Genomic DNA, 144,179 nt, shown 5'->3' with positions numbered 1-144,179 from the left:
GACAATGGCCGTTTTAACATTTCTGCGCTGCTCGTGTTTAGTTGTAATTTTCTTCTTTCCCGTTTACTGAACCCACACACATTAGATATTGGTTTTTTCAGGACAAGAAGGACTTTCTTTAGATTACATTGTTTTGATTGTATCATATTATTTACTATTTAAAAAAGTATAAAATATGGTGAAAAATTTAAAAAAAAATGACTTTTAGTTGAAAAATCTTTTACTCATCTATAAAAGGTAATGAAAAAACCTGCTAAATAGATTCTACTATTTGTCCTGAGTTTAGAAATACCCAATGTTTTTATGTTTTTTTGCTTTTTTCTACACATTATGGGGCAAAAAGTACAGGTAGCGTTTTGCTATTTCAAAGCCTTTTTTTCCAAATCTGGTAATTCTTCCCCCCATGTGCCATTTCGGGTATCTTTGAAGCCGGCCAATGCAATTTAACCCATCAAGTCATATATATTCCAAGCACTAATTCTACCATCAGCCTTTGTCAAACTTTATGGTAGTCATTTTTTTTTGCATTTGTTTTTTCACACACATTTTACTTTAGGTATGAATAAACAGGTTCTGGTATATGTCACTATCATAAAACACCCCAATATGTGTTTAGCAACATCTCCTGAGCGCGGTGATACCCCACATGAATGATATTGCCTGGCTGTTTGGGGGCAAAAGGGCCATATTTGGGGCATGCGCATTTTCAATGTTGAACTTTGGCATTTGGGGATCCACTGCCCATGCCCTATTTGGTACATCTTTGAGCCGGGCCATTTCAGTATGCCCAATAAAGCCATATATTTTTGAAAACTAGACACCCCAGGGTATTTCAAATGCTAGTATTTTAACTCTTTCCATGCACCATATCTACCACCAGTTTTTGTCAAACTTTGTGGTAGTCATTTTTTTGCATTTGTTTTGTCACACACATTTTACTTCAGGTATGAATTAAAAAGTTCTCGTATATGTCACTATCACAAAACACCCCAATATGTGTTCAGCAACATCTCCTGAGCGCAGTGATACCTCACATGAATGATTTTGCCTGGCTGTTTGGGGGCAAAAGGGCCACATTTGGAGCATGCACATTTTTCAATGTTGAACTTTGGCATTTGGGGATCCACTGCCCATGCCCTATTTGGTACATCTTTGAGCCGAGCCATTTCAGTGTGCCAACAAAACCATATATTTTTGAAAACTAGACACCACAGGGTATTTTAAATGCTGGTATTTTAACTCTTTGCATGCACACATTTTACCACCAGCATTTTTTCAAAGTTTGCAGTAGTATTTTTGTGTGTGTATTTTTCCCACAAACACCTACTTTATGTATGAATTTACAGCTCCTGGTATATGCCGCTGTCACACGACACCCCAATATGTGTTCAGCAACATCTCCTGAGTACAGTGATACCCCACATGCATGGGTTTGTCATTTTTGGGGGGAACTAAAAGGCCACATTTGGTACGTGTGCATTTTTCTAATTGGAAATTAGATGTGTGGCCATCCTTCCCCCCGTGTTAATTGGGACATTGTTGAATCCGGCCAATTCAATTTACCCCATCAAATCATAAATTTTTTAAAAGTAGACACCCCATGGGCATTTAATATGCCAGTATTTTAACTCTTTTTCAATGCGAGAATTGTTTTAAGCTAATGTGCTAATTTTAGGACTTGCTCACAAAAATATATTTTTTATATATATATTTTAATTTTTTTTTGCCTTTATTAAAACATTTTTAAGATTTTTTTTCAACTTGAAGGTTCCCCCGATAGTGACATCAGAGGGAAATTATTTTTACATTTACTATTTTTTTTCTAATTATTATTAATTTTATTTTTAATTTATTTTTTTCTAATCACACTGATTAGAAAGCTGGGCTCCATTGACTTGCATGGTTGAATGCAGTACCTGTATTCAACCTGCAAGTGGAGCCAGAGTTCTCTAGAGGGTCAGGAGACCGTCTAGCGAACTTTTTCGTCTTTATTTTTTTTTTTCCCAGGCGCCGCCATCTTGCTGATGGCGAAGATCACCGGCAGCTGCGGCTGTGACCGCTCTCCGGAGCGGTCACAGTCCATCAAGAGGTAAGTGTTTGGTGTCGCTGGATGCCTCCTGATCGAGGCATTCCAGCGACACCATTTAAGTTTAGGAGGTGATCGTTGTATGGCGGATGTTGACGCCCCGGGGAGGGGCCAGACATGGCCCCTGATTCCGATCATGGCGCCGTTTGGGTAAAAAAAAAAAAAAAAATCGATCACGGATCGATTTTTTTTTACCCGTTTTAACAAATGACGGTCCTGGCACGTCATTTGTCGTTAACGACATGTTTTTCCGTGACGTGCCCGGACCGGCAATTGTCATCAAGGGGTTAAGTTCTTTGAGTGCCAGGAGTCTCCTTCCTACATAAGGTCAGTTTTTTTTCTTTTGAAAATAAAAATATTAATTTATACATATAAAATTGTGTGAGGGTGTGTGTTTCTGCTTATCTATATATGTGTGTAATACATATATATATATATTTATCTATATATGTGTGTAATATATATATGTGTAATATATATATATATATCTATGTAATATAATATATATATATGTGTAATATATATATATCTATATATGTGTGTAATATATATTACACACATATCTATATATGTGTGTAATATATATATGTATACACACATATATATGCTTTGACAGGTGGGTGTGGGGGGGGTATTAGAACGCATGATCCCAGCATGAAAGCACCAGAGAAAGCAAAGCAAATGTGGTGAGGGCTCAATTTCACTTTCTTAGCCCCTCTCTTCTATATGAAATTATAGTCCTTGCCTAAAGACGAAATGCCTTTTTGCTCAGTAGGCGACTGACATTTGTTAAGGTCCTGGAGGGGGACTAATATATATTTTACAAAAAAAACTCATACAAAAACGAAATAAAATTTTTGCAGTTCTACAATCTTCTCCAATATACTATTTGGGTGAAGTGTCATTTTTAACATAAATAATATTCTCTAATGAGTCATGGACTTCTGCGAATGCCTACACACCATGTGGCTCATTTGTCTATTTATGGCAGTCATTGTGGGGAGCGAAATAGTAAACTGGGGAGTTGATGCAAATATTGTCAATAGGATTTTGGAATGAAAACTGAATCAAGTTCTGCCACAGGTGCCAGCTTCCCTCATGTGAACTAGTTAATTTATTTTAAACCGAGTATGTGCATTGAAAATCAAAAAGCACAAGCCAATATTCATTTTTATTGCTAAAATGGGAAGGTGACAATTACCTTTTTTAATTACATTTTATGGACAGCTGCTACTGTAACAGATGAAAGGTCAAAATATTTTTAGCAAATGATTACATGACTTATACAGCATATGAACAAAAGTATGTGGAAATCCCTCCTAATTTTTGAGTTCTCGTGTTTCAGCCACAGCAATTGCCAACAGGTTTATAAAATCAAGCCACAAAGAGGTAGACTACCAACACTCACAGAGTTGGGTCACTGAGTGCTGAAGTGCATACAAATCGCCTGTCCTCTGTAGCATCACTCAGTACAGGAGTTCCAAACTACATCTGGAAGCAACATCAGCACAAGCACTGTGCATCAAGAGTTTCAAGAATTGGGTTTCCATTGCCAAGCAGCTGCATGCAAGCTGAAGATCACTATCTGCAAGTCTGATGGACGAATATGGGTTTGGTGAATGCCAGGAGAATGCTACCTACTGTAAAGTTTGGTGGGCGCGGGATAATGGTCTGGGGCTATTTCTCAAGGCTTGAGCTTGTCCCCTTTGTTCCAGGGAAGGATTAATGGTAATGCTACAGTGTACAAAGACATTTTAGACAGTTGTATGCTTCCAGCTTTGTAGCACCAGTTTGGGGAAAGCCTTTTCCTGTTCCAGCATGACTGTGCCCCATTGGCACAAAGCAAAATCCATAAAGACTTGGTTTGATGAGTTTGGTGTGAGGGGGGGGGGGGGACTTGAGTAGCCTGCACAGAGCCCTGAACTTAACCTCACTGAACACCTTCTGGGTGAATTGGAATGCCAATTGTGAGCCAGGACTTTTCGTCCCACATCAGCGCCTCACAAATGTTCTTTTGACTGAATGGGCCCAAACTCCCACAGACACACTCCAAGATCTTGTGGAAAAAGTGAAGGCTGCTATAGCTGCAAAGGGAGGGGGCAACTCCATATTAACACCCATGGTTTTCGAATGGGTTGGCCAACAAGCTCGTATACAGTAGCATGAAAAAGTAAGTGAACCCTTTGGAATTACCAGCATTTATGTATAAATTGGTCTTAAAATATATGATCTTCATCTAACTTACAATAATGAACAAACAATCTGTTTTAACAACACAAATTATTGTATTGTCTTGGTCCATATTGAATACATCATTCAAACATTCACAGTGGGGTTTCGAAAAAGTACGCAAACCTCTAGGCTAATCATTTTAACAAGGTAATCGGGAGTCAGGAGCCCAATCAATGAACTGGATAGGAGGTATGTGTTTGAGCTACTTTGACATAAAAAAACCCCAAACATTTTGAATTTGCTATTCTCAAGAAGCATCTGCTGATCTGAAGCATGCCTCACAAAAATAATTTTCATAAAACCTACAATCAAGAATTGTGGATTTACATAAAACTGATTCATAAAAATGATTACAAAGTAATGTTCAAGAGTTTACATATTCATCAGTCCACAGTTAGACAAAATGTCTATAAATGGAGACAATTTACTACTGTGGCTACTCACTAGAAGCTGTCCCCAGCCAAGATGACTCCAAGGGCACATTGCAGAATGCTGAATGAGGTAAAAAAAACAATCCTAGTGTAACAGCTAAAGGCTTGAAGAAATCATTGGAACTGGTTGTTCACGAGACTACCATACGCAAAACATTAAACAGGCATGAAGGAAGCTGTTGCTCTCCAGATAACATTGTTGCGTGTCTGACATTTGCCAAACAGCACCTTGACACTCCACAACGCTACTGGGAAAATATTTTGTGGACTGTTGAGACTAAGGTTGAATTTTTCGGGAACACTCAGCACTATGTATGGTGTATAAAGGGCACCACATACCCACATGAAAACATCATGCCAATGGTGAACTACAGTGGAGGGAGCATCACGCTTTGCTGTCTCGGGCCAGGACAGCTTTCCCTCAAGCGAACAATGAATTCCCACGTTTATCAAGGTATCATGCAAGATAATGTCAGGATGGCTGCACGCCAGCTGAAGCCCAGCAGAGGTTGGTTGGTGTAGCAGAACAATGACCCTAAACGTCTACTACAGAATGGTTTCAAAATCAGAAAATCTGCCTTTTAGAGCGGACCAGTCATATATTAAATATTCTAATTGTTTCTGACTTATGGGAAGTGATGACTCATTCGTCTTAATGGAATGTACAATGTCCTTTCCTCCCAGAACATATTCTTTATATATATTTCTGAGTAAAATAAATCAAGTCTAAATTTTTTTTATCGTTTACCCCGTTTTCCTCATATAAGCCAAACATATCAAAATCTACCCCCACCCCATTAGTACATGTATTATCTGTTGATACATATAAGTAGACTGCACAGCAAACCCTTGTAATACACAACATCACTAGAAGATGAGATTCAACGCCATAATTATGCTAAAGAAAATATCATCATTCTTGCTTAGAGTCTTACCAGCCTGTATTTTTTGTTTGTTTTTAAGAAACTAAAATAGATATTTCCTCCTCCATGCAGACAAGCTGAACTCAATATGTATCAGCTGCCAAGATGTATTTTCGGTAATCGCTGTAGGCAATTCTATCTAGAATTCCACTACATATGAGATCTGTAGTTTGTATTCTATGTATCAGATATGTAGCTGGCACTGTGAGGGTTAATAGGTTCCTTTTCTTTTTGAATGCAACACCCAAATAGATAGTAGTCAAATAGATGCTACTTGGTTTAGATGCACATCCCTTGACTTGTGCTAACATTTTATTAAAAGTGCTGTCCTACCTACTGCTGCATACAATGCCATTCTTAGTGCCCGCAGAACGCCCAAGCCCTTCCCAGAAATAATTCTTCAATTATGTAATATTTTACGTTATCCATCATTTTTCCCCAGGAACTGAAAAGGCTCCTTAAACACTTTTTTAAATCATTAAAACTTCAAAGAACAAATGTTATGATGTGTTACCATGCTAGGTAATACAATTAACGTTTTGTCTAGGTGGAACAGTACCTTGGCTACACACCACAACATCTGACGTTATGCCTGTATCAACATGGATGAACATTCATAAATCATAAAAAAACATGGTTTTTGAATAAATAAATTGATTCTTATCACTTTTACCATCCAAATAACTTTCAAATACGTGGTGTCACCCTTCCAAGTGCTTCAAGGGGTTCTGCAGACCCCCAACCAAAGCATGTGTCCCTTTGACTGTCCACTCAGCTAATTTCAATATAGGAGATCTTCTGACATAAGATATATTTACCACCAATCAGCGTAAAGAATCGTCAAACCACAGAGGAGGCAGGGGGCTGCAGCTTCAACTAAAAAAGATATTTTATTTTTTTTTAATTATGCATATTGAAAACTTACAAGGTACCGTATTTGCTTGAATATAAGACAAGGTTTTTTTTTGTTTTCTTTTTTAGAGCAAACAGTCTGAAAAATACCCCTCGTCTTATATTCAAGGTCGTTTTATAATCTGACCTCAAACAGAAGTATGACTATAAGACTAAGATCCAGATCACCCACAGCGCTGCAGCTGACCTGGATCCTCCTGTCTGGAAGCCTGTGAACGACTGTGTGATGCGCGCAGACAACCTCCACTTCTGCCCAGTGCAGGCGTGACATGACCTTCTGGTGCTCAGTTATAGAAGCCCCGGCGGAAGTGCCGGGTGGTAGCAGAGGTTGTCTACACACATCGCAGACATTCATCGGCTGCCCTCACTAGACACCAGGGAGTCCGCAGCACAGGTGACAAGTCTGGGCATGCATTGGTAAGTCGGGGGGGGGCAGAGTTGCATATAGGAGGTATAAGGTATATCAAGGAGGCAAAGTGGCATATAAGGGGGTAAAAGGCATATCTTGGGGGGGGGGGGAGTGGCAACCCAGGGGCAGATTGGCAAATAAAAGGAAATTTGTTAAAAAAAAAAAAACAAGAAATGCATTTTTCTCAATCATGGTTTTTAGTAAATCTAAAAAGATACTTTATATGTGAATATTTACAATTAACCTGTTTTCTTATAGGGTAGTCTTATATTCAGGCTTTTTTTCTAAATTAATATTAAAATTTGGGAGGGGTCGTCTTATAATCAAATACGGTAATTGACGTATTGCTTTCTGATTTCTCCACTGCTTGATAAATATTATTGAAATGGCCGCAATATTGTTATTAATTAGGTTGAGTACATGCAACATGCAAATAACAAGCCTGATAAAGTCAATAAAAGTGAATCTTAAGATTCTGACTACACATAAAGACCATGGGATCCATCTAAAAAGCTTCAGAACCTTCACCCGAAAGCTTGGATTTCAAGATGTACAAGATGCACTATAATACAATCTCCCGTTTCTCAGAAAAGCATTAAGCAGAATGACCTATACCCTATAAGTCTTGTAGGCAGTTATCCCATATTCACATGGAAACAGAATATCATGCGCGGTACTTTTTTTCTTTTTTGTAATTTAAGTAATTCATTCCCGCATAACGCTGCAAATGATGTCGCTAGAGTTGGACTTTGCTGGCAACAGAAGAGATAGGTATAAAAAAAAAAAAAAGGTTTGGGTTACGAATACATAAATAAATGTGATTACATCTGTTAATGTGCTACAGATATTTTTATTTGGTCACACTTCTAGTTTCAGTTTACGTCATTCCTACTACATATACAAAACTTGCCAGAACTACAAGAGAACATCCAGTAGGCTACCAGATTATCTAGATAACATTTGGGTCTGATTATTGATCATCTTTAGAAAGTCAATATAGTTAAATTCACTGTTGCACCAAGCAATCTTCATGTTAAACTACAAAAAAATTAGTGTGTAGGTCTTGTCCCCACCTGCCTGAAATCTGAGAAGTGGTCCAATGAGAAATGTAGCTTGTAAGCTTAAAACCTTGCAGACAGGTGTAAGGTCATATGTTCGGAAAGAACAAGCTCAGTCAGCGAAGTTTGATGTGCTTGTATTTCTTAGGTTTGGTTTGCTTTGCTTCATGAGTATCACAGCCTACGCAAATATTCCTGTAAAATTGCATGTACCGTACAGCTGTGTAATCCATTCTAACAAAGCTGGTTGTAGACCACCTTTTCAATAGAAAGAATACTACCAAAATGTTATGTAAGAAAATATGGGTCTATCTACAGTCAGGAGTAGAAAAATACAGAAAGCTGTATGGAAACATGTTTATTTGTATGGCAATTTATACAAGCTGGGGCAGTTACACATAATATACTACATTTCTCCATGTGGTACAGCTATAACAAGCTCTTACTAGACTTGTGCATCCAGATTCGTAGGAACTTCAATTTTAATAAAGTATATTTAGGCAATGCGTACAAAACGTGGAGAGAGCCCCGTGCAAAGCAAACGTAAATTAAGCAAAGAGCTTCAAGATTTTAGTTCACGTTTCATTGGTTCTTTACGCTCACCTACTCTCTCATTCACGCTCTCGCACATTCTCATTCACTCTCTCTCTCTCTCATGTTTTTGTCTGTCCATGCCACACAGCTCTGCTTCTGATCTTGCATCTTCTGTCTTCGTCCGCTGCTCAGAAAAGTCTTCGTTCAGGTCTCCATGGACAACAGGACACGACCAGAATTTGAAAACAAATGGACCCAAAACTAAACAAAAAAAAATGTATCCAAATCGTTGTTGGTCCATCTGCACAAGTCTAGTTTTTACCTCCTTAGCATAGCATATATTTAATTGATTATGGAACGCAGGCACATAATTTAAAATAGCTATTTTTTTCTACTTCAATATGCATTAAGCCTTTAACAATAAGTATGTTAAAAGAATGTATTTTGCATATTTTTGATGATTTGTTTTTGAAAGCAATTGATATTCAATGATGAATAAAACATATTTTTATACAATCGTCCATAAATTTGAATGTAGCACGTAAGAGTTTGCGGGTTCGTCATCATTCAGTGAGTTGAGATGAAAGTCATTAACTTCACAAAGCATTATGGAAGGTTAATCCAAGCAAGAAGGGCTAAACTGACCCTTTGTATTGTTAGTTAACTCAGCGGGATGACACAGACTTAATCTACATTTTCCTATGTAACACGCAGGGCCATGTAAGGGCCTTTTTCACAAAAGCAATTTGACCTTCAAAATACATGATTAATTTGTTGAGCTGGTGAAGTATTTCGATTCACCTGCAGCCTAAAGGAGTAACATGCATATGTGGTGCTTTTTGGCTGGAAGAAGCAAAGTCTCCCCCCCCTAAATCCTTTAATTTTTTTTTTAGTTAGAACACACATTCAGCAACATCAAGAGATGAAAGCAGGATACCATGCGCATCGTGGGTTCTAGAAAAACATCCCAGAACATCAGCAAGTAGATCTGCATGACATGATCAGTGAAGCAATGATCCTACAACTGGCAAACCATACTATTTCATTACATATTGGAATCATAACAATATTCAATTCAGAGATAAAACAAAATGAGAGGTAAAACTACATTTCGATATGTCGGTATGGCTTGTCATTTGTTTCCATACACAGAGAATCTGGGGGTGGCAACAACTGTATGAGGGCTACCACAAAGCAAGCTGCACTAATGGGGAATAACCAGAACCAATGTCAACAAGATACACTGAAGAAGACCCCAAAGAGCAGTTAAGTACATGCACTGGAAGCTCAATACGGAACCATTAAGCCAAGGGAGTTAGGATATTCCTCTAGGATTCATGACGATTTTGGGAATTGCAGATTTCGGCTAACTGGTGGCAATGGCTCTCTATGCCTAGCACAAACTTAAAGGATACTTTGTTTTCACAGGTTAATAAATCAAAGAATTACCTGGATAAGGTATATCCGATATCATTTTACCTATCACCTCCCTACAAAGGGCTTTGATTTGGTCATTCAAAGGCTGCACAATTGGACAAATGTGTAGGTACATAAATCAGTGTGTATTACAAATGCATATGAGTTGAGGTAGTGTGGCATACCACTTAAAGAGACACTCCAGCCATCATATGCACTCTAATCCATAAAATAGCTGAACGGCCCCTTTAAATTCTACTACCGACGGCTATTTTTCTTGAAGGAGATGTGCTTGGCCAAACACATTTCCCTGCCTGATACACTTACTGCCACATTTAGAGCCCCATCCAAACAAAGGAGAGCTTTCCTGCCACTGATTGGCTGCTAAAAAAATTGTCGGACCATGGAGGAGGAAGGTAGCTGCAGCACCAAGTCTGCAGCTTCTACTTCAGGTAAGTGTTTTCGGATTTTCATTTTTAAAGTGCTTCTTTAGTAGGGCTGTTTTTGAAGAATTGGTTTTGTGAGTCACACAAATGGAGATCTTGAAATGTTCTGAGAAACACCACCCTCGGGATCCTTCTCCTATTTTAATATGGGAGATTGCTAGATCAGAAATGCAAAACTTTGCGATATAAACCTTCTATAAAACTGAACCAGTCATTCAAACTTATAACAAATAATAAATTAAAAAAAAAGAGTGATCTTTGGGCATGAGGTATGACCGAGGGGAATCGGGCATAACTCTGCAGCAGCAGAGACAATGAGGACTATGGGAAGGGCCATAGATTGCCGTTAGGAAACATACGCAGATAAAAATAACATACTTGCAATGCTGCTGCATTCGATTACAAAGTAAAACAAAACAATTTAAAAAGGGACAGTTTAATGTCTCTGACAATGAAAGAAGGCAGCACATCAGCAAGCAGAAATATGCTGGAGCTTACTGAAGGTAGGTATACATCGAAGAAGGAGATTTGGTCTGCAGAAAACACATCTCTTGCACACAAAATAGCTGCTGGGTGGGGAAGGGACAATGCATTTGGAAAAACTAAACCAAGGAAATAGACCATGCAGCTATCATATGCATTTAAGTGCCCCTTTATTGACAACATAAAATGTATAAAAATCAACTTGTGCATTGCTACCGTACACAATAATAATGGTGGCTAAGGTTAGAAACTCCAACATCATGTTGTTTATCTTAAAATGTACTGTTTCCTCCCTTTTTCAACCTACAAATTAAAAAATAGCAAAGCAGATTTTCTTACGCTTTATTTCTAATTTGTTTTCTCATACAGAATATTCATTAGCTTTCATTTTTTGCACAAAAATAATAAAACGTGTGATTACAAAAAACGTGCCTGTGTTTATTTTTATATTTTTATGATTTATTATTCCCAAGAGAAGATTACAAAGCTCAAACCTATATTAAATGAATGTGGTAAACTCGTTAAAACATAGAGCTGATTAACAAACAAGCATTTTTCATTTTTTCTGGAAAATATCTTGCTTTTTTTTCCTGTAATTCTGAAACACCGAATAACTGATGTAATAATCTACAAAAAACATTATTCCAAATTTACAATCCATACTAACAAATCAGGACACCTCACCCAATCTGTTAGTTCATACAGACTGTTGTGTTGCATTCTACTTGTTGTGCCCTGTCTACCCATTGTACATGGTGCTATATAAAATAATAAAAAAATAATACAACCACAGAAACAAAGATGTAAAGAGACTTGTAACAAATATACATACACACACATGGACTGTGAAAACGTATTAAGAGGTTGCAGAAAGTCAACCAGATTAACTGTCTGATGTCTGAATTCTGTAACATATCATGTTCAAATCCATTTAGACATCCTGATGGAAGCCATACAAATACAGAGACAAAACACCCAATGCTGTTTTAGCATCAAGCATGTTAAAGGTACCTGCCCAGTACTATATCTTCTGATAAGGTGGCACTCATACCTACTACCAACATTACAACGACGGACCTTGTAGCAATTTATTAAACATAAAAAGGCACCAACATGGTTTATGGTTTCATCAGCAGCCAATGTGAGGCTATAGCTTCATTGATAGTGTTACCCCTGGAAAAGTGGGGCCATTCTATTGCAGGGATAGTCAACTGGAAATCTCCTGACTTCCCACTAGATGCCTGGTCCTACAGAAATCAAAGGGCTCACGGAGGACCGTGAAGGAAGAGCTCAGAAGTCAACCGTTGGCCTCTCTCATCATTGTGATAAAGAAAAGGATAATGTGACTTTACCGTGACTGACTTTTTTTGGTCACAAAGTACCCAAGTATTTAAGCGTCCTATATGGGTTGTCGCACATTACACGAAGCATTTCGAGGTTAATGACTGCTTGTCATTTTGTGGCCAGCTTGGAGCTTAAGCAACACAGCCATGTGAGCACCCAACCCTGAAACGGCTGTTTTTGTGAGTTATCTTTTCATTCTCTGAACCTTTCAGGTTAGCACAAAAAAACAAAGCACATAAGAACGCTACAAACCTTGTGGGGATTGTGTATGTATACATAGGGATCCTCCTTTTATTCATAGTAATCCTTTACACAATAGTAACAATACAAATAGATCAACCCAAATAAGGCAAGAAAAACATGTCACAAAGGAGAAAAAAACAATTAAAAATATGCGCATCACAAGCAGAAGAAAATTTATAGCCGTAATAAGCCGTTATATTCTTGTTTCAGACAAAGTCCTGCCAACGGTGTCATTGTTAGGTAAGTAAATTTGTCACTCTACGCTCCCATTATTACACACACATTGCGAGCAGAAACGAAGAAGAATAAAGACTGAATAAGGATCCACAGAAAACCTAAACATGCCTGATTTCCACCCTTTGTTAGCATTTTTTTTGTCACCTTGGCTATAATCATTGAAGGAAAGTCCCGACATTTAACAAAAACTGCGAGGTCAAAGCCACATTTTGCCAAATAGCGATGTTAAGTAGCCGTTCCTTTAGCCATGAATTAATGTACACGAAAGTCAGGTTAACTCATCATCGCCACGGAACTTGTAGGTAGTAGTGACTTCACTAGCAACACAATAAAGCAACTGACGACAAAAAAATGTGATATCCTGGTTTTTCCAGCGATACAGAAAACATTGCCAATCTTTGCCATCATTCCCCTGATGGTGGGCTACACACACACACACACACACATTTCTGCATGTCCAAGTGTGACATTATTACATCATCAGTTTGCCAGTGACCTGCTGGACTAGGGCACTGAAGGTAAGAGCAGTCTTTATACAGATAGCAATGCAGATTATGTTCCCAGCAGCCTTACATGGGCTCCCTCCATTAGACTATATGCAGATACTATGTTGCCTTTACGTTTAAGCACACATTGACATGTTAATGTATACAATAAAATATATATATATATATATATATACACACACAAATATTTTTTTTAATGATGTATGACCGTGTTGCAGGGATCCCCCCAAGCTGCACAATTCTCCTTTTGAGCATTACTCATGGAGCCATGGTTTGCATTATAATTGACGTACAGTGAAGGGGATAGGGAAGCAGCCTTCACAAATGCATCAATCCACGCACACAATTGCACGGCTAGACGCTGCTGCTGCTCCTGCCACATTACCACAGCAGATACCAATGAGAGAATGAACCGATCCCTTGTCGCTGGCTTCCATCTCTCAAGCACGACAATAAAGCGACCACCGGCATGGCCAATGGTGCACACGTCCACCCATACATGTTTTGCACCTTACCTCTGCAGAAGATCTCCTCAGCCTGTCTTGTGCCTTCTATGCAGGGCCTATCTCTCCTCCTAGTCTCCCTCCCTCCATCCCACTGGGCACGTGATCCGTGTCACATGACTCCTCTTCCCAAGCCTTCCTCCTGCTCCCGGCTGTCTGTCACTTCCCTCCACCCGCCTTCTCTGCCAGCCCTCGTTATGTGAATGTAAAAGGAGACATGACGGAAGGGGCTGCTGTCTCCCGGCAGACGGGCTGTGCTCCTGCCATTGCATACGGCCAAAGCCCCACCTCAGGGCACTGGAAGCCTTGCAATCGCTGGCGGGTTGCAAATATTGGTATTTTACTCTCCACTAATAAATAGTACATCTCCCATGGCACAAATCAAAGCTTATGTGTGAAACCTAGGCTGTGCCATTCTTACATTTCACACAAGGTCACAGTAGGTAAAAACTCTCTCCTGTGAAATAAATAAATATATATATGTATATAGTTGACAGTTCATATACCATGTGAATAATGCAATGCCTTAGTTACACCCCTGGGCTTTTTGTTCAAATTTGTTTAGCTGTAATAATAATATTATAATATTACATATAATATATTAATAAGGGAATACATATAAGACTTTGTTTGCTTTCCAAGCATACTAAGACTAAGGAAACAAGAGTTATTCTTTAACAAAAGTGACCTGTCACTTGCCATACAGCTCTATTGTAATAAACGATAAACAGGGTAATTCCAGTTATGAAGATGCATCCAATACAGCACCACCTACATTCATAAAATGTTGGGGTAGGGCATAGATGAGCGACCTGACCATTGGCCTGCCTGGGAGGAGTGGGTCTGCACTTCACCAAAATATCACCAAAAGCTTCTTGGCATAACTGTGAACTGTTCAGGTTACACCTGGAGTCTCCGAGTCGCTTTCCTCCTTTTCCGGACAGAGAAGTGGAGTTTGGCCGCTTTTCACTGCCCACTTCCCCTCCTACTCTTCGGCCACCTAAGACTGTGGATTTCACCAGGTATGGTCATTGTTTTTTATAGGGCACAAAATGGAGGGTGTCTATCCCTCCAACTAAACTTCCTGTTCTCTAAATGATTGTTCATTTCCAATAAGTGAACTCTTAAATTTATTAGATAATGCTGGTTGTGTCAGATTTTACCATGATTTAGCTTTGCTGTGGTAAAAGAAATCTCCAAAACTGCCTAATTTAGTGTAGGTCTCCCATTTGCTACCAAAACAGCCTTCATCCATCAAGGCATGGACTCCACTAGATCACTGAAGGTGTGCTGGGGTATCTGACACCAAGACATCAGCAGCAGACTCTTTAAATCCTGTAAGTTGAGAGGTGTAGTCTGCATGGATGCATCCTGGTGCCATGTGTTCTTCAGGTAAGTGACGCACACACACCCAGCCATTCACGTGACTTAAAAGAAAACGTGATTCATCAGACGAGGCCACCTTCCTTCCAATGGACTGTGTGTTCTGACACCTTTCTATCAGAACCAGCATTAACTTTTTCAGCAATTTAAGCTACAGTAGCACTTCAACCCCCCCCCCCCCCCACTTGCATCAATGAGCCTAGGCTGCCCATGACCCTGTTGCCGGTTCACCGCTTTTCCTTCCTGTGACCAGTTTTGAAAGATACTGACCACTGCAGAACAGGAACACCCCACAAGAGCTGCAGTTTTCGAGATGCTCAGACCCAGTCGTCTAGCAATCACAATTTGGCCCTTGTCAAAGTTACTCAGATCCTTACGCTTGCCCATTTTTTCTGCTTCTAACGCATCAACTTTGAGGTTGAAATGTTCACTTGCTGCCTAGTATATCTTGCCCACAGACAGGTGCCATGATGACAAGATTAATATTCATTTCACCTGTCAGTGGTCATCATGTTATGGCTGATCGGTGTATATAAATCTAAGCAACACACTGTTTCTAGAAATTCATTTATTTATTAAAAAAGTTTCCAGTTACATTTCTTCTTCAATATATTTATTTTACAAGGTATAGGATCTTTATATTACAACACAGACTTGTATCTAGCTAATTTTGGAGGTCTCATTAAGCAGCCACTAACACAGCAGAATAAATTGGTGAAAAAATGAATTAATCAGCTAAGGAAGGTTAAAAAGCAATAGCAGAGTAGAAACTCATGGGACATGTCAGGTTAGTTATACCATTTCCTTATTGTCTCTTGTGCTTTTTTTCTGTGCTATATGTATACTAGCATGTCTCCCTAGACAGTGTTTTTTTCTATAGCTAATGGTACAGAGTAGCCATGGCAAGTCTTAAAGATCAGGGATATTAAATGTCACCCAGGGTATGAATATTTGGCCAGAAGTGTTTCATAGAGAAATGCCAAAGATATGAGCTTTGCACTCAAATGGCTAGGGTTGGCAGCAGGGAATTGTAAGTTTCAAGGAAGGTTAAACATTAAGAAGATGTTGTTTAGAAACAAACAAATGGAGTAATAGCGACAAGCCCCAGTTCTATCAATATTTTTTCCTATTTGACAGTAAAAAAAAACAAGTTGCCACTTATCATGAACAACACTGGCATCGAGGATGATCATGGAGATAAAATATTATACACTAGACTAATAATTTTAAAGCATAAAGGTTCCCCGGGTACATTGTGTTAATGTTCAACAATGAATCACATGGAAAAGTGCAGTCGATACAAGGTGTTTTATAGTTCATAATCAGAATCAAGTTCTCTGCATGTTAGCTGAAAATAAAACTATATGACGGTATATGCTGTAAATAAATACTTGATATGTGTTTTTCCATTGAGATGTGACGTTAGATGTAGCTAGTAATAGCTATGAATGGGGGCTATGAAACCTTTGCAGTTCCCAGAACATCTACGGTATATATTATTTTAATGCTGCTCTTAAAAGCCATTGCATTATGTGTCATATGATAAAAGCGTATACACAAATCTCAATCACAGTTCTGAGAGCTCTGGAGATTCTGATGATAAGACACAATGATTTCCACATGATTATCTAAATACACATCACTACCCCATTTTTGTTAATTAATATGGAGTCCTATCACCAGTGTTCCCTCTAAGCTGTGCGCTTGTGCGCGCGCACATAGCTTTAAGAGGGAGCGCACACGAACAAAAATTGTGCGCACAACCAGTAGCGTACCGAACGGGGGGGGGGGGGGGGGTCCGCTACTGGTTGTGTGCACGGCACCCAGGGGCGTAACTAGACGCCTCAGGGCCCGGGTGCGAGAATCTGTTAAGGGCCCCCCCACCCCCTCACCCCCCCCCACCCCCTCACCCCCCCCAAAAAAACATGATTTTTACCCAACAATTTTTTTTCAACTAATTCAACAAATTCAATTTACATATTGAATCATAATCAAAGAAAAAGGGGCGCATGTACAAAGGGCATAATCCAGGGGTGTCCACGTTTTTTCTGCAGTGGGCCACTTCATCAGAATTGTATACGCGCGCGGGCCGCACTCATTTTTCACTGTGACAAAAAATATGGCCTTTAATAAAATATGCAGATTAAAATAAAGTAAAATGACACAAAACCTTTACTCTTCCTCTCACTGATTTCTGGGCCTTGAAAGTTTTGCGACTACAAATTCAGGATTCCCTAGATTTATTCTAGGGATGAACTAAAATGAAAATTCTGGACCAAAACATTCAGGGTTCACTTAGCCAAAACCGAAAATGACCCCCACCTTTAAAAATAATAAAAACTCACATGTTTAATAAAAGTAGGTAACACGCAATTGGACAAAATTAGCAATATGACTTGGCATGATAGGAGTGTGATTGCTGTTAGCCTAGGCAACCAGTAAATGCTGGTACCTAGGCATGATGGGACTGTGCTCGCTGTGATTGCTGTTAGCAATCACACTCCTATCATGCCAAGTCAGCCAGTACATGCTGGTACAGGGTGGCTGTAAGTGATGTGCAGACCCCATACTGCTGGCAGCATCACTACACAAGGGGGGCAGCTAGCTAGGTTTCAGCATGTACTGGCTGACTTGGCATGATAGGAGTGTGATTGCTAACAGTAGTCACAGTCCCATCATGCCTAGGTTCCAGCACTTACACATCCATCCAGTAAATGCTGGAACCTAGGCATGATGGGACTCTGATTGCTGTTAGCAATCACACTCCTATCATGCCAAGTCAGCCAATACACGCTGGTACAGGATGGCTGTAAGTGATGTGCAGACCCCATACTGCTGGCAGCATCAATACACAAGGGGGGCAGCTAGCCAGGTTTCAGCATGTACTGGCTGACTTGGCATGATAGGAGTGTGATTGCTAACAGCAATCACAGTCCCATCATGCCTAGGTTCCAGCACTTACACATCCATCCAGTAAATGCTGGAACCTAGGCATTATGGGACTGTGATTGCTGTTAGCAATCACACTCCTATCATGCCAAGTCAGCCAGTACATGCTGGTACAGGGTGGCTGTAAGTGCAGACCCCATACTGCTGGCATTATCACTACACAAGGGGGGCAGCTGGCCAGGTTTCAGCATGTACTGGCTGACTTGGCATGATAGGAGTGTGATTGCTAACAGCAATCACAGTCCCATCATGCCTAGGTTCCAGCACTTACACATCCATGCTAACACACACACACACACTCATTTATTCATATAATCATTAATTCACAGATTAATTCCCTCAATCACACACACTCATTCAAACACCCTCCCCACCCCCTTACCTGTACTGCAGCTCCCTCGATGCTGCTCACAGACTTCAGCAGGGGGCGCAGCCTCCCTCTGCCTTCTCTGCTAAAGCACAGAGGAAGTAGGAAGTCACGTGAACTCCGCTTCCTCTGTGCTGTCCAGAAGACCCTCCCACAAGTAAGTAGCAGGGCTTGAGGTGCGGCTCGTGTAAGATCGGTTGCCCTGGCTGCCGATCTTACGTGGGCCGCACCTCGAGGTCTCGCGGGCCGCATTTGGCCCGCGGGCCGCATGTTGGACGCCCCTGCCTTATTTAAAAAAAAAAAAAAAACGTAAAAAAGATTTCGGGCGGCCCCTTGGCTTGGGCCCCCCTGCCGCCGGGGCCCGGTCGCAGTCGCGACCCCTGCGACCCCGGTAGATCCGCCACTGACGGCACCCCTCCAGAGGTGCAGGCTCGGTTAGAGGGAGATCAAGGATCTCCCTCTAACCATCTTTAAAAAAATCAAGGGAGCGGGAGGTCTGTTAATGCAGACCTCCGATCCTGCTCCCTTGCGATGCACGCGGCAACTGATGTTGTGCGCCGGGATTTGATGTCATATCCCGGCGCACAGCACTGAAGCCACACCCACCGCCTCCACTGCACTGGAAGGAGAGGACACAGAAGAGGAAGAACGAAGAGGAGGAAAAGTGACAATGACAGAGAAAAGGTAGGAAAACATTCTGTGAGAGTGAATTAGTAAGTGTGTGAGAGTGATGGGTGTTATGGTGTAGTTTAAACTGAATGTTTGTGAATGAGTGTGTGTGTGTGATAGCATGGATGTGTAAGTGTGTGGGGGGGGATAGCATGGCATAGGGAGGCTGTAATCATATTCTTATCATGCTCAGGTTCCAGCATGTACTGGCTGCCTGAGCATGATAGGAGTGAGATTGCTGTTAGCAATTATATTTTTTGTTCAATTTTGGTGTGTTAACCACACCTTTATTAAAAGTAAGTAACACACCAAAATTGGACAGAAAAATTTGATAACAATATTAATATATATATATGATTGCTAACAGCAATCCCACTCCTATCATGCCCAAGCAACCAGTACATGCTAGAACTTGGACATGATAGGAGTGTGATTGCTGTTTATATATATATATATATATTGTTGTTGATTTTTTTGTCTAATTTTGGTGTGTTACTTTTAATAAAAGTGTTTTGGTTTTTTTTTGTTTTTAAAGGTGTGTGTGGGGGGTAATTTTCGGTTTCAGTCAAGTGAATGCTAAATTTTCAGGTCCAGAATTTTCATTTCGGTGCATATATATATATATATATAAATATATATATATATATATAGATAGATAGATAGATACTAGGCCAGACACTAAAGTGGTAGGCCTACACCACATCAATGGCTTAGTATATATTGATTGGGGTTATGCTGCATTATTGTCAATGTCTGGCTCAATGTATAGTGATAGGTGTTGTGTTGTACCACGGTCAATGTGTGCCTCTGTATATAGTGATAGGTGTTATGCTGTACCACCGTCAGTGCGTGCCTCAGTATATAGTGATAGATGTTCCGCTGTACCACTGACAGTGTTTGCCTCAGTATATAATGATAGCAGTTATGCTGTACCACCCTCAATGTTTTCCTCAGTATATAGTGATAGCAGTTATGGTGTACCACTGTCAATGTTTGCCTCACTATATATTGTTAGCAGTTATGCTGTACCACCATCAATGTTTGTCTTAGTATATAATGATAGCAGTTATGCTGTACCACCGTCAATGTTTGCCTTAGTATAAAATTATAGCAGTTATGCTGTACCACCGTCAATGTTTGCCTCAGTATATAATGATAGCAGTTATGCTGTAACACGGTCAATGTCTGCTTTAGTATATAGTGATAGGTGTTATGTTGTACCACCGTCAATGTCTGCCTTAGTAAATAATGATAACAGTTATGCTGTACCCCTGTCAATGTTTGCCTAACGATAGAAGATATGCTGTTTTAAAGTGTGTGTGTGGGGGGGGTCCCACGTACAGGATCCGCCCTAGGTGCCAAATACTCTAGGTACGCCCCTGCGCACAACAGTTTTTCCCAATTTTCACCCCCACACACACTCACACACAACTTTAACAGTTTCCCACAAGATTTTAGAGTGTACTTGTGGGAATCTGTGCACATTTGGCCAAAAAGAGCATTTATGAGGTCAGCCGAGAAGGACGAGAAGGCCTTGCTTGCAATTGGCGTTAAAAGTCATGACAAAGGTGTTCAATGGCACCAGTTTGGGGTGATCCAGAGGGAGCGACGTCAATCTTGTGGTACCAATGGAGAGCACAGGGTCCGGAGATGTTATGGTCCAAAAAGCGACGTGATCCGTCGGAAACTTCCCCGGGAATACTTGGTAGCCGGGCCAGTGTTCCATAGCCGCGGCTGGGTAAAACCTTGTCCTAAAGATTGGTAATAAAACCAGGGTTCCCAAACAAGCTCCCTCTCCATAACCACCATTGAGTGTTGTCCACCACAAACTTAATGTTACCTCTAAAGAGCGACGTGGTGGAACAAAGGGCATCCGTAGCGACGCAGTTCCAATTGTTGTCAGGCATCACTGCCGCTGTACAGTTCCAGTTTGAAGCAAGGTCTCGGTCAGGCACGTTTCTTGGCTTGTAGAGCCCCCACAACCAGCTAGTTCATGGGAGTCTGGTTAGGGCAGACCAGACAGGAATCCACCAGTGCCCCCCTCCCAAACTGAAGCATACCCCTATGTGTCCTCAGCCTCAGGGGGTAACCGTGACAGTGGTATTCTATGACAGTCCCACATTTATTGTCACCAAGCTCTTTAGTATGACTTCAGATATAATTTGCTGGATTCATATATTTTGCATGTTTAATAAAACAGAATCACTCGCAACCTTTTTTTAAAAAAAAAACCTGATATGTTACATTCAGAAGTGATAGTTGACAACAATATTTTGAGTTATACCTTGATTTCTCTCTGTGTTATTTTAAGGAGTATGTTTGAAAACTATACAGAACAGAATATACCTGTCACATTCTACCCAGGCTGTGGAGCTGCATATCTCAATCTTGCTATAGTTTCTCTGTTTTGCTGCAATTGCCCCCCTAGGTTAATCCTTGCCCCCCCCTGTTGCCCCCCTGCCAAATTTGGAATAAAGTCGCAATGCGACTTTAAATCCTGTCTTTTTTATTTATTTATTTTTAATGCGGAGGAGAGAGAGGTTGCAGCCCACGTAAGATCGGCAGCCAGGGCAACCGCCAGCCAGGCCGCACCTCAAGCCCTGCTACTTACCTGTGTCTTCTGTACTGCATAGAGGAAGCGGAACCTAGCAGAGTTCACGTGACATCATATGACTCTGCTCCAGTCCTGCTCCCTCTGTGCAGTACCAGAGAACGCAGAGGGAGGCCGCGCCCTCTGCTGAAGTCTGTGAGCGGCATCGAGGAGCTGCAGTGCAGGTAAGGGGGTGGGGAGGGTGTTTGAATGAGTATGCGTGATTGAGGGAATTAATCTGTGAATGAATGAGTATATGAATGAATGGGTGTGTGTGATAGCATGGCTGTGTAAGTGCTGGAACCTAGGCATGATGGGACTGTGATTGCTGTTAGCAATCACACTCCTATCATGCCAAGTCAGCCAGTACATGCTGAAACCTGGCTAGCTGCCCCCCTTGTGTATTGAGGCTGCCAGCAGTATGGGGTCTGCACATCACTTACAGCCACCCTGTGCCAGCATGTACTGGCTGACTTGGCATGATAGGAGTGTGATTGCTAACAGCAATAACAGCAAGCACACTCCCATCATGCCTAGGTACCAGCATTTACTGGTTGCCTGGGTATGATAGGAGTGTGATTGCTGTGTGGGCAGTGTGGACGCCAGGGCTGGCTTTGGGGTGTGCAACCTGTGATCTATGCCTGTAATTTAGAGGGTTTTAAATATACCTTTTAATGACGTGTTTGTATGTGAATTCCAATTGATCTATACCTGCAAAGCTGGGTTTTTGCGTTATTCTGTAGATCCATATCTATATATTTCCATACATTATTTATGTATACCTGCAAATACAGTGTTTGTATGTCTTATTCAGTTGATTAATACCTGCAATGCTGTTTCCATGTATTGATTTGATCTATACCTGCAATGCTACGTTTCATATACTATTGTATACCTGCAAATACAGGATTTGTATGTCTGATTCTGTTTATTTGATATATACCTTCAGTGCTGAGATCACAAGTGAATTTCAGTTGATCTATACATGCAAAGCTTGGTTTGTGTGTGTTGATCTATACCTGCTATCGGCAGCTGGGGCTAATAATAATATATATGGGCAGCTAGAGGCATCAATACACAAGGGGCGAAAACACTAAGGGGGGTATAAATGACAATGCAGCGTGAAAAATCCATCCTGATGTAGACGTCTGTGACGTAGATTGTGTCCTGCTGTTTGTGTGTTTTTGGTTATCAGTGTAGCAGAGCCTGTCCTCGGGTGTGTGTGTATAGGTGTTGGTGTGGCAGAGCCTGTCCTGGGGTGTGTGTTCAGTTGTCAGTGTGGCAGAGCCTGTCCTAGGGTGTGTGTTTGGGTGTCAGTGTGTCAGAGCCTGTCCTGGTGTGTGTGTGTGTTTGGATGTGGGTGTGACAGAGCCTGTCCTGATGTGTGGGTGTCTGTGTGGCAGAGCCTGTCCTGGTGTGTGTGTGTTTGGTTGTTGGTGTGGCAGAGCCTGTCCTGGTGTGTGTGTCTGGGTGTTGGTGTGACAGAGCCTGTGTTGGTGTGTGTGTTTGGTCATCTGTTTCCTGGCACTTAACTTACAGTAGGAATTATTTAATTTATATTTATCCAGAGATAAAATGCCCTACTGAAGTTGTAGTGACTTCAGGGGACAAAACGTTTAAGGCCCTGAAATCATTTAGTGGAAAAGTTATTTATTGTGTTATAATATTTATTTCAAGGATTAGTCACACTCAATTGTGGCTTCAGGCTTCCCATGTTGAATGATCAAGTATTGTTTTAGCCCAATAACAAAAGTATAATTCCATAGCACATTACTTTTGGAAATTATGAATGCCCCCCCCCCAGTTTGACTGTGGTATCTTGGGTGCCCCCCCTATATATTGTTTCTAGAGTCGCCACTGTTTATAAGGTGTGCCCCACCCATTATGTTTGTCTCAGTCTGCAGTCTAAAGGTATGTCTTATTGCTATGTGTTTGGATTTCATGTTTGGTTTGTTTCGTACCTCTGCAAGTAGACTTTAGCGTTAGGACCCACCGTCATTGGAGTACTTTGGCATAGTGGTGGGCTAAGCATACTATGGCCATAAGATGTGACGGAATCACCAATAGTTATATAGTCCTAGGCAGTAGCTTACCTAGCGGGGGGCGGGCGGGGGGCGGTCCGCACCGGGTGCCGCTCATCAGGGGGGGTGCCAACTTGCCGGCACCCGGCACCCCTCCAGAGACGGACAGTAATGTCCGCCGCTGGAGGAGCAGGCTCGCAAGGTAGCGGTATCGGAGGTCTTTAACAGACCTACGGCTCCCTTGAGTGATTTTAAGCCAGGTTCAAGGGTTGAACCCGGCTTAAAATCACTCAAGGGAGCCGGAGGTCTGTTAAAGACCTCCGATATCGCTCCCTTGCGATCTGCGCGGCAACAGCTGCTGTGCGCCGGGATTTGTTGTCAGATCCCGGCGCACAACACTGAAGCAGCACCCACTGAACCGGAAGAAGACAGAAGAACTGTAGAAGAGGAGGAAAAGAAGCTGGAAGGAGAAAAGAGGAAAGGTACGAAAGCATTCAGTGAGTGAGAGTGGATTGGTATGTGTGGATTAGTATATGTGTGGATTAGTATATGTGTGGATTGGTATGTGTGTAGATTGGTATGTGTGTGGATTGGTATGTGTGTGGATTGGTATATGTGTGGATTGGTGTATGTGTGGATTGGTATGTGTGGATTGGTATGTGTGTGGATTGGTATGGTGGATTGGTATATATGTGGATTGGTATGTGTGGATTAGTATATGTGTGGATTGGTATGTGTGGATTAGTATATGTGTGGATTGGTATGTGTGTGGATTGGTATGTGTGGATTGGTATATGTGTGTACTGGTGTATGTGTGGATTGGTATGTGTGGATTGGTATATATGTGGATTGGTATGTGTGGATTGGTATGTGTGGATTAGTATATGTGTGGATTGGTATATGTCTGGATTGGTATATGTCTGGATTGGTGTGTGTGTGGATTGGTATGTGTGTGGATTGGTATGTGTGTGGATTAGTATGTGTGGATTGGTACAAATGTGGATTGGTGTATGTGTGGATTGGTGTGTGTGTGGATTGGTGTGTGTGTGGATTGGTATGTGTGCGGATTGGTAAATGTGTGAGAGTGATGGGTGTTATGCTGTACCATTTCCAATGTATTTTTCATTATATAATTATGCTCTAGTACATCATAACTCCCATCACTCTATACTGTTCTATACAGTGGCAGAGCTGGGAGACAGAGGCCTTGCACCCCCACAATTAATATTGTTATTTAATTGTTTTGTCCTATTTTGGTGTGTTACTTTAAATAAAAGTGTTAGATTTTTTTTTATGGTGTGGGGGGGGTCATATTCGGTTTCGGCCAGGTAAATGCTGCATTTTCGGTTTCATTCCAGAATTTGTTTCGGTGCATCCCTACTACTAATGAAGTGGTAGGCCTACACCACATCAATGTTTGGCTTAGTATATAGTGATAGGAGTTATGCTGCACTATTGTCAATGTCTGGCTCAATGTATAGTGATAGGGATTACGCTGTACCACCATCAATGTGTGCCTCAGTATATAGTGATAGGCGTTATGTTGTACCACCATCATTGTCTGCCTCAGTATATAGTGGTAGGTGTTATGCTGTACAACCATCAATGTCTGCCTCAGTATATAGTGAAAGGTGTTATGCTGTACCACCGTCAATGTCTGCCTCAGTATATAATGATAACAGTAAGTGTTATGCTGTACCACCTTCAGTGTCTGCGCCGGTATATAATGGTAGAAGCTATGCAGTTTTAAAGTGTGTGTGTGTGTGTGTGGGGGTGCCACATACAGGATCCGCCCCAGGTGCCAAATACTCTAGGTACGCCCCTGGTCCTAGGCTAGTTCCTGTATGTATGTGTGTCAGTCTGTGATGTAACTTGGGGGGTGTCCTCATCCGTCCTGTCCTGTCGTGTATGCCCGGTACAGGGGTGTCCTGTCCTGTTCATGTATGATCTTGAGTATTCCTTGTCTTGTTCCATGTAGTGCCCTGTATCATATATATCTTGTCTGTTATGTTTCTTGCCTGGTCTCCCTATCCCATGCTCGCTATGTTACAGCTATTACTCTGCTTAGCTACCACACTCCCAGCCTGCAGCATCCCGCACATGAGTCTAGTGCTATGTCTCATGCCTGTTCCAGGGTGCCTGCAGGATTTATCTTCGTTCTGGACTACATCTGCTGCTATATCAGGGCGCTGGTATGTGGCTGCTCAACACCCAGGTGAGTGCAGTTGCCCTGCACCAGGCCCTGTCCTGTGACTCCGCTACTGCATACCGAACTCCTGAACTCGATCTTTGGGCGTGCTGGGTCATTACAGTAGTCTGTATGGAGCCAGTTCCTGACAATACTTCTGGATAGCCAGCATGAATAATGGTGAATCAGGAATAGTGCTGGATAAAAGTCTGTACTTTTACTTTACTGTTAGTTTTACTTTTATTCATAAAACCTTCTATGGGTACTCGGGAATAGGATACCAAAACAAACATAAAAAAGACAGAGCTCTTTCTAACTCATTGTGGTTTATGGGCTAGCTGGTCCCAAAAAATAAAACATACCCTATTGTTACAGTTGAACCCAAGGACACATTGCTTTAAAAACACGTGGGGCGGTTTAAAATTCAATTGATGGACTGTATACTTGACTTTATTTGAGAGACTCAACTAGATCCAAGATACAAAATAAAATTTTAGCCCTGTCTGTGCGCAAAATTTTAAGGTGAAATCAGCAGCATAAACTTCAAACTTTGCATTAGTTTCTGATTGTTCCTGTTTGTATCATTTTTAATTCAATAACTTATTGAAGCACTTGATTTTAATTTACATAAATTAAGCTTTGCCCCATCTCTGCCAATCTTCTACCTGTTTCACAGGCTGTAGGCCACATAGGTTACCTACTTGGTAATCATGAATACATAATCTGAAATATTGGATGCTTACATTTTTCTTAAACGCTAAATATTTTTGAAATTGAAATTGATATTCTTGTGGCGGGCATCATAAGAGTGGCTGCTGGCCAGAGCATATAGACTGTCACCTACTAGACACGATAATATGTTTCTGCAAGAGTTTTCATAATTACAAACATTATTATAAACTTGAAAATAAATCATTACTTGAAATAATAAATGCTTTATTGTCAACGTGTCACATGTGCATCACACCACTTTGTGGGTTTTTTTAGTTTTTTTGCTTGGCTATATTCTTCTATTCACATTTTAACCTTTAGATGACCAGCTACCTATGCGAGACATGGTTAGAAAAAAGGGTTATAGTTCCAAGCATGCAGCAATCATTGACATTTCTTTTCTGCTGTGTAGTACAATTTTACTTGCTCCCAGTGGATGTCTTTAATAGTACGGTCAAGACCTCCATTAAAAAGGAAAATAAACATTTAACACGTTAACAGTAAATGTGAGGCTTCCTCTGAGAGAGAGGACAACTATGCTTATCAGTCATAGATCAATCGGCAGCCTATCTAACTATAAAAAAAAATGCAATATTATGTTACTAATTTGTTTGCTTGCTACCAAGGTAACAAATGCTGGCAGGAAAAAAATGACTTGCCAGCATGCTATACAAAAATGTGACATCATGGGTGCCCCATCATCCATACATTTATATTCCAAATACAAAAAAGGACTGATGACTTTTCATTGTCCAGAGGTGCACAAATGTTGTGAGTATCTCTGTTTTCTTCCTATATTTCTTTTTTTTTGGCATGATTATGGACCTTCTATAATGTGTATTTAACTGTATCATATTGTTTACTGTCACCTGTTACATGGTCTGCCTCTGCAATCTACACCCCAGGGAGCTTCCCAGAGTGTCTTTGTGAAGGTGTGGGTTAGCCACACACAGAGGTGGGGCAAGACTAGCCCCAGAAGTGTGTGAAAAGTAACCATGGCCAAACATCACTCCTAGAGAAAGAAGCGCTCACAGGAAAGCAGGGCTTTGCTCTAGGACTCTGGGTCAAACCCAGAGAGTTCCCAGATATAGTGATCTACATGTAGATACAACCATGTGTATTGGATTAATTTACTAATGGGGTACAAGCCTTTAAGAAAATTCTTTTGGGGATATAATAGAGGGAAAAGACATTTTTGGAGGTGGTTGTAGTTTTACTTCTAGATCTTGTTATATAATGCATGTGTATGTGTATATATATATAGCTGTGCTGATTGAAATAAACTAGTGTTTAATGCACTTTACTACAAATACCTGTGAGTGCCCATTTTTCTTTGGTTACATATAGATATATATATATATATATATATATCTACATGAAAGTACACCCTCTTTGAATTCTATGGTTTTATATATCAGGACATAATAATAATCATCTGGTCCTTAGGAGGTCTAAAAATTAGTTAAATACAACCTCAGATGAACAACATCACATGACATGTCATGTTGGAGGGGGGATGATTTGGGCTTGTTTTGCAGCCACAGGACCTTGCAGTCATTGAGTTGACGATGAACTCCTCTGTACAGCAAAGTATAGATTCCACACCTAAAACCTGGCCGAAATTGGGTCATGCAACAGGATAATGATCCCAAGCACAAAAACAAATCTACAACAGAATGGCTGAAAAAGAAAAGAATCAAGGTGTTGAAATGGCCCAGTCAAAGTCCAGACCTCAACCTGAATGAAATGCTGTGGTGGGACCTTAAGAAAACTGCGCGTTAACAAATGCTCACAAACCTTAAATGAACTGAAGTAATGATGTAAAGAGAGGGGCCAAAATTCCTCCACAAAGATGTTAACGACCAATGTCGTCCTCTCTCCGGTTCTCCTTTTGGTCTCTTTTTTCGTCCTGTCTCTTCTACGTTCCTTTCGTCTCTTCTACGTTTCTCCAGTATATAAACCGCGATCATCCCCTCGAGGCTGATTTTCTTTTGAATGACTCACCTTCTCTCTTTGACCATCGAGTGACGCATCCTGAAGATTCTCACGTATACAGGCGGGACAGCCTTCGTTTTTTTTCGTCTACAAACTTTATCAACAAACGAGAGAACAATTAGAAAAAACAGACGATACGCGATGACATCAAGGGAAAAGGTCAACACGCGACGACACACACGGAAACGGCTATAAAAGAACAGACAGAGGGAACGGAACTACTCACGGATTGCCGATTATTGCTGATATTTGCCGATAGCTTAACCAATTGATCTCCTGAAGAAGCCCAAGGGGCGAAACGCGTTGAAAGACTCAATTGGACTTCACTACATCCCACATTTTGGTGGACTTTTATACCAAACGCCTGCATATGCACTTTTGTGCATGAAAAATTGTGAGTGCATTCTTATTGGTATACCTGTATTTTACCTTGAGATACTGCACTATTTTAAGTTTGTTTTTTAGATTTTCATATGAAGAACATTAAAGCTTTTACATAGTCCATACTGATGGGTTGGAATCACCTCCTTTATTTGTGAGTGCAACATACCACTTGATCACCATATTGGACATACCATCTACACTATATTGTGTTGTTTCTTTTTTCCCTTTATATGCACCTGCGCCCCATACAATTTTGGTTCGCTTAGCGACCAATATACAGAAGAAGATTACTTCAAGTTATGGCTGCTAAAGGTGGTTCTACAAGCTATTGAATCATAAGGTGTATTTGGCTTGTCCATCTTGGGCCTATTTTTGTTGACTAAATGATGACACAGTGTAATATGTCATGTGGGATTTGGGTTAAGATCAATTCCTTTGTTAGTGTAATGCAATACTAATTACATTTTCAGCCAGATTCTGGAAATGTACGTATCATCTGTGACATTTAATAACCTTGATAATATAAAAAACTTCACACCCACCCACAAAAAAGGAAGAAAAAAATACAATGGCAGCCGCTGGGTTGGGGATCTAAGCCAGCTGCCCAGCCTTTCTGGGGATCGTAGGTGGCGACCACAGTCTCATCCACCTGTATGGGATACATGAGACTAGCAGCACTCTGCCTTGATGCCAGCACTTCTGCTGGGGAGTGGTTATCGGGCCAGGTGTGGAGACCTTGTGGGTTAACATCCTTAGATCAAAGTTCAATTAAATGCCCACACTCTGTAACCTCCGATTTGCCACAGAGGGAAGTGGGCAGAGACCAGCAGTACTCTGCCTTGATGCCAGCGCTTCTGCTGGTGCCATAATATCCTCCGGCTCTGGGACAGTCCGCCAAACGCAGCTATCGGTATGCCCTAACCAGCTGCCCCTCTTCCATGACCAGATAATCCAAATCAGGTCTCAGCTCTGGGACTTCTCAAAGACCAAGCATAGCATCTCTATTCTCCAATGTCTTCCAGAGTCCCCTTCACTGCCAATTTCAAAGAAATCAGCGAGGCTCTCCCACAACAATCCAGGGCCATCACAATCATAAATGCCAACGGTGTCACTGAAATTCAGGGACACCGAACTCCCACCCGGGGCTGTGCTGTGACCGCTCCAGAAATCGGTTACAACCACCACTGAGAGTGATTTTGCCACTCGCAGGATGGCGGCGGCGTTTAAAAAAACAAAACAAGTTGAAAAGAGTTCTCGGGAGTGTCTTTCCAGACCCTCCTGAGACTCTGGCTCCACTTGCAGGTTGAATACAGGTACTGCATTCGACCATGCAAGTCAATGGAGCCCAGCTTTCTAATCACAGTGTGATTAGAAAAATAAAGAAAAAATAATAAGAAAAAAAGAAATAGTTTAAAAAAAAAAAGAGTAAAATGTAAAAATTATTTCCCACTGATGTCACCATCATGGGAACCTTCAAGTTCCAAAAACATGTAAATTAAAATATATATATATATATATATAAAAATATTTTTATGAGCAAGTCCTAAAATTAGCGATTTACCTTAAAACAATTCTCGCATGGAAAGAGTTAAAATGAGGTGTCTACTAAAATGTATAAATGAGGTGTCTAAAAAATGTATAATTTGACAGGGTAAATTGAATTGGTCAGGTTAAAAAATGTCCCAATTAACACTGGGGGAAGAATGACAACAAGTCTAATTTTAAAAATTTAAAAAATGCACCCCAAATGTGGCCTTTTAGCTCCCCAAAAACCGCAGTGGGGTATGACTGTACTCAGGAGATGTTGCTGAACACATATTGGGGTGTTGTGTGACAGTGACATATACCAAGAGCTGTAAATTCATACCTGAAGTACATGTGTGGGGGGGAAAATACAAAAAAATACTACTGCAAACGTTGCTGGTGGTAAAAGGTGTGCATGCAAAGAGTTAAAATACCAGCATTTGAAACACCCTGGGGTGTCTAGTTTTCAAAAATATATGGTTTTATAGGGCACGCTGAAATGGACAGGCTCAAAGATGTACCAAATAGGGTAAATAATATGATACAATCAAAACAATGTCATCTAAAGAAAGCCTTTCTTGTCCTGAAAAAAAAAATAACTTGTGTGGGTTCAGTAAACGGTTGAGAATAGAATTAGAGCTAAACACGAGCAGTGCAGAAATGTAAAAACAGCCATTGTCATGAAGGGGTTAAGGAAAGATGAGTGTCATTGACAACAGGATTTTTACATACCAATATCCAGGTGTGTTTTCACATCCATTTAAGTTTGTCTTTGATGTTTTTAGGAATACCGTGTATTTATACAATTATATGGATGCACTGTGGGATGTATGCTTATTAATGCCGTGACATTCTAGTAGAAACTCCACAGGAGTCATTTAGTTGATTCATCATGAACATAACAGAAACTGATCAAGGAACATTTGTCGGGATAAATGTGTAGGATTAAAAGGGCTGTGATCATTTACAATTTTTTGTGAAACTTTTTAAACCTGCTTTGATAATTACTATGTGAGACTTGCTTAGTGTTTAAAGGAATAGTCTAGTCTAATTTGTTTTTAAATGCATACTGTAAACATTCCAAGTATCCCTGTTTGGGAGCCATGTCCTTCTTTTTCTAGTCCCATAAAAAGTATTTGTTAAGACCTGACATCCTACATAAAATTTTTTTAAAAAAGTCCATCTTTGGCCATTTCAAATGTTTGGAGGTGTGATAACTGGAGTCAGAAAATGAAACTTCTGTTATGTAGTCCTCTTGAATACATCTACTGAAAAAGAAAAGGAAGTTTCTTCATGCACATGCTCTGTAGCTAAGCTCCCATTGAAATCAATAGGGTCAGTTGCATTCACTCGCACATCTCCTAGTTGACCATCAATGTGTAGCTGGGATGCATGCAATAGAATACACTGGCTGATGTTACTCCCATTAATTTAAATAGCTCAGCTCCCATTGGCCCTGCTGAGAGTATTTTTGAGCATCTGTTTTTATTGTTAGTATTTATCACTTTAATTGGTGAATTGAATAGGAAAGGACAAATGTAAGATCCAGTAATTAATCCAGTAAGGTGCAGGGCACCACCTTTGACGATAGCTAATGTGATTTAACCCCTTAGTATTAAGAGTATATCGTCCCATAAAACTTGGAGCTTTTTTCACATTTTACCATATTCTTGTTCAACCATGATTCCCCTTTTTAATTTTTGTACTCAAACCATTTATGTTGGGCTTACTTTTTATATATATAGTCCCACAAACTGGGAATATTTCACATAATATAAAGAAAAGATATATTTACAAAATATTTTTCTCCATTACTTTGATATAGTAAGTGTTCCATATGTATGTAGTTGTAAATGAAGGTAGACTGCATATGCTGAAGGCAAATATTAACTAGGAGTAGCCTGGGATCATTGAGAAGACAGCTTGTTACTCCTTCACCCTCTGCCATGTCTCAGATGTTATAAGACTTATCCCTTGGGCCTGAAGGTTTTCAGATGCTGCTTCTGCCGAATTAGCTTTTCTCCAGTAATACTTTACAGTAAGGACGCTAGTCCTTGAACAAAGTGATTCTTGCCTGCAAATGGCAAAGCACATAGTTATTTAGACACATTTGTTGCACGTCAAGATGTAGTTATAGGGCTCATCCAACAGTAAATGAAAAGGCAGCTGCTGAAGCTGTAATGCTGAGATACTCAATAGTACTGTCACACAAAAAATTACCGCTGTGGATATAGCTGAAATAGTCTTTAGGACATCAGACCATCCAGAAAGTAAGTCCTTTTCTACCTGCTGAAGCCAATATTTGACAAAACGTGTCACGGAAGCAGAGGTGGTGCAAGCTTAAAGCTAGGCGTAAATGCCCCAAAGGATCTGTGCAGGGCTCCCTTTGCCTTACCACTGCAACATTAACCTTAGATAAAGCCCACAATTTCATGCATTCTCCATAAAGGAAAATTAAGTCTAAATGTATTTTCCCCTTCACTTTTTGTCATGAACAAGAACATTTTTAACATTCCTGGAATGCCAGTGAAAGGATCCTCACTTACTTTTGGGCTTTGATTCCACTTATGCACATAATGTAGAATTGAGCTTGCCAACTTCCACAATAAGCAGAAAAAGATTCTTCCATGATTTCACCTTGCGATGAGTTTCATAGTACAATGCTTTAAGGATCAAGGTGGACGAGGGTTCCTCTTTAAAAAGTATTTGTGTCCTATAGACAGCAAGGGTGCTGAGTAGATGGCTAGGAAGCGGCTGTCAGAGACTAAATGAGGGAGTGAGCTTGGATTGTAGCTCTAACTTCATCCCTTGCATTAAATCAGACATAGAAGAATGACAGATGGAAGAAAACTCATGCATGCACGCATATTGCTTGGCCATGCTACACGAAGCCTTAGAGCAACCCTGTGCTTGTACAGAATGAACAACTGCCTGAACCAGTGGATACATGGTCACAAAACAAGGACTCTAAGAACCCAGGAACATGCTAGCCCTCCTAGATATCAGAGGAATTGTCCTACTTTGCTGCCCAGGACAGATACAATTTTGCAACCATGGACCAGAAGATTTCCCCCTCATACACAGAACCAATGCAGAGGGTAAGCCATGTCCTACTGGGTATACATGGATACCGTTCCCACCAGGGAGCATAATTAAAAAAAGGAAAGAGAGAAGACCATTTCTACCTGGTAGGACAGGAAAGACACATGGGGTAGAGTGGACAGGCTTTCATACATTTCCTTTTTCCTGTCCTAACTTTCTCTGAGGAGAAGTATACTCTTACCATCAGTTAATAGCAAAATATGCATTTCTCCAGAGATTGCAGTGGTTTGTGCTTAGTTTTAAGGATTTATAGTATATTTTTGTTAAATGTCAGTTACTATGAAGAGTTTACCAAGAAGTTTGCCATTCTACCCCTGCTATTTTATTAAAAAGTAACTAGAAGCAATAAGATATCGTTTTACCTTTGTGAACTTGCAAGTTCTGTTTTTTTAAATGATTAGAGCAACTGATACATATATAAATATTAAACATGTTCATTCTCGAACCTTTTTTATATTACACACATCTGAATAATGTCACATTTACACTGATCAGCCATAACATTATGAACACCTGCCTAATATTGTGTAGGTCCCCCTTTTGCTGCCAGAACAGCCTTGACCTGTTGTGGCATGGACTACACTAGACCTTTGAAGGTGTGATGTGGTATCTGACACCAAGACGTTAGCAGCAGATCCTTTAAGTCCTGTAAGTTGCGGAGGTGGGACCTCCATGGATGCATCCTGCTGCCATGTGTTCTCCAGGTAAGCGATGCACACGCACCCAGCCATCCACGTGATTCACATGAAAATGTGATTCATCAGACCAGGCCACCTTCTTCAATTGCTCCATAGTCCAGTTGTTATGCTTACATGCATAAGAGCTTTCAGCAGTGGACAGGGAACATCATGGGCACCCTGACTGCCTGTGGCTACGCAGCCCTATATTCAACTAACTTCGATGCACTGTGTGTTCTGACACCATTCTATCAGAACCAGCATTAACTTTTTCAGCAATTTGTAGCTTGTCTGTTGGATTTTAATAACATGAGCCAGACTTTGCCCCCAACATGCTTCAATGAGCCTTGCAGACCGGGAACACCCTATAAGAGCTAGAGTTTTGGAGATGCTCTGACCCAGCTGTCTAGCCATCACAATTTGGCCCTTGTCAAAGTCGCTTATGCTAGCCCATTTTTCCTGCTTCAAACACATCAACTTTGAGGACGAAATGTTCACTTGCTGCCTAATATAACAAACTGACACGTGCCATGATAACAAGATTATCAGTGGTCATAATGTTATGGCTGTTTGGTGTATGTCACAAGTATAACCAATTGGTTCCTCCAGCATAATAGCGGAGAAAGTGACACATTATCTGAAAATAAAAGTGCTTTTAGTTGAGTGAAAGGTTAAAATATATACTTGTCAGTGCTGTGAACTGTAATATCGAAGCCCACATTCCATTACAAAGTAATATTCTCACCATTATGCCCATGTCCCACCTATGCCTAATCCAGCCTCAGCCACAAAACCTATTTAATTTCATGTAAATGAGGCACTTGTGCTTGTACTTTGATAACAGCCCTTTGGCAGGGGTACTGAAATAAGTCATGGCCTTCTTATGGCTCCAATGACCCGATAATGTGGTGACATGCAAAAATCATTTTGTAGCAGTGGGCTATGGATGTCAATGCCAACAAAAGGAATGTTAAGTTTCTATAAATGGAATGATATGATAAAGGTATTTAACAATGTAAAACATTTTTATACATTACATTTCACTGTGAACATTTATATATGTATATGCTCTGGTTAAAATCCATATTAAACTACCACAGGTTTGTAAATTTTTCCACTAAGGGACCCTGGAAAAGTAAGACTGTGTTTTAAATGTATTACCATTATAGGGTGCTTTACAGTATAACACAATCACTAATAAAATCAGTAGAGAAATAGCCATTATGACATCACCGGCTTATTACCATTACTTAACACTAAACAAGGAGAAGAGGTATAATAATGCAGTGTGCAGTACATGCTAATGTATCCACCTAACTAGTTCTATGATGTCATTAGGGGCTGAAATAAAGTAATATTATTGGTGAAATAAAGAGCTGATTTGAATCACATGATACCTTGGCATGTTAAAATAAACATAATACATGTGCATGGTTGACATGACATATTATAGATTAATGTGTTGACGTGACATATTAACAAAGTGTTAAATAATATATTTAGTTTAATGATTTGGATAAATAAAACCAAACAATTGTGGGGAATTTAATCCTAAAGTTTGACTGATCATTGTTTCTCAAAGTTTGTCTTCAAGGAATCACTGATAAACTGTAAAGTACGCTGGTAGATATAAGAGTCTCTGCTCTTTGGCTTGCAAATGTTGAGATGGTTTACTTCCACAGGAATAAGGTCACCGATGCCCAAATCTAAAAAAAAGGAAATAGAATATTTCAAATTCATCTTCTGATATTTTATTTATTTACGTTCCAAACTTAGACACAAGTGGTAGCAATGTACCAATGTTAACCAATTCAAAAGCAATCAGTACCGTTTGGCATATTTTACACAGGAAAATAACATATTCAATAATTTATGTTGTGAAAATATTTTAGTATAGTATTTAAAAGTTTTGAAGTAACAAAATAATTAATCTTGGCATAAACTTATACAACAAAATAACATATCAAGTCATATATATACATATAACAAAAAATTGCATTTCTGCAATGGCAAACAAGTTCAACATGCATTTATTATAGTTCTTACAGTATAATAAAGTGGTGAAAGCATTTTATCATAGATAAAACAGGTCACTATATGACCAAAAGTATGTGGACACCTTTCCATCACACCTACAGTATATGAGCTTGTTGGACATCCCATTCCAAAAGCAGGGGCATCGATATGGAGGTGCCCCTCATTTGCAACTATAACAGCCTTCACTCTTCTTGGAAGGTTTTCTACAAGATTCTGGAGTATGTCTGTGAGAATTTGTGTCCATTCAGCCAAATTAGTGTTTGTGAGGTCAGGCACTGATGTTGGTCAAGAAGGCCTGGCTCGCAATTGGTCTTCCAGTTTATCCCAAAGTGTTCAGTGGGGTTAAGACCAAGGCCTTTGTAAGGGCCACTCCAGTCCCTCCACACCAAACTCGTTAAACCATATCTTTATGGATCTTGCTTTGTACACAGTCTTGTACATGTCTGTTTATGCTATGGCATTAACATTATTATTTTTTTTTATGGTTATTATTAACTTTTTACTGATGGGCCTAGTCCAAACCCTGAAAATCAGCCCCAGACCGTTATCCCTCCCCCACCAAACTTTACAGTTGGCACTATGCATTCCGGTAGCGTTCTCCTTCCAGATAGTGAAGCGTGATTCATCACTACATAGAATATTTTTCCACTGCTCCAGAGTGAAATGGCAGTGTGCATTACACTATGCCATCTGACGCTTGGTATTGTGGATAGTGATCTTCGGCTTGAGTGCAGCTGCTCAGCCATGGAAACTCATTCCACAAAGCTCCCGATGCACAGTGTTTGTGTGGCTGTTGCTTCCAGATGCAGTTTGGAACTCTGCAGTGAGTCATGCTACAAATTTTAGGCACCACAACCCCACATGTCTATGTGCTTAATTTTTTTAGCGCATAGATGGGTGTGGCTGAAACACATTCAATAATTGGGAGGGGTGTCAACATACTTTTAGTCACATAGTGTGTCTGCAACCTACACACTGGCTGTCCCTGTTACATACTATATGAGTGAATTTTACCACATCTACAAGATGTGAGCATAATGTTTTCAGTTATAAATAACCTTTTGCAATTGCTTTAACTGTTCTTACTCATCCCATACAAAGAGAATACAGATAGAAATGTCATGTTAGAGGCAACCCAATACTGAAAACACAAAAGTATAACTTTAAAAAAAAACCAAACAATTGGCTGTGTTGAAAAAGAATGAGAGCCGCTCAATAGACATTATCTCCAACCGGCATATGCTTATTCTACAATCCTTTATTTCCAGCTGTGGCAAACATTAACACTTTAGAGCTGAATCACATTCACACTCTTTGAAATAGATGGGCTATAGTTTTTGAGTGTTTGTGAGCTGTGTATGCCTCGTACTGTGCCATGACTGCACCTAACACTTCTGTTGTAAGTGCACCTTCAACAGGACTCTTGGATTTATAACTCAGGGCCGTAAGAAGGGTGAGGCGAGAGAGGCACTTGCCGCCCGGATCAGCAGCTGCAGCCTCCAGGACTGGTTGGGGAAGATGATGGATCTCTCTAACCAGCTCAACAGGGCCCCATGGTGAATCACATTGCTGCCAGCACAAAGCTCCTAAAGAACAGTAACGTATCTATAGGGGAGGAGTCGAGCAGAAAGGCCACCTCCCCATGGCCGGTCTTCTGGGAACTGCCGAGACAACTGCATGATTGTGCGCTCCGAAACCAGCCCTGCTCATCGGGCGACCCCGGGGGCAGTGCGCACCCAGGCACCATCAGCGCTGGTCTGGGGAGGAGGTGTCCGATGAGCAGGGCTGGTTGGGGAGATCACAATCCCCCTCTAACTGGCCCAACATTAGGGAGCGTGAGGTCTGTCAATTCAGACCACGGCTTCCGCGCTCCCTAATCACTACGAGCCGGCAAATGATGCAGAACGCTGGGATATGACCTCACCCTGGCGCTCTGCATCAATAGCCAGTGCATAGTAATGTAAAGCCGAGGCCTGGAGTGACAGACCTCGCGCTCCCACCACAGGATGGAAGATAGAAGATCATGGATGATGGAAGATGATGGAAAAGTAAGAGATGGGGAGAAAGGGGTGTAAGGTCTGTGTATATGTATGTGTGCTTGTAAGCTGGTGTGTGTGGGCAGTGTGTATGTGTGTGTGGGGCAGTGTGTGTGTGTGGGCAGTGTGTGTTTATGGGCAGTGTGTGTAAGAGCAGTGTAGGTATTTGTGTGTTTGTAAGCTGGTGTGTGTGTATGGGCAGTGTGTGTGTAAGAGCAGTGTAGGTATTTGTATGTTTGTAAGCTGGTGTGTGTATATTTGTGTAAAGGCAGGGTTGTGTAAGGGCAGTGTATGTGTGTATGTGTGTTTTTATGTGCAATCGTGTGTAAGGGCAGTGTATGTCAGAACCCGACCCGCAGCCACTCACCTGAGAACCCACAGGTCGGTTCTCTCCCGCATCCACGCTGATCCGGCTGGCGCGCGTTTAGCCCTGCCCCCTTTTTTCTCCGTCGCTGTGAGGCTGTCAGCTGTGCGCGCTCCCGATGATGTCATCAGCCCGGGAACATTTAAACTCCATCTTCGCCACTGCTCGTTGCTTGATATATTTTCTCTGCAGTTCCAGTTTTGTGAGTTCCTATTTCCTGATTATTACTTCGGCTTGTTTAAACAAACTTTGTTACTTTTCTGGAGACCCTGACCTCGGCTTGTTTCCTTGATTTCGAGCACGATTTCCTAAACGGTGCTCTCTTGAGGCACGATCACGTAAACAGTGCTCTCTGGATTTTTTGCTGCATCTCCATATTCTAGGTCAGTCTACCTTTTCCTGCATACCGGACTTCTCTTATATTCTCCCTCACATTACATCAAGCCAACTAAGGAGCCCGCAGGATTATATGATGCCATATCTGCCCCCACTCAGAAGGTTGCAGTGCTATCACAGTCCGTTCAAAATTTACAGGTCAAGATCAGCTGCGCCAACAGATGCAACAACTCCAGTAGGGTCCTACATCTTCGAGAGATCCACTGCTTTACATAACCCCGCCTGCTCTATTGTCTCTGGAAGGGGCCATAGCATCTGAACCGCAAATTATTCTCCCAGATAAATTCTCAGGTGACAGAAAGAAAAAATGGCGCAGAATAACCCTGGGAGCCCCGGGAATGGATGGACGTCAGAGTCCCTACGATTGTGCAGGTAAGTCTTAACACCAGGTTAAGAAAGAACACAAGGGGAATGAATAAATTAGTGAGTAAATGTATAAGTGTGTGCAAGTATGGATTTGAATGTGTAAGTGGCAAAGGTAGGGTGCAGAAATGGCACAGACAGGCTGTTTGGGACACCAATGGCACAGGCAGGCTTTTTGGGGGGGCAGAAATGGCACAGGCAGACTGTGTGGGGGAAATGGCACATGCAGTCTGTTTCTTGGAAATGTCACAGGTAGGCTGGGGGCAGAAACGGCACAGGCATGCTGTTTGGGGGCAGAAGTAGCACAGGTAGGCTGTTTAGTTCCCTTTGGTTTTAATAATAAGGTGGTATTCTGTTATCATTAAGCAACAATTTAATAAAATTTTAAAAATAATTATTTATAGCTATTTGGAAGAAAGTATGACACAGATAGGTATGGGCACAAGAGCTCGACCATGCTATAAGATATATGGGGCTGGTGTCCAAATATTTTCAGGGCTGCTTTTCATTCCCAGTCCGGCCCTGTATGTCATCAAACATTTGAGGGCTACAAGTTGCATTACACGTTTCATCATTCTGACTGAGGGTCATGGGATTTGTAGCTTTTCATTAGCATGGATTAGCAATTTTTTCATGCATGCTAGTCAGCTTACAATACTTAAGCTGCCAACATGCAGTCTATTTCAATGCTGTAGGAAGCCTCTGTATGTTACTGCAAATGTGAGGCTTTTCCTTTTATATATTATAAATTAATGAATTCAATTACTTACCAGCTGATTCTAATGGTACAACATGCAGTTTCATCATACTGCTCACTCGTGTTGGCAATGTCTCCACAAAACTTATGATTTTAAGGTCTTTGTTTTTAGCAAACTGCAGGAACTCATCATTTAGTTCTTTTAGCGCCGGAGAATCTAAAAAGTTAAATAAATACGTAAAAAAGATGTATATGATATTATGTATTAAGTTTAGCAGAACTTGTCAAAATCAGTTCTAACAAAATTACATAAAAATATCTCACAATTCTTTCATTGCAACTCTGGGAAATTAAGCTAAAATATCTGAAATAGGGCTAACAATCACAGTGAGCAGAGCACATTTTGTGAGAATGTTGGCATCAAGGTGTATTACTTGCGCACACTTTAAAGCTACCTTTGCTGAGTTCCTTGACTTCTATAGATGGAAAGAGAAGTAGCCTGGCATTGACAGTGTACTCTGCGAGACGGGATCCACTGTGGGGTACACTAAAAAATGCGATTGCTTTTGTGTTCTTTACAAAATCAAGCATATCTTCGTTCTTTGATGCATTTAGCAACATTTTCTTCACCAACAAACCTGAAATTGAAGATCAATACTTTTGATATTTTAATTAGATACATGGCAGCCTGTATTTTCACTCCTGTCCTGACTGATCGTGGCAGACTTTTTAAGTAAATTATGGGAATTTCTTTCTACAGACACAAGAAAAAAAACTTTACTATAAAATAACTTTGTTAAATATATTATTAATCCTGTTTTATTATATTAAAAAATGTATAGTATAAATGGCTACTGGCCTTTATTAGGGGCCTTGGAATTAATATTACCAAGGACTACTCAGGCTTGTACAAAGCAAATTACTCCCTTTTCTCATTAAATAATTCCACCAGGAAATGGGATGACCCGATTTATATACAATAATAGGAAACCGAGATTCAGTCAGAAAACATGGTTTCCACTACCCCCAGGAGTCAACACTTAGCCCCTTTTTCTTGTGGGAAAATAGGATAGCTGATGTGGTGGTGTTTTCCCTCCGATTTTTCTATGGATGCTGGGGCAGTGAAGCAGTGGTCGGTGCATGAAAGGAGATCAACAGCAGAGGAATTTGGGAAGCCATAAGGTGGAGCTTCATGTTTGTGCACAAGTACGACATGGGGAGTCCGATGACGTGGATTGTTTGGGCAGTTTATATTTATCTAGGGTTCATAACAAGTGAGGATGGGCACTATTTCTGTATAGTAATTTTCAGATGATGAAGATTCTACTCAGGATTGAGAAATGTCTTATTGTAAATTGTTGCTTGGCTTTTTTTTTTTCTACCTCCTCCTTTGTATACTTTTTTCTTTATGTGGAACCAATAAAATAAAACACTATAGAATTTTGCACTTGTACTCTTTGAAAACTTCATTAGAGTTGAATTGTTTCATGCTATATTTGAAGAATTGTATTATTTAACTTTCTAAATAAACAATGTATTTGTACAGTGTAAGCCCACTATGCTTAATATCTTCCAATACCCTTTGCAATGCTATGAAATTATTATAATTTTTTAATTTAGATTTTTAATTTAGATTACGACAAACCCACCTCGTACAGCCTTGTAAGACAATAAGTATAATAAACGTCTTCCAGGTTCAGGTACTGGTCAGTGTAGGTAATCTCTTGTCTGAAGGAAATGCCACTTACTTCAGATATCTACCTTAATATGTGGCTGACATTTGAAATGTTGGAGGCACTGGAAATGTTTCTACCTGGTACCAACTACCTAAACTGTCATATATGAGATGCTGAAGTCTTTCTGATGTGTTCCTGTCATATTGATGGGTTCCACGCAAAAATGTACTAACATGAAAAAACTAAGAATGCCATAGTACAAAGAAGGACAAAGGAGGTATCAAATCTAACCTATATTTAGCTGCCCCTAACCTTCTAAGTACTAATACTGTTAAATGTTGGGGGTTTTTTTGTGTAAGTTATAATGAGATTTTTTCCCCTGGTGCGCCTATGTGCTTGCATTGATGAATATACAGAGAACTAATTTGTTAACCCATATTTTGAATGATTTTTCAGCACAAACATACTTACCCCCCATGCTATGTGAAACCCATATAATTGGCCGTTTACCAACTCCAGCAGCCTTTAGCTTGTTAAGAAGCTCATTGCTCCGATAAGCCATAGTTTTCCTGTAACAAAGAATGCCGGTGACACATTGATTTGGAACATGTTTTCCACTTCCAACACTTTTACGGTAGAGAATCAATTTTGTAACACAACTCTTCTACATAATAGTTAGAAATTGAAAATGTGCCCTATTGCCAACAAGCTTGTTCTGATACATGACCATAAAACTATATATTAACGTTTTCACTTAGCAGTTCATTAAGATTATCTGGGGCGCACTGATTGTATGTTAATATCATATGTTATTATTGCTTTTCCAATGTGACTGACTGTACCCAGTTCCAGCAGCTGGCATTCTGGACTAGGATTATGTACAGTTGTACAATTTTCTAGTTTCATGCAACCTTTTTGGATTTTAGTAAATGGACAATATAGAATGTAATTGGATTTTAGTAAATGTACAATATAGAATATAATTGGATTCTAGTAAATGGACAATATAGAATTTAATTAGATTTTAGTAAATGGACAATACAGAAAAATTGAAAATTATGCATTTGGGAAAAAATTAAAAAGTATGCTAATTAAAAACTGTGTATTTCGGAACCCCTCTGAAGAAAATGATCCAAGATTACTTGTTAATAAAAATACTTTCTCAGGCAGTTATGTAGTTAATATCCTGTATTCAAAGGGGAATGTGTGTATGAAAATGTAATGTTTTAATGGTAAAACTACATTTTAAGTATTAGACTTTTGCATTTGGACTCACACTCTCACACGCTCACTCTCTCACAAGCTGAGCGAACGAGAAAGAATGACAAATGAATTTCGCTTCCGAATGGGAAAAGCACTCTGAATTTTGTCCGAACCAAAAGGGCAGGAAACTAAATTTGTTGTCCGAAAACAAACGGACCAAAAACATAACAAACGTGTCCAAAATATTTTTGGTCCATGTGCACAAATTTATTGAATATGCAGTACAATTTCGGGCAGCAGGTCAAAAAAAGACATTTTGGAGCAGGAAAGGTTATTTTTGTCTGCTATGTTGAAAAAGACGCCTTTTTGTTCAAGGACAATACAAAGACCAAACACCTGTAAATACATAGAACTTTACAGACAATACAGGCCATCATCAACAAATAATGTTTTATTATTATTATAATTTAGACATTTGGGGAACTACACAGTTTGGTCGCTATTCAAATTAAACCCAAATAATTATAAAGCTCGCAACCCTTTCAAATACTTTAGCTTTAGTTTTAGGGGTTGTGGTTAGAGGCATTGTCAGCGTTTAAGGGTTTTTCTGAAACTGAACAAGGTATTTAGAGGAAGAAGAATGTATTATAATGACACTATTTGATTTTTATAGACACACTTTATATTGGCCTTTATGGCTATAAAACCCCGTGACACACTAGTTTTCACCAAATATTCTGAGCTCCTAGAAAAGAGGGACAAGAGGGGGAAAAAGTCAGATATGGGTGCTTAAGAGAGCTACCTGTGACTGTCTGCAGGACATTTGGCTCTCCATTCACTAAGCTGAGTATCATATTCCACAGAAATAATTCTTACACCAGGACAGTCTGCTGCTAGCCAGGCCTGCAAACATAAAACATTCAATTTGAGATCAAAATAAGGAGAAATGTAAAATAAAAGTGAAGAGATCGTAAAAATCATTTTGAAATGTAAATGTAATGAAAAATATCACATAACCGCCTACAAGAGGTACCTCCAAATCTGAGTTTAAACAACTCTCATTGGAACGATGTAAAACAAACACAATTCTCTTCAGTGAACTGTATAAAAAAAACTATATGAAATTCAAAAGATTTTTTTCCATGAGATTTCCCATTTAAGCAGACTACTGTGTCTGCTTCAGCATGAGATCTAAGCAGCTTTCTAGTACAGGAGCCATCTGCGTCAATAAAACTGCTGATGGATCCTTGTGTAACAGCGACAATACTATTGAGCAGTACACACTGCAAAGAATACCGGGAGAAAGCTGATTTATTAAGGGTTACAAAATGTTCCATGACAGTTTAAAATTGGGTAATGTAATAAATGGAAAGGGTCATGCCTACCTTTGGCCAGCAGTCTGTATAATCATCATCCTGAGCAGCACTTTCACCTAGTGGTTCATCCCTGTCCTGCTGACGCCACGTTTTGAAGGCAGCCCCAAGTAGACCGTGGACAAATAAGATATCAGCCACAATAGGCTGGCTGAAAAGGATTATTTTAAATTTATGACTTTAAAAAATAAAAATTGTATTATTTTGTTGACCTTGCAGAAGTAATATGTGTCCCGCTTTGACAACTTATGACTATTTTTTCTGTATGTTTAGAAAATTTTTAGTCAAATCTGAAATAATATAAATAAAAATGCTACAAAAAGAACAATACAGATATGCCTTATTTTTTCAATAACATTATGTATCTTGAATTACCAGTTTCACTGTATGTCATTATTTTACTTTGTTTTACAGACTTAAAACTTTTTAAGAGTGAACAATTACAGGATTCTATACAGGCAGCCTTCTGTGCAACTACAAAATAAGGATAAGTTGATTGTCAGCCTTTTTAGACAAATGTTAGCATAAAAACTATGGGTCTGTTAGTTCTTAAGTTAGTGTTAGTTCCTACACACTCCATGGTCTCGATTCGATTACCCATCTAAACCATGATTGGTGTTAGCGATGGTGAAAAAATGCACGGTTAGGTATTCAGCGCCTTGACTAATCCCTAACTAGCGATCGTTGATTCTAAACTACTACATTGAATACAATAAAAAAATATCTACTAAGTCATTGAATGGTGTGCACAGATTTTAGCGCACCTAAAATGGATACATGTAACCCACACAGGTGCAAAGAGATTGAAACAATGTCATAGTAAATTATTATTATTATTTATTGTTTTATATAGCGCCATCAAATTCCGTAGCGCTGTACAATGGGTAGACAGGACACTGAAGGACACTAGACATATATTTAAGCACACTAAATTTCTGCCATGCTTTTGTCAATTCTGGATACATGGTAGAGGTCTGTTACTTTTTTGATCCCTTACTTCTTCCATAGTCCCTTTAAGTCAATTTTTTAATGATACCACATATCTCAAATGTATTTGCAGAAACTTTCAGTTTATCACAGACCAGAAGGAAACTGGACTGATTTGAACTCTCGGGGTAATTGTGTAGCTTATTCTAATGTTAGGGTTGGTAATTCACACAGTACAGGTACTCACGGTTACCTTCAAACACCGTTTGCTTCCACAATGAGCTGTATGCATTGTTAACACTGATCATTGTAATATGGTGGTATCAGGATAGGCATTAAATGCAAAAATAAGTTTAATACAATGCTAGAGACTCATTGTTTGCATGGTTGTTACACACGGAGTGCTCCTGCTGGAAGATCCCTGGTTCTCACCTAATACGGCATTGAGGATGCAGTAAATATACTCCATCTGGGTATTTTTCATGTACACTATCCCTGTCCAGGTTGGCCAAAGCTCGGGCCGCATGTGATGACTGAATGACATAAGGAGACTTCATGGCTTCTGCCAGTATGGAGATCCAGCCTGGAGGGGTAAAGAAATATATAATTTTAATGCATTGTCATTTGACTTGTACTTATTACCGTGAGGTGATTAATTATTTGCAAAACAGGGGAAAGCTGAACGACTGAAATATGATGGGAATATTAAAAAGCTTTTTAGGCTTTATTAGCATAACAATAAAAATGTACACCTTGCTGGCAGCTCCTTGTAACTATGATGTTGGTGCCCCTTATTACCTGAGTCCACAATGTCTTGGTGAAGTTGCTCATTCAAGGCCAGGTTTCCAATTATACGAACTATACTCCTCTGAATTTTCTGTGAATCGTTACGAAGCAGGTATATCCGCTGAAGGAGCTGCAGGCCTCTGTTTGATGCAATTTTGTCAGTGTGGCTAGAGATCTACAACAGATGGAAAAGAGCAATAAAGGGCAGCAGACAACCATTAGCATGGAACAAGCATTACATGCCATATAATGTTTCAGGAGGGCAAAAACAGGATTCACAATTAGGTGGTCTGCTACTGATGCTAATTCTCTGGCTATTTCAGTAAAATTTTGAGACGCCCCACTCATTCTCTTTCCCTTATATAGATTATAAAATTAGGCTACAAATAACTGATGCAGCATGAATGAACTGATGCTGAAGCTGATGAATTAGGGCTTAGTGCTTCCAACCCATAGATCATTAGACCTAGATGTTCTCACACCAGAGCTTTGTGAATGGTCTATAAGAGTTTGTCTTTACAGTTGCTGTTGGCCGTGGATGAGGTTCTGAGGCAAAACGCGTACCATAGAATGCGTCAATAAAGCCTGTAAACTGAAAATCTCCAGTTTCTCTGAAGGAACCACGCTTAGACTCTCAGCATACGGTAATCCATTTCCTCCAAAGCACCATAATCCTTTCTGAAACAAAGTTATTTTTATTTCAACATTGGATACATTGGATTCCACAAGTTATTCCTTACGCAATAGAATACATTTGTACAAAACAAGAACGTGAACACTAATACAGCTTTTTTCAATAAACTGTTTAGCCATTGCCATTGTAAAAATCAATCATTTAGTGTCACAGGGTAACAGCCAGAAACGCCATAAAAAAGCAAAAACAAAAGAAAAATAAAGGGATGATAGAATTTGTGTGACTGACAAACGTAATTATTTTGTTCTGGAAGGTGTATGTAATAGGCATTTATAATTGCGAATGGTTGAACCACAGACAACAACAATTCCTGTAGTTAAAGGACAAAGAGTAAGAAGTAAAAGAGCTACAGTGTCATTGGGAGATTATTGTATTTTACCCTTTGTGCTGCAAATGAGTGACTGCTCTCTCTAAGTGCCAAAGATGTAAGGTATTTGGCACACCGATCAAGCTCAGCTTGAGGCAGAGAAGAAATCAGTCGTCTGAGTGCATCTTCAATGGAATAATTCTGTAAACATAAGAATGACCAATTAATCTACCATTTCTCTCATAGGGCTTGACACACTTTCTACAAGCTGAACAACTTGATGAGATAGAGAACAAATAGCACTCCAGCGCCTGAGGACTTTCTCTTTTTGCATGTTAGGAGATGAAGTTCAACAGCTGGAGAGCAGCCAAAAATTTGTTAAAGGGATCAATGATATCAAAGTGTTTCAGCCTATTCATAAATTCTTTCTAAAATACACTAACCATGGAACTTTTTTTTACTTACATCATTTACTTTTGGCAATGTTGGGGGTGGAAGGAAAAAACGGAGATCTATATCTTTACATCGTGCCAAGCCAATAGCTGTCCTGTTGTCACATGCTTGAGCCACTGTCCTATATTGGTAATCTGTAAAAACGATTACAATGCCACCTAACCATTAAACCCTCTACAGTCAATATGAAGAGTGGAACAGAAGAATAGCCCTCCTCTCATAACAAGTTAACCCTCATGAGCTAAAATGGTTTAATGAGATGCCTATTGCATGAAAATATCTCTGTCATTCAGAAACTACTTTTGTCATGACATGTTACAGTAAAGATTTCTCTTAGTTAAGTACAGAGTCCTTTATTCATGTTAGGAAGCTATTTAATCAAACTTATCAGGTATAGCAATACATGTCTCAGTCAAAAAACACAAAGACATGCATAATACCATGCCAGTGACGAATCTCTGCCAATTGCCGGACAGCATCCAAGCGGACCATTCTATCCAATGACTGTGTGTTCTTCAAAAGACGCCACAGGGGCAACTCATGATCTTCTACATTAGGATTCCTGTATTGCTCTACGCAGGAAAGAAAACAGAAAACAAAGGGTTAACTTTGTTTTCTTCACATTATTGGTTTCCACACTTTCAATTTCAAAATGAGTAATAAATCATTTACAGTTTTATTATAATACAAAAAATGCACAGAAAAGTAATTTTGTACTAATAATGACACTTTTTCTTGTATTTCAATAACATAAGTGATTTATTTAAATTGATTGTTTATGAAATCAACCTTGTGGTCATGGATATAATTTTGGATTTGTGAAACACCATATGGAGCTTCTGCATTGAATACCAATGCATTCAAAGACTCAAACTGATGATCTTTTTCGTTCCTAAACCGGCAGTTCCCAACCTAGTCCTGAAGGCACACAAATTACCTCCATCTTGTGTTTTTCTAAAAAGATTAGCTGATGCTTCCAAAGCTTTTCTTGCTGCTCTATGAAGCTCTTTTCGCACCTTATTAGTAATACCTAGAAAAAAAACAGAAAAAAAACAGGGATGAAAACACATATTGTATTTTTGACAAGACTGGAGGGCACAGGTAGTACTAGCATAGTCAACCAGAGAAAAGACAGGGTTTCCATGACAATCAAAAATGTTACTAGAGATGTGCAGATATTCTAATTTACAGTGTCTGTGTCAGTACCATTACATAATTTTAGGTTCCAGTACTCAAATACACATCTGCTATAGTGCTACTTCGTATTATTCACTAAAAAAACTCTTTATAGAAGACACTAGAGGTCGGTGGGCGGCCTCTCTGACGTCGGTGGGCGGTCCCACTGATGTTAATGGGAGTTCTCGCTGACACTCCCATTTAAAGGAAAAATGGGCGGGGAGCAGGGCGTGTTAAGACCCGGAGGAGCGACGCTCACATTTTGGTGTAGGCTACCTGTAGCTCTTTTGAGGAAGTAGCTTTGCAAGGCACGGGGCTACCCATGCATGGAGCAGGACTAGCACCATACAGCCGTAAATAAGCTAGGATCAGGATGGGTAGTGAGCAGGGAGCGGGTATGGCCAAGCGCTGCTCCCCTGCCCATAGGTGGTAATCACTCGGGTGTAACGTTTATTGGAACACAATGAGATACTACGTTCTTTGCATGTCTGTAGACGTGTAGATTACATATATGGTAAAGCAATTTATATTTGTGGCATTATTATGTAGACAGTCGACATTAATGTCATGATTGATTTATATATTTGGGTATGGAAAGGAGTATTCTAGGAAATATATTTAATAAACGTTTGTATCCCACATGCGCAATGCTTTAAATAGTTAACCTGGATGTATTTCTACCAGCTGCCTTTAAATGACAGACAAAAGAAAAAGAGAAGAAAAATAAATGCAATTTAAGACAGTCTGGAAAATAATAAGGCACAGAGATACAACAGTGTCAGGAGGTTAAGTTCTAACCCATCTAAACACCGAGTACAATGACAAGTGTGTGCTGTGCCTTCTCTTACCTTGCAAGTTGTTCCGCTCAACTGATCCAGTGTGTACGTAAATGTATGATTTTAGCTTCTCCCTTTGCACTGCTTGAGTGTCAAGGGTTATGGACTTCCTCAGAGACAGGATTTCATAAGTAACAAACACACATCCTCTGGAGTTAACATAAAATAAGATACATTTTTAAGTATGCAGTTATAGAAATAAACTTTATAACAAATGATGAAAAGGTAATTGCATACATACACGTCATTTGCCTAAATAAACAAATAATACAATAAAGAAGTACACCAAATATACTATATAATATACATACATTTAAGCAATGTTAATGAAAATGCAAAATGGTATCCCTAAAATGACAAAAAATCAGAATACATAGAAAAAAAACAATGAACATTATAAATTACAAAAACATCCATGGGAGCTGGCTAGGAACCTGTTCCATTTTCTCAGAGAGAAGAGCTGACTTGGCCAGTTATGGGTTAATAAATTTGCGTCTCACACTTTACAGTTTAAAGAAGATGTGGCAGCAGATGGATTGGCCTACTGGTGGTAGAAATAAAATATTAATAAACGGTACATACTTCTGGCCTGGTGAGAATTAGGGGCAGTTGCTAACAATGTTCACTTAATAAAGTACCCCTCTCCCGCTGCACAAAAAATCCAGATTAAATAATATTACATTATAGTATACCGTATATGTAATGAATAGCATACTAAATACATAATCACATCAACCGATGGCAATAGGAATGAGCAATATCTTACTCAAACCTTCAAAGTCCCACATCCTCAAGAGCACCTTGGCAGAAAGCTATAATGATTATTATAGCATTATTAAATTGACTTATGAAATGGATCTTACCCTAGAAAGAGTGAACCTGTAATCTTTGCAATTTTTCCTAAAGACAGAAGAAAACATATAACAAGGTTATAAATGACCAAAACAGATGGTTATTAATTCTGCATTTTGGCAACAGCCGTGAAGACAAAGACTATATTAACATTGAGAAATGCAATATTCACTGACTGCTCCACAGGAACTGTTTAGTGACTGTGTCTTGCCCCTGCGTACGTGTGAAAAACGGTATTCACTTACGTGCAGTTATATCATGGAGTAAACAAACACAAAATACCGATTTGTACAACATGAAGCCACTTATATGATAATGACCAACTTGCGCATGCTATGTCTAATGATTACAAAAGCCATTGGTGGCAAGTTATTACTCCCAGTTTCAAATGACCCACTTGTCACCCCTTTTGGCTAAGCTCAAGTAAGTAACTGTGAGAGGAAAAGCTTGGTCCTCTGGCCTAGTATTGGGGGCACCACAGAATTTACCATATCTATGTGTTTATGTGGGGGCACTGTTTGTTTTTTTGTTTTTTTTTCGAGCCTCCCTCTTTTTTTTTGTTATTTCTTCACTAAAATATGCCCTCGCTTATGGCTAGCGATGTGTAGAGAGAAATATTTTTATAACGCCAGCTATGGGGTGGGGCCAGAAATGGCACTTGAACACATTTCACTTTTTTTTGTGCACGTGCCCGAAGATTTGGCTTTTTGGTGTGTGTGAGGGGGGTTTAAGCCATCCCCCTTGAAGACTTCAGTGGGAAGATCAAACTCCTTAAGATCTGAGGACCACTGTACTGCAGGATCTGTAGGGCCTATTTACACAGAGCTGCCAACATCCCTGACAACTGGGTTCATGTCCTTGCTGTCAGCAGCCCTGGCCAGGGCCTTGAATAGGCCAGGACTGTTGGCTGGTCTTCATATGCACACTCCCTGGGTTTCCTGGTAAAGGGACACCCATACATTGGTAAGAAAGTAAATTTACCGTGGGATGTTCCACAAGCATTTCAACTTAAAATAAAATTAAATGTCCAAGTGAATGTGGATGACAAAACCAGATCAACCTACCCCCTTAAAAGTCTGAAAAATGATTACATTTGCAATGTGTTTCAAGAATGGCATTGCCCCTGTCTACGTGCAAATCAAAATCAATTTCAAGTGGCAGTAACCTTTGTTTTCGCACTTAAGAAAATGATTGAGCATGTGACACATGCAAAGTAAGCTTTGCACAACTGTGTCTGCTTTTCTCACCATTTTGCAGCAATTACTCTGCCACCACTCTCCTCAGGACTCAGGTCAGGAGTATCCATAATGCAGAGTCACTGTTGGAAGTAAGGACCCAACAGTACATATGGACCCTGCAGCACCTGTATTGTCAGTGGTATGGTAAACTACACAGATGTTTTACTGAAACGCTTTTGTGTAATCATTTTTGAAGTGTGAAAAATAATGTTTACGTTCACTTTCTAGAATTGTTATAACAGCACTACTTCACCTTTTAAACATGTAAACCAATATCCAGTGTGCAGTTAGGTACACTGTATCTGCTATAGCACTTACTGATATCCTTCCAGTTTCGCTCCCTTCTAGAGCCGTTGCCAGATGTACCAATCTTTCGACAGAAGAGACAACTGGCTACAGCTGACATGCTGAGTCTGCGGTGAAAGGAAAGCAAACTACAGTAAGATGCTACATATCTAGTATACAGGTACATGCATCTGAAAGGTGAATACATGAACTATGTTTGTTACACATTTTATATATATATATATATATATATATATATATATATATATATATATATATATATATATATATGATATTCTAAGATGTATTAAGACACTTGATTTTTTATTTTAGACATGCCATTTTTATATGTAAAAATAAATATATATATATACAGTTTTGTGAAAAAGAAAGTACACCCTTTTGAATAATACGGTTTTACATATCAGGACATAACATTCATCTGTTCCTTAGCAGGTCTAATTAGGTAAATACAACCTAAGATGAACAATTCATGACATATTAAATTGTGTCATAATTTATTCAACAAAAATAAAGCCAAAATGGAGACGCCATGTGTGAAAAATTAAGTATACCCTTTCTGCTTTCTGTCATTAATATTCCTAAAATTCCATAGGAATTAAGATGCTAAGTAGCAGACAATCCGATGCTAATCAAATGCCCTTGATTAATTGATCATAAGCAAATGTGACCACCTCTATAAAGGCTGAAGTTTTAGTATAAATACATAGTTTTATTTTATGTGTAAATACATAGACATTAATATGTAGTTGGTCCCCCCTTTTCTATTCCAGCATGACCCATGCCACAGCGCACAAAGCAAGGTGTATAAAGACATGGTTGGAGTAGTTTGGTGTGGAAGAACTTGACTGGCCTGCACAGAGCCCTGACCTCAACCCCATTCAACACCTTTGGGATGAACTGGAACGGAGATTGCAAGCCAAGCCTTCCCACCCAACATCAGTGCCTGACCTCACAAATGATCTACTGGATGAATGAATAAAATTCTCACATAAACACAAAATCTCGTGGAAGGCATTCCCAGAAGATTGGAAGCAGTTATAATGTCTATGTATTTAAATGTAATGTCATAAAAGTCCCTGCTCTTGGTGTCCCAATACTTTTGTCCATATCGTATATGTGTGTGTATCAGTTTATTTGGGTACACTTTGCTAGTACCTGGTTGGACCCCCCTGTTGCCTTCAGAACTGCCTTCATTTTATGTGGCATACTTTCTACAAGGTGCTGGAGACATTCCTCAGAGATTTTGGTCCATATGGACATGATGGAATCACACAGCTGCTGCAGATTTGTCCGCTGCACATCCATGATGCAAATCTCCCATTCCACCACATCCCAAAGGTGCTTTATTGGATTGACATCTGGTGACTGTGGAGGCCATTGGAGTACAGTGAACGCATTGTCATGTTCAAGAAACCAGTTTGAGATGATGTGAGCTTTGTTACATGGTACATCATCCTGCTGGAAGTAGCCATCAAGAGATGGGTACACTGTGTCATAAAGGGATAGACATGGTCAACAACAATACACCGGTAGGCTGTTGTGTTTAAACAATGCTCAATTTGGACTAAGGGGCCCAAAGTGTGCCAAGAAAATGCCCCCCAAACACTGCACCATTACACCATTTTGGGTCATATCCAGACCCTTTGTCAAGATAATCATTTTATTTCACAACCGGTTTATATAATACACCCATCTAGCCAAATAACTACACCTGTTGAATCACCACAACCCGTGACATCCAGGCTCCCCAAATTCAATTTATATTAAGTTCCATATTCCATTTCAGCTTCTACCACTACAGTTCTACACATTCCACCAATCCCACAGCATTTGTAACATAATAGCAAAACAATAATTTTTTCAAATCTGTTGTAATAAAGAGGGTTTTTTTTTTTTAAATACCTGAGAGTGCACTCATTCTTATGGATTTCCATTTATTCAGCGGTAGTAGCACCTGGGCAGTTTCTAAATGTGTTTGGCGTATGAGTGGCATACATACGGACTCTCACACAACAGTACAGTACATATATATATATATACACACACACATACATACACATACTTCTGCCTCTCTACTCAGTGGCGTAATAAAATGTATGTCTACAAGACATACGGTTGGGATCCCCCAAGCTCCCTCTACACACAAACATATGGGACTACAGTTCTGGTCATCACCACTGATGGCGACCCTGGACCTGGGAAGAGATTTTCCAGATTTCTTAGATCTATGGGTCTCCACAGATTTTTTTTTATTTTTTTTTAAATGAAAACTTGGGGGACCTTTTTCCCACAGCAGACTTTCTTTTTGGAATAAAAAATAACTTAGAGACCTCACATTAGAAGGAAACAACACTCTTTCCAGGGTAATGTGTGGAGATGTATGGAAGCCCTTGAGCTTCACCTGCTCTGACCTTTTAAACCAATTTTCTTAATTAGATGTAGGTATGGTTCATTAACACTGCCTGACCTGATTTGACTGCCAGCGACCCTGAGCGAATAATACTACATAAATTGTTCAGAGTTGAGTCTGAGAGGGATAGATTGGAAAGAGGTCGAGTAATCACCTGTACAAGTAATCTCATGATACAATGAAAATGAAATTATAACATATTTGAAAAGCTGTCCAAAGAAGTTGAATTAGGTGTTATTATGTGAATTCTAATTCTGTAATATAATTTATTTGTGTAATTCTACCTACAAATCTAAATGACATTTTTATTAACACACACACAAACACACGCAAACTCCATGGAGGTAATGGACAAGACAGAGAATACTTTAGATTTTCTAAACCAATAAAAAAAAGTTTTATCGTGGCAGGTATTTGAAGAGCACTTTGATCTTAGAGTGAAAGAATGAACCTGCACGTGTAATTTCTAACAGGTTAGCTTAATAACCCGAGCAGCAGGGTTTAAAAGCCTTCCTCCTAAGATGATCAGTAGAAAGGTAAGGGGTCTGAGGCGGCTGTCAGTGTGATTAATGGCTCTTTGCAAGAGAACTACTGTAATCACAAAAAACTAAAGGTCTCTGAACTGCATGTTTTCAATCATCTCTTTTAAGAAAGGAAGCTATTTTACTGACTGTATCAGGGCACTTGGTTTAGTGATGAACAGGAGCTTTGATGGGTATTTTTGCTCTATGCTGCTGGTCTAAAAGGACAATGTTACTTTTATTTTTTAAATTGGAAGCCTCTTCCGTCAATATCTGGTAAAAGTTAATTATATCAATACCTAGACACATGAATCTTAATGGCAACAATATTTCCAAATGCCCAAATTAGTTTTAAACAGAATTTTGTTATGAACGACCAGATCCACATTACAATTGCATGATATGCAGGTGAATATCTGCAATGGAAAGCATAATGTATACATCATATTGTTAATCAAAATAGAAAAAGAAGAAATCTGTGAAAAAACCTCTCATGCCCACCAGGGTAAAAACCGAAGGGCTGTCAGTAGGACAGCAGGATATGCTATTTACCTAAGCATTCCATCTAATATGACTAGTTACGTTTACTTTATACACCTTATTGTAATAGCTCTCTGTTGGCTTCCCTGGAACCGAGAGGCCAGTGCTTGGGACCTTGGCTGAAGGAAGATAGCATCAGCATAGGCAACTACGGCAAGCACATTTTTGAAATGTCAGGGGTTCCATCCTTCATGTTTTGGCCAGCCTGGTAGCCAGACAAATCGTCTGTAGCAGGTGTTTTATTGTCTGTGGAAAGTCACTTAACTGGCTTATTTAATAATGCAACCCAGAGTTGCTGGCCCTTAAGATGCCACAGTCGCTTTTTTCCCCTCTTTTCAGCCTTGGTCCAGGAGACCCCTCCCTCATTCTATCCACAATCTCGTATAGTACCCTTTCCCCCCATTTCTTCTTGGGTAATGAAGGATCCAGGGCAGCATTTTGTTTTTGGGTTAACGTATTGCATTAGACTATAAAGTAAGAAATGATAGTTTAAATTTGAATACTGTAATATCAAAAAGTACTATTTTAGCGCATTGTTTATACTTGTAATTATACTAACCACAAAAAAGTATTTAAACTGGCCTCGGTAGCTTGTGGTAGAAGTTGCACCTTTATGTACTAAGCTGAACATTGTTCCAAACATTTTCTTTGTGGCACACTGGAAATGAGATCCAATTTTTTACAATTTTCATACTTCAAGATTGCAGAACAGGTCTAAAGAAGTGTATCAGCGTAATATATATATATAATATAATTTGCTCTTTTAACAATAATATTTAGCTTAAGTAAAACTGTGGAACTGGCCAACAGTAATTTGTTTCCATGCTTCTGTAAATTGACCTTAAAAATACTCCTATTGTGAGCCCTTATTAAAGGACATCACTTTAATTTCATGCAAATTTTCACTTTTTTTTCAGCACATTTTGGTAAGTATTTCAAATGGAATTTCCAAAGACCAAAAGCGATAAACCGCCCTTAAATAGTTTCACATTGCATGAAAACAGCAAATCACTGCATTAGAAAATGGTCAACTATATAATACTATTCTGGAGAAATTACTTTGCATTACAAAAAAAATAACAATCTATGCTTGCAAGTTTAATGTTCCCACTAAATTCTTTATTAGATACTTCTGCCAGGCTTTCATTCACAGGCCACATAATAGTCTTGTACCTAATTCATTTAAGATTAAATTGTTTTTGATCAGGACACAATTTTCTCCAGGGTGATTTATTATCCTAGGAGTTCTGCACATTATTCTTTTGCAATGCGGAATAAAAACAAATTACCGTAGAAAGTGGCAGAGCTGATTAAAATGATTGTGAAAAAGGATTACTGCAGGAAGAGCGTTTACCTGATGTTTTTCCAGGTTTAGTAAACAAAGAATTTGTTTATAGAATTTCAGCTTTAGACTGCTGCAGACCGTAAACACCCCACAAGAGCTGCAGTTTCTTAAAAGTCGTATAGCCATCACAATTTGGCTCTTGTCAAAGTTGATTAGATCCCTACACTTGCCCATTTTTCTTGCTTCTAACACATCAACTTTGAGGACAAAATTTTCACTTGTCGCCTGTTATATCCCACCAGCTCACAGGTGCCATGATAACACAATTATTAGTGTTGTTCATTTCACGTCATTTATTAGGTAGACCTTGCTAGTACCTGGTTGGACCCCCTTTTGCCTTCAGAACTGCTTTCATTCTTCGTGGCATACTTTCTACCAGGTGCTGGAAACATTCCTCAGAGATTTTTGTTTAGAAGTCTGGCAGGAGAAGACATTGCATGGATTGCTGTACGGACATGAGATGCCTTATAATTTGTCGTTGGGGATTGGGCAATGCTAAATAAGAAGTGGGTATCCCTAGGACACAAAGCTATATTCAATTCAATTTAAAAAACTTAATTTGTCCTCTTCAACTTCTATATGGTTTCAAATAGTATAGTTCAATGTTCTACCACAATTCTACTCCATTAAGTCTACTCCGTAATAATATGCTCAATGTGGACTAGAGCCCTGCGCGGGACTGTTTTCTTAATCCCGCCAGCTCCCTCTGAATTTCTGACCATTACCGCCCACAAAGTGTGTGTGTTCCATTCCCTCCTGCAACATATGTGTCCAATCCCGCCCGCTCCTGCAAACATCATTCACAAACATTCATTCCCTCATTCATATACTCATTCATAGATACAAATCACTCACAGATACTCATTCATTCCCTCAATCACACATACAAGCTCCCCCACCCCCTTACCTGAACTGTAGATTTCCCGCGCAATCCTGCGCAGCTGCCTTCGCGTTGCTTGCACACAGCGTCTCTTCTCTTGACTCTGCTCCATTCTGGCGGGACATGTGATGTGACGTAAATTCACGTGACTCCACTGGGTTCCTGGGCAGAACAAGAGAAGAGACGCTGTGTATGAGCATGGCAAAGGCAGCCTCGCGGGAGTGTGCGGGATTATTGGAACCCACAGGTACATTGTCTAACAGCCCACTCCTGCCCGCAACACCTGAAAAACCTCCCACACCCGCAAGTTTTTTGACCACGATGCAGTCCTCTAATGTGGACCAATCACTTTCCATAATTCCCAACTATAATGGTTTTACACAAATTTGCTTGTTGGACCAGTCGCTTTGCACAATTCCCACCTTGAAAGTATTTACAGGAATTTACTTGCCAGACAACCTTTTTGGTCGCTAATCAGAAGCTGCTACCTAATAAAAGTGACATAAAATGTGGTTAACCCGTCCAAGGCACAAAGTACACCTCTGCTAAGACAAAATAAACATTATTTGCTCATATTTACCAAGGGTGCCAATAGTAGCGGAGGGCACTGCATATCAGACCTGGCCACCTTTTTCTATTGCTCCGTGTTCTAGTTCTTATCATCACGTGGCCATTGTAGGCGATTTCGGCAGAGAACAGGGGTCAGCGTGATTACGCAGACCGACGTGCAACAAACTGCAATGCACTGTGTGTTCCGACACCTTTCTATCAGAATCAGCATTATCTTTTTCAGCAATTTGAGCTACAGTAGCTCATCTGTTGGATTTGAGCACACAGGCCAGCCTTCACCACCCACGTACATCAATGAGCCTTGGCCGCCCATGACCCTGTCACCAGTTCACCACTTTTTCCTTCCTTGGTACTAACCACTGCAGACCGTGAACACCCCACAAGAGCTGCAATTTTTTTAAATGCTCTGACACAGTCTAGCCATCAAAATTTGCCTCTTGTCAAAGTTGATTAGATCCCTACACTTGCCCAATTTTCCTGCTTCTAACACCAACTTTGAGGACAAAATGTTCACTTGTCGCCTGTTATATCCCACCCACTCACATGTGCCATGATAACACGATTATTCGTTTTTTTTCACTTACGCGTCATAATGTTATGACTCATCTGTGTGTATATACACTCACTGGCCACTTTATTAGATAGACCTTGCTAGTACCGGGTTGGACACCCTTTTGCCTTAAGAACTGCCTTCTTTCTTCATAGCATACTTTCTACAAGGTGCTGGAAACATTCCTCAGAGATTTTGGTCCATATGGACATGATGGCATCACGCAGTTGCTGCAGATTTGTCAGCTGCACATCCTTGATGCAAATCTCCCGTTCCACCACATCCCAAAGGTACTCTATTGGTTTGAGATCTGGTGAGTGTGGAGGCCATTAGAGTACAGTGACATTGTCATGTTCAACAAACCAGTTAGAGATGATGTGAGCTTTGTGACATGGTGCATTATCCTGCTGGAAGTAGCCATCAGAAGATGGGTACACTGTGGTCATAAAGGGATGGACATGGTCAGCAACAATACTCAGGTAAACAACGATCAATTGGTACTAAGGGGCCCAAAGTGTTACACCACCATTACCAGCCTGAACAGTTGATAGTAGGATGGATCCATGCTTTCACGTTGTTTACACCAAAGTCTGACCCTGCCATCTGAATGTCTCAGCTGGAATCGTGATTCATCAGACCAGGTAACATTCTTCCAGTCTTCCATTGTCCAATTTTGGTGAGCCTGAGCAAATTGTAGCCTCAGTTTACTGTTTACTGTTCTTAGCTGACAGGAGTGGCACCTAGTATGGCCTTCTGCTGTTGTAGCCCATCTGCTTCAAGGTTCGACGTGTTGTGCGTTTCGCAATATGGTATTCTGCATACCTTGGTTGTAACAAGTGGTTATTTAAGTTACTGTTGCCTTTCTGTCATCTTGAACCAGTCTGCCCATTCTCCTCTGATGTCTGACATCAACAAAGCATTTTTGCCCACACAACTGCTGCTCACTGGATAGTTTCTCTTTTTCGGACCATTCTCTGTAAACCGTTGAGATGGTTGCGCATTAAAATCCCAGTAGATCAGCAGTTTCTGGCCCATATGGCACCAACAAACATGCCTTGTTCAAAGTCACTTAAATCCCCTTTTCTTCCCCATTCTGATGCTCGGTTTGAACTACGTCTACATGTCTAAATGCATTGAGTTGCTGCCATGTGATTGGCTGATTAGCTATTTGTTTTAACGAGCAATTGGACAGGTGTACCTAATAAAGTGACCAGGGGTGGGTGTGTGTGTGTGTGTATAATATGTATACAGAGAGAGGTATACAAGAGTCTAGGCTCTCTAACTATGGCAATGCATTCAATGCTATTTGGAAAATATATAGCTCTAGAATTTCCTCCCTTTGATGTACAAAACTGAAGTACAGTAATATTTTGTAATTTTTAACCAGAGATGTGAATACATTAAGTACATAAAGTTTTCTGTTGTAGGGCATGTATTTCAGAAACGACTTCCTGATTACTTGGTATACTCTGTAAAAGGACTAGCACATCCATTAGAGAAATTATGGAGTGCAGATAATTTGATCATTTTTACCACTTCCCATTACCAATTTTATATTAAACTCTTAGGGACTACTTGAGCAGCAGAGACGATGCACTCTCTTCCACAAAACAATGTATTTTTATATTAAAAAAATGTGGATTTTCTTTTGGTATTCCAAAGAACTCTAGCATGTGCAGCGTAGTAAAAATTTTAATACACCAGAGAATACGCTAGCTGACACCAAAAGAGAAACGAGGATACAGAATTGTTTTGGAGTCCAAATTGTATTTATTAGTCCTTGGACTAATAAAATGGAGCAGTACATAGCGATCAAAGTGCAGGGGAGAAGGCTAAACACAAAATCATTAAGTAAAAATAATGCCATTTCTATAAAAGTACCAGGTCCCAATCAGGCACTAGGAACTTTTTGTTAAATTATATGATGCCTGCATGGATACATATTATACAACGTTACCTAAGGGCAGCATTATAGCATTTCTCTCCAAGTACTGTGGGATACCCCAACCCCTCAAATAATCATGGAAGCAGGACCCTAGCAAAATGGTTCAATTGAATCTGTTGTCTGCCGCTTGAGATGGTCAGTTCCCCTTCTCCACTGACATTGTAAGCCCCAGGGAGATGATTTGTTTGGTATTTGGGCACAACACTATTTAATTAATGTACATGGGTCTCTAGGATGGAACAATTGCAGAGTAGGGCAGGCCAATACTCCATTCTTCCCTCCACTGGAATCCATGCCAGCTGTTCTAAGAGACTAGATATCTGCAGGATCCAGTCCAAGATTCCTACAAAGCCTCTCCAGGTACAGGTACTGGCATAAAAACCAACGATTAAGGAGACTGTGCAGGGGAGAGGTTGAGAAGTCCCTCTCTGCTCACAGGGCAAAGAGAGGCCCTAAAGACAACCACTGAGCCAAGTGTGGACCTGCCTGGACTTGTGTGCACCGTCTGGGGGAGGTTTCCAGAACCTGGCTCAGCTGGATCTGACAGGGAGATATGGTTAGTGGGTGTTTAGGCTGGTCAGTCTGGACTAGGAAAGTATAGCTAGAGATGGCACCATTTGGGAGCTAGGATTTTGTTTTGTGGTGTTTGATTTGTGCACTTGCAAATAAATAACACAGTTTTCTGCAAATCAGTGTTCCAGAAGACCATGCTCAGGATCCCTAAAACAACAGAATTTGTCACAGCCCATAGCTCCATTTTCACTGAAAAGAGCAGAGACCCAAAACAAACAATAAGGGTTGTCTATTCTGTTAGCACTTACTTAAGTATGTGATGAAGAGTAAATTAAAACAACTCTGTCAGAAATTTAAACCAACAAATGCATTGGAATAGAGAAAAGCGACAAAGGACAAGTTTGAGGTGACTACTCCACGCTAACCGAGCCTGACGCAAGACATCAGCCCCTTCTGCTACACCAAATTTATATTATACACCATTAACCTATTGTTATGGTTATAGTTTTAATCCTATGAAAAATACTACACAACACATTAAAAATAAAAACACTGTCTCAGAACTTGAATTTGGTGACATTGCTATGACATTGGAGGTGCTGTGCCTTGTTCTGCAACCTCGATGATGGTGTTAACGGTTTGTCACAATACACATAGGTGGGAGTATACAAAATTCACTGCGCACAGTTAATCAGAAGGCAAAAGCTACATTCCTTAAGCTAACAGACAAATAACTATACAAAACATTTACCATAATTATAGAAAAAATCACCACTTTTTGGGTTCAGATTACTTAAATAGAGAAAATGAATCTTGAGCATAACAAAGAGCGATATTTATCAAGGAAATAAGGTTTACATTTGTACTATGTAACAAGCAGAAACATTCCATTAGTGCATATAGTTTGCTTGAGATTTGGCACTTTGTACTGGGTTTGTTTTCTTAAATGCAGTACATAGTGTGTTAGCTGGAAAAGGGTAGCTTTACATACCATACGAAGGCTTCTGTTAACGGTGATTACGCATTTGCAAGATATGCCACTAGATCAATTAGCAGAATACCACAAAACACATTTACCAACACATCGTCGATTCAGGAACATAAAACTTATCAAACATAAGCATGGCAAAACAACAGCTTTATCTGTGAGGAAGTGGCAGCATCAACGGCCCTATCACTGTGAATAGTTTAGACATGTGCTTCCTTTCGATATTTAGCAGACTTTGAGAAAGAGGAACTTGGATACTTTTAGTTCAACTACCAGACAGCACAGAGAATGTAAAAAAAATAAATATGGCATTATAGAATACAAAATCAAGTATGACCACAAAAGAATGTGGTTGTTATCTACTATTATACTATCACTGCTTGTCAATAGCCTCCTTGGGTTTGGGACTAGTCACTATACAAATGCCCGGCAGGATTTCAAAAGGCAATGACAGCAGACAAGGAAAAGATGTTGGTCCTACACCTCTACATGCACATGCACATGCAGTTCTGTTCTTGATGTGGCTATGCATACCTAGATATGAACGGGTTCCGAACAGATTACTCACATAGCTATATATATATTATATGTCTATATAAAAATGGAGTAAAATAAACAATGCTGACAAAGTACATGCATATTCCACCTTAACGTGCAAGTATGGAAAATGAAAATGTACTTAAAGTGAAGCACTACCTTTTTTCATTTTTCACCACAAAACGCCTCATCATGCTGTCATGCTGTTGTGTGCCTGTACTTTCGAACTGAGCATATGTAAACAGAGGACTGGTCCTTAATGTCTTCAAAGCAGGTTATGCCTTTAAACAATACCGCCTTCACGTCAAATTAACCCGTTCACGACAACTGACGTACCAGGCAAGTCATTGAAAAACATCCCTTTGGCGACAATTGACGTGTCTGGCACATCATGACTTTAAATGGGTGTAGAAACAGGAAGTTCTACATACCGAGAGCTTCTTTTCCCTGCCAATCCCTGGTGACACTAAGGATAGACTCCTCCTCCGTACCCGAGATATTGCAGGACTCAAAAACCTTAAAAGCCCCTCCCCTCCTACTAACCCCAGTGAATACCAAAGACCACACAGGAAAAGCAATCTGATGCAACAAAATTTATTGAAAGGAAGGGAGGGAACAAAAAAACGTGTCACCAGGGATTGGCAGGGAAAAGAAGCTCTCGGTAAGTAGAACTACCGGTTTCCCTGCCATCCCAGGTGACACTAAGGATAGATGTACCAAAGCAGAAGGGTGGGAAACTTAAGGAGACAAAACAGCCTCAAGGACCTTCCGACCAAAAAGAGAGTCCTCCTGAGCCATCTGGTCGAGACGGTAATGCTGTACAAAAGCGTGGAGAGTTCGCCAAGTAGCCGCCTTGTAGATCTGGTCAGGCGAAATACAGCATCTTTCGGCCCAAGAAGTGGGCCCGGATCCCCACAGGAGCAGTTTGGCCAGCCGCAGAATACGCCAAGGCGATGGCCGCAACAATCCACTTAGCGATGGAAGACTTGGAGATGCTGACACCCCTGTTGGGCCCCAAAGAGGCCACAAACAAACGAGAGGACTGACGCAGCGGCAGAGTCCGTTCCAAATAGATGGTGAGGCATCTCTTCAGATCGAGAGTGTGAAGAGCTTCTTCCGTAGCTGAGCCAGGAGCAGGAAAAAAGGTAGGCGGCACGATCTCCTGGTTCTTGTGGAAAGCCGACTGAACCTTGGGTGCAAACTCCGGTCGTAAAGAGAGAATCACCTTATCTGGGAAAAAACGGAGAAACGGTTCCTTCATAGACAGGGCCTGAAGTTCACAAATCCGACGAGCAGAAGTAATGGCTACTAAAAAGGCCGTCTTCAGCGATAGAAAATACAGAGAAACTGACTGAAGAGGTTCAAAAGGAGGTAACGCGAGTCTACGAAGGACGAGACTCAAGTCCCATGGAACCATCCTGGTGACAGAACGAGGACGCATCCGGACGATGGCCTTGGTAAAACGTCTAACCGCAGGCAGAGATATAAGCTCGACCAGGAGTGCACTGATGGCAGAAATATGCACCCTGATAGTGGAAGGTTGAAGTCCACTGTCGAATCCCTCTTGGAATAAGTCCAAAATGGAGGCTGAGGAACAGGAAGATGGCAAAATTCCCCTGGAACAACACCAACTGTGAAATCTCTTCCAGATCTTAATGTATCGCAGAGAGGTAACCTTCTTTCTACTCTGCAGAAGAGTCTCAGCCACAGGAAAAGAAAAGCCTTGCACTCTCAGCAGTTCGCGCTCAACCTCCAGCCCGTCAGGTGGAACACGGCAGGGTTTGGGTGCAGGAATGAACCCTGATACAGAAGGTCTCTCCAAGTCGGGAGTTTCAGAGGGGGAGAGAGGCTTAGAGTGATCAAGTCCGAATACCAGACACGCTTGGGCCAGTCTGGTGCTATCAGGATCACGGAGGCATGGTCCTTCCTGATCTTCTGTAGGACCCTGGAGATCAGAGCAAACGGAGGAAAAACGTAGGCGAGACGGAAATTCCACTCCTGGGCGAAGGCATCTATCGCCAAGGGATGAGCCTGAGGATTGAGGGAAAAGAAGACAGGAGTCTGAGCATTGTCTCTGGATGCCATCAGGTCGATCTCGGGTAAGCCCCACTGTTGGACGATGAGGTCGAAGGCTGCCGGATGCAGAGCCCATTCGCCTCTCAGCACAGGAGTCCTGCTCAGGAAATCCGCTTGAGAGTTCAGAGTACCTCTGAGGTGGATAGCGGACAGAGTCATAAGACGGGACTCTGCCCAAAAGAAAATCCTGAGCGATATACGGAGAAGTCGAGGACTTCTTGTGCCCCCCTGTCTGTTGACATAGGCTACCACAGCCTGATTGTCGGAGCGAAGCAAAATGTCCTTGACGGCGAGCAGATGTTCCCAGTGACGCAGAGCTCTTTCTACTGCAAGCAACTCCAGACAGTTTGAAGGAAGAAGCTTCGCAGCTGGAGACCAGAGACCCTGCACAAACAGAAATGTAGCGCCCCAGCCCTTGATACTGGGGTCGGTGGTGAGAAGAACCTTGGAGACAAGAGACCATCTTCTCCCTGCAGCAAGGATGTTTCGTTGGAGCCACCAGGCGAGGGAGGCTCTGACATGCAGCGGAAGACAGACAAGCCTGTCCAGGGCCAAAGAGTAGTCTTCTAAATGGTTGAGGACAAATCCTTGAAGAATTCTCATGTGGGCCAGGGCCCAGAGCACCGCATACCTTGCGGAGACCATCTTGCCCAGTAGGGACATGCATAACCTCAAGGAGCTTGGCAACAATATCCTCCTCGATCTGGGAGAGCCAAATCTTGACTGCTCTGGAAACTGAGGCAGAAGCAATACCTGGTTTAAGGACGACAGCAGAAGCCTCAAAAGATTTCTTTACTGCGGCCTCGGCTTTCTTTTCCATCTGGTCAGAGAAATGAGAGCCATCCTCAAGCGGTAAAGCAGTCTTTTTGTAGACCCTCATAACAACAGTGTCTACCAGAGGGGTAGCACAGAACTGAGTAAAGTCTTCATCAAAGGGAAACATGCGTTTAACCCTTCTGGATAGGTTAACCCTCCTTTCCGGGTGGTGCCATTCCCGCTTGATGATGTCAGTGCAGGATGAACAGGAAAGGAGGCGGACTGCTTGGAGAAGCTGGCACCAAAGAAAGGGTCACTCTTCTGGGTGGAGGACTCCTCCAAATGTATGGCTGACCTAATAGCGGAAATCAAAGTCTCAATCTCCTCCACCGGGAACAAAAAGAAACTCTCCTCCCGGATCTCTCCTTCCTCCGAGGAACCTTCCTCAACCTCTGGATAGTCAAATTCAGAGTCAGAAAACAAAGGCAGACGTCCCAGGAGAGCGGGGTCTTGCACTGCTGGAAGGTGGTGACAGGCAGGAACAAGAGCGGTCTGACGGAAGGCAGACAAGGTAGACTGCATCTCCTCTTAAAGCCAGGTCAGGAACTCTCTACCCCCAGACGGCTCAGAATCCGCTACAGATCTCAGGCAAGCGGAGCAGAGCTTCTTTCTGGAATCCTGCAAAGCCTTGTGACACCCGGAACATTGGGCATGCTTGGACTTGGTAACCGCTTTCTTAGGCTTGTCCTCAACAGAGGGCGGCTAAGAGTTATCTGGGGCTGACATGACTAAAGATGCAACAGCACCCAGCCAAAAGCAAACAGCAGGAACACACAAAGAAATAAAATCACCTACCTTTTATATATATCGAAAAAGGGGGCTGAAATCAGGCAGTAATCCGCAACAGCGGAGGATTGGCGCCAAAAATTCAAATCTCGAGTGAGAACGAGGCTTGGAACGCACTACAGGAAGTGCGAGAGCCCGGACCGGAAGTCGGCCGCTGCCATTATGGCCGCCGTCAGCACGCCGCAATAGCGGTGTAAAACAGCCGATTCAGAGACCAGCAGGCCTCCCTGGAAGCAGGAGGCTCTACCCTGGCGACTGCAACAGCAGACCAGGATGACCGGCGGGGCGCCGCCGCGACGAGGGCACCGCAACAGCGGACGCCGCCGCAGCCGCGGACACAACCAGGATGAGGACGCCGCAGCCATCGCCGGGACGAGGGCGCCGCAGCCTCGGACACTGCCGGGACCGAGGTACTAGGGAAAAAGCGCTGGGCAGCGCAGCACCAGCCACCCAGCTTAAGGTGCAGGGTATCCCCCAGGAAGGGGGCTTAGCCCAGGGAACACGGCTCCACCTAGAGCCGGAGAAAACAACAAAAGGGATGACGAGTCCTCCCTACCTGATGTAGGGCAGGAAAAAACACTGGGGTTAGTAGGAGGGGAGGTGCTTTTAAAATTTTTGAGTCCTGCCCTATCTCAGGTACGGAGGAGGAGTCTATCCTTAGTGTCACCTGGGATGGCAGGGAAAGTGATCTATGATCGCTTTCTTCACCCAAGTGGTGTTGCTGTAATGCCTCATTGTCGATTGGCTCCTAAGCTTAACCAGTACCGAAAACCTACCCTAGGATGCACCGTGACCACTCCGGAGAGAGGTCACAATTGCCACTGCGATTTTGCCAAGAGGGTCTCTCCAGATCCTCCCAAGAACGCTGGGTTCCCCCTGTAGGTTGAATACGGGTACTGAATTCAAACATGCAAGAGGCCAGCTTTCTAATAACAAAGCGATTAGTATACATATAAAGTTTATTTATATGAGCAAGTTCTAAAATTAGCTCTATATCTTCAGAAAAATTCTTGCATGGAAATAGATCAAATAGTGGCATGTTAAATGCCCACGACGTGTCTTGGTTTTTAAGAAATATAAATTGAATAGGCTAGGTTCAAAGATGTCCCAAAAATAGGACATGGGCAAATACTGACCAGATGTCCAAATTCCAAAAAATGTACATCTCTCAAAGGTGGCCTTTTACCTACCAAATAACCTGACAAACCCATGCATGGGTGGCATCACTTTATACAAGAGATGTTGCTGAACACATATTGGGGTGTTGTATGACATATACCAGGAGAGGTAGATTCATACCTGAAGTACAATTTGTGTGTGTGTGTGGGGGGGGGGGGGACAAAAAAAATACCAGCACAAAATTTGACAAAGACTGGTGGTAAAATTAGTCCATAGAAAAGGGTTAAAATACCTGCATTTTAAATCCCCTGAGGTGTCTAGTTTTCAAATATATATAGTTTGATGGGGTAAATTAAATTTGGCATCTTCAACAATGCCCCAAATAACACATGGAGGCACATCACAATTCCAATTTAAACAATGCACACAAATGTAGCCTTTTAGTCCCCTAACAACCCAACACACCCATGCATGGTGGGTATCATTGTACTCAGGAGATGTTGGTGAACACATATTGCGTATTTAAAATACCCTGGGGTGTCGAGTTTTCAAAATTATATGGTTTGATTGGGTAAACTGAATTGGCCTGCTCCAAATAGGACATGGGGCAGAATTTTCAACATGTCAAAATTCAAAAACTAAATTGTGCATGCCCCAAACAACTTGATAAATCTATGTATGGGTGGTATCTCTGTACTCAAGAGATGTTGCTGAACAAATATTATGATGTTGTGTGACAATAGCATATAGCAGGAGTGGTAAATTCATACCTGAAGTAAAATGTGTGTAATAGGGCTGAAACAACTAATCGATAAAATCGATAATGAAAATCATTGTCAACGATTTTCATTATCGATTAGTCGAATCGATTTTTATCAATTTTATCCTTTTATAAACACTAGAATCCAGATCCCCCGCAACGCTGCAGGGTACCTGGATTCCCCTGTCGGCCGGTCTCTCACTTCCGTCTCTCTCTTCCCCCACCCAAACACCCCTCTGACTCCTCCCCCCTCCCATACACTGCTCTGCCTCTCTCCCGACTCCCTGGTATTCTGTGAACCTCCGTTGCTGACAGGCACTTTCACTGCAGCTTCATAGAAGCCTCAGCATAAGTGAAGGTGAGTAACGGAGGCTGTGCGCATCGTGCAGACCCCCACCGGGTGACAGAGAATCGAAGTCTCCTGCAGAGGATCATCCTCTGTCAGCTGGTGGGGGTCTGCATCGCACAGACAGCCTCCGTTACTGCCCTTCACTTACGCTGAGGCTTCTATGAAGCTGCAGTGAAAGTGCCTGTCAGCAGTGGAGGTTCACAAAATACCAGGGAGCCGGGAGAGAGGCAGAGTGGTGTATGGGAGGGGGGAGGAGTCAGAGGGGTGTATTGGAGGGGGAGGAGGCAGAGTGGAGTATGGGAGGGGGGGAGGAGGCAGAGTGGAGTATGGGAGTGGGGAGGAGGCAGAGTGGAGTATGGGAGGGGGAGGAGGCAGAGTGGAGTATGGGAGGGGGGAGGAGGCAGAGCGGAGTATGGGAGGGGGGAGGAGGCAGAGTGGTGTATGGGTGAGTTATAGTGGTGTATGGGGGGTATAATGAATTTCAGAGTAGCATTTCTGGGGGAGGCAGAGTGGTGAATCAGGGAGAATTTCAGGGTGGTGTAGGGCATTTATGGGGAGCGGAGTGGCATATCAGGGTGCACAGTGGCATATAGGGAGGTATAAGGCATAAATGGGGGCAAGTGGCATATTGCAAGTTATAAGGCATATCAGGGGGGCATAAGACATATCTGGGGGTAAAAGGTATATCAGGGGGCTCAGTTGGATATCACTGGCATATAAGGAGTATAAGGCATATCGGGGGCACAGTGGCATATCAGGGGCACAGTGGAATCTCTGGCATATAAGAGGTATAAGGCATATATGGGGCAGAGTGGCAAGCTGGGGGTCAGATGTGCATAACTGGGGGCAGTTTGGTAAATAAAAAAATATAAACAAGGCTTTTTTTCTCAGGTTTTATCACATATGAAAAATAGTTAACATGTGAATTAATATTTACTAATAACATTGTATTAAAACCTAGTTTGAGAAACACTGTTTGGGTTCTTGTAGCTTTTATTATGTCAGTAAAATAAGAAGGTGAATAGCGAGAGAGAGGCCATTACAATAAAGAGATGAAAGTGTAAATTGTACGTTTTTTATTACATTATTTTAAATAAAAAAAAATTGCATTTTTTATCCGATTAATCGAAAAAATAATCGGCCAACTAAAAGATTATTAAAATAATTGTTAGTTGCAGCCCTAGTGTGTAACAGGTGGTAGAATTAGTGCATGGGGAAGAAGAGTAAAAATGAAAGAGTTAAAATACTAGCATTTGAAAAACCCTGTGGGTTCTAGTTTTCAAAAGTATATGGTTTGATAGGGTAAATTGCATTGGACAGCTTCAAAGATTTCCCAAATAGCTTATGGAGTAGAATGACCATATTTAGAAAAAAATTGCGAAACGCTACTTGTAATTATTGCCCGATAATATGCAGAAAAAATTTCTAAAGTGAGGGAAAATAGTAGAATCTATTTAGTAGGTTTTTTTCCATTCGCTTTTATAGAGGCGTAAAAGATTTTTCAAGTAAAAGTCAGAAGAGATTTTTGTTAATTTTGTACCATATTTTATACTTTTTATAGTAAAATTATATGATACAATCAAAATAATGACATCTAAAGAAAGGCCTTATTGTCCTGAAAAAAAACACAATACATAAAACTTGTGTGGGTTCAGTAAACGAGAAAGAAGAAAATTACAGCGAAACACAAGCACAACAGAAACGTTAAAACAGCCATTGTGACGAAGGGTATGAAAAATGAAATCAACCATTGTCCCAAAGGGATTAAACAGGACCTGTGAATTGTATAGTCTCTATACACTGCAGGGAGACAGTAAGTTAAAGCCAAAGTTTCAGTTTTAACAATACACAACACATATATTCTATGCTTTAGACTTCTACCATCACATCTAAAATCACATAAACCATTCGGATGTGACAAGTTACCTTAGAGACAGGGTAATATAACTTAGTCCCAAAAGGTCCATGGGCTCCCCAACCATAGAGGAAACCATTTTCTCTTAAGTGATTACAAAGTTACATGTAAAATTGATTTTATCTGCCAAAATGCAAGATTTGTTGTTAAAAATTGCTTGTAGTGTGCTGAAACAAATACACAGGTAAACCATGAACCATTAAAACCGGCACCGCTTTGTAATATTACACAAACTAAACTCCCTTCCTCTTGAAAGGAACTTGCAAATTTTATAACAAAAAAAAATCCATCCCAATAAATGAGAATTATTAAAGAACCCTGTAATTGCTTTGATTTTTGTTCTTTATTCAATATAGAATATAATCTAGAAGTTTGCCATAATGACAACTTGTCTAGATAAGTAGCATGGTAATACAGCACTAAAGAGAAAAAGAACAGGCATTATTAATGTGACCAAGCAACAGCAAAGACCGCTTTAATTTTAGAACCTTGATTCAATAAACTAGAAATACAAAAGGCTAATCCATCTCATTTAGTAAAGGCAATGGATTAAAAGCTTTCGAATTATGTAAAATAGCACACAATCTCCAAGACATACCTGAAAGTGAGAAAGCTGAAACTAAAAGACTAAAACCATTTTTTTCTTTGAAGGGAGACCACTGAACAAAAAACTCAAATGCAAAATGAAACTGGCTAACTAATCTTTTCAGTTTAAACGTTTAGCCAACTTCAGGGTCAAGGAAACAAGTTGTAATTAGTGTGGGAACAACATAGAAAAACATTTGGAACTCATAAATGGTCTGGAAAACTCAAACAGCTCAGCATGGACGGTTTTATGTATGTAAGCCCACCATGCGCTACCAATTCTAACAAAGATTTACTAAACCTCTAGTACTCAAACCCCCCCAAACCTTTTAATAGTTAAACACAATCATTTACCACCCAATATATGTGCACATATCAGACCAGTATAGTTTTAACAAACCTGCAGACCATTAAAGTTAGTGTTAACTGTCTGCAGATTTGAAACCGATCGAAACCATGCAAAATGCAGATACAGTAAGTCACAATAGAATGGTTTAGAAGTCTATTACCTGTCATGGGTCAGTTACTGTATTGGCCCGATTATACGCCACAATCCCCCCCACCACTTTATGTCTTCAAAGTGGGGGTCGGACATGCAGTTCCGGCCGCCGGCCAGGTGTTTTTCTTTTCTTTATCATCCGCCTCTCCAGCAACTCGTGGACGTCTGCGCAATGCAGACAACCGCCACTGCTGCCGGCACTTCTATAATGGAGCGCCGGCGTGACATGACCTTCCGGTGCTCCACCATAGAAGCCCCAGCGGAAGTACCGGCCAGCAGCAGCAGAGGCTGTCTGGGGAGCAGAGTGGCATACCTGGGGGGCAGAGTGGCATATCTATAGGTTGCATTATGAATAAAAAAAATAGCACCAAACTTTAAGGGTGCAGCCTATAATCTAGCCAATACGGTATATTTTGCATATTGTTACGATAAAGACAAAACAAAATAAACTGTCAAGCGATTTAGTATAATAGCTTCAGTGTTTGGCTGGCAAGCATTAAAACACAATTCGAGTCTCTTTCTGCTTCAATGCCAATCATCCAAAATAATAAACGGCCCAAACTGAGAAGTCTTTGAAGATTCTGTAATCATTGATTTCTAGCGTTGACACAGTCATGTTTTAGATACTAGCGAGTCTGCCACATTCCAGTATATGCAGGACAATCACTTTTATACGGCGATGTACCTTTTCATTTAGTCAAATTTCAGAGAAAATAAATCAGCTTTTTGACAAATACGCAGTATGCTTTGTTTTTGTTATAAACAAGCTCATAGCACATTACCTAGAACAAACCTGCTTTATATTAACAAAAGCAGGCAGCTGTTACAAGCTGTGTTTACAAAAGAAGAGCCTAGAACAAATACAGACGGGATCTGAAAGCTGGACAGATGTTACTACACAACAGAGAGCGTTAGACCATTAAATTGCCTTCTCTACCTTTCGTAAGTTATTTACTATAAAATTATCCACCTCATATTTCTCCATTCAGCAAAGGCTAGATAGACTATGTGCTACAAAAAACGTCAGAGAAATAACCATTCAAGGTGATGTTTTAATCCAACACGCACCCACTTACTTAACTCCTTAATGACAAAAATGATTTTTTTTCAATGGGTTTAGGGACCGCCCATTGTCCTTTACGGGTTAAAATAAGCAAATGTGACTACTGTTGTGGAAATCAAACGTTGTGCTGACCACCAGACTTCTTTGAATGCATAAAAGTTTATTCCGGATACAAGCAGCTGCAGGGAGATCTGCACAAAAGCAGGCAAATCTAACAGCTTTACATTTTCACACACTATATATACATTGAAAACAAAAGAAATAAGTAAACTCCTACAAAAGGGCTGGCACACTTGTAATATCTCTGGGTTTACCATAAAAGGCAAAAGCCTAACCTTCATATCATTAATATGTATGATATGGGTGGGGTTTCAGTTAATTAAAGCAGACATCCTGTGCCCGGAAGTTGACCCTGAGCCTACACTTATGGTCCGGTTTCTCACCAGCTGTGTAATTTGACCTATGCCCTCAACCATAAATATCCTGTTCCTAAACAGAACAATACTACCTCCCAGTGCATCAGACTCTTATCACCAAATAGCAGAAACAGTTAACCTCTTCCTACCCACTCTCCACATCCTAAGATTCCACAGTCCCCCCTTTCATGCTTTAAAGATTCCATGAAGCATGACTCTTAGGCATTCACCCATTGTGTTTAATACATTTGTGGGCAGCCAAATCTTGGTCACCGTCATACACAGATAATAAACGTGTAAATTCTTAGTTTGTAATTTCTTGAGTATTCTTGGTTTTGATATTAGAATCTCCATTAGCACTAGGGGGACATTCATGAATGGTCTTATCAATTAGAACAGGATAATGGGCAATAGACGAGGTAGCAGAATTCCAACATTTAAGGAGTAAAAGTTTCAACACTGTTATGGAGGCAAATATGGTTGTGAGGAACAAAGCCCCTATAATCAAACCATAGAAAATTTTTGATCCTAACGCCCCAAACCAACTACTTATTCCCCAATCCCCAGAAGAAATTTTCAGGGAACTTTGCATTTCAAGTACTTCTTTCCTAATCTCACTAACCGCTAGAGTAACATTTTTAGAGACGTCTGGAACATAAGTGCAACATTCAGAGCCCACTAATGAGCACACGCCCCCTTTAATTGCTAAAATAAAATCAAGAGCCATACGGTTCTGTAAGGCAACTAATCGTAGGGCTTGCATTTCTGCTGTAATGCTTGTGAGAGCGTTTTCTGTTTGATTGGCCACAGTTTCTAACATGATGGTTAAAGCTCTAATTCTTCCCCAGTTATCATAGACACCAGTGGAAGGAATTATTATATTTATAAAATTGTCCCAGCTACCCATAATCTCTGAGAAGGTGGGTCCATTTTTATGGTGCCTTTTAGATCTATGAAGCCCAAATGTGACTGTTGGTCTTTCTTTAGTATGTCTTATTGCAGGGAGTATGTAGGCCAAATAACATGATCCTTGCCAATTCTCAGGTAATCTAGGATACGCATAATTCCCACACACCCAATAAGACCCATTTAATGTCACATAAATATGTGCTTTATTACAATTTACCCATACCCAAACATCTTCTTCCCATGTAATGTTAACTAGATGTACAATGACACCTGATTCCTGCATAGCAGGGGGACTTGAACAATTACATGTAAGAGTCTTATGACACTTACTAGTTCCTACAAAAATACCTCCCTCAACATTTGTTCGTTCTAAACATAAACCCCCAATGGTCTGAATTACTGTTATTCTTGGTGCATTTGCTTCAAGTCTCTTTGAAGAATTATAGGGCCGAACATATCCTGCCGACTACGCCAAAAACTGTTGTGGAAATCAAACGTTGTGCTGACCACCAGACTTCTTTGAATGCATAAAAGTTTATTCCGGATACAAGCAGCTGCAGGGAGATCTGCACAAAAGCAGGCAAATCTAACAGCTTTACATTTTCACACACTATATATACATTGAAAACAAAAGAAATAAGTAAACTCCTACAAAAGGGCTGGCACACTTGTAATATCTCTGGGTTTACCATAAAAGGCAAAAGCCTAACCTTCATATCATTAATATGTATGATATGGGTGGGGTTTCAGTTAATTAAAGCAGACATCCTGTGCCCGGAAGTTGACCCTGAGCCTACACTTATGGTCCAGTTTCTCACCAGCTGTGTAATTTGACCTATGCCCTCAACCATAAATATCCTGTTCCTAAACAGAACAATACTACCTCCCAGTGCATCAGACTCTTATCACCAAATAGCAGAAACAGTTAACCTCTTCCTACCCACTCTCCACATCCTAAGATTCCACACTACTATATGATTTTAAAGGTACCATTGATTCATTTTAGTGTTTTTGTAATTTTACAAGTCAATTTATTTTGCAGATGAAAGAAAATGGGCGTATTTAAATACGTCACTACTTTTTTTTTTTTTATATTTTACAGACAAACCACCAAAACACACAAAAAATAAACTGACAACATCACAGAGTACATTTTATTGATGTATTAAAGAACCAATAAGACAAATGGACCATTTAAGTCAAAGTATGTCACACTTTCCACTTGAGTTTGTAGTTAAATGATTGTAAAGGAATAAAAAAAAAAACAGCAGAGGTAATAACATGGAAAGGGGTTTTGCAATACTCAAGCACACATAATCTGAAACCTAACACAATGTCCATGTATAGATTCCAAATGAACAAAGTTTCTGAAATATTCCAGGGTCTCGTAAATTCCAGTAGCTTTACTTCTGTGTAATGGGAAAAGAATTCTGGTCCATCAACTCCCCAACCTTTTCTTGGAGGACAGCAACCAGTTCCGCTAAGACAAACACATGAGTATCATCCAAGTCCTGTATAATGAACTTCTTTCCTAAAGCATTGGTCTCATCCAAATAGAGAAGAAACTGCTTCATAGCTGGATCACTGTAAAGAAAAGAACGCAATGCACTGGTGACAAAGTGTATGAAATTATACATGTGGACAATTAAAGTTCTCTTTAATGATCTCGGGCACTACTGCTTGGCTACATGCAGGCCAGAAGCTCTGCTAGATACAGTGTACAGAATTAGACATGCCATAGGGACTGATCTGAGAATTACCCTTATTGGTTTATAACGCTAATGTTCATTTATGGCTTACAAAACTAAAGCGGTAGACGATATTGAAAAACATTTTAATTTATAGTATATCCTGGAGAACTAGAGTGTTCGCCTTTTAAGTAAAACTATTCTGGTAAAGTAGCTTCTCTCCATGGAACATTTTGACAAATTCTCACAAAGCTACAAGAATGAAGGGTGGGTAAGAGAGTGGAAGAAAAAGAGAATGGATGGTGTGGTAAAACCAAGAAGGTACAATGCAAGTTTGTTTAGGTTAGCATTTTTAAGGTGCACGAAATACATTAGATAAATGAATAAACCATTTGGGCAGAGAGTGTAATCAGGAGTCTTTTCAGTTTTATGATATGGATTTGCTAAAGGATTTTTCCTGCCATACAGTGGCAGTACGAACGGGTAAAGCCTCTTCCTGGACAAGAAGACGCTATGGCACAACAAAGGGTTAACAGAGAGGAACCCTCCCCCCTACCCATAAAGCCAGGCTCACCCTGAACGAATCAGTTTCTTCTTGTCCCGTTACAGGGACGGACGGTTCCTACGGGTGGGGATGTTTCCCCGAAGATCTTCAGTCTAGTGAGGCGCACGGGTTGCTACCTGGGGGTCTTCATCCTCCGATTGCTCCCCGGGTGGTGAGCAGAGCGAGGTCCCCTCCGTAGCGTTTGAGTTACGGAGGGGTTTGGACGGATCAGCTTTATTCTTCCAGCTGTGCGCAGTGAGTGGAACGCACGCCCGGGTGGCGTTGCGTTCCACTGAAGATCCGATCGCGCTACTGCGCATGCGCGTATCGGATCTTCTGGAGGGCGCCAAATTCAAACCTTTAAAAGGTTTGAAATCATCCTGTCTGCATGGGCATTGTTCAGCACAGGATACCGTGTCACCAGCCCCCCCCCCCACACGGTTCAGAGGTAAGATTATTTATCTTTTCCTTCATTTTTTCCTCTGCCTCCAGAAGATTATTTGGTTTATACACATACATACATTATATATATTTATTTATTTATAAAATATTTGTTTCTACTCTCACTATTTGTTGTCTTTTGCCAGATGTCTAGTCTGGTTTCTCCAGGGGATAAAGACAAGAAACCTGCTCCCACTCCGAGGAAGGCCACTTTTAAGTCAAAGCATGCAGCTTGCTCTGAGTGTGCTACCCCTCTTCCTGACGGATGCAGGAAAAAGATGTGTAATGCCTGCGCGGCAGAGCAACTTTCTAAAGAAAAGCAGAAAGACTTGCAATCCTTCCTGGGATGGTTCCAAGAAAACCTAGCACAGACCTTTGAGGCTTTTCAGATTTCTGCACCTTAAGCCCAGTCAAAGGTTTCGAGTAGGTCCTCCCACAAACGCAAAAGATCTCGGTCATCTTCCAGATCAGAGCTATCATCTGGTGAAATCTCTCAGTCCTCAAGCTCTACAACTTCGTTCAGTTGAGAGGAGGCGGCCGTTTTTCCTCCCCAAGAACTTCGGAAATTCACCAAAGAGGTGACTCGTATTGTATCGGACGAAGAGGTTAATAAAATTAAGGGCTTTCCTGTTCTTCCCAAGCTGAAGCAACTTATGGAAAGAGAATGGAAATACGCAGGGAAGAGGGTTTTTCTATCCAGGCATTTTAAACATCTTTTCAGGCTCCAGAGTGATGAGCGTTGGGATGAGCTCCCCAAGGTTGACGTCCAAATAGCTCAATTGTCGAAAAAAACCAACCATTCCCATTGGAGGAGTCTCCGGCCTTAAAGACTCGATGGATAGGAGGATTGAAACTTCCTGCAGACTTATATTCCAAGCATCAGGTGCCCAATGCAAAGCTGCTGTAGTCAGTGCAGCGGTCTCCAGGGCTCAAAGCTATTGGTTACAGGCCTTGGAAGAGTGCTTACCGGACGATCAAGACTCCGAAATTTCTCAACTACTAAAGAATTTGAGATTGTCCAATAGTCTTCTTACGGATTCATCTCAGGAAACGGTGAAGATTTCAGCTCGCAATATGGGCTTATCCTCGGTGGCCCGCAGAGTTTATGGTTACGATCCTGGTTGGCAGATACGGCCTCTAAGGCATCACTCTGTGATTTACCCTTTGAAAGGAATAAATTGTTCGGAGCTCCGTTGGACGACTTGATTAAACAAATGTGTTTTGGATCTAAAGAAAGTGAACAGCTGCATACCGTATCGCCACTTCCGGATGGAGAATTTATCTTCGGTCACCCAGTTGCTTCAGCAAGGAGACGTCATGGCAACCTTGGACCTGAAGGACGCATACCTTCACGTTCCAATTGCACAGTCTTCCAGAAGATTTCTGAGGTTTGCAATCCGAATTCGTGGAGTCGTTCATCATTTCCAATTCAAGGCACTCCCGTTCGGTCTATCCTCAGCCCCAAGAATCTTCACAAAGATTTTGTGTCCGTTGACTTCATCGCTGCGGGAAAAGGGAATTTACATAGTTCCCTACCTCGAAGACTGACTCATCAAGGCCGAGTCTCCAAGGAAACTCCGGGCAGACCTGGCCACCACGATGCAGTTTCTGGAAAATCACGGCTGGATTATCAACCGCAAGAAGTCCAACCTCATCCCTTCCACCAGGATCCAGTTCCTTGGCTTAGGAGTGGATTCAATATCTCAACAAAAATCAAGAAGATCAAAAAGGAGATCAGGTCCCTTCAATTACACCCAACTTGCACTATCAGGGAAGCCATTAGCATCCTTGGTCTCCTTACGGCATCCATCCCGGCGGTCAAGTGGGCAAGAGCTCAACTGCGGCCCCTTCAATGGGATATTCTACGGAATTGGTCAAGACAAGAGGAAGACCTGGATCTAGATGTTACGATCGCAAGTCAAGTCTTATCCCACCTTACCTGGTGGAGGACGCCTTTGAATCTTTCTTTTCGTTCCCCCAAATGGGTAATACTTACCACGGATGCTTCCGGCATCGGATGGGGCGCCCATTTAAATTGTCTCTTCCGACAAGGCGTATGGTCTCCAGCAGATTCGCGTCGTTCATCCAATTTTCGGGAATTAAAAGCGGTTCTTCTTGCCCTCATTGCCTTCAGAACCCTGTTGGAGGGTCTGCAGTGAGGATACAGTCGGACAACGCCACGACAGTTGCATACATAAACAGGCAAGGGGGCACTCGGGTAAGGAGCCTTCAGGTTCTGTGCTCTGTTCTGATGAGTTGGGACCAGCAGCATCTGAAAGACATATCAGCTACACACATAAGAGGATGCGACAATACCATTGCGGACGATCTCAGCAGGCTAAGATGGTCACAAGCAGAGTGGTCTTTAACCAAGAGGACCTTCGCCTCCCTGGTGTCAAGATTTGGCCTCCCGGAGATAGATCTGATGGCGTCCAGAAGCAACAGGAAAGTTCCAATTTTTGCCTCTTTCAACAGGCAAGATTCTCCAGATTTCCTGGACGGTCTGTCCACGAAGTGGGATTTCCGTCTGGCTTATGTTTTTCCTCCTGTCGCATTGATTACCCGCGTCCTCCAGAAGATCCGTTCAGACAGAGCACAGGTCTCATCCCATATTGGCCAAACAGCAACCGTGTTGGGAACTGCCTCCTTCAGATCACTTGCTGGACAATGGGGCTCCGCATCTGGATCAGCTCCAGATGTTCAAGTTGACGGCCTGGCTACTGCAAGGATGATTCTGCGGGGTCAAGGTGTTGAGGATGATTTATCTGACTTGCTGTTAAAATCAGTTAGAGGCTCTACTTCAAAGATTTATTTTCGGATCTGGAAGAAGTTCCTTCTCTGGTATGCCTCAAGGGACTTTTCGGTTTTTCCTCCTACAGTCAACTCCATTTTGCTGTTTTTGAAAGATGGATTTTCCGCGGGCCTCAGTGTCTCTACCCTTAAAGGTCAGGTTTCGGCCCTTAGTCATTTTTTTCTGGAAGACCTAGCTTCTCATTTGCTGGTCAGACGATTTTTTAAGGCCATCACCATTCAGCGTCCGCCAAGGAGGGCTCACTTTCCAGCTTGGGATCTTACGGTGGTTCTTCACGCTCTCTGCTTGCCTCCGTTTGAACCCTTGGAGAAGTTCCGTTGAAGATCTTATCGTTTAAGACGGTGTTTTTGGTGGCCAAACGTGTGGGAGAAATCCAAGCCCTTTCTTCCTCGGAGACGTTTACCATCTTCCATCAGGATAAAGTTGTTCTCCACCTTCAGCCTTCCTTTCTGCCGAAGGTCTTATCCAAATCTGCTATAAATCAACCTCTGGTTCTTCCATCATTTTTTCCATCTCCCTCCTCTCTCCGGAAGAAGTCAAATGGCACATGTTAGATGTCAAGAGAGCCCTTGAGTTATATATTTCTAGGACTGCCTCCATCCGTTCCACTGACCAATTGTTCATTTCTTGGTCTGGTCGTTCGGCAGGGAAAGCTGCCTCAAAGGCTTCTCTAGCAAGATGGATCACGGGAACTATTCGTATGGGCTATCAAGTCTCTGACGTTCCTCTTTTGTCTCCTGTCACGGCCCACTCCACCAGGGCTGTGTCTGCTTCATGGGCTGAGAAGGCTTCTGCTTCACCGGAAGATATTTGCAAAGCGGCTACGTGGTCATCATTCAATACCTTTGTTCGTCACTACCGGCTAGACGTCTTCTCATCCTCTGCAGCGGATTTTGGGCATAAGGTGCTCCAGGCAGTTGTTACCTAGGAGTTGGTTGCCCTCCAACTCGTTCGTACTGCCACTGTATGGCAGGAAAAATGGAAATTTTTTACTCACCGTAAATTCCTTTTTCCTTAATACAGTTGCAGTACGGATTTCCCTCCCTAAATAAATTATTTTTTTGCGTTCAGTTTTGGTGTTCTTGTTATTTACTGATTCGTTCAGGGTGAGCCTGGCTTTATGGGTAGGGTTCCTCTCTGTTAACCCTTTGTTGTGCCGTAGCGTCTTCTTGTCCAGGAAGAGGCTTTACCCATTCGTACTGCCACTGTATTAAGGAAAAAGGAATTTACGGTGAGTAAAAAAATTTCAATTTTTCTGAAACCCCTCACATTTTTCATATTACAGGCTATCAAAACCGCAGTAGCTTGGGGGTTTAAAGCTCCTTGGATCGTATCAGCAAACGCAATCAGCTGTATCCGCTCTTAAATGCCCAGTGTGTCTCGTGATACGCAAACCATGAGTAAACCTAGTTTGTTAAATGGAATTTTACACGCAGGCTGTAGGTATTTAACAATGTAGTTTTATATTACCAACAAAACGGCTTCCTCTTCAGTGTTCATTGCGAAATTTAATAATTGCAGAAAAAAAATTAAAAATTGCAAAATACTAAATAATCGTTCTGATGATGAACAGATTATCAACTAAGCATCTCAAACAGGAAAATTTATTATGTCAATTTACACGTTTCAAGGTCTATCAAAAACTGAAACAATCCCATGTGTTTGGAAATGTCATCATCTGTTTTAGTGACGTTGCCTGAGAGGCATAACAATGCAATTACAAGAAGCTTTCTGAAATATACAGCAAATTTAAGATCTGAATATAAATTAAGAAGTGACCCTGCATGAGCTTATCCCTAAGCAATGTCATTTTTACAATTTATAACTTAATCAAGATTATGAATTACTTACCACTCGACAAGGACTCCCTTAAGGACGTTCACCATTTTTACAGACAGCAAGTTCGAGAATCTTTTTTATTTTTGTCCTTTCACAAAGTTACGGACGCCAATGAAAAGCAGCTCTAAAACAAAAAGTACCAGTGGTTATTGAAAGCTATACTTATGGAATATTGGTTTTAAAAAATTTTGACCTTCAAATGCCTTAAGCTGTTTTTGGTTTCCATTTGGTTTTTGTTACACTAATTTCAGTCCTTAAAATGAATTCCCAATTTTGAAATTAAGAAAAAAAGAATTTGTAACAAACGAAAAACACAACATATAATTATCTAGCAAGAGAATGCAAAGAATGACAAATGCAATAATATTTTATCTATGAACACACAAACGATCAACAAAAATGTTTAATTATACTGTTGCCAAGATAAGTCTCTCTGTGATAATATTTCATAAAGAAATTATGAACATTTGGGAAACATACCCATGTTGGATTTCTTAAATCATATTTAAAAAAGCTAATTAACCAAATCAGGTAGACCAGAAATGCAAGTAAGAAAAAAAGAAACACAACTACCACATAAATTGTATATTTAACACAATTAAAATGCAGGGTTCACATGAGGAAGACTTTCAGATTATTACTGCTTGTTAACAGTTTTGCAGTGACAGATATGAGAAGACCATTACATTTACTAATTGCTAGGAACACCAGGGTACAAGAAGAGTGTTAGAACCAACATAAGGCCTTTCCTGTCCATATGACCTACTGGAGATTTAACACAGTGGTTTGCAAACCCAAGGCATCTGGATTTAGATATTCAAATAAATCACCTGTTTTCAGGCACGTATACATAGAGTACCTGGCCGCATTGTAACTCATGGAGATGACTACCACTTAATCAAACCCCTTTAGAGTAAAACTAGAAACAAGTGGGCATTATAAGTTCTGTATAATTTAGGTACTTGTTATTACATTACAAATTTACTATCAGGATTCCAGAAAGGTCACAGCTATGGAGTTGATTTCTAGAGTATATTAAAATGACAAAAGTAGTAAGCTCTACTTACCAAGAATTTCTTTTTTCTTTCCTCATCACTCTCCAGCATTAAACGCCACTCCATCTCCAGACTCAAGTGGGGCAGGAAAAAGCCTTTAAAAGACCTCCCCTTCCTAACACCCCATGTGTAATAGAAAATGCACAGTACAACAAAAACCCCCAATAACAGGACAAAACACTCAAAACAGGACTTATGTTATGAAACATGAATTATCTAGAGATAGGCAAGGAACAAAATCATGTATTTCCTCTTCAATCCTCAACATCACTTATAGTGAGATAAAATAAACAAGGGGGATGGTCATAATTTTGGGTCTGAAGGACATTCCTCCCAATGACTGCTTCTGACATGGATGCCTCTGTAATGTCTATGCAACTCTGCAGATAAGCATCCACTCTTTTCAAATGAGCTATTAGGAAATTCTTCCCCACAACCTATGTAGACCCCAGATATCACTTGCTCACTGCATCCGTCAAGATTGTTTGTCATTTAGTTTCTCCAGAGATGGCTACAAAGATTTAAGTTAAATGTAAGGAGATGTATCCTGCTCTAAGTTAAAAAGCTCTGACTCCGGAGAGGGAGAAGCATTTCTGCTGTCCACGGAGAAGTTTCTGGATTTCTTCAGGGGGGGGGTCCCCTCATTTTTGGAGATTTGTAAAAATGTAGTTAAAATAAAAAATTTATAAGAATCTGAATGCACACGTCTACTTCTGATTATGATGGCTTCCCATCAGAGGATATGGGCTTTCATCAATTCTATACTTCAGCTTCTACCACCTTCTCGTCTTAGAGATGCTCCTACTGAACTGTTTTATGAGCAGACACACTTTCATTGGATTCACCTCTGCCAGTGTCGTAAATCCCTGCAAATTACCAGGCACTCAGTAACTTTCAGAACAAATACTTTATCCAGATAGAGGCCCACAAGCCCTTGCATCAGGCTGCCATGGAAGTCCTGTTCAGAAGTTTGCATTTTTTGGGGGCCTCCAAGCTAGCAAAGGCTTTACATACTTTTGAAGTCTTGTCCACTTGCCGTGAATTTAGGAGAAAATGCAGACAGCTCCTGACCGGCAGAGACCGGTATCAAAACGTCAGAACTTGTCTGACATCTCTCCGTCATGTGCCAAGATGTTCAGAGACACTGGTGTTTTCTCTTGAATGCAAAAGGATACATCTTTTTTGTGCCGGGGGGGGGGGGGGGGGGGAAGGTGTCGGATGTGGTGGTGTTAAAACTTCAGTAGTGTTTTCCAAGAGGATTGCATCTCTGACTTGACCCAAGGACACCAAGACCTTATCTTTGTCTGCAAACCATTTTGCCATTTGGACCAAAGTGGCCTCTGAGATCCTACAGCAGCATGTTTAGTTTCCATGATAACCCAAAGAAGCACATGCTCAAAATATTCTTACAGGGCCTTAAAGAGAGCAAACATGTCCTTAAAGACATAAGCAAGAGCATAAGAACCTGTTCAGCTGCAACTGGAGCCAGTGTTTGTCTGCTCCATAGGGACCATCAGGAGAATTGTGCAATCACAGCCTCAGACAAGATCTTTAGTAGCCAAGCAGCAGAAATACTGCTCAACCACGCTAGAGAGACTCAAAACAATCCCATACAGACTGCAGTGATTGTTGCTGCCCACTCCTGGTCAGCTAGTGTTAGTAAGAATGGTCTAAGGACCAGCACATCAACTCTCAAAGTAGCCCACCCATCCGTAATCATTGAAACACAGAAACCAAAGCCACGTACCCCTCCAAGGAGTACACATGGAACAGGATCAGATGAAACTAAAGGGGTGAACTTTGTCCTTACCAGAATTGTATTGATTATTCCAGCAACCATATAGAACAGTTGTAAAATCATAACATAATTCCCAGGCACAATGTATAGTACATACAAAGTACACACCATGTTTACAATTTGAACCGTATCGGAAAAGGCACATCTTTTACCCCCCCCCCCCCCCCAATCACCAGAAAGAGCTTCTTTATGCTGCCAAGAAAAATGTTCTATTCTCACGCAAGAAACCAGTTAAAGTTTACATTTAAGTTTGTTATAAGTAATAGATTTAAATCATTAAACACAAAATGAACCAATGGCTTGCATATTGTTACTTTGTGTATTACACGCCACCTTAACTGCATTATTTTTAACCTTTACTTCAAAGTAAGGCACGTTCACTTTGAGATGTCAGTCAGCAACAATCTTCTTCAGCTGATGATTTTTTATGATCTTTTACCATGATTTAATTCTACAACCATGGAAAAGAATCACCTATGGAAGCTGGCGTATAACATTGTGCGTCAGTGCAATCCTGAGAAAGCAGAAATGTTTTGCACGTCTTGCAGAATGGAAAGCCTAGAGCACTTTAATTCATACAATAGCTGCGTGGCCCCTTTCATGGTGTCCGCTAAACACATTTAAGCGTTCACATTTATTTAAATAGGAGCCCTTTAACGCTTCAAGCAGCCAATCAGTGGCCACATATGTCGCACCAATGAGGGTGACAGTGAACTTTAATAGGCATTGTTTGTTGCTTGGGCTGTATGGGGCATTAGCCTGCCCCTAGATGAATGCCAAATTTGCAAAGGTTCAGTCTTATTTGCAAATTCCCAATATGTACCTATTAATCCATGAATCATATATAGAATTTGATGGCAAATAAGACTCATTTCACCCATTTGGTCTTCCCATTTTTTTATAAAAACCTCAAACCTTACTTGGTCTTATTCAGAATAATTCAGATTATCCATCCACATTTAAATTCTTTCACGGTATTTTCCCTTACCTAGTCTGCTGGAAGGCCATTCCAATTACCCGTCACCTTCTGTCATAACAGTATCTTCTCATTCAATTAAAAAAGAAATTTAAGATGATACGCCGGGACCCTATGTGTTGCATGACCTAGTGGTAGTAGGGTGGCAGAGATCATATTGTTTAATAGTGAGTGCAAGTTACTGTATGGTGATAGAGTGTGTGAGTATATGGGGTTAGCATGTGTGAGCATTTTTGTACGTGTTACTGCATTGTGTTAGAGTGTCAGGGATGTTGTACAAAGGTGCGTGGGTGCTAGAGCACGTTAGTATAGGGTTTTTTGGTACGGATGCAGAAATACTACATCGTTGGACCACAAACCCTAGGCTCACACCTGGCAACACGCACGGCTTTAACCATTAATACTACCAAACAAAAGCATACTTGCACACATTGATAATCCAAAAAGCTACTTCTTGGTAAAAGCACCTAAACGTTTGTTTCAAAAACACAGCACTAATTTTTACCACAAAAACAGAAATGAATAATATACACGAAACACCAGCGGCATCAGAACCGCATAGAGAAAAGAAAACAAAAAAAGTTTTTACCCAACGATCTTAGCTAGTAAAGCATGCCATGGAAGCCCTGATCCGGACCTAAAACCAAACTCTGCACCCTACCCAGTCCTGTTCACCACACATTTCACTGCAGAGAAAGCCCATAAGCAAAGGATCCAGTCAGGATGTAAATGTAACTTTAAGGCACAGAGAAATAAAATGCTAGTAGAAGCCTAAAAGGCAGTAGGCAAGGACTTCTATTAATAACTCGCCTCTATGGGTTGCCCCATTATAAAAGCAATCCCTAGAACCACAGCGTAGCAACTCATCTAGAACAACAATACGGGCAATGCTGGGGATCGTGCACTCGGTACTCTACACAACGCACTGGCAGCCTGGAACTTCCATGACAAGTCAAGCGATTGCTTATTTTTAGTGAGAAAAGGTTGGCATTGGTTAGTAGAACAGATATATAGGTACTCATTATTAGGACCACACATCTGATGGCTCGGCATTTCACGGGTTAAAATAACTTTTATGCTGTTAAGTGTTTTATTACGGTAGCAGGCTCAATTCAACTTCAGTAACTGTTCCGGTATAAAAGTGAAAGGTCCTTACATGCCACTGACCCTCAGAAAAGGCATTACCAGTAAATGCCGTTTGCAGCAGTTTACACAGTTAAATAAAAAGGATACTTACCGGTTACGCTGATTCGAGCAGGACAGGTCCAGCTTTAAGTGCGTAAACCGAACGGCATCAGAAGTGTGCGCATGCGCTTTTTAATAAACAGCCGTACGCTTGTGCGAGCGCCATACTGATCGCGCGTGCGCACAACGGGTTAGGGAAAGGGGCAAGGAGGAAAAAAACACGGTATGAGCACACGCATGCGCTCTCGTCTATGTATGTTACACATTCGTCAGTCTGAAAGACACGCTTTGCAGTGAGCGCATGCGTCAAGTTTACGCTCCTTTACATCTTTGTAAAACGGATAATCGTGTTATTTCTGTTTACATACATATATATATGTGTGTGTGTGTGTGTGTATATATATATATATATATATAGTATATGTGTGTGTATATATATATAGTATATGTGTGTGTGTATATATATATATCTATATACACACACTCACCTACATATGCACGCATACATATGAAAAGTCCCTTGTACATGTGTGCATGTATTTACATTATGTGTGTTGCGTATGCATGAGCTTAGCTGCTATAGTTGTGTATTTTATAAAGGGGGGGTTGTTGTAGCCTCTCGTATCCTTTATATCATCGCAATTGTGGTCACGAACATCCAATGGTAGCAATCACGTGGCCTTTGAGATCAGCTCAGAGACGGGAGGCAAAAACGTGACTGCTGTGTGACACCAGTGTTTGGCACAAAACACATCAGATGGCAGTCTAGTTTTGTCTCCTGTCTTGACTCTTGTAGCCTGCCCCCCCCCTTCTGACAGTGAGTGATGTTACAGTTAACCCCTTCTGTGCATCCATGTATGTGATACATCGTTGGTGTGATTGACCACAGGAGTACAGGGTTGGACTGTGCATGGTGGCTCTGGCACATCTAGGCCAGTGGCATCCTGAGGATGTAAGCAGTGGCGGAACTACCGGGGTCGCAACTGCGACCGGGCCCTGGAGTTCTGCCAGTCAGGGGGGGCCCAAGGGGTGCTGAAAACGACCGCTCGGCAACTCTTGGGCCCCCCTGACAGAAATCCAGGATGCCGCTGCTCCCGCCGTCGCCGCCTGCCTCAGCGCTGCCCAGAGTGCAGTGTTGGGAGCGTGAGGCGTTTGTCTCGGGTGCCGGCGCTCAGAAGTGAAGCGCCGGCACCCGAGACAAACGCCTCACGCTCCCAACACAGGAGTTGACGGTAAGTGACCTACAAAGGGGGGGTAGGTAGATCGTGAGAAGGGGGGTAGGGAGGGAGAGGGTAGATTGTGAGAAGGTGGGTTAGGGAGGGAGAGGGTAGATTGTGAGAAGGTGGGTTAGGGAGGGAGAGGGGAGATTGTGAGAAGGTGGGTTAGGGAGGGAGAGGGGAGATTGTGAGAAGGTGGGTTAGGGAGGGAGAGGGTAGATTGTGAGAAGGGGGTAGGGAAGGAGAGGGTAGATTGTGAGAAGGGGGGAGGGAGAGGGGAGATTGTGAGAAGGTGGGGTAGGGAGGGAGAGGGGAGATTGTGAGAAGGTGGGGTAGGGAGGGAGAGGGGAGATAGTGAGAAAGGGATAGATGGGTTGGGGGTGAGGGGCCCTTAACAGATTCTCGCACCGGGGCCCTGAGGTTTCTAGTTACACCCCTGGATGTAAGGCTACATTTTTATGTTCACTTAGAATGCGACTGGGCGTATCCAGCTAGTGGGCGCACGCTGCAGTACCCGATCTGCCACTGGGTATTTGCCCAGTATGCCAGATGGCCAGCTCTTGCGTAGCTGCATTGAAGGACCCTGTCCGCAAGACAATGTCGGTTGCCAGTTGGTTCCTCACAGCAGTGTTGTTTCATAGAAACATATGGTTCGCATTTGTTTAAATAATGATAGAAGTAATAACATAAGATCAAAGGGTTTATAAAATAATGGGATCTATTTAACAAAAGCAAAATCGAAATTTGACTAAATTAACTAAAGAACAAATAGGGTTGTTGGAAGTATTTTTCTGACTTTTAGTCGTAACATATCAGCAACAATAGTAAGGGTTAATGTATTTAAATGCACAGTAGATATACAGAGAAAAATGTTTCAGAAGGTAGTGTCCGCTTTATGACAGTGTTTGATTTGGGGTTAGCTATCTTATACCCTATCCTTCCATCATCCAAGGTTACAAGACAATTTGGCAACAATAGAGAAAGGCTTTTATTTCATTCTGTAAATGTGATATTTTTAAAGCAAAGAGAAGATTAATTTGTGCTTTATTTTAATGGTTTGGTGTCAGCCTCATATTCTATGTCGGGTGTCTCACAACTGTATACCTTTTTGAATATGAATTAACGACTCGGTCCTTTTTGAACTGGTGCTCTTGTAATAGTCACTAGAGCATTTTGCTTATTTGTTCTGACAGAGGAGTGTACGTCATCTTTCATCAGAAACAGGATGTGGAATGATATAAGCATTTTCTCTGTAAATGCACAAATAATGGCAGAGCATGAATAGTCACCAAGGTGACTCCCAGTTCTCTTTTGAAATAATTTTTTTGCCATTTTCTCCATCAGGTTTCTTTAACCAGTCGTCAATAAACTGTTCGTTGGACGAATCATCTGCGGAGCAAAGAAATATCCCATCTGCACTTAAATCTAACAAATCCAATCCATCAGAAGGCCGGCCTTCTTGTAAATCAACAGACTGAGATATGTGAGTAAAAGAGATATCATTCTCCTGCGTCCTTGTAATGGAGCTAGTTGTATTTTCAATACACCCGCTAACTAATGACGCTCCGCTGGGACTATTGTTATTATTGCTGTTTAAAGTCACGTCACCGCAAAATAGGCCGTTGTTGCTTTGTAAAACCTGTAGGTGAAAAGCAGCGGGAGCCGACTTCTTTCTCCGTGGTGGGACAGTTGGAGCAAAGCTGTTATTGTTGGACATCTCATCACAAGTGTGGTTAGTTTGAGTAGTAGATGGTAACTTATCACTCGGTTTGCTTTGAGATTTTGCAGTCTGAGAGGGAAGAAGAGTTCTTGGTTTTGGTACAGGACGTATGTTTGCCGGATTACCAGATTCCACAAAGTCCACCCTTAGGTCTTGTTTGAGGACTGTTATAGACAATGATCCATCTGTAGAGCAGCTGATATCTGATGAGGAAGGTGTAGGTACCATTTCAAAGTTAATTAGGTCAACAGCAACATCTGATTTAGGTGCAGATATTACTTCAAGCGGACTTCCAGAATCCATTATATTTGCATCAAGTTGTGCTTTATGGCTTGAGGGTACCTTTACATGGATTACAGGATTTCCAGTTGTAACAAATGGCTCCAGGTTAGTTTCTGCAGGGATTATGTCAGGTTTTCCAAAATCAATCCCACATTCATTAAGGTCTTGTTTAGGACTAATGTTTGTAGGCATTTCAGAGTTGATTGCATTCAAACAAGGGTCGAGTTTTGGACCTAGAGGGACTCTAGGCGGAGGTCTTGAAGATATTACACTGGTCATGCTGTCCACATGAGGCTGTGGTTTTGGAGAACCTTGTGAACTACTTATGGCATCTGAACATTTGTCTTCATCACCTTTGTTCTGTTGTACTTTAAAAGACTTAAAAGAGAGAGACAAAATTAATGTATACAATTGGTTTAAGTACTGTAACTATTATAAACATTTGTGAACCTGCACAACTAGACTGGTAGCAGAAAGGGGGAGGTCATTTTAAACAGATCTCTGGCCAAACCTCACCAAGAGTACAATGTACAATATATATATATATATATATATATATTTAGATAGATAGATAGATATGATCTGAGCTATCTCTGGAGAGAGAGCTCAGAGAATGGCTTCCAACTAGAAAACAATCTTGTATTGTTTGGAGGAAAGAAATAATGCGGCACATTGTGAGACATTTGAAAATTCTAGCAGAAGTAATATTAATAAATAGTATATCACGTATAAGACTATCCTTAACATAAAACAACACGGACCAAATAAGGATTGGTTTTCACAGCAAGAAAAAACAGGTCAGGCTAAATGATTCCCACGTGCTGTCAAATTCTATGTTTCTATAAAGTACACAAAATAAACAAGGTAGTAACATTGTTATCTTGTTCAATAAGGATTATAACCAATATCTGTACCAATTTATAGTAACATATAGAATTGATAGAGACCCCATAAAGAGGTGTCCTTTTTTTCTGAGCTTAATTACAATAGCGTGGACGACCCAAGTCAAAAATATAATTATATATGTATGATATGAACGATATCCAATATAAACTGAATACTAAGAAACACTTGTATTACAGGTTCTGACTTGACTCCAGATCTCTTCAAAGCAACTGGCTTATGAGATGGGACCTTAGGTGGTGGTCTGTGTGGCACCAGCACTGGTTCTCTATCCAGGAAATGTGCACTTGATGCCTTTACAGACACAGACTTTGGTTCTGTCTTTGGAAAACTCTGATTGCGGCACAGACTTATTTTGGGTTGCTCATTTAGTTTCTCTGAAATTCAGAAAGACATAAACAATAAATTAGCAACGGTTTAATAAAGCGGGTATGATGTCATGAAATGCATGATGGCAGAAACAGAACTTTTTGTACTTATACATACTTGAACTTGTATATACTGCCTTTACGGGTATAGTGACAGACCAGACCTGTGGCAGTTCTTGGTCACTAAACCTTTCGACAGGACCACTCTGTCTTTAACATATATTTCAAATAGAGTTGCTTGGCCGACTTAATAAAATAAATGAGTATTACATCTTCACATTTATTATCTTCTTATACTAAACTACACTGATTAAAACAAAGTTTTCTTAGAGTATAGAAATCTCTTCTTATGAAAATGGCATCCAAAGAACGAGAAATGTTGCATTTCTCTGCATTAAAAGTACACACTTAAACATGCTTTGATACTTCCAAGACCGGACAGTCACCACACACCCAAAATATATATTTTGTCCATTTTTAATGATTTTTACTGCATGCACACATCAGTGCAGGCATTCTTTATTTAGTAGAGTTAAATAAATTAGCATTTTGTCTCATTTAACTCCTCCCCAGCTGGCTCTACTGAAAGAAAAAATACATCTATACGCTTGCACATGTTCATTGGTACTCCCACTGAAATCAACAGGAATAGTAGGAGCCTTTCACACTATATATAGCAGCTAATCACGCTATATTATGTACCGTGACCTAAAAGGGCTGTGAGCGCAATCTATATGTATGCGCAAATTTACTACGTGGTTGGAAGCTTTTAAGAAAATTATTTAGTTACTTTTTTTTACTATTTGGTTTGGAATTTATAGGGAAATTAACAAAGGGGGGGTTATGTTGTGTTTTTTTTTAATTGCTATTATATTTGATGCAAAAGTTGTCTTAAATTAGGTATCTATAAATAGCTAAACTTGTCCTAGGGAAAATATATGTTTCCCTATTTACAGTGTTGGCTGTTTGGAAGGTTGTCACCTAAACGTAATAGGCAAAAATCCCAAAAATGTCCAAGCTGCCAACAGGTAATGTTCCCTGACACCTCAAAGGGTTAAATAGCATTTTTATGATATTGAATTTTAGGACTGATAGTCTCACCTTTGCTGGTATCCATTAGCCACCTAATCGCCTCTTCAGCTTCCTTTGTGGTAGTAGTTTTAATCTGCTTCACATTATAAGGTTTGCTGATGCCAGTTTTTCCTTTGGGCTTTGGATGAGACACAGAGATACACAATTATTTGGGTCTATTCACTAAAAAGTCAAGGCTAGACTTCAGTCACATGCCCTTATATACTTTATTGACTTCTACTCAAGTCAGTGAAGTATGCAATTCACAAAGAAATTTCATACTTTGGACATTCTCTTCACTGCCATTTACAGTTATATGCATATTAACCCCTTGATGACAATTGCCGGTCCGGGCACGTCACGGAAAAACATGTCGTTAACGACAAATGACGTGCCAGGACCGTCATTTGTTAAAACGGGTAAAAAAAACGGCGGTGCTGTAATGCCTCGACCTCGATGCCATGATCGGAATCAGGGGCCGTGTCTGGCCCCTCCCCGGGGCGTCAACATCCGCCATACAATGTATGGCGGCGGACGCCCGTTTTAAAAGCGTTTAGGAGGCGATCAACGATCACCTCCTAAACTTAAATGGTGTCGCTGGAATGCCTCGATCAGGAGGCATCCAGCGACACCAAACAATTACCTCTTGATGGACTGTGACCGCTCCGGAGAGCGGTCACAGCCGCAGCTGCCGGTGATCTTCGCCATCAGCAAGATGGCGGCAGCCCGGGAAAAAAAATAATAAAGATGAAAAGGTTCGCTAGACGGTCTCCTGACCCTCTAGAGAACTGTGGCTCCACTTGCAGGTTGATTACAGGTACTGCATTCAACCATGCAAGTCAATGGAGCCCAGCTTTCTAATCACAGTGTGATTAGAAAAAATAGATTAAAAATAAAATTAATAATAATTAGAAAAAAAATAGTAAAAAACCAGTAAAATGTAAAAATAATTTCCCTCTGATGTCACTATCAGGGGAACCTTCAAGTTGAAAAAAAATGTTAAAAATGTTTTAAAAAAGGCAAAAAAAATTTAAAATATATATATAAAAAATATATTTTTGTGAGCAAGTCCTAAAATTAGCACATTAGCTTAAAACAATTCTCGCATGGAAAGAGTTAAAATACTGGCATATTAAATGCCCATGGGGTGTCTACTTTTAAAAAATGTATGATTTGATGGGGTAAATTGAATTGGCCGGATTCAACAATGTCCCAATTAACACGGGGGGGAAGGATGGCCACACATCTAATTTCCAATTAGAAAAATGCACACGTACCAAATGTGGCCTTTTAGTTCCCCCCAAAAATGACAAACCCATGCATGTGGGGTATCACTGTACTCAGGAGATGTTGCTGAACACATGTCGTGTGACAGCGGCATATACCAGGAGCTGTAAATTCATACATAAAGTAGGTGTGTGTGGGAAAAATACACACACAAAAATACTACTGCAAACTTTGAAAAAATGCTGGTGGTAAAATGTGTGCATGCAAAGAGTTAAAATACCAGCATTTAAAATACCCTGGGGTGTCTAGTTTTCAAAAATATATGGTTTTGTTGGGCACACTGAAATGGCCCGGCTCAAAGATGTACCAAATAGGGCATGGGCAGTGGATCCCCAAAGAAAAGAAAGCCCTTCTTGTCCTGAAAAAAACAATATCTAATGTGTGTGGGTTCAGTAAACGGGAAAGAAGAAAATTACAACTAAACACGAGCAGCGCAGAAATTTTCACGAAGGGTACAAAAAGTAAAATCAGCCTTTGTCACGAAGGGGTTAAAGGCCTAGGTCAGGGGCGTCCAACATGCGGCCCGCGGGACCTCGAGGTGCGGCCCACGTGAGATCAGCAGCCAGGATCACAAGAGCCCTGCTGCTTACTTGTGGGAGGGTCTATTGTACTGGACAGAGGAAGCGGAGTCACGTGAATGTATGTGATATCACATGACTCTGCCCCAGTCCTTCTTCCTCTGTGCAGTACAGGAGAACGCAGAGGGAGGCTGTGAGCAGCATCGAGAGCTGTAGTGCAGGTAAGGGGGTGGGGGAGGGTTTTTGAATGAGTGTGCGTGATTGAGGGAATGAATCTGTGAATGAATGAATTTGTGTGTGTGTGATAGCATGGATGTGTAAGTGCTGGAACCTAGGCATGATGGGACTGTGATTGCTGTTGGCATGATAGGAGTGTGATTGCTAAGTCAGCCAGTACATGCTGAAACCTGGCTAGCTGCCCCCCTTGTGTATTGATGTTGCCAGCAGTATGGGGTCTGCACTTACAGCCACCCTGTACCAGCATGTACTGGCTGACTTGGGATGATAGGAGTGTGATTGCTAACAGCAATCTGCTAACAGCAATCACAGTCTCATCATGCCTAGGTTCCAGCATTTACTGGTTGCCTTGGTATAAAAAGAGTGTTTTTGCTGTTAGCAATCACACTCCTATCATGCCCAGCCAACCAGTACATGCTGGAATTTGGGTATGTCTGAGATTTCCCCCTGGTTTCCAGAAATTATGATAAAATTTGGGTTTTGACTATTTGCACATTTACACAACGTTACAAACACTCTCAGACTTACAGGAAGCTGTGGAGCTCCAGGAAGAAGTTTGGTGGCTTGAGGAACTTGGGATTGAGGATTATTTTCTATTAAAACAAAGAATAATAAATAAACTAAATTCATAGAAAGGCAGATATCAAACTGAAAGTAATTTCTCTGTGTGGACAGAGATGTAACAGTAAACACAGCTTTCCCTAGAGGCAAGTGGTTGCAGCACTTCTCGTATCATGTCCAATTGTTCTTCTTTTTTAACGTTCAGCATCTATTGTTTTCACCAGGCAGCAAAACATATACAGCACCCTAAAAAGAGTTTTAACCGGAGCAAAATATAATCTGTTTTTGAATGAACTTCTTCCCAGAATACCATCATATTTTGGCATGTTCCTGTGAAATTATGTCTAATGACCATCTGGATCAGAGAAATGATCTACCTATATAAACATACACATATACACAGTCCATTCCATTGCATTTTTCTTACTTGGAGGTGGTGGTCTCTGTGGAGGACGAGCACGAGGCACAGACAATGACCTGCTTGGTGATCGAGGGCGAAATTCACTAACAGCCTCCAGTTCTTTCTTTAGGTTCAGGAGGTCTTCATCATCTAGATATTCAGTATAAAGATGAGAATATGAGATGAGAGCATGATTCATTAACTTAGACTTAGTTACCAATTCCACAAAGTAAAAGACTGTAAAATGAGTTACCCACACACACACATTTAAATCATTGGATAGAAAATACATATTTGCGCAGGGTGGCACCACATGCTTTTAAGGGCTACAACTCCTACGGCCCTGGTCATTCTCGTTGAGGGAGATGGGAGATGTAATCCACAAAGCAACTTTTTTCATTTAGAAACATTTAGAAATGTAAATTTGAATAATTATGGTTGTATTTTTACAGTAGGGAGAGTTTGTATGTTATCAAAGATCAAACATGTTCTGTGTGCTGCTCAGCAGATCTCATGTGATGGAACCTACAGCGCCATCACATGGTTGGCAGGAGAAATGCCATTCATGAAAGTTTTACAGCAATTACGTTGTTATTACGGTTTAAGGAATTTAAAGAAACATTTTTTTCCTCATACAGTTGTCCTTTAAGTGAAGGTTGGCAGGAGAGCTTGCAGAATAATCCTACTTTCGACGTCTTGACTTGACTATACATTAAGAAAGTCCATACCCAATAATCTTCTGCTGCAGGAAGTGCTTGGCTGGTACAGTATAATGAGGTTATGCATTATGCAGGATCGGCTCAGTCCTTCTAGAGAACCCCGTCAGAGCTGGCCCTTTATAATCAATAATGAAGTGAGAGAACAAACACCTCTTCTTTCCTTCCAGCTCTCATTCTAGTGAACACTTATTAGATTTTTCCCAAGGTGGTACTTTTAGAAAATGTGTCTCAATAATTCAAAATTCAGTGATATAACGGAACTAAAGCAACATATTTCAAGGGCACATTGAACAAATAACAAATTACCTTCTGCGCATATGCTATAAAAATGCCAGTATTTTGCCAATCTATATGAAAAAAAAAATATTGTTCAACCAAGCCTATGAACTTACTTGGCAATTTTAGGACAGCCTTTGTAAGATACTGTTCTTATCGCTGCCCCATTAGCACACCTGGGAACTCTCTGGATCAAACCTGGGTCCTTGGGTCGCTGGCCATGCCTACATTCCTCCTACTAGCTAATTTAAGGCTATCTGAGCTAGCCACTCATTTACACAAAGCAGCTCCAGCAGAAGAGGGAGAGCTCCAGGTAGTCTTCCCTGGAAATGTCACAGGCATGCCCATTCTAATCACACTAGCCAATAAGCCACCAGTTTATTAGTACCTTTGAATGAATGTGGTTTCTTCACATGAACACTGGCAGTTTTAGTTGAAGAGGTCACTGCTGAAACCAGATGTTCATTTCCCTCTGACAGATCATCAGCTGCTACGAGCCTATCGGTCACTAGATGCTGAGGTACTTGGTAATCTGAGTCATCATCCATTAATTCACCTGCAAGAAAACACTTTTTATTCTTAATGAACATCATATTAACGCAGACCTAGAATATCTCAGAAGAATGTCTTAATAAAAGGATTATTGGAGAGTAGACAATAAAACCATTTTCCACACAGTGGTAAAATAGTGACACAGTAACCACAGATTATAAAAACACGCAAACTGGCATGAGCACCAATCAGTATTCATAAAATGTAATGACATCATGAAAATAAATGTATTTTTGTGAAAAATCTTCAGGATGAACTTTTAATTGCAATATCATGCAACCTTCGCAATTATCTCACTGACCTTCAGAGTCATAATCTATATTAGAAAAATCAAAGTTTTCCTCCAGCAGACAAGAATTAGCATTTGGTGACATTGGGGCAATACTGTCTCTATTCCGAGCAATTTCTTCTTGAAGACCTTTCAGCCAATCCTCAGTTTTAGGTTGTATTTTAACACATTTTCCTTTTACCTAAAATAAGAAGAAAATTTAAGAAATTAATGAGGACACATCATTTTCCTAAAGCACAAAATCTCTTTATTTTCCCGTTAGCATCAACAATTTACTCTGTAATATTACCGGAGCATTATTATTGCGGGGGTACATATAGCGGTAACACAGCTGATACGATTCATCCTTGTTGTGCAGAGATATATGTTCCCAAGGGTTCCATCAACTTTTTAATACATCTTACAGAAAAACATGCCTGAATGTCATGAATTACAGTGTAACAATTCATATAAGCCAAATGTAAATTTACCTTCATGCCATCCAGATCAAGAACACTCAATGCTGTCCTACTATCTGCAAACGTGACTATCATCTGTCCTCTTATTAATCTATAATAGAAACCAGAAACACAGTGAGTTTCACCAACAATCCTTGAAATTTGTGTACTGTGACGTTAAACATATTCCCAGGCTTTGTGGGTAGGTGAGTGAGGTGTGTATTAAGCAGAATAACATGACCTGCATACACATTTTCCTGCAACTTTAGGCATAAATGCAACAAGTATCTATTGTATCCAATATTTGTTTGGGCTAATTTTACTCAATCAATACAATTGTATACTTTTACTGCTCAACACAACTCACCGGACAAGGACTACAATGCCATAGTTCTGAAATGTCTCCACCAATTCAGCACTAATGTCTTCAGGAAACTCTGCCTTTTCTTCAGGTGTTGGGGAAATTATATGAACCTCCACTGTGGCATCCAAAGGGCCCTGAGACGTGGTTATTTCTTGGAAAATTCTCTCTCTGGAAATAACGTCGACCTCTTGGACTTCTACTTCCACAATAGCAAGCACAGGCCTGTTTTAGATAAGCATAGTTGGGAGACAGAGAAGCTTATGATTTTGCCCACTCCAATTAAAAAAATGTCTTACATTCATTAATCAGTGGCAGTCTCCCGTATATTTCTTTATATAATAATATATAGTTACCTTTTGTTACATTAACACAAAAGTTTCGATGTAAAACAAAATGGGCTATTTATTAATAGAAGTTGATATGAAAAAGATACATTTTGATAATGATGTTTATAATAAAGCACTGTTTTTGACAAAAAGTTACTATAAAAGTTATAGGTGATATCCTTAGCTTTGGCTTTCTGTCTATCGCTCCATTAGTAATGATGTATGAGCCATGTTATGTCTTTATGCAATATGCATTACCCTATCAGAGAGGCACATGATGAATAGCCATGCCTTTATATTGCTCACAATATAACCGTGATTCATGAACACATAGATGTTTATGTCACGCAGAGTACCTGTGGTCAGAAGATGGAAGTTCCGCTCTGCCATAATACATCAGAGCTCCTGGGGTCCACATATGCCTTGGTCTGGTATTGATGTCCACATCGCTGTCTAGAAGATTAATGTCTCTGGCTTCATGTGGGTTTCGAACACAATGCAATAGAAGATATTAGAACGTGATGTTAATGTAAATTATAAATTACCGGTATATTTAATTGACAATCATTATGTAAGGAAATATGATACTAACACAGGTATGACAACACAGAAGCTGTAGGTCAGAAGGTAAGGATTAAAGTAACAATGTCATTTAAAGCGCCAGTAATTCCCCTACCACCCGGTTGCACATACATTAACCAAAGCCTTTTATAATTTCATTCTAAAGCCAACAAATTCCATTGCAAACTTCATTGAGGGATAATGGAGCCGGCAATATAATAACTCAAAATCTGAACATTTGATATACAACATGGTTCATCAGTGCAAGATTCAATTATTGAGCATCTCAGATGTGAGAAGTCTCCCTTAAAAGTTACTTTTTTCAGGACTTCAGAATCTTAGCACCATATTAAGGAATAATTCTGGATAATCGGCTATCAATAGTTATTTATGTCATCTGCATTTGATTTTCTATTTTACTGAAACCATGTCCTTTTTCCCCATTTAAAAGTGAAGTCCTATGGAAAAATAGTTTGCATTCAGCATTAGTGTGCTGCATAAAGTCATATATTTAGCATCAAAGAAAAGAGGTGTTTATTTCATGTGATTCCAATAAACTTTTTTTTAATCTTTAGACCTGTAGGCAGTGTCGTACTCTGTCTCAGGCCAACTAGGCCTAGGACAGCAGTTCCCTGAGGGCCACATAACCAGAGGCAGAATGCCCTACTGGGTGATCAGACTCTCCAGTGCTGTTGCTCAAGTGACTGGTTGGGTAGATTAGAGATACAGCCCATACACACCATGGAGCACTGAGTCTAATCAGCACAGCCTTCGTAGTCACTCTACACCGTACATTATTAAGATGCAGCGTTATATCCCGGTTGTCAGCACAGAGGGCAGGGATAAGTGGTGCGGGGGACGGCTGGTCAGGCCTAGTTTGTAGTGATATTTTGGGTGACTTTCCCTGCTCGAATGCAGCACTGAGCTGCAAGTTAATGGTAATGTAAATAATGTCCTCATATTGGGCTAAGATAACTCCGCCAGAACACATTCACCTCACTAATATGTAGTGGTCGGAATTAGGCGAAAAGTGGAATAAATCCAAGTGCTTTATTTTCTGCAATTTTTCCCACATCTTCCTCTTTTTTTAATTAAAGATTATGGTTTAGCAATTACAATTAGCAACAAGTCAACTGTATTTCAGCTGCATGTGCCTTACTCACTGAATAACTCCCAGTGACATCAATGGGGTCTCAACCTGGGAGCTTAACTCATGAATCAGTTGTTTGATGCCTCTTTCAATGCACGTTTCATTAGAGTAAAATGTACAGAGGGATCACACTGATTTTTGCAGCTACGACTAGCCTGGATACATTAATGAATACGCAAGAGAATGAGCTATGCAGTTAATAACTCATTATTTTGCAAGCAGGCCTCTTTAAGTTACAAACTTATTTATAAATATATATTTTATATATATATATATATATATATATATATAAAACCTCTTTTTTTGTCTAATGTAAAACATATTGAAGTATGCATTCCTGTATTAAGATAACACAGGTATCCATATTCATTTTCTTTATTATTTATAAACAATAAATGACTAATTACCAGATTTTTCAAAAGGTAATTTCTTTCTCCACCACAGTACTCTGTCAGTCCATGCTGGTGTCCGACACTTTTCGCTTGTATCATATGCTTCTGAGCCAATGTCATACTTGTATGTTGGCCCAAAATGAATAGTTCCTTCATAGAAGTCTTTAAAGACCTACATAATAAAATGCCAAATCACAAATATAAATTAAGTACTACCGTTTCAATGTCAGGAGGTATAGTTTTTACTTACTTAAAACAATTTTTACTGGGCGCCCATATCTAGAAATAAAGAAACAACCTTATGGCCACACATGTGTAGTAAACAAATACACTGCAGTGAAATACCATTATAAGGAACTTAAGTCAGGCTTACATAGGTGTCTTAAGTTAGACCATAATATGCTTTAATGAGTAATTCATATACCTGGCCTCCCTGGGTTGGCTGCTCAGAGCTTTCCATTTTGGGTCAGCTAGCCATGCATAGGCAATAGGTGGAAATGGGCATGACCTATGTGGAACTTGGGCAAGGAGTGGGCTTAACCAAATGTCCAGAGCTGAGAAACCAGGGGAAGCTGCACTTTGCCCAAGAACTCGGGGTTCCCAGCCATATTAAGGTAGAATTTGGTTCATTCGGTCTCTGTTCTGCTTAACCAAAATTCTCATTTAGCCAAAATGGTATTCTGATTAAACCCTACCTCAGTCAATGGTTGTTACATGCTCTTTAAGTATTCTCTATTAAAGTAACTTGAGGGGAATTGTGATCTGCTATTCTCCTAACAATATCCAGATTAGCCTAGAAACTCGCCAGCATAGCTCATAATGCACAATTCATTGCTTGGTGAATAAAGCATCATATGGGTTATATGGGTCACCAAAACAGAAATATAAAAACTGAAAATGCTTCAATAAAATTCTGAATCTTGAGCCTGATTCATGTTTATGTTGCACACACTGGCAGTTTCAAGCCACTTTCTTCAATTCCTACACGTATTATTATTATTATTATGACACTTGAGTCTTCATTATTGACATGAGTAAAAAAAGAAAGAAAAGAGCGCATTCAACTCATCCAGGACTGTTGTGTTTCTATGGTTTCCATAACATAATACACTGCAAACGTTTATGCAAATCTTTAGCACATAAAGCAGCGGTGAAAATAAAGTTTTATTTTATTTAAAGTTTTATGTTGTTTTAAAGTGATAGCACCTCCAAAAAAACATTCAAAATAACCTATGCAACCAAAACTACAATTGTCAACGGCTTTGATAACCAAGAAAAGGTAGGCCAGTTATTTTATGTTTTATTTTATTTATTAACTACATATCCCCATATGAAGTGGGTTGCATGTACTCAAAAAAAACTTACTTTCCCAGAGGCTTTTTGAAGCTGAAGCTGATCAGATTCTAGGAGATTTTTCCAGTCTTGACGTTTAATGAAATAAAAAACTTCCTCGTAGGACAGATCCAGGCGGTAGTTGAAATCTCCACACCAGAAAACATAGTCGTGTGAAAACACATTCCTTCCCTATGTTGTAACAGTTCAAGAGAAACAGGACATTACAAAAAGAACATATAATGGATATGGCGGGAAAATGGCTGGGTGGTAGATCTCTAATCCTTCAATAGATTACAATTTTTTTCACACTTGTGAGCAATAAGAAAATTGTGTAAGTGGTGCTTTTAAACAATGAAAACAATATTTTCAACAAAATTATGTTGCATACTGTTTCACATACTAAATGTGGTTTTAGCAATTAAGGTATTGTCAAAGGCCCAAACCCTTTTCAGAAAAAAAATAAGAATTTTTTTTACATACATTTTTTGTTTCTTTCAGGAGAAACCTAACGTGACACAAAACCAGACTGTTACTGTAAAGCTTCCTAAACTTTTCTGTGTTTCTGTGTTTTATGTGATTCAGTTATCAGAAGAAAATGTTTTAAACTACAAGAGAGTGCCCCAGTCACCCCCCCCCCCCCTCGGCCTTCTAATGCAGTCTATGAAGGCTGAGTCTACACAGCCTCCATAGTGTAAATGGGTCAGTTGGGGAGATCAAAGATCTACCTGTAACCGGCCCATTGAGCAGAGGGACACCCAAGAGGGCGATCTGCTCCCAGTTTTGCAGCAGGGGACCAACACCACCCTGACCTGCCACCCCAGGCCTGGGTTACTGGTCCAAAATATAATTTAGTTAGCTGGGTGAACTTCTTTTGGTCTGACATAGAAAGCATATTTATTAACAGACCATATCACATTTGTTACCATTGGGAAGCTCAGTTTCTGGGTGATCTCCTTGTAGTCTTCATTTCGTTCTTTCACCTGGTTTTGACCAGCAGTGAAGTGACTACAAATAAAACAGAAACTGCTGCTGTAAAACTGGCAGCGGATGGCTACTGCTCCTTTGTTGCCAGCTTTTCCTCCCATCCCAGTCTTCACCGAGTCCACTGCCAAATCTCTGTCCAAAAAATAAATCAAAAATAAACAATTCTGGGATTAACTACGCAAGAAACAGGTAGGATTTTGTTGCTAGTATTTCAACAGCTTAAATTGTCAGCGGAGTCTTAAAAGTGCAGGTATTACATTTGTATGATTATACCTTTTACAAGAAAGTATAAAAAAAAACCCCCCCCAGAAACTAGGGATTTAAATTAACCCTAGAAATGTAAGACAGATAAATGATGTGCGCCCACTGACTGCATACATGCGACTGCATGATATACTTATGATGATGATGATATGCTTTTATACTCTTGCAGTGTATCCTACTGGTGGCCCCACACTAAATAACTGGATCTGCTCCTTAGCAGCTGTTTGCAGGGTTCCTCTTTTTTAATATATTTGTAAGAATATATGTAAAAAATCCTCATGTTCTCAGGTCAGTTAATTTGTTTAATACGTTTATCTAACTCACCTGATAAAGGGCATGTGGTACGGTCTTACAAACACAAAAAGGCAGACCCCCACGAGTTGGGCTGAAGTCAGAAGTATATATCGATGAGATCTGGAGAGAGCCTTCTGAATTTGCTCTGCCCACATCTTCTTGTTTGTTGTACTACAATTGAAACATACAGGGTTAACTTCATCATCCTAAGTGGTGTATCATCAGACAGAGAGCAATCTTCATTAGAGGGTTAAAACCAGAATAGGTTTGGTATATTTGTGAGGCTTAAACACAAATCTTACAAGGAGAATTTAGTCAGCATTTGCACAATACTTTAAGTTGGTACTATCCCTTTTAATATGTGCAAAATGTCTGCAATTAAATACAGAGTCTGAATACACGGTGTTTTACTGAGGGCTACTTTCTCTTTAAATAGATCCCTCTAGAATCTCAAATATAATAATCACCCGCATGTGCATGGCTGTAGGGAACATTATAATATATGCAATATTATTTTCGAAAGACATAAATTAATCTGTGACATGACTTTCCAGAGCTCTCAATAAAACTCACTTGTTTTGGTCCATCACAATTCATAGGTTGAAACACCTACTGCCCACTTTAAGGAATACATCTCATGGAAATGTAATGGACTTATGGGTGGCTTTAAAAGAGGCTGCTTGCTTTATCATCCATTTATTTATGACTCAGCAATCACTATACCTGGTGTTGTAGGTAAGTAACAAAACAACAATAGGACAGACAAATTAAAAGTATCAAGTCTTGCTGCTATCAAAATATCTGACCTTGCATTGACAATGTTCCCAGCATTCAGTTCAACCATTTCCTCAAATCCCACAGCAAATATATCTGGGGGATTGCTGTCATCATCTATTTAAAAAAAAACAAGATTATGTATACAGACAATAAAAAATCCACTGTCACAGCCATGTCAAATGGCAAAAGAAGAAGAAAGCTAGGCAACCACATAAATTTTTCTAAGCATTTGGTTATTCTTGAAAACAACTATGCAGCTTAGGAGCCAGTACAGAGTGATGCCAAAGAGAACAATATAAGGTCACAAAGTTGAGAGACCAGGCAGGCATAAGTAATGTCTAAATTCTAATGATCTTTTAAGAAAATTGTATTGCATGTTTTGGGCAATTCGCTTCTACCTATTCATATGGAACATATGTTTACTAGAATCAATTTGAATGCTTGAAAATAGCTTGCATGACCCATTTACTGGTCCCTTTATAACCCTTTATCCTTTATCATGGATAAATATACCAATAAAGACTTGTAACCAGACTTAATGATTGTACCGCATTTACTTACCCTGAAAATCAGGAAGTCCAGAGAGCTTTGGAGCATCAAGAAGCCAGTCTGTGAGTTCACTGGTACTGAGGATATTGCTTCGAAATTGCTTTCCTCCATTAACATTCCACGTCCCCATGGCAACACGAATTCTTTTAAAATTTGTATATTCAAACTGTCGTTCTGCCATGGACTTTAAGACACTGGGAGTCACTGTGGTACCACAAAAAGAGAAGTCTTTTAGTTTAGTTATACATCACACAATGCAACATTTATACAGACATGCACATTTACCTGAACAAACAAAAATCTTTTCCAACTTTTACTAGGCAATTCCTTGTAAATAGCAGTTTCTAACAAAGAAGAATATAATCATGTCTGTGCGCGGGGTTTTAAAATTGATGTATGCAATAAGCGTCTAAAACTCTTTCTTCGGTGTCATATTGCTAAGACTTTTTACATAAAATTCCACCAGTTGATGCAAGATGACTTACTGTTACGTACTGCTGCGTTAAGCTTTGGCAGGGCTAAATCCCTGTCGGTTTTTTCCTTGACTCATAGACTGCCACTGGTGGCTAACTTTGAATTCTTCTGTTTAGTATTGCTTCAAACTTACCTAGAAGGGCTGAGCTGTCCATCAGCATTCTCCCTTCATCTGCATATTCTTCGCTGAAGAAATCTCCCATAAGAAGCAAATCAATTGCTTCTTGCTTTGCACCATCAAAGAAATTGGTCTGTATGGTTCTGGACACAGTGCGCGCTCCATCTTTTAGTTTTCCTACCTGTAATGTAAAAATACTAAACACATTACCTGCAGAAATTAAATATGAGGACACATTAAAATTTTATTTTTTTCTCCATACCTTAGCTTTTCCTTCCAAAGCTCTACTTCCCGTAAATATCATGCTCAGGTTGTGTCCATTGGCAGCCCACATAGACTTGTAAGATTCAATAAATCGATCAACCACAGACTTCATCTCATGCAATGCAAGACTCTGCAGTTGCGTTTGAAGCACCTGGGCACAGTGTCAACGAGAAAAAAGGGATTCAACCAAAGGCACGTACCCACAGCACTGGTAAATTGATGCTCCTTCTGAAGTGCAAACCTTACAGTAAATCAACAAAAGCATATGGGTTCTAAAAACAGTGCTTACTGAAATCCAGTGGCTGTTACATAATAGAAGGAAATGTAATTATGCAATTTAAAAACACAGAATTAAAGTAATGATCCATGAAGAGCTCCATCCACATGCTAACTAACAGGGCCTTCAGTTTCATAGCCTTGTTCACTTGATATCTTCTTATTACGTCAAGATTCAATATATAAAAATTTACGAAGAATACACATGTATATCAATTAGACTTGAACATGGCAAGCAAAATCGTTTTGAACAAAATTTTTGTTTTGTTTTTGCAGCGTTAATTTTGGACAGCAAATTGTGTTTCCTGGCCATTAGGTTTGGATGAAGTTTGGGAGCCTATTTTGATTAGGAAACTACATTTGGGGGACTTCCCAAAGGCTACTGTCAGGCAGACTCATCCAGCCACAAGACTGAATCCTCTCTCCCATATTAAAACATAACAAAAAATGATCCCCCAGTAAGGGGGACATGTAGGCACAGCATGGTACAGGGCAAGCATTGGTAGGCAGAAAGTTGATGAAGGACTGAATTTCCCCAGTATTAGAAAACATTAAAGAAAATGACCACCCCAAAGCAAGTAATGAGATAGAGTAGCAGTTATAATGCATGTGGCCTTGGTAGACATTGGCAGATAGGCACATCCAGGCCCTTGATTCAGGTCTGAATATTAAAAAAAAAATGGAAGAATTGATCACCTCAAGTAACCCATACCAGTTTGCCCCTGAAGCAAAACTGTCCTGGGTTCATGATGTCCTAACACCTTACCCAGGCTCACTTCCTTATGATAAAATGTACACCTTGCAGTGTGCCAATTTCCCACATTCTCAAACTAAGGCCCTGTACATCAGGTGAGGTAGTGGTGGTGCTAATGATTTGTTGTTGTTTTCCATTAGTATTAGTGATGGTTGTGGCGGACCTGGGGTATAGCTATCCTGCTTACACTTGTGCACAGGGCAGAGTAAGACCCATTTCTGCTGCACGGATTGACCTTCCCTTTTCTTATTTTCTTTTGCAGAAACTGGGACCCTGTGTTGCCTGCAAAATAATTCTTTCTGCAGTATACCTACACAGATATCTGATCCTCTGGTGCTTTTCCTATTATACCCAGCGCCAAACTTCACCTGCCTACACCTGAGCCTCCTCACTGTTGGAATCTTCTTAACTTGGAGCTCAACCCCTTGCTAGGTGTTTTAGCACTTCTGAGTGCTTTTAGGTGACAGAAGACGTGACAGGAACAGTCACTAAACACACTGTGTGCAAGAACAGATAAATGCTTAATTGTGTCACCAATATTTTTAATGTGTTATTGCCTTGTGTTGTCCATAAACTAGAGGTTTTCCCTAAGTAACTTTTTAAATTGAAAAAAAACAAAAAACAGCCCTAACATTTTTTTCACGGTCCTGAGCACTTTTTATATATACACAGTTATACACAGTTCATATTCAGTAATGATTTTTAAAGCGTAAGTAAATGTTTACACTTTGCGTTATAAGAAAATGTGGAATTGGATATAAACCCTGCATTGATAGAAAGAGTTGCAGACAAACTTACCTCAAGGGCAATATATGCTTGAACACTGTTTGTTCGATGCAAGCAATCCAAGCAATTCATCCGAAATGCACCTTTTTGAAACCTTTGTGAACAACAAATAAACAATATATATATTATTAGTTACTATGGTCATGTTTCCACAATTATCGTTTAAAGCATTTCTATAATTCAAAATAAACACTTTCTAACTTAATTTTATAAGTTTATAAAAATCTGTTGTTTCCTTATTGTCTTTGGGGTTTTACAGCTGCTATTTTCTCTAGGGCCTATATTGTCAATATTTGTTTTCCTGTTACTACGAAATAGTTTGTATGGGCTAACATTATTCAATACCCCATCTGCAGCATTAGCACAGTAGCTACAGGAAGACAGAAAATCCAACAGTGGTAAAGGACATTAACCTCTATTCAGTCAGCACTGAGAAGAAAAACAGTAGAGGTGAAAGAGCATTCAATGAAAGATCATACAGCAGAACCGTATTCATCTAAAATGGGTTGTTTTCTTAAGATTCAGGTAAGGTCATTTAGGGTTTCCATATTGTGTAGTGTTATATTACCAAAATTCTAGGGTGATGACACAATCGATATGTCGGTATGATAAACAGTCCTGAAACAATGGACTTTTCAATCAACCAATCCATGGTAGGGAATGCTGCTATTAACATGTTCCACATGTATAGGATACAATATGTGCAACGTTTCCCTAAAGTAAATATGTGTATTATGTTGTTTGTGCTTAACTCTCTTGTAATTTATATAAGTTTTATAATTTCTTAGCATCCTATTGGGGTCTCAGGATTAGCTACCCTAAGTCCTTCCCCTTCTGGTGCTTGTTCACATACCAATACCCCACATAGAGAAAGAGGAAATTGACCTTGGGACTCTGGGAAGCAGGGCTTCGCCTAGAGAGTTCTTAGCTATGGCTATAGGTGAAAAATACTATACAAAGGCGTAAGGTACATTGTAGGGGATAGACAAATGAAAAGAATGACACTAACCTAGGCGTTAAGTTAACACCACTTGTAAACACCCCAAATTCTTCCAAATTCAGCTTTAGCTGGGGCTTGAGCAAATTCTCCAGCTTCTCAATTTTCCCACCTTTCACAATCTGATGGTAGTCGAAGTTTATCATTGGTACATCTTCAGCATGCAGAGATGCCCAAAGTAATTTCTAGAATCAGGGTGGATAAAAAAAAAAGAACAGAACCTAAATAATAAATTAATGGAAATGTTGGTCACATTAACCATTTTCTTTGTATACTACAGGGAAGGCAGGCAACATCAGTCAGGGTGGTCAAGAAATTATATGTGGCCTAGTATTGAAAAAGAAAAAGCCCAAAACACATGTGGCAGGCAACATACTGCCAACATCTTCTCATCTTGCCACCCCTCCCTTTAAGTGGTCTGACAGGTTTAAAGAAACTGAGGTGTGAACTTGGACCCGTTCTATACCTTGAAGGCACGGCTTAGAACTTCCTCTCCTCCTTTACTCCGCAGAAGGTTAACAATGACTTGCTTCCCGTACTGTTCTTTCAATAGCATTATATGTCTAGCAAAAGAAAAAGTGAAGAGGACAAGTGAATGAGAGGGAACATCACCTTAATCTTTCCATCACAGCACTGCCTTAAAAAGTAAAAGAAAGTAGAAAACCTCTGTGGACAATGAAGGCACAAAAGTAGGGTATATTGTTATAAAGTAATAACTCTTGGTAATAAATATAGCTATATCTATGTAAGATACATTCCGCTGCAAAATATAGCAAACATGTAATATTCTAGCTGGAATACTAACATTTTGCAGAAAACATTTCATATTTACTTATTTAGTGCCAAAGCAAACTAGTTCTTTCATAGAAAACAAATAACCATCTCAGCAAATCAAAATGTGCATGCTCAAGGTATAACTCCTGAGCCATAGGTATTATCTGGTAACCACATTACAAGGCCTGTAACGATTTATATTGCTATGACTAGCTCTTGTCTGGAAAATTATGCATTTTTCAATAAAAATCTCAATAATCCTTGCCAACAATTTCTTGGCTTGGCTGGAAGAGTCATGCTGAAGGGTTACAAAAGCCAGTTAAGTTTTCGACATGTACAAAAATGAGCAAAACAAAAATAATTACACTGTGTCCATTATATATTGCGGATATCAAAATAACTTTATTCTGGCCCAAAGAGAATATCAGTCTTTCAGTCCCCAGAGGGATCCTCTGTGTGAAGGTAATTGTCTTTTTGGGGAATAGTCAAGAACTGTCTGGTGATCTTTAGTTAGACCATTTTTGCATTCTGGCAAACATTTTCCCAAATTACCTGTCAAATGCTGGAGCATTCGCCTCCAATCCTCTAGTGAGTTTAAGATGATGAGAGCCAACCTTTAGGAAAGGAGACAGTAATCAGCTGACACTGAACTGAACAGAGTGATGTCATATTGCATATTATAATACACAAAATAGTGAACTATTGATTTTTAATTATCTTACAATAGAATGAGTCTGAGTTTAGAACAACAAATGATTAAACAGTATCTTTGGGTTACATTAAAAATAAAGCTCACAGTGGTATGCAAAACAAGGCACTCGAAAAACTTATCTTTGTTCCCCAGACTAACATATTGTGTATATTTCCGGTATGAAACACTTCCAGATAATTCGTTCCTGCCAAAGCATTACTAAACGTTGGCAATGTAATGTTACATTTAGCATCATCGTCTTTTACTCCATGGATGAAAATTTTACATTTTACATGTGGCCAACACGTTTCAGAATTTGGAATTCATAAACTCACAAGAGGCAATCAATAGAGTAGTTAATACACCTCAAATAATGCATGATAGCCCTTTACAAATTCAGTAATCACAATAAGTAGTCTTGCTGTATATTATCTATGTATGGTTTGATGGGATGCACATCTGTCACGTGATTCTACTGTGGTAGTGTAATTGCTTGAAAAGGTAGCGATTGTGAGCTAGATGGATTTAAATCACAATACACCCACCTCTTCAATTCATCATGCAGTGTAGGCCCCTCTTATTAACTGAAGGGGAGGGGGTGAATCACACATAATTATAACAATGGAATGACATCATACCTAACAAATAGTCTCCAAGAAACATATGACATACCATATAAAAAAAGGAATAGGCACTGAGGTTGTGGAAAAATCACTTTAGAACATAATTTATTAGTGAGAATTAAAATTTTATGGAACTCTATACATGTTGCTTTTTAATCTATGCAAAACCATATCATTTTAAAACTATAATATACATATTTTTATTTAACCCCTTGATGACAATTGCCGGTCCGGGCACGTCACCGAAAATCGTGACGATTATGACAATTGACGTGCCAGGACCGGCACGTCTTTAAACGGGTGAAAAAATCGATCCGTGATCGATTTTTTCACTCAAACGGTGTTGCTCTAATGCCTCGACATCGAGGCATTGAGCAACACCAAAAAAAACCATTCCCGGCCCCCCCCCGATCGCTCCTAGGAGCAAATAAAAAAACGCCCGCCGCCGAAAAACGGGTTTAGGAAGCGATCGCGAGTCGCTTCCTTTGCTTAGCTGGTGTTGCTAAGATGCCTCAGTATCGAGGCATCTTTGCAACACCTGTTTAGCAAAGGAAGCGACTCGCGATCGCTTCCTAAATGCTCAACTTACCTTCCCGGTGCCGGCGTCTTCGAAACACACGCGGTGTTTCAAGATGGCGGCGCCCATCAAGCCGGGGGGCGGAGCCTGCTGTCATCATCGGGGGGGGTGTTGCTGGATGTCATGGACATCCAGTGAATAACACCCCTAGTGGTCAGATCACTCATAAGAGTGATCATGATTTGCTAAATCAAAGGCAATGTTTTCTAAACATTGCCTTTGATCAGTATTGGATCTGCCTCCCTCCTTCACTTGCTTCTAGTGAGGGAGAGAGACAGATCGGTGTGTTTTCTGGTATTTCAGGTATTCTCTAATAAAAAAATATATATATATTGATCCAAAGGCTCTTATAAGAGCCACCCATATAATATTAACCCCTTCATTGCCATTGATCACTGCATAAACAGTGATCTTGCATAGTGGCAATTGTTTTTGGGGTTTTTTTTTTTTTACATATTTTTTTTACTTTTTGTATTTATTTTTTTTAGTTTTTATTATAGCCAAGCATTTTTCTTTACCCAGATGTAAAATTCCTACTGAATTTGAATTGCTCATGTTCCAAATGTGGCCCTTTTGCCCCCAAACAATCTGACAAACCCATGCATGTGGGGTATCAATGTACTCAGGAGATGTTGCTGAACACATATCGGGGTGTTGTGTGACAGCAACATATACCAGGAGCTGTAATTTCACACCTGAAGTACAAAGTATGTGAAAAAAACACCAAAAACAATTACTATCACAAACTTTGACAAGGGTTGGTGGTAGGATTTGTGCATGGAAAGGGTTAAACTATCAGCATCTAAAATACCCTGGGGTGTCTAGTTTTCAAAAATATATGGTTTGGTGGGGTAAATTTAATTTGCTGGCTTCAAAGATGCCCCAAATACCACATAGAGACAAAATTACCAGATTCAGAGAAAAATGGTTTTGAATTAGCAAAATTCTACTTGTACTTATTGCCCCATAACGTGTAGAAGAAAGCAAAAAACCATAAAAACATTGGGTATTTCTAAACTCGGGACAAATAGTACAATCTATTTAGCAGGTTTTTTCAGTAGTTTTTTATGATGAATAAAAGATTTTTCAAATAAAAGTGAGAAAATGTGTTTTTTTTTAATTTTTCGTCATATTTTATTATTTTTATTATAGGAAATTACATCATATGAAAAAAATTATGGTGTCTGAAGAAAGCCCTTCTCGTCCTGAAAAAAACAATATATAACTTGTGTGGGTTTAGTAAATGGGTTAAGAGAAAACTACAGCTAAACACAAACACCGCAGAAACGATAAAACAGCCATTGTCACGAAGGGTACAAAAAATAGAATCAGCCTTTGTCACGAAGGGGTTAAAAAAAAACAACAGATCTATAGTTCAGTATTCTTAAATAACCTCATTTGTTTGGGTTTTGTGCTCTGCATTTCCTCCTCCACCTGGTAGCTCATCTTGTATCACTTTTTATAAACGTGGAACTAGGCCAGAAACACAAGGCAATGAGGAGAGTGTACATTCCGTGGTTTATTTATTTTATGAAATGAGGATTTATTTCTCTGGACTCCCACATGTTTAGTAGACATTAAGGTTATTAGCAGAAAGGCTCTCTTGGAGAGTCTTTACATCTCGCTGGTGTATTATTTATAGCAGGATTTGGTTGGGTTTTCAGTTAAGCTTCTTACATCTGTACTGTAGTAACGACCACATGCTTTAAGTGGGATAATTGTCATTGTTAGGTCAAGCCAGGTTGCTCAGTAAGCAAATAACCAATGGAAATATAACATGTTAAGTGCATATGAAACAACTGCAACTCAATACAATTACACACCCATGATCTCACACACACACACAAGTACACATGGAGATGTGGATCAGTTTCAATGATAAAAAACATGACACCAGGTGAAAGACAAGGGCATATTTAATTATATAAAAGTATATTATTTTATTATTTTAGTTATACAATCAAGTAAGCTGTTGGTTGTTGAATGTTTGAAATGGACGTATGAAAACAACACAACTTTTGATTAATTCTAGAACGCTTCATGAATATAACATGAGGAAATGCAAATATGTGTCTTAGTTTGAAATGTAGCATTTGACACAACCAGTGACTTTTGGTGTTGTAGACTGCCCCAGATTATGTGTCTATGTATAAGATTGTGTGCATAGTGTGACATAAATTCTTCATCATGATTTAGGCCTAAATTTTGAGTGTCAGATTTTAGAATTAGTTTGTATTCTCATATTTTTCTTTCTTTCTGTGTCCACAAAATAAACTTAAGGTTAAGAAGTTCCTTTCCATGACTCAATAATTTAGCAAACAGAACCTCCAGGTAAACCAGATCCTTGAATAAACAATAATATACAATAGAAAACAATGTTAAACATACTTTACCTGCAGCCCTGGTTGCTCCCAAAACATTGGTACAGACCCTCTGACCTGCACAAAAGAGGAAACTGCATCATCCATGTAAATTGTCTGCAGAGATAGAATATGAAAACCAACCCTTGTAAGCAATGTATTTATAATGATAGTAATTCACATTTCTTTTTCTTTTGCATACAGTAGTCAATTGTTCTGCAACTCTTCACCTGGCTGTCTGTACTGAAATCAGAAGTGTGCTTAAGTGCACGCAATTTACATGCTTAGCGGCACCCCCACTGAAGTCAGTGAGAGTAGCAACAGCCAATGCTTGCAATGACTGCTAATACAAGCTGAGCATCCGTATTCAACTGTTGCAACACCTATTGATTTCAGTGGGTGCTTAGCTACCATTAACTGCAATGGGAGTACTCCGGAGTATGTACCAGAAACATACTTAAGTATGCTTCCTGCTTGCAATTTGTGCTTTCCATAGAGGCCCTTGAGGGAGAAGTTAAATGAGACAGAAGTCTCATTTCCTAACTGCAATCATAATAATATTGCATCTACTAATTTGCATGCAGCAGATGCATTGAAATCAATACAAAATGACTACAATACGCACGGAACATAAAAAACAAAATTGGTGCGGTGCTTCAAAATACAAAACTTGTATATACGAAATATTAATGTATGTATTGTTGTAAGATAGTTGTAAGATATAGGTAGTTACATCAATTGCAACATTCTGGTTTATTTATGCCTCCCACGTAAAACTCTTACTTAATGATATCTCTAAGTGAACATGTACTTTTGCTTGGTTTCTTGAACTCAACAACCTATAATATGCAGAAAATATATAACGAAGCAAAACGGAATGTGGGCATACAGGTTATTATATGTCACAAATTACAACTTCAATAAGTTTCATTACTAGAGCAATTCTTAACACAATATACCAAAAGGAAGTCCTGCAATAAATCTGGAATATTATAGATACTAATTGTAATAATTATAATTAGGGGAAAAAAACTTAATTCCAAACTTTGCATAACCCCTTAAAGACAAGCTTTTTTTTAAATTATTTTTGTACCCTATTTGACAATGTTTCAACATTTCCACGGTGTTTGTGTTTAGCTGTAATTTTCTCATTTAGTGTACCTTTCAGGACAAGATTCCATTTTGATAATATCTAATTTACTATTAAAAAAACCCCCAAACTTTTTACTTTTATTTAAAAAATATCTTACTGTTACATAACACTTGATAAATAGAATCTAATATTTGTTCTGTGTTTAGAAACACCCAATGTTTTTACGTGGTTTTGCAGGTTATAGGGCAATATGTACAAGTAGACTATTTTTCTCCAAAATTAGCGATTTTGTCGAGCTAAAGGGCCACATTTGGAAGGTGCACATTTTTCAGTTTGGAGTTTGGGCTCTGGTTATCCTGCACCCATGTCCTATTTGGGACATCTTTGAAGTCAGCCACATCAATTACACCATATATTTTTAAAAACTAGAAAGCCCTGGGTTTTTCAAATGGTGGTTTTCACGGAAGCCTCCATGCCATTGGCTCCTGGAGGGGTCTGAGGGCCAGCCTCCTTCCTAAAGACTATGGGCCCTGGCCTTGGAAGGGGTTCTGTTTTTGGGAAGGTGGGTGCATTGGGACTACTTCTCCCCCCTGGAACGGAGTGCCACGTTTCCCTAAGTACCAGAGACTCTAAAGACTGTGGAGCTCGGACACAGATTTGGGGTTACTGCATTTTTGGGAGGGGGCTTCTGTGTAGTTTTACTCTCCATCGGGTCAGGACAGAGACCTCTATGGCCAGTATGTGTACCTGGATCTGATATCCAGCAGGTTTCAGCCAGAAGTCAGGAAAGCACCTGTGTTTACCATCCCCCCCACAGACTACAATAGCGACCCCCTACTGGGCTGAGTGCAAATACTGGGCCTTGTGCAAAGGAGGACCTGATGGAGAACTTTGTGTGTTTCCAAATAAACCGAGTCCTGTTTTCACCTCAACATGAGTGTTGTCTGATGCTTGGGGTGGGCTGCTATGATACTTTATTGCCCTTTTCAGGATAATAGCCACACTGTGTAGCTAAGTTTTGGCTAGCCACAGTGCCAGCGCAGCTGTGTCCCACATTCTCTCTACAATGCTGGTTTTATCTGGCGCTGAAGGGGCTAACCTCTGGTGTCCCGGCAGGAGGAAGCAAAGTTTGGCGGGAGTACCCAGTCGGGGTACAGGGCGTCCCGTCACAGTGGTATTTTAAAACTTTCCATACACTAATTCTACCACCATTCTTTGTCAAATGTATTGCTTCCATCGCTCGCTCAAGCAGCAGGATGCTTCCATAAACATAGTGCCTTTAAATATGGCGCATGGCACCCTGGAGTGTTTCTTTGATATTGAGGCACTGTAGCAACACCGGTTGAGCAAAGAAAGTGATAGTAGATCCACACCCCCTAGCTTAATATCCCACAGGAGAAATGTTCAATCAGACACATATGCCTGTTCATTATATACTTATCTCCAGTTATCTCCAGGGCTAGCTGGAGAGAAAAGGTATGTTCAGACCCCAGTCTGAACACAGCATAAAGCGCTGCCAATGATTTCAACAAAGCACTTTTCTGCCACTGACTGACAGCTTCAAGCACCCAATCAGTGGCAAAATCATAGTGCATGAGGGCTGCTGCAGGATAGCCTCTTCTGCACCAGGTAAAATCTGTCTTTTTTTTTTTGGTAAAAAAATGCATATTAAAGTACTTTGACCCCTTAAGAACCAGGGCTATTTTACGCTACAGGACCAGACAATGTTTTCGCATGGAAGTGAAGGACATCTGCTGTAGAATGACATTTTTTCATGACATACCTGGTACATCATTGGTCACAAAGAGACTTCTTTAGAGACTATGTCAGGGATATTAAATTGTCACTTTGAGTCAGTAAGAAAAAGCAAGATAAAAATTGCTGTGTTACTGATCCTCTGCTGTTGAAGTAGTATTTAAATCTTGCCTCATACTATAAACAGTTACATGTAAGTTGCTTTAAAAAGTCAAACAAGTGATATAAAATAACAATGTGGGTTATGTATACAGCACAATTAATGTGCAAACTGGTAAAATTGGTATAATCGCTATAGTGACATTCATAGTACAATTCATAGCAAAGACTTGAATCGCTATCAGGTGACATCACAGTCTGATGTTTGTAATTATGCTAAATTTATAGAATACTCACGAAAGAAATGTTCTACAGAATATCCAACTACTGAAATATCTGAAACCCCATCCTACTCTGCAACTGAGCCTGTTAATTACCTACTGGCGACTTAAAGAGCTCTATAATGTAGTTTAATGGAGCGCTAGAGTTCCTTGTGCTTTCCTAGTATTCCTAGTACTTTCAAATGTCTAGGCATGATTACTTAATAATGTAAAATGTTGCCTCATTCATAATTAGGCTTTAAATGTGTACATAGTTCATATGATGTCATATCTCAGTGCTCAGCATAGGTAGCTATACAGATGTATGCTCCAGATGTATGCTCCAAGCCTTCACACTCATCTGAGCAGAACACAGTGTGCCAGTTACAAGGGAACCGAAATGTCACCGAGCACCAATATGCCTATTTTAACAGGGTGTAAACATATTGTTGTAACCCACCTGACCCCAGCTAAAAACTCTGCTGTTTGTCTCATCTGTTACAGTACCTGCTCTGTCTCAACAAAGTTGGAAACATGTCCATCATCGTCTACTCCTCGGATGTGAAACCTGGCACCAGCACGTACACAGCTTATCCGTGAGATAAGGCAAGCTTTGGCTTTTCGATGAGAAGCATATACTGTACGGATTTCAACGCCTCCACAGATAACCTTCAGCAGCCAGTCAGAGCAGTTCACTTGATAGTGTTTCAAAGGCACATGCAGCAGCTTATTCCTGCATTTCAAACGACATTTTAATAAGTCAATAACACTGTTAATATGAAAAAGTCACTAAAATAGCTATGTGGTTTGTTAACAGCATTATAGAGGACATTTTTGGATTAAATTATTTGATTACATTAACATTAAACTGTTTTTTCCATGTACCTAAATTACAACTGCAAATTGCTCTATAACAGAAACTACAGGCCAAGGAAAGCAAACAGTGCTAAGATTATAATATTGTAGGGAAAATAAACGATATTAATGTTTCGTCTTTCTCAAGTTTGCAGTTTAATAAATAAACCCCTCTACTGAGATAGCTAGTAGCAAGGGATACCAAAAGATGAGGTCTGAAATGAAGTGGTCCATTTTACTCTTGCATGTGGGCCAGGTATTTCAGAACTTAATTTGTATTACCTGTGAGATGAACAAAAAATTTACTAAATTGGGAGAATACTGTTAGTGATTACAGTCTTAACTTTACACTACCGAATACATCTAATTTTACTTTTTGCACAGTGGCCCTTTAACATGCTTCAGAAGTAGAGTCAGATCACATTAATTATTTCCACAAATCTTTTCTTTAGTCATTAATGACTAAATAGATAATATTGCGTTACCCACAAAACACTTCTTGTAAGTTTATTCCTTCAAAGGTTTCTCCTATTTTGCCTCAGCTGGCATTGTTTGTCATGGCTTACTGTTCCATATTTAATGACACTTTCTAATTTTCTCTTGTGCACCCTGTAGACAGGAGATTCACGTGTCTTTTAACTGGCAAGCATGAAACTTTACCCAAACAGAAACCCACAGAACTACAGTGTATATTTATAAGCAAACGATTCCAATAAAACGGCTGTTTTCATTTAGTTTTATTATTATTTATTGTTTTAATTTTCAAATTCCGTAGCGCTGTACAATGGGTGGACAGGACACCCAAGTAGTATGTAACATAACAATTTGACTTACAGAGACAGCAGGTGAGGAGGGCCCTGCTCAAACAATATATTTTTGTTTAGGTATTTAAAACACAATGTTTGTCAGTTACTCCCAGGTGAAAAACAAGGTCCATTGTGTCATTGGGGGTTGACAGGAGCATTTGCAGCTTCTTCTCACTGGTATCACTTTACATTATGAAGGGCCAACCCTAGTGAGCTCCAAGAATAGCATGGGTGACCCAGGATAAGGCATATTAAATCATTGAAAGTCACCTCACTGATTAAACCATGCATTATGCAGGCTCAGTTCAGTCATTCATGTAGAAAAATTGGCCAGGGCTGGCCATTTATAATGTATAGTGCATTTAGGGAAGCTGAAACCACAACTCTCCTCCCAACTACAGTTTTAGAGAATAAAACTCCTAGAGTTGGCCTAGCAACAATTTGATGTAGGCTTAGGGCATATGTCAAATGATTTGCATATTCTTTTTGTTCTAAATAGTTTAGACACAGTAACATTCTACTACAAAAACCATGAAAACTACTAATAGCAGTTATATAGTAGGGGTCTTATGTCATGCAATAAATTGGGCATGCCCTGGGTGATAGTATGTTTGTTACCAGGAATGAAAGGTCAGCCTGAAGTCACATTCAATGTGGTACATAGATGAATCCCTAGTAACAAATTACTTGGGGCCTCTTTAAATGATTCAATGTAAATGAACAGTTAGTTTGACATAGGACCCGTAGTTCTTAACAATATATGAAGTAAAGGTAATTCTGAATACTAACCAGAAGAACCAATTTCCAGGCTCATAAATTTTATCACTAGCTTGTTTTTGGGCCCGCACAGTAAGGTCAAAGTTTGATCCTGTGTTTGGCCAAGAAAAATAAAACATCCCTGAATTAAGGATTTTCCTGAGAGCTGTAACACGCTCCTCTTCTTTGGTTTCTTCTTGGAGAGGACAGAAGTCAGTGGCTGTAATTTTGTAAACTTCAGCATCTAAAATTCGTCCCACAGAGGTACATCCAGTTACTAAGACAAGGAAGTGCAACTGTACATTTCCTAAAAGGAAAAGGAGATCATCAATCAATAATGAGATTAGGAATAACACTGACATTGGTCAACCATGAGTCGCATTAAAAGCAGAGAGTAAAAATGTAAGAATAGTAATATGAAAGGATTTAGTGTGCGCAAATTCTGACAATTTGTTTCCTTTAGTGTTGGGTTGCTATTCCTCATGAGTTAAACACACTCTCCGTGTGCCTCTATGTGACATTGACATCCAGTCAATAGATAAACCCTGCAATATCCCAATGTGGCACTCAGTCAAGTAAAAGAAATACACGTGCCGTTTCACAGTATTCAGGTAATTCTGTCTTTATGTAATTTACTGTTAAATGTAATAACTGATGTCCCCGTGCCTCAGTCTAATTAGGAACCTATTTCAAAATAAATAAACCAAGATTAAACTATGTGCTTCCGTTCAGCAGCTACATATCAGTATTCCATCTGAAGCAATGGGAGGTTGAGATTACATTACTAAAGTACTAAATAAATAAAGCAGAACTTGGTACAAAAAGGAAAGAGAAGAGGGTTTTAGGAGACAATTCTGGATAAATACAAACCAGGTGCTCATTCAGAGGAAAATGAGGCCACGTGGCCACCTAATTTAACCATGAGTGGAAGGTACTTAAGCACCAAATATTATTGTGGATTACAGAAGAGTTGTTTCAGCAAACTATTACACCACCTCATACAAATGAGAATTAAAGGCAATCTGATTTGTGTTAATGTATTTTCTAACACTTCCTTCACAGATTAAGGCATATATATTAAGGTGTTGATGCCTCAGTGAAATCTGGTCAAGTTAAAAGTCCCATGAAATATGCTTCATGGCCAGTAATTAGTCTTGTCTTAAATATACATACACAAAGCCTGAAGGCCACATTTCTAATTATTTCCATTATTATGCAATTTGCTACAATGACTTTCATTCCATTAGAAACCTTACAATAAAATGAATTCAGATAGGAAGTTGGTACATTTTGCTTTCTAGTGTCACTTAATGTTTAGGCAGTGGACTGCGTATCATAGTGATCCAGCTCGACAGACATTGTAATATACTGAAATATACATAATTGCAAATATATATATATACATACATACATACATACATACACACACACACACACACATATATAATGATCTATATGACCAAAAAGTACACTCCTTCTAAACATAGTGAGTCACACCCCATTGCTAACATGTAATCTCCATAGACAAACACTGGCAATAGAATGGGTCATGCTGAAGAGCACAGTGACTCTAAACATGGCGATGTCACAGGATGTCAGCTTTGCTACAAGTCTGAAATCTAGAAGTTTGATGGAAAAATCTAGGCTTGGCTGATGCCAGGAGAATGCTATCTACTGGAATGAATTGTTCCTACTATAAAGTTAGGTGGAGGAAGGATAATGATCTGGGGTTGTTTTTAGGGGTTGGGCTAGGCCCATTCGTTCCAGTGAAGGGTAATCTTAACGCTACAGCATACAAACACATTTTAAACAATTGTATGCTCCCACATTTTGTTACAACAGTTTGGGGATGGCTTTTACCTATTACAGCAGTGCTCCTGCGTACAAAGCAAGGTCCATAAAGACATAATCTAAGGAGTTTGGTATGAAAACACTCAAGAAGCCTGCACAGAGCCCTGACCTTAACCCAACAGAACGCTTTTGGGATGAACTGGAACACTGATTTGTGAGTCAGGCCTTCTGGTCCAACATAAATGACTGACCTCACAAATGCTCCTTTGGCTGAATGATCACAAATTCTTACAGACATATTCCCAAAATCTTGTGGAAAGCCTTTCCAGAAGTGTGAAGGCTGTTACTGCTTTTTAATTCCCATGGTTTTGGAATGGGATGTCAAATAAGCTCATATACTGTAGGTATGATGGTTAGGTGTCCACATATTTCTGGTCATAGAATTTGGAGAACAGGAAGTCCAGAATGATAATACAAGTCTTTGTTATGCTTTTCAGAGCCAGTTTGGGAATTTGATGTAGCCCACAGGTATTCTAATGCACATTAATAAAACATATAGAACCCTATTTCATACTGCTTATGGAGAGTAGCAGCTCCCAGAACATTCCAGGGCAATAGAAAAACCTATATTCTCCCTGTGTTAAAGATGGCAATATTTTCCTGTAACAGTGTGTGGTGTCTAATGATTTTCAGTAACCTGTCTAGGTAGTCTGGTAGGGGGACTAAATTAGAAGATAATTCAGAAAGGACCAGCAAGTGCAGGACTGAGTGAGCTTTGTTTTTTATTTTTTACTCTTATAATCTTAACCATGACATAAATGATAGTGCTTGGGCTTAGATGACAATGTCAAGTGGACAGGAGTAGGAAATGTAGTAGTCTCAAAACTCTGAGGGTCACAAAAAGTACAGAAAGGAGAGTGTACAGAAAAGTACATGTAACACCCAAAAAGGCACCTCAAATTTGCGTTATATAAAAGAATAAGTGTCAGCAAAATCTCATTAATGCCCCCCAAGATTTCTGATTGAAGAACTGCATAGCATAATGGGGCAAGTAGCCTACAAGATATTAAAATCAAGGTAGATAAATTATTATTTATTGTGCCTCTGTGAAACGCAAGTCATTTTAGTTATAGTTACCACAACACATAAATAACACATTATGATGAACACAACCTGTACACTGTATAAAACAATAGCTCTGACTGGAGGTTATAGAACAAATAAAGAATTCCACAATAATTAATATTATGTGAATTAACTAACCTAATTTGTACTGTGTAAAACTGTAAACCCCTTTGTACTTCTGAGCTGAATCAGGTTTTTTTTCTGTACAAACAATTATTGGTCTATTCAGGAACGAAACCTGAAGAGCAAGTTTCTCACAAAGTTTGAAGTTAGCTCGGGGGCACAGCATGAAAATGTTCACTCCCAAGAGAAAACATTCCTTTAGAAGCTATTTGCAGAGCCTGTTAGCATGTTACATTACTCTATTTTGCTGGTTCTACTCGGACATGGGCAAATTTGTAAGGGAGCACCAACTGGAGGGAGTTAAACTAGATCTGTGGTCACCACACGTGATCCACAAGCTCATCAGAGCCAAGGACACTATGGAGAACATTCCAGGTCTTCCCGCTGTGTCAACCACGACTGTTTGGGCAAATGTTGCATAAAGCGGGCTGACCAACAGGCACAAGACATTGCATGGATTGTCATTCAGGGAGGGCTGTCTCTAAGGACATTTATGCATGCCAGGGGGCTGTGCAGATATAGACACTGCCCACAGTACATTATGGAGGAGGAGACTGCCCGTCACTTGTTCTGGCAGTGCCTGTTTGCATAGGCATTGTTCAGAGCCGTGGAGTTGGAAATCAAAGAGTTTATTGAGAGAAAGTACCTGTCCTACCACTCTGTACTTTACAGACTTTTTCATTGACGATGCTCGGGGTCTTGTGTTCTCCGTAAAGGACTGGTGTTTATGGGGTTTATCTAGTAACCCCCAGAGTGGAAACACCTCTGAATTTCACAAACATCCATATATATCAAATATTGCAATACATAAATGTAATTTACCTGATTTTAGACGGAGCTCACCCAGACATCCATAGGCTTCCTGAAGACGTTCATACTGACCTTTAATTGACTCCTTTTCATCAGGAGCTAGAGGAAAAAGTTAGAGAATAATTAGAATACTTCTAATGAAGACCACTAAGCCCTACTGATGGTTTAGACTATACAGTCCGCTATAAGCTACTACATATGTATATATAACAACATTATCCACTGAAGAACAGCTATATCTATCCATACTAGGTTGCATCTGTACTATACAACATAAGAGGGGCAATGTGTTTAGAAACATAGAATTTGACAGCAGATAAGAACCATTAAATTCTAGTTTGATTATAAAATCCTGTTGATCTCCAATCTTATTTGCTCCTTGGGCTTGTCTATGGACGACCTTATGTATGTGGTGACATAAAAAGTATTGTTGTCAATGTGTTTGCCAGTTGAACTCTTCCAGTATCGCGTCTTTTGATATGTCACTCATGTATTGTATGTTACTGTGTTTTTGTCTCTTATTAAATGACTGTCATAAACAACATATTCCTGTTAAGGAAAAAACACTGTGGCGTGACATTAATCACTTTTTTAAACATAGAACATGAATTCCTGGCCTTGTATGTAGGTGTGTAAAGTTCACACATTTAGGATGAGTTTATTAAAACCCACCTATTTCAGCACAGTCTGAGACAACACTGAATAAGCAGCATTAAACAGTCTATATAATTGGTGACTTTTCAGATAATTACAGAAGATTGTATACATTTAAATGGATTTTAAGGGATTGTACTGTAAAATCCTGACTAAAGCAGATTACATAACCATCTTAATTTGCATAATGATATATTTCTACAATTGTGTTTACATTGTGGGTAAGAAAAGCCTGGTAAAAGCTCGGACTTTAAATTTTTGGCCACTGAAACTTTTTTGGTGTTTTACTTGCATTTGTCACATATTTCCAACCCAGTGTCTAGAGAACAAACACTCTGGGAAGCAGTACCAAATTGACTGGATCCTTCCCCCTTGTGTGAATGGTGGCAACCTTCGGAGATTGCGGCGTCTAGCACATTTTCCTAAAGGCACATAATCATTTGACACATCACCCTTACCCTTTTGAGTGTCGTGGTTTGAGATACATTCTTCCCCCTGGTTGGCCAGAGAAAGTCTTGTAGATTTGCTATAGTTACACATTAAACTAGTGAAAATATTTTTTCAGGGCATATTAAGGAAGTCATAGACACCTAGATTAAGTACATGCTCCAGCTATGGGAGGCAGTAACCATAGCAGGCATCAGACATGTAGATCACCTGGCAGCATGTTGGCACTTTGCACTTTTACTTTTTTAACACATTATTATTGCCTTCAGCATGGCTTTCAATTTCATTTGTATTTTACTCTTAGAGAAGATGCTGAATGGTCAGACTGATCAGCAGCTCACTTCATTGTAGAAGAAGCCTGCACATTTAAGTGTAAACACAAGGTTTTCCTCTTTAACCCCTTCGAGACAAAGGCTGATTTTACTTTTTGTACCCTTTGTGACAATGGCCTTTTTAACATTTCTGCGCTGCTTGTGTTTAGCTGTAATTTTCTTCTTTCCCGTTTACTGAACCCACACACATTAGATATTGTTTTTTTCAGGACAAGAAGGGCTTTCTTTAGATGACATTGTTTTGATTGTATCATATTATTTACTATTAAAAAAATTATAAAATATGGTGAAAAATTTAGAAAAAAATGACTGTTTCTAACTTTTAGTTGAAAAATCTTTTACTCATCTATAAAAGGTAATGAAAAAACCTGCTAAATAGATTCTACTATTTGTCCTGAGTTTAGAAATACCCAATGTTTTTATGCTTTTTTGCTTTTTTCTACCCATTATGGGGCAATAAGTACAGGTAGCGTTTTGCTATTTCAAAGCCATTTTTTCCAAATCTGGTAATTCTTCCCCCCATGTGCCATTTCGGGTATCTTTGAACCCGGCCAATGCAATTTACCCCATCAAGTCATATATTTTTGAAAACTAGACAGCCCAGGGTATTCCAAATGCTAGTATTTTAACTCTTTCCATGCACCATATCTACCACCAGTCTTTGTCAAACTTTATGGTAGTCATTTTTTTGCATTTGTTTTGTCATACACATTTTACTTCAGGTATGAATTAAAATGTTCTAGTTTATGTCACTATCACAAAACACCCCAATATGTGTTCAGCAACATCTCCTGAGCGCAGCGATACCCCACATGAATGATTTTGCCTGGCTGTTTGGGGGCAAAAGGGCCACATTTGGGGCATGCGCATTTTTCAATGTTGAACTTTGGCATTTGGGGATCCACTGCCCATGCCCTATTTGGTACATCTTTGAGCCGAGCCATTTCAGTGTGCCCAATAAACCCATATATTTTTGAAAACTAGACACCCCAGGGTATTTCAAATGCTAGTATTTTAACTCTTTCCATGCACCATATCTACCACCAGTCTTTGTCAAACTTTGTGGTAGTCATTTTTTTGCATTTGGTTTTCCACACACATTTTAATTCAGGTATGAATTAAAATGTTCTCGTATATGTCACTATCACAAAACACCCCAATATGTGTTCAGCAACATCTCCTGAGTACAGCGATACCTCACATGAATGATTTTGCCTGGCTGTTTTGGGGCAAAAGGGCCACATTTGGGGCATGCGCTTTTTTCAATGTTGAACTTTGGCATTTGGGATCCACTGCCCATGCCCTATTTGGTACATCTTTGAGCCGGGCCATTTCAGTGTGCCCAACAAAACCATATATTTTTCAAAACTAGACACCACAGGGTATTTTAAATGCTGGTATTTTAACTCTTTGCATGCACATATTTTACCACCAGCATTTTTTCAAAGTTTGCAGTAATATTTTTGTGTGTGTATTTTTCCCACACACACCTACTTTATGTATGAATTTACAGCTCCTGGTATATGCCGCTGTCACACGACACCCCATAATGTGTTCAGCAACATCTCCTGAGTGCAGTGATACCCCACATGCATGGGTGTGTCATTTTTTGGGGGAACTAAAAGGCCACATTTGGTACGTGTGCATTTTTCTAATTGGAAATTAGATGTGTGGCCATCCTTCCCCCCGTGTTAATTGGGACGTTGTTGAACCTGGCCCATTCAATTTACCCCATCAAATCATACATTTTTTAAAAGTAGACACCCCACGGGCATTTAATATGCCAGTATTTTAACTCTTTCCATGCGAGAATTGTTTTAAGCTAATATGCTAATTTTAGGACTTGCTCACAAAAATATATTTTTTATATATATATATATTTTTTTTTTATTATTTTTTTAAAAAAAAAATTTAACATTTTTTTTCAACTTGGAGGTTCCCCTGATAGTGACATCAGTGGGAAATGATTTTTACATTTTACTGTTTTTTACTATTTTTTTCTAATTATTATTAATTTTATTTTATTTTTTTATTTATTTTTACTAATCACACTGTGATTAGAAAGCTGGGCTCCATTGACTTGCATGGTGAATGCAGTACCTGTATTCAACCTGCAAGTGGAGCCAAAGTTCTCTAGATGGTCTGGACCATCTAGCGAACTTTTAAAATTTGTGGTTCCTGTTACAGGACGGCGGCCATCTTCCTTGATGGCGAAGATTGCCGGCAGCTGCGGCTGTGACCGCTCTCCGGAGCGGTCACAGCCCATCAAAAGGTTAGTGTTTGGTGTCGCTGGATGCCTCCTGATCGAGGCATTCCAGCGACACCATTTAAGTTTAGGAGGCGATCGTCGATCGCCTCCTAAACGCTTTTAAAACGGGCGTCCGCCGCCATACAAAGTATGGCGGATGTTGACGCCCCGTGGAGGGGCCAGAGATGGCCCCTTCGTGCCGATCGCGGCGTTGCTGAATGCCTCGAGGTCGAGGCATTCAGCAACGCTTTTTGGGTGCAGAAAGCGATAGTAGATCGCTTTCTGCACCCGTTTAAAGACGTGCCGGTCCTGGCACGTCAATTGTCGTAAAGCACATGCTTTTCCGTGCCGTGCCAGGACCGGCAATTGTCATTAAGGGGTTAAAGGACATCTCAAGAAGTTCAGCATGGAGGTAAGGGGAGAATGGGAAGACTTAGTATATGACAGAAATTATTTTATAGACATCGCATATGTAGCTGGTGAATTGGTATATGTGAGCTCAAAAATGCTTTCTTCGTTCAGTAGAGGCAGCTTGGAGAGGAGTTAAGCGAGACATTATTGCTACCTCCAATAACAAAACATGTCTTACATGTGAATGCAGTAGAATGCACTGGAATACATAAAAAATTATTTTAATACACATTTGACATAAAAATATGGCTGCACTGCCCCTTTAAGCTGCCCAGAACACAAACCAGGAGACATATCTCTGTAGTAAAAAGGAGAAAAAAATGTCAGTCAATATTTAACAAAAACATTACCAATCCATTCAATTATATGACCTGCAAAGAAAGCCTAGTTTACAAATACCAGAGACCATGAAATGAACTACCAGCATCAGGATCTATAGCTACCTTTTGGTCCTGCACCTTTTCTGGAATATGTTTCTTACGATACCGAGCTAGCATAAGCCCTATTGTGTGTATTTTACGGTAATCTCCACTATACCCTCATATATATGTCAGGGAAAACACAACACACCACCTGTTTCCTCCACAGACACCAACACAGCTGAGTGTACTCCTATGTTTCTTGGGTAGAAATGCTGGACATTGAAACATGTAAAGTAAATGGTGGTGGATCAGAGGAAATGTTTCAAGAACATATGTACAGGAAAGTAAAATATGACAACACAACGGAAATGCACAGTGCCAGCTGAACACAGAAATGGAAGAAAAGATTCCTCTTAGTGAGGCTGATAAGAACATATACAATATGGAAAAAAGCCAAGTGAGATCGTCCTCCCTCAACTTGTTATCCACAACTATATCTAATAGTGTGAATGATCTAAGTGTGACTGTCCTCATAACAGCAAAGTTAGTGCTTGTTATACTTTGAATTGGCCCTAAACACTTTCTATTCTTACAACTGCAATTAATATTAAGTTAAAAAAGGTAATTTAATCTTACTCCTAATATCATTGACTTTTAGCATAGTACACTAAAACAAGATACAATTGGAGATCAGTAAAAAATAACGCTGTAACTCTGTCTTATAATACACAGCAAACAACGTGTTTTAAAATTTACACCATTATTACCATATCTGAATAAATCTAATTTTGGCCATCTGATATAATCATTCGCACTTCCTTTTCTGAGTAAACAGAAAGGAAACCCAAAACAGCTGGGTTATATCTGTATCCTGTTTGCACATGGAACATTCCATCAAATATCACTGTCTGATGACTACTTGATAAAGGAAACTGGCCAGTGGGGATATTAATAATTATGAATGCCCTTAGAACAATTAAAATGGTAAACTTAAAACTAATTTTGCTAAAGATCACTTTATTCTGAGGTTTAATCAGAATATTCTCAATGACCCTTCATAAGCTTACATGGAGGAATCGGTGGGTACCTATTATCAAGGAGGAGTTGAATTTATTTTTATTCCCCATTAGAAAGCATGTTACTAAGAATTTTTATTTCATATCTTATTTTATGAAACACATATATATATATATATATATATATATATATATATATATATATATAAATGAATTATAAAACAGCGTGTTTGCGTAGGATACAAAAATTTAAACTACAGATATCATGTTGTTCACAGCTCTTTTATCATGAAATAATTATCTATTTTATATTTAATAACTGAAGTTTGAGTTTCATATACCAGATTAGAAGACGTAGAGAGGGAGGGTGACATAAAAAAACAGAGGACTTTTTAATAATTAAATAAAAAAACAGGAGGTCTGTGAATCAGACATTGTCCACAAGGGTTCTTTAAGGTTTCTTTCACTCTTATTACCCTAATCGTATGTGGACATCCAGATTAAAGAAAAAACTTTAATACACTTCATAGTAGTTTCTGTAGTGTATTTCTTATAGCATCTTTTTTCGCAGACAATTCTAATTTAGAAAACTACTCTTTATTTTTTCTTAAATGCAGTATTTAAATAATAGCCATAGTCCTTCTGAGCAGGACCACGGGATTCTCCCTCAGTAACGAATTACTCCAAATAAGCCTAGTATTCAGTAAGTATTATGAATCATAATGGTTTCCTAACTTTTCAAACTGAGCAGACTTGAGCGGTCCTGGAGCTGTCAGAGGTACAGCAGTGACCATCAAACCCAAACCATGTAACACCGCTCCAGAACACCAGAGGGAAAAGGTTCTCAGTATACAATATGGTAGATACTTCAATGAAAATTCCAGCCCTCCTCTCATCTGAATGCACAGCAGGTGCTGCCAAATTTAAACTAATGTTCAGTTGTCTTCACTGACCTCATCCACCAGGAATGCCAATAAGTCACAAAGTGCAGCAACTGAACAAGCAGGATTCAAAAGGATTCACTCCCAAATAAATGACTGCGTAAATTCAGACTCCTGATCCCCTGTTATAATGTATAATTTAGAACTTTCCCTTCAACCTAAAGTTTGCCTTGTGTAAACCGTATTCTTACATTCTTTATCAGTAAAGCTAAAAATGTCTACTTTTGATCTGTTGTATCTCAAACAGGAGCCCAGTCTGTTAGAATTGTTTACTAAACTGAAACATGGAGATGCTTATGTGAAATACTACAAACACATTAATATAGATTTTGTAAAATATGCTTCTATACTCATTGGGCTTTGGCCCCATAACGTTGGTATTATAGGCTCATATCTGCGCCCCTAGTAGAAATGCCCTCTTGCTGAACTGTTGTCTCGCATAGATTATAAATGACCTGTAGTATGACTATGTTGAGCTACTAGACTGGATATCCAACTATTTAATCTTTTACTCCCATATGGACTATATGACAACATTTTCACCTTTCGTGAAACTAACATGCCTGGTGGGGCTTCCCATGTACTCACTGGATTCCCCTGTTTCGTGTGTGTTTTAAACTTTTACCCACATACATTTTTCTCCATGTTGTATATCATTGTTTTTTTCTGCAATCCATTAAAGTCTGACCTAAAACCATGCCAAAAAAATAAATTTATACTATTTCTAACCCATCTGTAAATATTTCAATACACACAAATACTTTGCAAATATTCTTCTTGACATCACTTTAACATGCAAATCAAAGACGGATTCAAAAACCATTACACGTTTGCAGTACTAGAGACACCCAAAGTGTATTTTCATTGAATGCTTAGACTCTTGAACAAGACGTGCTGTGGTCTCCTCATTTTTGGACATACTACTACTAAAAAAAATCCTTGCATTCATTTTTTTTTAACCATTGTAATTTATGGAAATTGGATACCAATGCCAAGAGGACTTTGTATTTAGATTTGTACAAAAGCTTATAAGCCTGCCCTTGTTTGAAGACTGACTCATTCTTCCTTACTGATATTACTCAGCCAAACACTGCTCTGTCCTATTCACATCAGAAGCAGGGATTTCCGTACAGAGTGACTGAACAAACCTCCTGGCCAGTAATTTAAGGACGCACAATACCCCCAAACAAACTGTCCCATTGTCCTGGACTGCCCTATTTGCCCCACTTTTACAGGAAATGAGGATCATGGATCAGCTGGGGAGATCCTCTGACCTCACCTGATTGGCCCAAGGATCTTTAAAATCAATGGAGGTCTATGCTGTTTTTAGCATAGATGCCCATTATAGCTCCCATATGGCCACATGCTGACACTTTGAAGCTGAATACCTTAAGGTAGCTCTTCCTGTAAGGCAGGCAGGTGCCCATGTCCCTGATCACTTTCCATGCAGGGACTGCCCCTTTCCACCGCTTGCTACACCCCGCAACAGTTACCACACAAGCTTGCTAAGAAGCTAAGCTGGTGGGGGTGCTACCGTATCATATAGGGAACCTAGGCAGCTGCTGAGGACACAGCCATCAGGTTGTCTCCTAAGTAAGCAAGCAGGTACAGCAGGTAGAGGGTGGAAGCTGGACACATGATTTGTCTAGGGTGAAATTGTTTATTAATTAATGTTTATTTGATTTGATTAACAGCTGTAGTAATGTGTTTGGGACAAGTAATATGATCAACTACTTCATACATCACAAAAGCTGCCTTTTTAAGGTTCTACAGAACATGCTTAGAAAAGGTAAGGTTAGAAAGGTAAAATGGTTTCTGCTGCCTTATTTGACTGATTTGAGTAGGCCACTTTATTTATTAAATACAATTATTAGAAGACAATCTCATCCATGGATATTTGCTATTGTCAAAAAGTTTGCACAACCAGTACAAGAGTTTGTGTCATAAAATGCTACTAAAAAGTGAAATTAGGGGAATTTTCTGTTAATGATCCAGTAAAACCAGTTTATGTGGATTTCACTAATGTGACATTGGCATTCCAACACATACATACATACATATATATATATATATATATATATATATATATATATATAAATGATTTAGATTCACTCACATGTTCACATTCTGGTTTCTGAGAATATTTTTAGCCTTTATTATTGAAGTAGCCTTCCCTCTGTTTGTGTCATATATTCTTGGGGTTTGAGGAGTCCTTGCAAACTGTCATCCATTAAGGAGAGTATTGTTTCACTTTTTGGGTTCTCATTAGACTGGTTGGATGTACCTGCCGCAATTGTCTCTGAGGACCAGTCACACTCTTATGGAAGGCTGAGGCCTCACCACCTTTGCTCTGACTGCTGTGAGTGGTGGCTGTGGGTAGGTTTGCTGTTGCTGCCAATGCTGCCATTCCCCCCTCTGAAGCAAAACCGCAGTGTGATGTGGAGGTAGGTGTTGGTTTAAACAAGAATTGGTGATATGTCCAAACTTCTTACCCTGACATACTTCCTTACGGCACCTTGCAGTGCCCCATCTCCCACACTCTCAAAATCATCCCGCACTTTACTATGGCTCATAACCTAAATTCAGATCATCATCTTTATTAAAATAGATCTCTGAAAAATGAGACCATTAGCAAAGACAATAATCCTTTTTTTCTATCAATAAGGGTTGTAGTTATAAAAAAAAACCACTTAAAAGGCATATGAACACTCAATTGTTTACTTCATATCTCTATTGCAGGGGTGTCCAAGTTTTTTCTGCAGTGGGCCACTTCATCAGAATTGTATCCGTGCGAGGGCCGCACTCATTTTTCACTGAGAGAAAATATGGCCTTTAATAAGATATGCACATTAAAATAAAGTAAATGACACAAAACCTTTACTTTTGTCTCACTGATTTCTGGGATTTCTGGGCCTACAAATTCAGGATTCTGGATAAGTAAAAATAAAATAGTTCTATTTATTTTAGCGATGCACTAAAATTAAAATTCTGGACCAAAACCAAAAATTCAGGGTTCACTTAGCCGAAACTGAAAATGACCCCCCACACACTTTTAATAAAAGTAAGTTACACACCAAAATTGTACAAAAAAATTATATATTATGATTGTTAACAGCAATCTCAGGCACACCCAGATTCCAGCATGTACTGGTTGGCTGGGCATTGTATTTTTTGTCCAATTTTAGTGTGTAACCACACTTTTATTAAAAGTAACACACCAAAATTGGACAAAAAAAATCAACAATATGACTTGGCATGATAGGAGTGTGATTGCTAACAGCAAACACACTCTTTTTATACCCAGGCAACCAGTGAATGCTGGAACCTAGGCATGATGAGACTGTGATTGCTGTTAGCAGATTGCTGTTAGCTGTTAGCAATCACACTCCTATCATCCCAAGTCAGCCAATACATGCTGGTACAGGGTGGCTGTGAGTGCAGACCCCATACTGCTGGCAGCTAGCCAGGTTTCAGCATGTACTGGCTGACTTGGCATGATAGGAGTGTGATTGCTAACAGCAATCATAGTCCCATCATGCCTAGGTTCCAGCACTTACACATCCATGCTATCACACACACAAATTCATTCATCACAGATTCATTCCCTCAATCAGGCATACTCATTCACAAAACCTACCCCACCCCCTTACCTGCTCTACAGCTCTCGATGCCGCTCACAGACTTCAGCAGGGGGCGCGGCCTCCCTCGTTCTCCCCACAGAGGAGGCAGGACTGGAGCAGAGAATAGACCCTCCCACAAGTAAGCAGCAGGGCTCTTATGAGCCTGGCTGCCGATCTCACGCGGGCCGCACCTCGAGGTTCCGCGGGCCGCATTTGGCCCGCGGGCCGCATGTTGGACGCCCCTGCTCTATTGTATTGAGAAGAGCTGGTCACCATCAGTACAGGCACCGCATTGTCCCTAGGCATGGTCTGATCCTTGCTCACTATAATATAGACAAGGAATGCTAAGAAAGCAAGCAATTCCTGTGCAGTTTTATGCATTTAGATAACTGTAAAACGCTTTATTTTTACTATAAGTACTGTATTATTAGGCATTTTATTGATATAAAAAAGTTTAATGTCTTTTTAACCGTGAGGTGGTGCTTGCTTAATATTAGAGTGAAAATTGTTTTATTGTGTGAAGTTCTTGAAGCTAACATTAACGTCTTTCCTAATGGCTTATTTTCCAGAGATTCATGTTCTAGGTAAACACAACTCGCTAGGGTTTATTGTTTCTTTAATCTCCAACACAAGTGGCTAAAAAGCAGATAATACAAAACAAACTGTTTTTACATTTTTAATTTCATAATTAATATTTTTAAATAATTTAATATTTGTTTTATTATTTATAAGTATCAAATCCCTCCACTTTGGCAGGAATGTTTTGCAAATATGTGTCAATGAAATATTTTAGCAGTGACTTGAATACAAATTAAATATTTTAAGTTGTTATTGTATGCTTGGTTTTGTTTACATGTACCAATATTACTATATGCCTGGTCCATCAAATACACCAGATGTTAAAATAAAGCAGGATGTGAGATGTGTTTGAAGGTATTGGTCACTTTTACATATATTTCCCAAATAGTGCAACTTGAAAACTAGGACATCTTCCACCATACCTCAGCCACCTGTCAAGCTAGTAGGTTCCAGATGGTGGTCACAGCTTTTTGCACATGGTTTCTGTCAGAGACAGTTCACGTAGGTCAAAGATGTCCCAATGTTGGGTCCTTACAAACCTGTCACTGTCCATTCTCACTGATGTAACAACTTCATTTCAGAGGCAAGGAGACCCCCCTGAGAGAAGGGCCAAGTTTGCCATAGATAATGCACAGTTAATGGGATGTCTTGAATGTCATCTCACTGATGGGACATGAAGTCCTCCTTGTGGGAGAATTTCTCCAGGGTTTGGTTAGTGCTTATGGTTGACCTTCTACAAACTATCTCCATGCATTCAAAATGTAACTATCATGACATCATCTCCACATGAAATAATGGGAAACCTAAGCAGTTATTTAAGATGCTCAAGGGTAGCAAAACCACTGATTACCTCAGAAGTAGATTGTAGAGCAGGGACCTCTTCTCCTTCTCTGAGGGACAGGGAATCCTCCCCCCTGTCCTACTACTATATATATATATATATATATATATACACAGTCATATTTCATATTAAAACATTACAAAGCTGCCTTACATAGCCAAGTGAGGATGTTAAAGTACTCCAGTCCTACAGCTGGGGTCTGAGGTATTTACCACAAGAATCGCCCTCCCTCCAAAAGAGTGTCCTCACCACCCCCCACCCCCCCTCCATGACAATGATTACTTACTGAGGGTGGCCACCGTTCCGGACTCGAAGAGCAGGCAGTCCTCTCTGCTGCGGGACTCCAGCAGCAAACTGTAACAGGCAGGGTCCTGCTTCACATGCAGCTTCAGACCTTTACTTAGCGCCATGGCAGCCCAAATCAGCAGTGTGGTGTCTGGAACAAGCACATATTTCTCAGGAACTGCCACCAGGGAGGGGGCAAATAGAGGGCAATCGCTTTACTATACACCCTTATACTTGATAGGGTACCGAATGCATCTTACTCGGTCCTCAGATCACGAGGAAAAAAGGTGATCGGGACTCGTTGGCGAGGATCCGAAACCGGATTTCACCCAATTCCTTCATGCGACTTCTTCCACTGTGTAGAAAGTGATCCCAGTCCTTTCTCCAGCCCAACCCAAACCCCTAAATCCGCAGGAAGTATATAACAACCACTAAAACCAGATCGGAAAGTAACAGATGATCCGCATTCGGCTACCGTTGTCCATGTCCCAAACACCAGTTCGGTAAATGTGTGACAGCTGTCCTCAGATTGGGTTCCAGGTACACACCCAGGATGTACACATCATCTGCTTAAAGCTGATGCATAACGTGGATCCTATCTTCAACCCACCTTGTGATTGTATACTTATGCTAGATCCAGGGCAGATGGCACCGGGTCTCCTTCAATGCTCCTTTCGAATTAAGCGATCAGTTCCAAAGCGTGCACGACCCGTTCGAATTCCTAACTCTTTGCCTTAATGGAAAAAGCTTGTAATTCACCAACACTTGTTTCCTGTGTGCTTTCCTGGAACCATTATGTATTCTCTTTTATAAGAGTCCTCTGCATTTACTCTGCTTCCGGGGTGCCTCTTTCTCTTGTTTGTTTACCCTGTTCCCTACGGCTCGTCTCCTTTTCGGGTGAGGACTTGAACACAGGCTCTATGGGAGTTTACTACTTTGTTCTTCTACGACTCCTCCTTGCTGGCTGAGCAGGTAAAGCCGAAATGCTCCCTCTAGTGGACAACAAAAGAAGGGAATCCTGATTTGTACCGCACAATCCGTGTGGCAGTTATTTATAAATATGTGATTGTTTCCTCCTTAACTTGTTATACTTTCATAATTCTTTCTAGCTCTCCTACACAGACTTTGTCACTACTCTATGCTAATTCTACTGGACCTTTCTGCTGCTTTGGACACTGTGGATCACCCTCTTCTCATTCAAACTCATGACCTCTATAACACTGCTCTTTCCTGGTTCACATCCTTTCTTTCTTATCGTACCTTCAGCGCCTCCTACTCCGGTAACACTTCCCCTTCCCCTCTGTTGGGTACCCCAAGGCTCATTTCTAGGATCTCTTCTGTTCTCACTTTACACTATATTACTTGGCAAACTCATCTCAACCTTTGGCTTTCAGTGCCACCTGTATGCCGATGACACCTAGCTCTACCCATCTTCTCTTGATCTCTCTCTCCCTCTCTCTTAGATCGTCTAACTAACTGCCTGCAGCGGCCCCTGCAGCGTAGGAGACTCCCAGGTCATCAGAGACTCTATGATGGCGGCACTGGCACTATTGGCATATGAATCAATAACATTTATTGTTTGCAAAATGGTCACTTTGCATTTACCTATAAACTTGTATGCAAAGTAAATTACCATACACAGGGAGTGTGAGAATTGATCCTACTGTGCATTTTGAAAATTTTCTAATTTTCCGGTAGTCAGCCTGTCTCACAAGGCTGCGGTTTTAGATCTTTAGATAAATATGGTAGAAACATGAATAACAAAAACACCTAGTCACCACGAGGTAAGTTCCTCAGGGTAAGGACTGAGGAACGACAGCTCAGTTATTAAACATTGCACCCTACTGATACAAGTTTGAAGAATAGTATCTTTTTTTTACATTTTGTAAACCCTATGAGATCTCTCTTCCAAATACTTTTAATAACCACACAGAAATGTTTAAATTCCCAAGGCAATAGCCTATCAGTACCTGATTTATATCACAAGGGTTTCCCAGAATTAGGAGGAGACAAAATCTTTCACGATAAAAATATTTTTCAAAAGGCTTTAAGAATTGCACAATACCAGGGATGATGTTTCGAATGCTGCAATAATAATAATACAAGTCGTAGATGGTTTTCAGTTCTGTATTCAATTATGGTTTCCTTTTTTTTAATAAAAAACAGCATTCAAACCGGTTTTATTGAAACGTTATTGAAAGAGTATACTTCTGACTCAATATTTCTTAATGTATTCAGCATAAAAGAAAAATGTGTTTTGTTATGATTTACAGAATATTATACCTGAAAAAGAGGAAGGAAGAGAATATTTGTGAAAAAAAACCCTGTGCATTTGTAAAGTGAATGCTGTACCATATGTTTGCTATTATAACACAGTACAAGCTGTGGTTCCTTAGAGGGACTGGCACATACCATGAATATTTGCAAAACGGTCTTATGTGACAGGGGAATATAACACTTATCTTAAACACTAAGTATAGTCTCTAAAGGCCATGCAGACATTATCTAAAGTGGATAAAAAAGTATCTTAGTATCAACTTAGTTGAAATAAATGAAATGCCAAATGTCAAACTGAAGCGTCAAAGAGATGGGCAAGTCCTCAAGATTGCAAGCTTGTGAGCAGGGCTCTCTCCACCTAATGTATCAGGTTGTCTTAGTCGGTCATTTCTTGTGTTGTCATACCCCTTGAATATATGTATTGTAAGAAGCGCTGCATAAATTATTGATGCTATATAAAGGAAAGATAATAATAATAATAATGTCTGCACATTTATACTAGGAATATAGGTGGAATCTAAAATACAGTTTTATTATGGACAGAATTAGCCCCACATAAGGGCCAGGCAAGCCTCAAGACATCCTTCAGTGAGTGAGGGATAAGTAGCCAAAGATTAGGCATTGTAAAAACACTGAGCAGGTGCCACACATTCTTAAAAGCCAGAGCTCCAGAATATGATGTCATATCCCAGCATGCAACACTAAGGACAGCCTACTTCCCAGGGTTTTAGTGTTGCTATAGATCCTACAAAAGTATCTGCCATAACTGACTGGCCAGTGCCATCATCTGTTAAAATTGTACAATGGTTTATTGGATTTGCCAATTTTTTGTCAACTTATTTGAACATTTTTTGTCTATCATTCAAACCATTACTGCACTAACTCACAGGAAAATGCAACTTCACTGGAACCCTTCTGCTCATGCCTATCCTGATTCTCCCTGACCCACAGAAACCCTTTTACTTTCAGTGGAGAAATCCGCTGCTGGTACCATTCTCTCACAATTCTCAGGTGATAAGGAGATAGTCTCTCCTATTTTTCTCTCAAACTGTCCCCTTTGGAACACAACTAAAATGTAGGAGATTGTGAATTTTTAGTCATAAAACTCGCCTTAGAGGAATGGAGACATCTACTGGGGGTAGCTCACTATCCTGTAACTGGGTTTAGTGGTCAAAAAAACCCTTGAATATTTAAGAGAAACACAACCTCTCTGACCACTACAAGCTTGACAGGCCCTTTTTTTCTCCAGGTTTTTCCTCCATATTACCTATAAACCAGGTTCACGTAATGGCAAGGTAGACACACTTTCTCGTTTACATTACCCCCGATTCTTCCAATATTTCATTAGATATTGTCCTACATCTTACGCAGTTTTTAGCTACCACATCTTCTCTGATTGATGGCATCAAGCTGAATACACATAAACTACAGAAACCACTTCTTGCTGGCTGTTCCTCTTTTGAGGGAATGTTCCCTCCACGGTGGAAAAATGTACCTTCTTGACACCAGGTTCTCCAGACTTTGTACGACTCTTTTTTGCCAGGCCATTATAAGGCACCAATTTACTAATATGTCCCCATTCTTCGCGAATTATAGTTTTCACCCCTACTGGTTTCGAGGCAACCCTAAAACAGGTTCCATTCCCTGTGCTGCTGATTGCCTTCACTCCCATTGTCAAGGATTTACTCACCTTCAAAATGTGTAAATCCTAAATTTTCTTCGAGAAACATGTTTACCATTGAAGATCTCCACCACCTTACTACTGCATCAAGGACAAGGTATGGCTTTCCACTACTAATCTCAAACTCCCTGTTCCAGCAAAAAAACTCAGCCCCAAATTTTTCAATTTCCTATTGCTTCATTGGTGTCAACCACCCCCCAGCTCCTATCCAATTCAATGGCGATGAAGAATATGAGGTCCAGGAAGAGGAACACTTCAGTATCTTGTGCACTGGAAGCTGAGGAGAAATCCTTTGGGACCTGACAGGGAAACCGTCCGTGGAAACCCCCCCGGATGCGGGTGTCAGTGGCTTCAGGGGTCCCGTGTATGATGGTGACTTTTTTTTAGTGTACTGATGTACTCCCACTCCCATCACATAAGATTCTATCTTATACTGTAACGGGTTCACCAAGAGAGCTGTAGTAACTCCCAGAGATCACCCACATGTATCCTCCTGTTGTCCCCGGAATCACTTCCAGCACCAGCCAGCATGCGCACCTTGGAACCCTGCTATGTGTACCCAATAAGTAGACACAACTACCTTGGACTGAGTACAGCAGGAATGAACAGTTTATTGTAGTAAAACGTAGACTCATATAGCCACAGAACTTCATTAACATAAATCAACAGATAATTGTATTCAACCCAACCTTTAATCCCCAGTCTGCAATCCTATTGATGGGATTAATTAAACAATGGAGTTCCTGCCTGTTTGACAGCCAGGCTGGAGCCATCTCTGACTACCTTGGGCCCCTGTATGACAGGTCATTCTGTCACATATACTATCTGCCGAGCACTGATGTTCTCTATCCAGTACACATGGATGTCGAGGAGTTAAGATTCTGTCCATTCCATTTTATTTATTTCAAAAAAAGGCCCACCAAAATCCTAAACACCAGGCCCATGATGCTCTTAATCCGGCCCTGGGAACTGACACCTCAAATGCTGACAAACTGCAAGAGGGAGTGGAGACGGCAGCCCAGGGCAGCTCAACAGAGAGGGTAGGCATAGGGTAGTGCCTATGTTTATCGCCACCCCTTCAGCAGCAGTCTTTCCAGGTCCAGGGGCAAGGGGCCACCTTGCTTTTGACCCCAGCAGCACTATAAAAAGTCTCAAGACTTACATGCCAGTGCTCAGTAGTTCTGTTGCCTCCCCAAAACTGAGCTTCTTCCTGTGCTGTGCTTTAGTGGCTATTTTACCTCATTACTCTGTAAACATTGCTGGCTGCCTATGTACCTCTAACGTGTACGAAGCTTGCTGCCTGCCTACCAACTCCTGCCTGTCTGCCTGTGTACCATGTACTAACTTTGTTGCCTGTCGACCTTGCTGCCTGCCAAATGGACCTTGGGCTATACATATTTCAGCTTTCTTGCTCCCGCTGGTTTCCATTTCCATGAGTCTCTTGGGTCTTATCAGTCTCTGTGGTCAGTAGTTTTCTGCAAGTGGTGCCTCCCTGTCTACTAACGCCAATACCTGCCCAATCCCGACAACATCAAACATGGAAAAGGGAAATCACAATTTTAAAAAAACAGGATAAAAGTCCCCAAAAACCACTGGACCTTAGGGTAGGAAAAACCCTCACTCCTGAACGGGTTAAACTAAATATATCAACTACACTAATTACTAAACAAAAATCATGAGCTATGGGTTCTTTTAATAAATATAGTTATGAAATCTGTAAATGAGAGTTCGATTTTAAGAAAAAAGAAATATGTCACTGATTAGAATTATTTTAACCCAATAAGTGTTGGCAGACAAGAGCAGTTATTAGCAGCCCTTAGTAGCTAAATGGCCTGCTTTTTGAAGCCAGTAAGTATGTAAAGATTTTTAAATTATAATTATACTAAATTTTAATCTTTACATTCATTGCAACAATGAAAGGGTTATATTTGACACCATTCAAATGTGTATGTACCAGAATTTTTTGGCCCTTGATATGGGACAAATATATTAATTTACCACAGGGGTAAAGAGACATCAAAAAAATAATCAACAGACAGAAAGTGCTGGCATTGCTGGCTTACAACTGCGACCGTAATGAGCTTCTGCTGTGGCCATAACCTGGATTAACATCATTTGAAGATTTTCTTTGGTGCTATTATAACCAAAAACTTCACATATTTTTTATGCTTGCCTATAAAAGCTATCATGCTAAAGATTCCTTCTTGACTGGAAAAACAAAAACTTTTCTGTTCTGCAAAAATACATTTAAGACAAAAATGTAATATTTTTTATATGCTTCCACTCCTCCATAATAATGTGGGAAATAGCGTCATGAATATGGAGGGTCTTAGGCTTCCTGGGCTCCTCTATGTCTAGTCCTGATCTGACCCCAAGATCTCAACCTCATCTTCATGAAAAATCATAGCTCAGAAGTCTCAGTCTTAAGAGGCTGAGGTAAAGGTTGGGAGGGGATAGGATAGGATATGGATGAGGAGGGAAAGCCTGGTGAAGGTTGCGGAAGTATTTAAAGATGGACTGCGATTCAGTCTTCAACTAAGACAGAAATTCACATCTAAAGTAGGACAACAGAGGACTGAACAAACCTTGCACTTGTGGTCAGACAGGGCCTTATGACAGGAGGCCCATGCAAGATGTTTAGTCTTGGCCACAGCCTTCCTGGGTCTGGAATCCATAGCAGGATTCTAAGGGATCTTGTCCAAAGACATATGGTACATAAAAAAAAAAAAAAAAAAGGGCAGAGAACAGGTAGCCGCCCCCAAACAAAAATGGGAGATGGTCTCGCTCCTATCTATAGGTAGGGCAGGAAGAGCACTGGGTATGCAAAAGAGTAGCTCTTTCTTTTAAAACTCTGCTCTTCTTGCCCTACCTCAGATATTGCTGCCAAGGATGACATGGAAATTATTTTAATGTTTAAAAATAAATAAAAAACAATAGTAAAAATATGGAAATTACATGTTTTTTATTTTATAAATATGTATATATTCATTTATAAAGATAAAAAGAGTATATGCAAAGGGGCGGGAAGTAAAATAAAGCAATTTTCTTAAGGTTTTATAAATTTGGAAAGCTTGGGTGGGAGATAAAGGTTTTCTTCTTGAAAGAAAAAAAAAGTCATTCGGATAGATGGAAACAGGGAAGTGGAAGGGTCACACAAGTTTTATTTTTTATTTAAAAGTACATAGAAAAGTACAGTGATCATGGATCCTCAGTGTGGGATTCTTCGAAGCTTGGCTGTTTTTATTTGTAAGTGGTGAAACACTCCACTCCGGCATAGTATGACTGACCAGCCCTCTCACATTTTTTTTTCACTAATGTGTGAGTTTACAGGTAAATTGCAGGATTCTACTTTGTATTACAAACACCCAATCCCAATGAGTTTCTCAAACCGAAAGAGCTTGATTGGTCCTGTAAAATTCATAGTTAAATTAATGAAAAGTCACCTCACCACTGGAATTATGCAGGGTCAGCTCAGCCTGTCTTGCAGGACACTTGAGCTGGCCACATGCATTATGTATTAAGAACCCCATATATTTCTATCTCATTTTTTTAAATCCACTTCATATCCTGTTATTATTTGTCCACAGACGTATCAGCATAACCCCTCTTAAACCTAAAGGTACATTATATGTCCAAGTAACTAAATAGCTACATATTTATATGATGAAGACAGGGTGTAACATAAAAATAAGTCACGTCCATATATCCGCATTCTATCCTAACTTGGATATAAAAGTCCATGGATTTTGCTTAAAAAAAAATATAGGGTATTTTTTACCCCGTTAACATACTTTTTCAATAGAACATAACAGCTTTTCAAGCTACTAACTCTATCTACACATACAGTGGCTTCAAAAAAAGCTTTTAGGCATAATATATTACAAATATAAACTTACATTTTATTCTCTATCATTTTATTTTAAAACACTGAAATTCAAAATTGAATACTGTAAGGTGACATTGGTATTATTATTTGAGTAAAATGTTATGAATGAAAATTTAGAACATAAATGTGTTTCTTTTAGAAGTGTAACTTTCACTCATTATCTGGGAGAGCCACCCTTTGCTGCAATGACAGCTTTACATTTTTGTAGGGTAAGTATGTACCAGTTTCACAGTCTCAGAATGGTTTGGGCAAATTTTTTCTTTGCATTAGGTTGTTCGCGTTAGTTGGATGTGATTTGTGGACTGCAATTTGCAAATAGTGACACAAAAATCAGGATTTTTACTGGGTCAATAAAGGACATTAAACTTCTTGTTCTTGACACAGTCAAATATTGTCTTGGCCCTGACTTGAGATCATTGTCCTACTGAAAAAGGAATTCCCTTCCAAAGCTTCAGCTTTTTAAGTGGGCTGGGGCATGTGCTCTTTAAGCATCTCTTTGTATTTTGTTCCACCATTTTTCCTTTTGTAACAAAATGCTCAGGCCCTACAGAAGCGTTCCTATTTACTATCACCACTATATCCGAGTGTAGGGACAGTGTGTTGTGAGACATGGCCAGTGTTAGGTTTGCACCATTCAAAGCTCTATCCTGGTTTTATCTGATTGCAAAACATTGTCCTACCTTACAGCTGGTGCATTCTCATGCCAATAAACCCTTGCGTTGGTACCTTTTGATGGTTTTTTTCTTGATGGATTACCTTTTCTTGGTAGTGCCTCAGTGGTGTGATGCAGCCTTCGCTTCCTAATTATTGGGCCAAGTGTGGTGAGATTTGGAGTGTACTCTTTTGTCTTAATTTTCTTTTAGGTCTCCATGCTAAGCTATGATCATTCAGGGAGTTTTCTCCTGAAATTTGACAGCAATGTTAATGGTTCACAGATGGAAGCCAATGGTAAAGTAATTGTGTCCTCGTTTGACCATTTTCTTTCATCTGGGTAAAGCACGGGCGTTGAATACTTATGCAAGCAACGTGTTAATCCAACAAACCCAAACAACCTTGAATTAATCTTCCATGTAAGCAAATAAATGTATGCAAAGCTGGTACATACTTAAATCAAGAGACCTCAAGCGATAAGTGGCTCTCTACCATCAAGCAAATCTTGTGGGGTGATTGAATAGATATCCAAGTATCATATATCATATTTTTTCCATACATTTTTACCTAAGTAGCCTTACAATAATAGAGTTCGAGTTTCTCATCATACCAGTGTTTGAAATAACAAATATTGTAAGGGCAAACTTCAGACAATTACTTAGCCTTAAACTTTCATGTTATTGTTATGGATGGGGTGGAGAAAATCTAACTATTATACATACATGTGTGTATATGTATATAATCATGATCTTTTCATTTATGTATTCTGTGTTATTTGACCTTCTTGGGGTTTATTCACTAAATGCTGAGTTGATAGGAATGTTGTATTTTAGCCCATTAACTCCATTGTACATTATGAAGGTCTAACCCCAGTTGGAACAGCTGAGCTAGAGTTAAATCTGAGTTAAAACTGAATTATGTATGGCCAGCTCAGCCCTCTTGGCTGAGAAACTCCTTTATAATGAACAGTGATGAGGGAGTTAAAATCACAATTATCCTTACCTCTGGCACAATCATCACTTTATAGAATACAAATAATCAAATTATTATTTAAGGTTTACTACAATTTTTTGTCGAAAATTGGTCAATTTATTATTTGTTGAAGATTCTAACTACGACACTAAAATACACTGAACTTGTGAATATGCCTGCATTTTTTTTCTTCTTCTCATTGAACATGTAATTACATTTAAGCTGTGTGGTGGGATATTGTGGTCATGTATATTTCACAAATCAATTACCTTTACTGAAATATTTAAAACATGCACCCCTAGTCATCTTACACGATCAAAACTAACCACGCAATGTTTACGGTAGAAGTGTTTCATGTCTTTACAAATAAATACCCATGAATGAATACATCAAATATCTTTTAGATTAAAATGGTATAATCCACCATTATAGAATTCTGTTCTTTACATCTTGTATATTTATCAGACAACTTAAAGATAAATTGTCTATCGTAATAATCC

General features: G+C 39.9%; 3 protein-coding genes across 3 annotated transcripts; all 3 read right to left on the bottom strand.

Annotated features, from left to right (window-relative positions):
• Nucleotides 1-35,889: 35,889 nt before the first annotated feature.
• Nucleotides 35,890-52,143, bottom strand: LOC149288016 (protein SERAC1-like). Its single transcript, XM_089492156.1, has 16 exons — nucleotides 52,056-52,143; nucleotides 50,511-50,547; nucleotides 49,660-49,796; nucleotides 48,573-48,665; nucleotides 48,076-48,207; nucleotides 47,648-47,769; nucleotides 47,255-47,383; nucleotides 46,746-46,859; nucleotides 46,194-46,356; nucleotides 45,828-45,978; nucleotides 44,481-44,619; nucleotides 43,898-43,998; nucleotides 42,364-42,461; nucleotides 40,672-40,854; nucleotides 40,290-40,433; nucleotides 35,890-36,029 (listed from the first exon to the last, which is right to left on the bottom strand). The coding sequence occupies exons 1-16, from the start codon at nucleotides 52,141-52,143 to the stop codon at nucleotides 35,890-35,892; spliced, it is 1,971 nt and encodes a 656-aa protein (XP_089348282.1).
• Nucleotides 52,144-75,541: 23,398 nt separating this feature from the next.
• Nucleotides 75,542-81,509, bottom strand: LOC149288015 (general transcription factor IIH subunit 5-like). Its single transcript, XM_089492214.1, has 2 exons — nucleotides 81,475-81,509; nucleotides 75,542-75,722 (listed from the first exon to the last, which is right to left on the bottom strand). The coding sequence occupies exons 1-2, from the start codon at nucleotides 81,507-81,509 to the stop codon at nucleotides 75,542-75,544; spliced, it is 216 nt and encodes a 71-aa protein (XP_089348340.1).
• Nucleotides 81,510-88,978: 7,469 nt separating this feature from the next.
• Nucleotides 88,979-134,337, bottom strand: LOC149288014 (polyphosphatidylinositol phosphatase SYNJ2-like). Its single transcript, XM_089492155.1, has 27 exons — nucleotides 134,214-134,337; nucleotides 122,489-122,575; nucleotides 118,661-118,934; nucleotides 116,718-116,943; nucleotides 113,037-113,120; nucleotides 109,305-109,366; nucleotides 108,445-108,541; nucleotides 107,991-108,163; nucleotides 106,994-107,075; nucleotides 105,164-105,316; nucleotides 104,917-105,082; nucleotides 104,322-104,513; nucleotides 103,790-103,874; nucleotides 103,014-103,154; nucleotides 102,365-102,557; nucleotides 101,472-101,630; nucleotides 100,122-100,278; nucleotides 98,360-98,477; nucleotides 97,681-97,899; nucleotides 97,347-97,425; nucleotides 96,889-97,057; nucleotides 96,424-96,591; nucleotides 95,068-95,190; nucleotides 94,608-94,672; nucleotides 92,068-92,176; nucleotides 90,776-90,975; nucleotides 88,979-90,073 (listed from the first exon to the last, which is right to left on the bottom strand). Exons 1-27 carry the CDS (start codon nucleotides 134,335-134,337, stop codon nucleotides 88,979-88,981), a joined length of 4,800 nt encoding a protein of 1,599 aa, XP_089348281.1.
• Nucleotides 134,338-144,179: the final 9,842 nt, after the last annotated feature.

The sequence above is a fragment of the Sceloporus occidentalis genome, unplaced genomic scaffold (genome assembly GCF_023333645.1).
Source record: "Sceloporus occidentalis isolate IW3139 unplaced genomic scaffold, rSceOcc1.0.p SCAF_54, whole genome shotgun sequence".
Taxonomy (NCBI): domain Eukaryota; kingdom Metazoa; phylum Chordata; class Lepidosauria; order Squamata; family Phrynosomatidae; genus Sceloporus; species Sceloporus occidentalis.
This window is presented reverse-complemented; position numbering and strand designations above follow the sequence as displayed.

Coding starts and splice junctions, on each gene's coding strand:
- LOC149288014 (XM_089492155.1), bottom strand. CDS start 134,337: ATGGCGCTAAGTAAAGGTCTGAAGCTGCATGTGAAGCAGGACCCTGCC. Junction 118,935..122,488: donor TGAGCTCCGTCTAAAATCAG/GTAAATTACATT, acceptor TTTTCCTTTTAG/GAAATGTACAGTTGCACTTC. Junction 113,121..116,717: donor ACTTTGTTGAGACAGAGCAG/GTACTGTAACAG, acceptor CTATCTCTGCAG/ACAATTTACATGGATGATGC.
- LOC149288015 (XM_089492214.1), bottom strand. CDS start 81,509: ATGGTGAACGTCCTTAAGGGAGTCCTTGTCGAGTG. Junction 75,723..81,474: donor AAGGGAGTCCTTGTCGAGTG/GTAAGTAATTCA, acceptor TTTTCTTTACAG/TGATCCAGCTATGAAGCAGT.
- LOC149288016 (XM_089492156.1), bottom strand. CDS start 52,143: ATGTCAGCTGTAGCCAGTTGTCTCTTCTGTCGAAAGATTGGTACATCT. Junction 46,860..47,254: donor ACTCATTTGCAGCACAAAGG/GTAAAATACAAT, acceptor ACTTTGTTTCAG/AAAGGATTATGGTGCTTTGG. Junction 45,979..46,193: donor CCAAGACATTGTGGACTCAG/GTAATAAGGGGC, acceptor TTACCCCTCCAG/GCTGGATCTCCATACTGGCA.